The sequence below is a fragment of the Amblyomma americanum genome, chromosome 1, assembly GCF_052857255.1.
Source record: "Amblyomma americanum isolate KBUSLIRL-KWMA chromosome 1, ASM5285725v1, whole genome shotgun sequence".
In the NCBI taxonomy this organism is placed as follows: domain Eukaryota; kingdom Metazoa; phylum Arthropoda; class Arachnida; order Ixodida; family Ixodidae; genus Amblyomma; species Amblyomma americanum.
The window spans coordinates 484,499,144-484,627,658 of record NC_135497.1 but is presented as its reverse complement, the minus strand read 5'-3'; the positions used below and the strand labels follow the sequence as shown (position 1 = coordinate 484,627,658).

At 47.3% G+C, this 128,515-nt stretch overlaps 1 protein-coding gene and 3 pseudogenes across 4 annotated transcripts; 1 reads left to right on the top strand and 3 right to left on the bottom strand.

The window, feature by feature from the left end:
* Positions 1-7,146: 7,146 nt before the first annotated feature.
* LOC144116078 (uncharacterized) lies at positions 7,147-15,689 on the bottom strand. Of its 3 annotated transcripts, XR_013311724.1 has the most exons (8): positions 15,418-15,687; positions 13,924-14,048; positions 13,617-13,823; positions 11,892-12,038; positions 9,169-9,390; positions 7,945-8,119; positions 7,770-7,843; positions 7,147-7,688 (listed from the first exon to the last, which is right to left on the bottom strand). XR_013311724.1 is itself a non-coding variant. In XM_077650734.1 (6 exons), exons 2-6 carry the CDS (start codon positions 12,006-12,008, stop codon positions 7,425-7,427), a joined length of 852 nt encoding a protein of 283 aa, XP_077506860.1. In that variant the 5' UTR covers positions 12,009-12,038; positions 13,617-13,755; the 3' UTR covers positions 7,147-7,424. The 3 variants fall into 3 exon arrangements, 2 of the variants coding, with proteins under 2 accessions (XP_077506860.1, XP_077506861.1); XM_077650734.1 differs by lacking the exons at positions 13,924-14,048; positions 15,418-15,687 and having other exon boundaries at positions 13,617-13,755; XM_077650735.1 differs by lacking the exons at positions 7,147-7,688; positions 7,770-7,843; positions 7,945-8,119; positions 9,169-9,390; positions 11,892-12,038 and adding an exon at positions 13,418-13,552 and having other exon boundaries at positions 15,418-15,689.
* Positions 15,690-20,649: 4,960 nt separating this feature from the next.
* LOC144127277 (calsyntenin-1-like) lies at positions 20,650-45,714 on the top strand (annotated as a pseudogene). Its single transcript, XR_013313531.1, has 10 exons — positions 20,650-22,125; positions 26,742-26,933; positions 27,269-27,535; positions 28,398-28,576; positions 30,883-31,122; positions 34,201-34,396; positions 35,141-35,292; positions 36,013-36,256; positions 39,166-39,365; positions 39,746-45,714. The product of XR_013313531.1 is annotated as a calsyntenin-1-like (transcript).
* A 1,093-nt stretch (positions 45,715-46,807) lies between these two features.
* On the bottom strand, positions 46,808-77,820 carry LOC144127261 (sentrin-specific protease 1-like; annotated as a pseudogene).
* Positions 77,821-79,076: 1,256 nt separating this feature from the next.
* On the bottom strand, positions 79,077-84,668 carry LOC144127245 (uncharacterized; annotated as a pseudogene).
* Positions 84,669-128,515: the final 43,847 nt, after the last annotated feature.

The window sequence follows — 128,515 nt, the reverse complement described above, 5'->3', positions numbered from 1 at the left end:
CTTTCGGTTAGAGAGAGAGGGTCACCACAGCCCTTCCCAGGTTCACCAATGACAGTCGCCCCCAATAGACTAGGTTACAGGAGCACGCAACTGCTCCCGGCGTTACGCCTAGGGCCTTCATCGCCGAGGCCCGCCGCCCGCTGGGTTACAGGAGGACGCTACCCCTCCCACGGTTACCCAGTCTGGGAGCATCTCACGTCTGCTGGAGCACTCCTCAGCCCCGGTCGCAGACTTAGACTACGTCCAGGGAGCCAAACCCTCCGGTTCCGCCACCCTTCCCTTAGGGCGCGGTTTCAGTGTCCGCCGATATATGAGACAGATACTGCGCCATTTACGTTTCCACTAAACCAATTATTATTAATATTATATTTACTAACTTAAAAAGCCTATTTTTAAAAATTGTGTAAAGTCGTAGGTGAAACGCCCCCAAAACGGACCTGTGAGACGCCTAACCGAACCTCTTTCTTCCTTTCTCTTTTCACTCCCTCCTTTATCCCTTCCCTTACGGCATAGTTCGGGTGTCCACCGAATGTGCTGGACGGGAAGCGCCAAATCTGAAAAGTCAAAATGCGTAACTTGAAAAAGACGTTGTATTCAGAGTAAATATGATTAATTAAGGCAAGAAACTGACACAATGAGTAAACGCGGTGGTAGCGAACCAACGCGGCTGCCATCGTAACACATGGTTTCGCATTCCTCCACGTCAGCAGAGTTCCGGGTTCGAACCCGACCGCGGCGGCTGCGTTTTTATGGAGGCAAAACGCTAAGGCGCCCATGTGGTGTGCGATGTCAGTGCACGTTAAAGACCCCCAGGTGGTCGAAATTATTCCGGAGCCCTCCACTGCGGCACCTCTTGCTTTCTTTCACTCCCTTCCTTATTCCTTCCCTTACGGCGCGGTTCAGGTGTCCAAAGATATATGAGACAGATACTCCGCCATTTCATTTCCCCAAAAACTAATTATTGTTATCACGTGAGCAGGCTTAAGACCCTCATAATTTTGCACGCAGAATTAACCTGCAGGGAAGAAGAGAGCTTAATTATTAGAATTGGACTCCTTCTCGGGGACTCGCACTAGGGCTAGCTGCGTCAGCATCGCGGTCTATCTCATGGAGCTCTTGATGGCGATAATGTACATGTTGGCAACTCTTTGGAAAACGGGTGCACGCGTTGTGGTGACCCGCCAAAAAAAACTCAAGGGAAAATAAACCAAATAAAAAATACGCACTGCGCGCGCACCCCCCCCCCTTACACACACGCACACAGTCAGTCACCAAAGCCTCTCAGTTTGGATGACTGATGTCCTTATAAGGACCTGCGCCTGGCTTGAGTCCACCAGCAGTGTCGCATGCGTGCCTTGGTGATTGCAGTGCCCATTTCAAGCTCCACTTCATGAAGCCCAGTGCTTCAGCGAGGGTGGCGCCCTCCCTCGACTGCGGGACCTGCTTCGCGCAGTGCAGCACTGCCCGCTCCATGGCCCGCTGCAACGTTGGCCCGCTGAGAGTCACTCCCGCTGACTGCAGTGGCGCCATCTGCTGGAAGCGCAACCAGTCACTGGAACTGCCCGTTTCTTTTTATTTGTTTGTGCGCCAGAAAGTTAGCTGGGTGTTGTGGGGCTACAACCAGCCAGCTAACTTTCTGGCTAGTTGTTGTGGGGCTTTTACCCGCCGCGGTGGCTCAGTGGTTAGGGCGCTCGACTGCTGATCCGGAGTTCCCGGGTTCGAACCCGACCGCGGCGGCTGCGTTCTTATGGAGGAAAAACGCCAAGGCGCCCGTGTGCTGTGCGATGTGAGTGCACGTTAAAGATCCCCAGGTGGTCGAAATTATTCCGGAGCCCTCCACTACGGCACCTCTTTCTTCCTTTTCTCTTTCACTCCCTCCTTATCCCTTCCCTTACGGCGCGGTTCAGGTGTCCAACAATATATGAGACAGATACTGCGCCATTTCCTTTCCCCAAAAGCCAATTATTATTGTAGGGCTTAAGTAGCTTAACGTCCCAAAGTGGCACATGTGGGCTACAGGGGACGGCTTAGCGGGGGCTCCGAATTAAGTTAGACCGCATCTTGTGGATATTTAATGCGCTCTGGCATCGCACAGCTGATAATAATAATAATTGTTTTTTTGGGGGGCGGAAGGAAATGGCGCAGTATGTCTCATATCGGCGGACACCTGAGGAAGAAAGGTGCCGTAGTGGAGGGCTCCGGAATAATTTCGACCACCTGCGGATCTTTAACTGACATCCCACAGCACACGGGCGCCTATGCGTTTCGCCTCCAGTGAAACGCGGCCGCCGCGGTTGGGTTCGAACCCGGGTACGCCGGATCAGTAACCGAGCGCCTTATCCACTGAGCCACCACGGCGGGTGAGTTTGAAAATTGAAAATTGGTTTTTTGGGTAAAGAAAATGGCGCGTACACCTGAACCGCACCGTAAGGGAATTGGATTAAGGAGGAACTGAAAGAAGAAAGGAAGAGGTGCCATAGTGGAGGGCTCCAACCACCTGGGGATCTTTAATGGCGGATTTCGACCACCTGGGGATCTTTAATGTGCACTGACATCGTGCTTCATCTAAACTTAAACGCGGCCGCTGCGGCGGCCATGATTGGACTATGGTCCTCCGGTTCAGCAGCAGAGCCCCTTTACTACTGAGCCACAGCGGCGGCGGGTAAGCGCCACAAGGGATTAAAGGAGCATGGGGTTTTAGGCCGGTACACATCTATTTCTTTCAGCATCTTTTTCCTCGCATATATATTCCTGAGTGAGGGAAATGAATATGGCAATCAAAACTAACGCGGCTTTGTTTGCTTTTAAATCTGACATTTGTAATTAAGCATTGTCATTTCCTTAGAAACATGACTGAAAGGCCACAGAAAAATAATACTGATTTACATTCCAACACTTCTAGCTGTGCCTAGTTCTTTCCAACATTATTTCAGTATAGTCACCTTGTATGCAAGTATGCTCATTTTTTACCTGCCTGAGTACACGTAACCTTGTGGGTTCATAATTTAAACCATTTCCAAGATTGCTATTTTTCGATTTCCTCCTTTTTGCATGCCTCAATTCACAGTGTTCAGGTCTATAGGCTTGCCCGTTATCCTATGCTTGACATGCGTGGTTCTTCTGTGCTTCCAGCCTTACTGTGCACCTGACAGTGGATGACATCAGTGAGATCGCGTCCCGCTGGGAGGAGGAGTCTTACCAAGGCAACGTGGATGAGTGCCGGCCGCCACACGAGCGTGTGCTCCTCGTGCATGCTCTTGATGCTGACTGCACGTCCAAGAACAGTGAGATCTGCAAGTATGACATCCTGGACGCACATGTGCCCTTCTCCTTAGACTTTGAAGGTGAGCCACCTGCAACAAGGAATCTCTTTTGTTGTCAACGGCATTACTTTTTTAGGAATATCCAGGGCAATGTTGGTTACAGCTGGCACAGGACAGGGTTAATTGGATATCAGTTGGAATTAACAGTCTGTCATGCAATGGATGTAGTCAAGCTATCATGATGGTGATGAAGAAGGAGATTCCCATACCTCGGTATCCCTATGCAGTTTAACACCCACTATTAGGCATCCTAGATAACAAGTTCACTAGTCAGACATGGGAGTTTTGGTTGTAGCTAATTGCAATGAATCTGGTGGTGCCATGAACCCTTGAGAATGCCCCTTGTTCAGCTCTGAGTGTAAAAACGCACAGTTATGGTGTTGCATGGGTGGACGAGCAATGGGAGCAGAGCATCAGCATAGCTGCCAAACTAGCATGGCCAGGGGAAAATGGTTCACTACAAAGAAATAACAGCTCCAGTAAGAGCTAGTTCTCTTGCCACATTGCCCACATGGCACACAGCATGCATGCACATACACGTACATGCACACACACACACACACACACACACACACACACACACACACACACACACACACACACACTTGCACTATGGCCTAAGAGGCCGCACAGAGATGTGGCTACAGCACACCACAATGAAGCGGGTGGACCAGTGCCAGAGAAACTTGTGCTTCTAGAGCATCACCAGATCCATGCACGCTTGTAGTGCATTTGCATACACAATCGTTGCAGCAGGGGAACATGGCCCTGTACAGCCGCCCGCGCTAAGTCTCTACTCCACCATAGACTGCTGAACTCTGGTGGACTCCCTGCATGTTTCTATATCAGTGCCTTAGTTGATGAGTGTTGTTTATTTGCTTTCTTGCCTCCTCTTCTGAGGGCCACCAGTTCCTGTGGTTAGTCCAACTAATAAACTTCTATTACCTTTGATGAGAGCTAGTTTAATGCCTTCATAAATAAGGTGTTATGTAACTAGCCTTATGTTTTGTTTACACTTTGTTTTGTGTGGGTACAGTTTTTTTTGTGTATGTTATGAATGAGGACGCATAGCCACAGTGTATTGAGCATATAAACACTGCTGTGTTTCTGCATTTTTTCAAACAGACCATAAATGCTATCTGAATTAGGATACATGATGTCACACTTAAGCGCGGTGTTATCACAGGTTACATTTGCGTTCTGACTTGGCAACGTCAAGCAGTGTTCATGAGTTACACCAAACTATATTTTATATTTCCATTCCTTTCACTTTTCTTTTCCTGTTGTCAGAGCTTGTTCTCAAATTTTCTGCACCTTAGTCTTGTGATCATGTGCTTTAATCTGCTAGTTCTTGAAGAAGCATGCCTTTCTTGTTCTGTGCTGCAGGCAGCATCTGGACCACAGAGCCCCTGGATTGGGCAGCAAGCAGCAACCACATATTCCAGGTGGTGGCCATAGACTGTAGCATGAAACAGAGTCATCCGGTCACTGTCACTATCAAGGTCAACAGGGTCTGCAAGGTTGGATGGAAAGGTAAATTTGGCTGTAGATATTAAGAGTGCATGTATCCTTCTCCAGCTTTCTTATAATTAACTTACAAAATGTGTGGCATGTGCTATAGTGTCTGCATGATAATGTAGATGGGGTGCGCCCCAAATTACAGCAACCAGTGCAGGTCACATGTGCATTTATATTTGATAGCAGACAGTACAAGACCGGGTAACATATGTACGATTAAAGCCAGGAATTACTGATTATCATCTATCTGAGCACAGGTTTACAGCTACAAAGAGAAACCGCATACTACACTTAAACATTTACATTCCAAACACTTGCACTTTGCCATGCACTTGTAGCAAAATTTGCCGCTGGTCTACTGAATTAGCTGTACATCTTTAAAGAAAGGTTAGCCAAATGTTTTGGTGCATAACTGTTAGCATAACATGAGACACAACAATTTCATGTGGAAACGGTTGGTCTTTTGGAATACCAGCCCAGTCAACCATGTGGTATCCTCTGGACATCCACTCGATATTGCCCTGAAGGTATCCGATATCAGTATGATGTCCATAAATGCTCAAATTATGTCCACTGGACATCGTCTGGACACATGTTTGGTTGCATAATGGAAATCCACAGAATTTCCTAGGGAGACCCAATACGATGACAAGAGGATATCCTGTCAACATCTTCACAAAATATTTTAAGTTTACTTTTGATGTCTTACTGACATCTCCTTTCAGTCTTCTGGATGTGCAGAATGACATTATTCTCATTGAAGAGGATATCCTGTCAACATCTTCAGAACATATTTTAAGTTTTCTTTTTGTCTTACTGACATCTCCTTTCAGTCCTCTGGATCCAGAATGTCAGTTATTCCCATTGAGCATTAGGTATGCATGAACCCTGAACACCCCATCGAATTTAGGCAGTTGCTTCATGCACATACAAAACACTTGGACTGATAAACTACCAAAAATTTTTGAAACTTTTTATTTAGCACTATTCAGTTTGCTCGGTCCATTTGCTTGGTTCATTTTGCTTCATGCGCCACTTCCAGTGACCTGTGAAAATAAGAAAACGCTTAAACTGATGACAAGCAAACCATGGAGCAGTTTTCAAGTAATCACTGATTCCAGGCCAGGAAAGCTAGCCGTAACTAAACATGACCAACAAGGAGCCCTACATTTGAATCTTTTGAACTATGTTACATTGAATCGATAACTGATGAGCACAGAGCAGAAGCGAGCATCAATTCACTAAGCATTTCATCAGCACCCAAAAGGCACAAACCATCCTCACTTTCACCAAAGGCATGTCATGACTCGCAACTACAAATTACTATGAAACCTCACCTGTGGCAAAGTTACCAGTAATACTGCCTAGTAGGTGGCCAACAGGTGTATGTTAAAGAATGAGGAACAAAAAAAAATTACATCACTGTCACTTTTAGAGTCACTACTGAGAACAGAATGTGTGCACGAATCAAAATTAGAATCACCGTCACTTTGCAACAAAGGTATTCCAGCATTTTTTGTGGTCAGATCCAGAAGCCTCTTGCATTTCGTGTGCACCGTCAATCACTGCAGAACTGGACGGAAGTCTTAGATCGGCGCTGGGTGTATCGGATTGCTGCTCTGAATGCCCAATAAAAGCAGATTCGCATGCATCACGATCACAAGCGTTTTCAAACAGAACTCTCGTTGCCGGCTCGCACGGCTCTGTTGCATTCCCGCTATCTTCAAACAGTGAAAATGATGTTTGAGCTATTCTTCTACCAGCAAGAACTGGCATGGCGAGAAATGCGTACAAACTCCAAAATCAGAAAACAAGCACTTGCCTCTGACACGTGTTGTCGCTGGCTTCTGGAAGCATGGACGAAATACAGGCAGGGCAAGGGTTAGCCGGGCGCAGTACAGGTGGTCCCGCATTTAAAGCACATGCCCCTACACTCTAAAAAAAAAGGTAGTTGCAGTTACTAACTTTTAGGGTTGTAACTGCTTGTCACATATGTTACTACCTAGGTAGTAACTGTAGGTAGTAACTGCAAGGTAGTGGTTGTTACTACCTCCAGAGAGGTAGTAACAGGAACTACCCTATGTAACAGTTACTACCCTTGGGGTAGCAAGTATAGCTACCTTTAATGTAGTAACCGCAACTACCTAGAGTGGCATTTACTACCTCTGGAGGTAGTAACAGGTACTACCTTAAGTAACAGGTACTACCCTTGGGGTAGTAAGTAGAGCTACCTTTAATGTAGTAACGGCAACTACCCATAGTGGCATTTACTACCTCTGGAGGTAGTAAGTAGAGCTACCTTTAATGTAGTAACGGCAACTACCTATAGTGGCATTTACTACCTCTGGAGGTAGTATCGGGAACTAATTTTAGGAATACCTACTATACCCTGGATAGTAGTGATCGCAACCACCTTTTGCAAGCAGCTCTGCTTTGTTGTTGATGAGGCAACCACCAGCCTGAATGTTGGCTAACAAAAGTTACAAGCAATATGAAGCAGTGGGCTTATATGGCTGCTCCAAAAAGAACCAGACAAACAAATTGTCTTGAAACGATGCAATGTTTATTTCTTGCTGGAATGGCTTAATTGGCTTTTTCCAGCAAAGCAATCGCCCGCAGCGTGACTGGCTTCAGGGGCTTTGATTTTAGGCCACAGAAATGCTCTAAAACAGCAAAGGTGTTCTTGTTTTTTTTGGAGTATTCGATGTTCATGACCCAATATATTTCCATGACTGTGGCGAATCCACTTATCACATCTATTGCTTCCACTTTCATGTTTTCGAATGTTGCACACACATTTGTTGCAGTATGCGGCTTGTCATTCATGACAATGCAAGGGTAGCTGTCCTGTAATCAAATGGAATTTATAGAATACAAGGCACTTTCAAGCAAGCCAAAAACCAAACAGGAAATCAAGTAAAATCTTACCGGTCCTCTTAGGTAGAATGCCTCCTCTTTCACTAAGTGTGGTAGGAGTTGAAGTACGCCAACAGCAAAGCAATCTGTGCGCAAGGAAAAGGAAATTCGTAGAAGCGGACAATTACAGAAACAAGAAAATAAAATGCGTGAAATTAGAATGAATAAACAATTTCTCAAAACGTACATTTCTTTGCGTCACCTTCACTGTCAGCAATTGCCTTTTGTACCTCGCTGAAAATTTTTTGTGCTGTGCGTGATGTTTTAAGGATGCTGAACAATCTTTGTCCATGACCATTTATGAAGCCAAGTAACTTTCGTTCGAAGTCAACCTTGCAGATTTCGATGAACTCCTGGTGAATCTGAAAATTATGAATGAAAACATAGCCACAAGTTAACAGTACAGTCTCAACGGATTGACAATTCAAAGCAAGCAGAGAGAGAACCTAATCAAATAAAACCCCGGTGCTACAAAATTCAACACTGGGATATTTAGTCACTGTAATATTACATCACCATCACAACACTAACACAGTGTTATAATCATCAAACTATGCCCACTGCAGAATAAAGGAGTCTCCCACTGACTGTGTGACCATTATCCTTTGCCAACAGTGGACACCCCATAACCAAACACAGTAACACCTCGTTAATTTAGATTTCACGAGATTGGAGGAAATGCCCATCATAATTATGTATGGCAGGGAGAATCAATGAAAATTGTAACGCAGTGTCTCCATCAACATGCTTTTATGTAATGAAAAACTCTATAAACACCGATTGCTTTGTGTGACAAATTTCAGTGAAATAACCATGCAGTGCCTGTGATTTTTTGCTTCTGCCCCCAGTGTGTACGATACGTGCTCTTTAAGTGTGTGAAAACAGGCGTGGGGGAAGTGTCGTAGCAAGATGACCATTAAAGTTCATATGACAGTGCATTTTCACTGCTCCACCATTCAGCAGAACTGCTAAATATGGTGACTGGTTTATGAGAGATTAATGTCCAGAAGCAACTCGGGTATAAGGGGCGCGCCATAGTGGAAGGCTCTGGATAATTTCAACCAACTGGGATTCGTTAACATGCACAGACAACACGCAGTACACATGCGTCTTGTTTCGCCTCCCCTGATATGCAAGACACCTGTGTACAGTGCACTGTACACTCCCCCTCCCTGCTCATTTTGTTTTGTTTTCAAAAATGCAACCTTCTACAATTTATCTCCACATCCTGGTTAGTGCAAGCACTGCTTATGTTTCAACTGAATCTAATACTTTCTCAATTTATTTAGCCTCTTACAGCAGCTGGTTGTATTTTTCATGTCTCTGAAACCTGAAGGATGGAATGAGTATTACTGCTTGTTGAAAACCTTTTCAGTAAACCAGCCTGATGCTCAACTTTTTTTAAGCTTACCATTTCCCGAAGTGTCAGGGCTGGATACTTCTCCAGCAATTCCTCCGTTGATGGACTGTTTATTTTTATCCATTTTCTCCTTGAGGGGAGAGTTGTCTGCATGGAAACTTTCAATTTTTGTATATCTGGATTGCACCGCTTCATTTCCTTTGCCATGAAGTCTACATGAGCAGCTACGACTCCATCAACTTCTTCTACTGTAGTTTCCAAGGTGTCTCTTGGCTTGCAACGAAAATATTGAAAACATTAATACGGTTGAGCACAATATCACGAGTAAGGCCTAGCATAATTTAGGTAACACAGACCTGCTCTTCTAAAATCCTGATAATGATCTATGACCTCGGCAAAACTTGACAACTGGATATCAGTCTGTCTTGTCAGCACTCTGCAGCTTTTGTATTGAGCTTTATGAAGTGCTCTTTCTTTAGTCAAAGCCTAATTCCCTAGAGTACCTCCAATGCATGCCTTTGTAGCTATTGTAATTAACTGCCTAGTCCACAGTTTCCAACCTTGATAGCTTTGGGGAACCACCCAGAGTTTTTGAAAGGTGCTGCAAGACCTTGTGTTTTTGTTTCTGTCTTGTTTTGCTTGATGTGTGCAAAGTACAGAACCATGCATATGCAGGTCCCTTCAAGAAATCCAGAAATAGATCGATGACTGTTGAATATCAGCAGTTACATTGCTGCAGTATGATTTGTGCCAAAAAAGTGATTACCTACAGATCACTGAGCAACCACTGTGCTCGATGGAACTAATTTTGAGAAACTATTTGCTACATTTCAATGGTGCAAAGGAACACACACAGGAAGACAATGGAACAGGAAGAGCGTCCCCTTGTTTTCCTGTCTTTGTTCCTTTGTGCCATTTAAATATAGTATGAACAAGCTAGCCCAACAGCAAGTACTTCTTAAATAGACTCCAGTGCAAAGGCTGATGGGGCCCTTATATAAATGAAGGGTCCTCCTTCAAAGAACGCTAACGGGGAATACTAAGTTAAGCTATACAGATAAGCTAGCGTTACCTTATAGAAAGTGTTATTTTTACCACACACAAAAATATTTTATAACCCACAATATTGTGCAAAAGCAAAGCACCCTTGGTGCCACTACTAAGAAAGACCAGCTGCCATGGGTGATGTCAGTAGAAGCTTTCTTAAGGAATGCTATATCGCTCTCTTGAAGTGCGATCACCATCAGAATAAGAGGAAAGCAGCATGGCGGGCATAGGCAAGAATATGAAGAGTCCTGTACTTGGCTAGATGTGAGGCATTTAATAAATCTTTTCTTCCAACTGCAATAGAAAATTGGAACCTGCTACCCGACTACATTGTTAACGAGCGCGACGCTACTAAATTTCGACAGGCATTAATTAATCACTGTACTGAATAAAAGACACATCTCAAACTTCACCCAGTTAACTTATTATTTTTCTTGTTGTTGTTGTAGTTGTTACTGCCTAATTCAGCCTTGTGCCCTTCATTATTGACCAACGTTGTATTGTGATGTATCGTTTTTCATTTTATTGTATTGCATTATGTTTTGTTGTATTAACGTATTATTCTTAGTTGCATTTGCTTTGTCCCCCCCCCTTATGTAATGCCTCAACAGAGGCCTTTAAGGGTATAATAAATGATGATAAAAAAATGAATGATGAATGATGAACACGAGCACTGAATTGTTCACCTTGCATTCTGTGCACTCAGGCTGCTTGTAAGTGTTGCAAGCTCGCAACAGCATTCACGCTCTGTTCGATTTGCTGGGTGCTAGGTGGCCAGTGAAGCGGTTTCCCACTTAAGGTAGCGCATTATATACCGCTGCAACGTGGTGAATCTTGACAAAAATTCAATATGTGCATGCCCAAAACTGATCAAAAATGCAATTAACTATGATGGAAGAATGCATTTTTTTTATCTGATGTTCCAGCATACCTCTAATCCACAAAGCTCATTTAAAAACTGAATGGTTCTGTTAACTCTATTTCATGTACATTTTTGCTAAAACAGACTCAGCACAGCCAATGGGACAGTTGCACTGCTAATGAATCCCTCCTATACAGGCTATGTAAGGAAGGTGGCATACCAGGCCCCACAAACCGGTGGCAAAATATAAGTGGAACAGGCGAAACACCTACTAGCACGTCAAGTGACCACCTAGGTACACATTGCCAGCATTGTGGTGGTGTTTCAAGCCTAGCAAAGGTACTCCATGACATGGTTCACATGGCCACGAGTGTATAACCTCAGTAGTTGTAATAACAGTCATCGTTTGGCTCTTATTTTTTGCTATCTTCTGTGCAAGGTTTCAAATTAAGCATGAAACACCAACTTGCATCAAATGCAGCTACTTTACAGCTTTGACGTTATTGTACTTTAAGTCTAAGTCAGGTCTGCTCGTTATATTTTCTTTACTCATTTCATTTAGAGATGCATGCCCAACTAGTGGTCTGCACTGGTTTGAAGCCCTCCAATTACTTTCATGGCTATGTTTTTTTGTTTCGTTAGTAAAATAAGATGGTAGAAATTTTTTCTTGTTATAAAAGATCTTTGCGGGGGCCAATCTTGTTACTTCATTACAAAGCCCAATTATTATAATTTTCTTGCCCACTTGTGTGCAATGATCAAAGTAAATTTTAACATGCAACTCCCCTTCGCAAACTCAGCGCAACAGAATACTTTACTTTTCAGAGTGTTTTAAATACTAATGTTTAGCTGTAGTTTCACTTACCACGCGGCATTGCTTCTTCAGACCACTTTTGTCTTGGAAGTTCCCCTTCCTTCCAAACTTCTTCCTCGCCTCTTCAACATTAGGATCATTGTCCACGGATTTTCGGATATTGCCCATTTTGTACTTAAATGCAACCCTCCATGAATCCTGTAAAACAATGCCACTGCATTATAAATTCAAACTGACCGAAATGGCCACCTAGCAGCCATCAGTCACAAATACAGATTTGCCTTGGAGAAAGGGATGCAAGAGGGCATAGGTTCCACATATGCCTGTGCAGTGGCCACTTGTGCTTACTGTAGGAAAAGTTAAAAGCAGCACTGCCTTGTTCTAGCCAAAGCAGATATGCATGAGCAATCCGAACGCACCTGCTGCCCAGTGCATTATTAGCACTGTACTTAATGCCTGACTCAAGGATGTTTGTGAACAATACGCAGTGCTCTTGATTGATGCTTGTGCATGAGGGGCCCTCAAGCACGCCTGTACGGGCACAAGAAAGTTTACTTCCGCACTTTTAAGAGGCTCTGAAAGGGGCTCTAATAAAGTTGAGATATGCCTGGAATGTTAAAGCACCCCACACCACGAATAATGTACAGCAAGAATTTTTTTAATGCATCTCACGAAAGCTGAGTTACCTGTAGTCAAAATTTTAATTTCAGCATCTTCGCGCTTTTCCCTCTCCTCTCAGCCCTTTTTGCACGCTGGAAGGTAGGCGCTCCTCCGATTCCTTAACCAGAGCAACGCGGCTTATTGGCCGTGGCCATAGCTGCCCAACGTCTGAAAGAATCTAACCAATAACCATCTCTCAACTGCTATACGCAGGTGCAAGTGACAGAGTACGGTGCGGGCATGGAAAATTCGCTGGAAAGGGCTTACCAGCTTTCGTGCGTGATTGTGGATTCTCTGCTGCATGTAGAAGTGAATTATTTTGGTCAGGTTTTATTGCTAATAAAAACACAATGCAGTGGTTGGGTGAGTTTGTGTGCTGTCCTCGGGAGGTGTTTCAGAGCCCCTTTAACTATGGTAGTGAATTTCCCATCAATGGCCAAGAAAATTTTGTTCATGAATAAGTGCAGCAACCTGACACCTCACAATACACTTACACAGAACACTCTGGTATGCCAATTTGTCCATGAGCATGCACAGCAGTGACGTTGCACACGAGAACAAAACCATCCAAGATAAGGTTACCTCAAGAAAATGAGCCACCTGACAAGAAAGAAAGCAGCAAGGGAAATATATCTTGCTAGATAATCCATGAAATGCACGAAAAATATGTAGCAAAAGCAGAAAAAACAAATGCTGACATGACGAAGAAATGAACACAAACCTGTGCATTGCATGCATTGTGCTCCGCCGGTCATTTTATCGCAAATGAATTTTTCTCTCTGCTTTTCAGAAAAAAAATTGTAATCTACGAACCACAAAGCATTTACTAATTTTTTTTTGTTTGAGAAGATGGTTCACTTTATAAATTTATAGTAGGCATCATTTTCCAAAGTGTTTTTGTGTGCCAATATTACCAATTCCTCATTTAGAGTGACTAGCAAGCAAGCATGGCGATTCATGTATTTACATAACCTGACCCAATCGTATCCCTGAGGACAGGATACTTCAGAACAAGAGCCTTGGCCGCAGGCTCGTAGAATTTTCCAGGGTACCTGTGAGCACATTGCAGGCGTAGCATCAGAAATCGCGCACGCAACAATACTAGGCAATACTTACCAGTCAATTGTCAGCAAATGTGCCGTGATCCAAGACACTATACGGTTTTTCGTACGACTCGACACTTCTCCTAATGTTGTACCCTCAATGTCTGCCTTGATATCCAGTGGAATAGGAGGCAGTTCATACAGCGGTTGCTGAACAGTGAACAGGCGCTTGTCTGGCTCACTACAACTGGGAGCCAACACCAATGGTCCATCATCAGTACTAAAAAAAAAAAAGACAGGGGACAAAATTTGGTGCAACATAAGTGCATTACTACAATGTACCACGTAATAGTTCTAGCATTTAAAACTGGCCTACTTACCCAGTTTCGAGTGGCAAGTTTTGTTCATCACTGCTGCTACTGCCAACGAGGTTTATTTTATCTCCATCAGAAAATGTGTGCCCCTCTGGAACATCGACATATGTGTCGAAACGTGAGTTGTAGACCTACAACAAAAATTACCTTGTGAATCAGAAGCCACAAACACATGAAAGTGAAGACAACTAATTACACAAATTATTTCACTGCGGGCACGCTGAAACCTTTTAGTTTACCATCTGTTTGGAAGACTGTCCTGGGCATAAAATGAATTAACTTTTGTAACACAGGCAAAAACCATGTTAACAGAACCTTTCCAGAAGTAACACTAACGAGTGAAAGGCTGCAGATGCCCAAATTCTGAAGGTTGAACAATGCCTGACCCCAGATGAGCATCATATATACTGCAGTTAACAGCATGACAGACATCGTTGTTGCAGGCTCATCTTTTGCTCACAACTAAGATACATGCTCTAATAATTGGGTAATTCTAGGCAAAACGTCTCAGATGCTGTGCTCTACAATATCTGATTTGTTCAAAAGAATTCATGGAAACTAATCCGAATGTGCATAATAGAAGACGAAATTATTTTTGCCAAAAAAATTTATTTGTAGGTGAGCGCAGAAAGATAAGAAACCAGACACTGCTCAATAGTTAACAAACAGTCCAAATTTTTAGTAGTCACTCCAGAAATTTTTAAGCGACATTTGCAGATTCCGGCTTTTTATCAGATTCGGAGCATTTATGCCATACAAAACTGTATGTTCCGAATCTTATTGAAAGCCAGAATTTGTGCAAATGTCATTTAAAAACTACTGTAGTGGTTTCTAAAAAACTGGATTTTTAATAATTATTGAGCAGGGCCTGGCTTCTCACCTTTTCGAATGTTGAAACTGCGCTCAATAAATTTTTTTGACAAAAATAATGTAAGCTTTGCTTGCGCACACTGGAATTAGTTTCTATGGATTTTTCCCAACAAATAGGAGATGGTCGAGCGCAACATCTGGGACGTTTGGCGTGGAATGACCCAAATACATTTGGCGCCTGTGTCTCAAGGTTAGAAAGCAAATTTTCGACACAGCCTAAAGCCTGTTTCACATGCGAGCGAAAATGTTAGCCAATCCTGCCGCCGCGGCGGAAAAATCTGTTGCGAGTCGTCGAGGCGAAGAGCGGCGAGGTTCCAACAAGTTGTAAATTTTCGCTGCGACGCGCCGCTCAGTCGCCTGCATGTGAACCAGCCACGATATTATGTTGCCCTTGCGCGCATAACCAACTACGGCCGCGACCGCGTGCGCGCGAGGAAGAGCCCCGAAAGCACCGAGCGATTAAAATAGCAGCAACATTTGATGGGAATAACGCGCTACACAAGAAAAAAGACAACTGAAACGTGTCCGCTTCTGTGTGTAGCGCGTTATCCCAATCAAATGTACAACCAACTAGCCCACATTGCTGCCTTGTTAGCAGCAATATATCGTATGAAAATAAAATGCACGCACCTCTATTCGGTCGCACTGCAACGAAGCCCATGAATCTGCTAGCATGGCAGCATTGATTACATCTGACTTCTTGCGGTCTCCACCGACGAAGAGAATCTGTTTTCTGCCTTCCCAGGTCACAAGGCATTCAATGGGCGCCGATGACATTGCGTATCGCAGGATAAAGGACAGTAGGCAGTTCGAAATGACGGCTCAGGTAAACAGTGGTACTCAACAGCAAAAACGAGTCAAAGCACACGGCGAAGCCTTTTTACCATCGCACGCAGGCTGCGGGCGCGCTCTTATTCTCGACACCAGCCGCGATCTGTCGGCGCGCGCGGCGCGGTGGACGGCGGGTCGCGCCGGCGCCGCGCACTCCGACCCCATGTAATTCTTAATCTTGTGTGAAAACAAGGACGCCTCTTGCAAGCTCTCGCGAGACGAGCGTTTGCGAGTGGTCCGAGACTCAAATGGCTGGCCTCTTAGTGTGACGGCGACGTAGGCCATCCGCAAGTACATGCTTCAAGATGATTCATACGTGTCCGCGTTGTCCCTTTTCATCAAAGAGGTTTTGCAAAGTGGTATGGCACATCAGGGACCACCGCTACGATAACAATTTTTCTGTGATGTGCGGTGTGGAAGGCTGCGCGAATACGTACCGGCAGTTTGAGTCTTACCGGAGGCACCTCTATCGTCAGCACCGAAGTTATATGGACCTCGACACATCTGGCGATGCCGCTGTCACTCAACAAAACAGTCCTGTTGTGCTGCGGTCGGATGCTTCGGCAAGTGAGTTGCGGCCGGACGCTTCGGCGAGTGTTGACATGGCGGAAGGCGATGTTTTGAGTGAAAGTGAACTGCTGAGCTCTAGCCTTCTCATGGACGATACCGATGGCGAACAAGAGGTCGTTTCCAGTAGTGCTTTTCCAGTTGGTAGTGCAGCTCTCGACTTCAAGGCGCAAATGAAGAAGCACCTGTGCTTACTTTTCTTCCGCATGACAGAAGTGCACAAGTTGCCACACTCCACAATGGAAAGCATCATTGGTCATATCAAAGTGGGTTTCCGCGATATGTTTCACCTGTTTGCTGCTAAGATTCAGGAAGACATCCATCCTCTGCAGTTCGGAAAGGACATGCACTCGTTGCTTACCTGTGACTTCCTAGACGAGATTTTTGAACATGTGCTGAGCAAGCACAAGCGAGAGCAGTTCGCCAAAGAATGCCTTCCGTATACAAAACCTGAAGAGCATGTCTTGACTGCTGGAGACACGTTCCAGTATGTACCTGTCACTGGTGTTTTGCGTAACCTTATGCTTTCCGAATCCTTTCGCAGTCATTTAAATCCAGACTCATTAACTGCACAATCATCTAAAATATTGCGCAGCTTTTGTGATGGCCTGATGTACAAGAAAAAGTTGTCGGCCCTCATACAAGATGGATCTCAGTTCACACTGTTCCTTGTTTTTTATTCAGATGAGGTTGAGGTTGTGAACCCGATAGGGCCAAAGCGCGGTGTGCACAAGATGCTTATTGTGTACTTCAGTGTGTTGAATATTCATGCGCGATACAGGTCCCAGCTTAGTGCTATATATGTAGCAATTATTGCACAGTACAAACTAGTTGGTAAGCATGGAATTGATGCGATTTTGGGCCCACTTCTCACTGAGTTGTCAGCTTTAAGCACATCTGGTTTTACTGTGCAGCTGTCTACTACCACTGTGAGAGTCAGAGCTTTCCTTGTGGCCTTCTGTGGCGATAACCTGTCCATGAACAGGTTAGGTGGTTTTACTTGTTGTTTCAACAGAGGGCACCCATGCCGTTTTTGCACCATGGCATTCTCGGAGATGGATACAGTTTTCCACGAAAAAGATGTACAGATACGAGATGCCAGTTTGCACAAAAGGCATGTTGAACTTGCGGCTGTAAATCAACCACTAAGTACGGCACTTCATGGGGTGAAAAGTATGTCAACATTGTCAGGTATCAGTTACTTTGATGTGACACAGCAACTGCCGCCTGACATCATGCATGATTTGCTTGAAGGATCCATGACTCATGTTCTAAGACAGGTCTTGCAAGGCCTCATCAGTTCTAACGTAATTAGCTACTCAGAACTTGATAGAGTTACTTTGTTTGAGTTTGGGCCACAAGACAGGAAAAACAAACCTAAAGCACTCGAAAAATGCTTTGTGAAGGGGGAAGCGGCTTATAAGGGCACTGCGTCACAGAAGTGGTGCTTGTTCCGTTTCTTTTCACTTATATTTGGGGACATTGTTCCGGACTCCAATGAGCACTGGGAAGTGTACCTTCAGCTAAAGAGGGTCGTTGACATAATATTTGCCGACGAAATACCACATGACCACCTTGCATTCCTTCAAGATGAAATTCGGTTTTTCTTGACTAATTTTGTGGCACTTTATCCTGGAAAAATGACCCCAAAGCTTCATTTCTTGTTGCATTACCCAAGACTGATCAACCAGCTAGGCCCACTGAAGCAATACTGGTGCATGCGTTACGAAGCAAAACATCAGTATGTGAAAATGATAGCGTCTCGCAACAGAAATTTCAGAAATATTTCGAAGTCAATTGCAGAACGGCACCAATTGCTTCAGAGCTTCCAGCTGTTTGGAGATGAATTAGACGCGGGCATTCAGACAACAAAGGCCAAGCCTCTCAGAGAGGAGGACTTAGCCCCATGCACTCATGAAGTCTTCTGTGAAGGTGTTCCTGTCTGGGGAGTTTCTTCTGCTATTGTTGGAAAGTGTAAATACAAAGTGTTAGATGTAGTGGTCTTGGAGAATGCCCTGCTGCCCGTTTTTGGACAGATTGTGGGTCTGTATGTGTACTGTGGATCTCTCTTCATTTATGCGAATGTTCTTAGGACTGTGTCATTTCAGCGACACCGCTGGTCTTATGCTGTTTCCAAGACGGCACAAGAGAGAGTTGTACAGCCTGCAGAACTGCAGTCATCCCAAGTTCTAGACATGTATTTTGGAAGTGAGCTAGTACTGAGGCCAGAAATAATGATCACAGATTGAACTTGCAGCATCATTTGCAGGCTGGCTGTATTTTTTGGTTGGAAATGTGTAGTCTTTCTGACTTCTGAAATAAAGATTAATGTTGCCTGCATATTGCATTTTCTTAACCACATTTTTTTTATTCAAGCATACTGCGGTAGCCTCTGAAGAGGCTGTGGCAGGCATTGGGACACAATGCACAGCAGTCAAAACGACCACTCACAGATTATTCGGAGCCCTCCACTACGGGACCTGTCATAGCCCGAGTCGCTTTGGGATGTTAAAGTCTGTAAACCATAATAACCACAAGATGGATTTACAAAAAATTACAATAGTATGTGCAAAAAAATACCACATAAGGAAAAAAATTGTGCACAGATGCATCTTCAGTAACGCCAGAAGCACAAGATGAGTAGAAGTCAGGCGCAATAGCTTGAAGTCGGTGAAAAAGTGCAATAAATATAATAACAAGCACATTTCTTTAACATGCGGTGTACACAAATAAATTCCATTCAGGTTATTCAAGAAGCAATATCAGTGCCAATGCAAAATACAGTCCTAAAGAAAAACTACCAAGTCATACAAATATTCTCTAAGAGCATGGCATTTTACAAAATCATCACGCAGCGCATTCACCTCTCATAGGTTAGGGAAAGAAAGGGAACCTAAATGTGTTTTTCTTAAACTGATATTCTCTTAAGTGTCTAGTGGATTTCATTTTTGTGGGTGCATTTTAAAAGGGAATAGATACTTACTGGTGTCAATTGGAAAACTACAACTCAGCAAAAGGAAAAGAAACTTAGTGTGATAGAATTGTGCTCTTTTGCTCATTATTGGGAGACCGACTTTATTAAGAGCTCTTTCAGTAAGTCATTGCGACTGTCCTTATTGTAAATAAATGTCAACACCTTTCGTTGCACGCTTTTAATAGCTTAAGTTTTCTTTTCATATGGGAACCATATGATGACAACATGCTCTAGGACAGAAAGTGTCATATATGCGAGCAGTTTAATCAGTGGGGAAACAAACCTAAGGCTGCATCAAAGGGTGCAAGGTACGGAGAGTGCCTTAGATGTAATATATAATATATAAAGCCATAATCTGTACAAATGTCATTTAAAATTTTCTGGAATGATTTCTAAAAATTCTGAATTTTTAATAATTATCGAGCAGAGCCTTGTTTCTCACCTACTCAAAATGTTCAAACTGCGCTCACCTCAAGAATAATTTTTTTTTTCAGCATAATACTTTAGGCTTTGATTACGCACATTGGGATTAGTTTCCATTAATTTTTTTGAACAAATTAGAAATTGCCGAGCGTAAAACCTGGGACATTTGGAGTGGAATGCCCCAGAAGCACTATATAGTGTTTTTTTTTTATCTTGCTGCATGTATGTACTTTAGAGAGGCCTTTGTATCATAAAACATATGGAATCGGGCAGCAAAGCCATCAGGAGTGTTATATATACTATCATTCCGTGGTCGAGCATGATATTGGGCATTTTCTGTTCAAAGTAGTAACGTTTACTACCTAAGCCATGTTAGCTGCACCCGCATTTACTACCTACGCTTCTTCTGAGGTAGTAGAAAGGTAGTAACAAACGAAAAAGGTAGTAACGGCAGCAGTTACTACCTATTTACTACCTCTTTCTTCTTTGAGGTAGTAACTAGGTAGTGAAAAGGTAGTACAAAGGTAGTAACAGTGAAAAAAGGGTAGTAACTGCAGCATTTACTACCTTTTTACTATGTTTTTTTCTAAGAGTGTAGATTACGTATTTAATGCAACTAATGAGTTTACTAACTGAAAACACAAAAATTAAAAGCGATTATGTGTGCTAAGTTTTTAAATACTTTGCCATTTTATGTATTTACTATGCAACAGCTTTGCTGCGGCATTACACCCGCCAAGCTTCAAAAACTAAGATGGCGATGACGGTGGCATTTGGGAGAGCATTTTTGAAAAATTTAGCTACGGTGACTAGTTTGGCTGTGTACAAAATAAAAACTGAGTAAAATAGATGCAGTAACAAAAATTCTGACAAAACTGTCCCAGGAAAAGCTAAAACAACAAACACATTTCAATGCTCCGGAAATAAGGGAATTACAAACGGCAAGTATTTATTTCCCGCCGATAGCCGGCGCCTCAATCTGCAAATCTCCAAGATGTAGGACAATCGCGAGACCGCTCGACATCGCGGTGCGGGTATTACTTTCTTGAAAAAGGCCGCTAGGGGGCCAGACGAAGAGAACGCCCTTCGCAAGTGCTCCTGCCTCGACGCCTCCTTACACCCGGCAAACATCAACGCAGTAGAAAATGGAGTACTCCATCGCTTTCTACTGATCAAGCGGAATCCGTGGATACCCGCTTTACATCCGTGAGTCCAGATTTTGCCATTTTCTGCCCGTCGGAAAATCCAAGGCAGAGAACGCCGCGCTAAGCCTAGGCGGCGTCGGGCCGTCGGCCCGAAGGAACGCTGCTACAGCTCACGCCGCACCCGTGAGGATGGCGGACGCTGACGCGGCGGCGTCGGCTGGAGCCACGACACCGCTCGAAGAGAATCTTCACAGCGACGACAACGCTACCAACAACGCTACCGACAACGCTACCGACCACGCTACCGACAACGCTACGGACCTCTCGCAGAAGAGAACAATCGACAACGGGGGATGGTTCACTGCCAAATACCAGAACTCGAGACTGATTGCCGTTCCAGAGGCCGGGACAGACGCGGCGGACAATTCAGCGCTGAGCCAACCCAAACTCAAGTGGAATCCCGTTCGGCGAGAGAAGCTACCTCCTTTGCCAAAAAACGGCTTCAAAGTCATCCTTAGACCGATGAATGGACTCAACATCAGCGAACTGAGCACGCATAAGATGGCCCGGGCTATAACCAAAGCATGCGGAAAACCAGACATCTGCAACGAAGGCAGCTTCCTTATACGGCTGCACAACGGATCCAACATCGCTATACTCAGCACGCCAAGCATGGAGACTGCCTGTGCTGTGCAGTGTATTTCAAGTCTACGCTTTGCTGCAAAGACCTATGCAGTGACAGCTTACGTGGCCGCGCCGGACAATTCGTGCAAAGGTGTCATTCATGGAGTGGACGCCGGGACCACGCCAACTGAACTACTATCGCATCTCCGGGTACGTACCCAAGGAGTCAAAATACTTTATGCAAGAATGCTTGGCAAATCCCAAAGCGCGGTCATTACCTTCGAGGGAAAGATCGTTCCGCGCTACGTCTATTACTACGGCGGCGAGATACGTTGCTACCTCTATCGGTCATCGCGGCAAGTGTGTTATACATGCTTAAAGGCCGGACATAGGGCGGACGTATGCCCGACACCTGACGTTGTCGTCTGCTCTAAATGCACCGAGCCAGTGATCGAGGACGGACACTCCTGCGAGCCCAGGTGTGTGCTATGCACGGAAGCGCATCCTACGGGGGCAAAGGAGTGCAAGGAACGCCTCAGGAAACCGAGACCACGGACGAGAAAAAAAGAGGAACCAGGCGGCGGAGACAACGGCGGACGCGGCCGGGCCCGGAAACGCTGGTTCAGCGAGGACTCCAGTTCGAGATCCAAGTCCAGATCGGCATCGAGATCAGGATCAAAGTCGAGATCGGCGTCCAGGACCCGGGAGGATCCAGAAACCAAAAAGAAGCAGGAGCAGAAGAAGACCGCACCAAAAAAGGAGGAAGCAACCAGGGTGAGCTGGAAAGAGCATCTTTTCCCCACCTCTCCCACTGCTCCAAAAAACACAAACACACAGAAAACAGTGATAGGTAACAACGCTAATGAGGAAGCTAACGAGGACGTTCAAGAGCTAAGACAAATAATTCAGACGCTCAGGGCAGAAAACGCCGAGCTGAGACAGAAACTAAACGATCTGATAGACGAACTAAAGGCCCAAAGAACAAGGCAGAACAGCACTAACCCGCAAACAGACGAAGCTCAGGCGACAACTATAGGGCGCCAGGAATTTACAACTGCCATGGTTGCTGTTAACAATGCACTGGCAAATATTAGCAACCTCATCTCCAACATCCAAGACGAGACGCGCAAGGATAGAGAGCGTCTAGTACAATTCACAGCCATGAAATCCAGAGGAAAACCCTATAACAGGCCATCCCAGTATGGCGAGCAACCGTAAACGCTCGGTCAAGTTGGAAACCCTTGAAATATGGCAGTGGAACTGCCGTGGGATCCGCCGAAAGCAGGGTCTTCTTAAATAACACATCACAAATTGCACCTCTCCGCCAGACATAATCGCCCTACAGGAAACCGGCTGCTCACTCACTCTCGCGGGGTACTCCGTCTACGAGGGGCAGGGGCAAAGCAAGGTCGCCACGCTGGTTGCAAAAGCAGTCACCGCAATCAGACACGACATCGACGGAACGGACATTGACCACGTCCTTATAGAAATCATTACCCAAAAGAGAAGCCAAGAAAGCACCTTCCTACTTAACGTGTACAGCCCGCCAAGCCAGAGGAAAGCCAATTTCAGCTACCTGCTAGGCAAAGCAGAAGAAGCAGCAGGCAAGAACGGTATCGTTATTCTGGGGGACTTTAATGCCTGGCATAAAAGTTGGGCTACGTTCGGGAAACCCCGAAAGGCAGGGATCTAGCCAGAGAAGCTGATCGTAGAAGGCTCACCCTCATCACTGACCACACCCAACCCACGCGAGTGGGGAACAGCATCAACCGAGATTCGTGCCCAGACTTATCATTTGTCAAAGGGGTAAGGCACGCAAGATGGGAAAACGACGGCGAAACTCTAGGCAGTGACCACTGCATCCTGTGCATCCATATAGAAACCCTCCCAATCAGGCGACAACATGGCCAGGCTAGACTGACAAACTGGGAAGCCTATAGGAAATCCAGGGCACAGCATGAAGACGCTGAGATCACCGACATAGAAGGCTGGGTCGCAAGAATCAAGACATACTGGCGAAAACTAACCCGAAAGGTCGCCCTCACTACCAACACACCCGAGGTGGACAAACATCTCTTACACCTTTAGGACGCCAGACGGGGCCTACTAAAAAGGTGGAAAAGGCAAAAGCATAATAGGCGGCTCAAGCGTAAGATCGCTGAGGTCACCAGACAAGCTGAAGAATATGCGACGGAGCTCTCGAGGCGCGACTGGAACCAAAAGTGCAACGAACTTCAGGGAACTCTAGGTTGGGCCAAGACATGGGCCTTGCTAAGGGCTCTCATAGACTCAACCACCACAAAATCCGAAACCCGTAAGACGACCCAAAGGATCGCGCACCAGTTCCAAGGCACTGACGAGGAAATGCTACAGAACATCAAGCAGCGTTACATCGGCAATGCAACATACGCCAACAGCAGCTTGGCATACACGGGCGAAACGAATCCCGCTATGGACGAACCCCTTACCACAGAAGAAGTCAGACACGCTGTGATGTCCGCCACAAAGAACACAACACCAGGGAGGGATGGCATCACCAATGCCATGATAAGGAATCTGGATGACAATTCAATCAGATTCACGGAGTTCATCAATAAACACTGGGAACAGGGGACCCTCCCGGACGACTGGAGACATGCGGAAATAGTAATGATTCCGAAGTCCGGAAAGACTCCAAATCTGGACAGTCTTAGACCCATTTCCTTAACATCATGCTTGGGAAAAGTGTACGAGAGAGTTGTGCATCACAGGTTACAGACCCACCTTGAGGACAACGAACTCATGCCGCACACTATGTTTGTATTTCGAAAATACCTATCGACACAGGACGTTCTCCTGCAGATCAAGGAGGAGGTGCTTACTTCCGTTCCAAAATATGGAGAAAACATCTTGCTCGCTCTCGATCTTCAAGCGGCCTTCGACAACGTCAGTCACAGCGCTGTGCTGGAGGGGCTCAGCAAACTGGGTTGTGGGCAGAGAATATTCAACTATGTGAAAGCCTTTCTGACTAACCGAACCGCTAACATTGGAATAGGAGGCATCAGGACTGACACCTTCAACACCCCAGAAAAAGGAACACCACAAGGCTCTGTGCTATCACCTATGCTTTTTAATATTGCAATGATTGGTTTAGCAAGGGCGTTTGAAGAAATTGAAGGAATCGGGCATGCCATCTACGCAGATGATATCACAATCTGGGTGACAAGGGGATCCTTAGGCGAAAAACAAGAGCTTCTTCAGCGAGCGGCAGACACGGTCAACGCATACGCCCGACACTGTGGACTTGCATGCTCCCCTGAAAAATCCGAGGTGCTCAGAGTCTACAGACAAGGGTATGATCTGCAAAACTCCATAGATATCTACATAGGGGAAACGAAGGTTCCAGAAGTATCGAAAGCTAGGATCCTTGGCATGTGGGTCCAAAGCAACCGTCGTATTGATCACACGATCAGACAGCTAGCAAATACCACAGCACAGATCACCAGGATGATTGCAAGAATTTCCAACAGAAGGAGAGGTATGAAGGAGGAAGACACATGTAGGCTAGTACAGGCCCTCGTGGTCAGTAGGATCTTATACGGCGTCCCCTACCAAACACCGCTCGAGCAAGAAAAGGAGCAGTTGGAGGCAATTCTTAGAAAAGCATACAAATGCGCTCTCGGACTGCCAGTCAGCACTTCGACGGAGAAATTCCTTAAACTGGGCATAAACAACACAGTACAAGAACATATCGAGGCCCACCTTATCGCGCAGAAAACAAGACATGCTGTCCGCAACAGGCAGAAACACGCTGCGGTTGCTGGGCATGAGGGACGCTTTGAAAGAAATCAATAGCACAGCGAGCGTTCCAAATGAAATCAGGAGGATCATTGAGATCAGTCCGATTCCAAAAAACAAGCATCCAGATATACATAAGGCGAGAAGAAAGGCAAGATCTGAATTCCATGAAAGAAGCTTCGCCGGGGCAAAAGACGTATTATATGTTGACGCAACAACATACAGACACCGATATGGCTCGGTAGCCAGCGTGGTGGATCACGAGCTCAGGGAAATCAACTGCGCTTCGATAAAAACCAACAACATACTCGAGGCTGAGGAAGCAGCAATTGCACTCGCCATCACCCAGCAGAGTGACGAGCCCCATGCACACATCATTACAGACTCGCAAGAGGCGTGCAGAAGATACAGCAGTGGACGCATATCCACTGCAGCCATTCACATACTCAAGGCGAGGACAATCACTTTTACGAGATGCTTCATCACGTGGACACCAGGCCATGAGGCTGTCAAAGGGAACCAATGTGCGGACGCCAATGCCCGAGCATACGCCAACCGGGAGGCGCGCACCGAAGGGGAACTGGACGCAGTCACTAGACGGTATGGAGCCATCTTAGAACACCAACGAGCCCTCCGGAGGACCTACCCGCCTCCCCACAAAGACCTTAGTAAACAGCAGTCGGTTGCCTGGAGAAAACTACAGACTAATACATACCCCAATCTGAGTTTACTCAGCAAAATCTATCCATCCACTTATGAAAACAAATGCCCGCTATGCGGTGAACACGCAACGCTTTACCACGTTACATGGGCCTGTCAGAAAATGCAGGCAGCGCCGATAAACAACACACCTACACCGGAGCAGTGGGAGGCTGCGCTGTCCAGCTCGAAGCCTGAAGAGCAGCTCAAGCTGATCGACAGGGCTCGCAAGACTGCAAAGGCCGCTGGGGCCCTGGACTGAGGGCTCCACCTACGCTGCGAGAAATAACCCTTATACAATAAAGTTTTTCATTCATACATTCATTACTTTCTTCCACTTAGAAAGTCCGGGTGCCCCGGGCGCCCTGGACTTAGAGCTTCTGAATAATTTTATTCTCAAACATTTTGATCAATTCTCAACACTGCTGAGATTCAGTCGAACTTTGCCCCGCGAGAATTGTTCACGAGTAGCGCGCTTTTATGTGCATGTAGATATGGCCCCTCAAATTTAAAACAAAAGACAGCAGAATCTTGGAAAAAGCTGCAAGAAAATGCAATCGCCACAAAAAAAATGTTTTGACAGCGATATCTTGTGAATATTTTTTTACTGATGTTTGACCGTCGAAAATCGCCTGGATGTTGCTTCGATATCCGCAAATGATATCGGACATTGTGATCATTTATGACATCATATGGATATCAGAGGTTGTCTGGGAGGTGCTGTCATTGCATGCACCTGGCTTGGATTGGCTCAAAGCATTTGTGAAATAGCCCTTGCTCAATGCTAATTTCCACTTCTGTGTGCTCTTGCTCACCAGTATCTGTAGTCTAGGTAGAGTAAAGTATTTACGGCTATAATGGTTGTATTGGCTTCTGCAATAGCTGCAACCAGGGTGTCTGCTTTGTGCTTGCAGATATGGAGGAGCATGTGGAGTACACACCAGGCTTCGGTCGCAGGGCCCTGTTCCCGGATGCCCAGCTGGAGCTGTCCGAAGGAGCCTGCGAACCCGAACAGCTCTCAGCTCGTCTGACTCTGGCCACCTGCCACGTGGGGAAGGGTTATGACCGGGACACCTACTCAGTCGATTCTCAAAGGAAGCTCTCTGGTACGCAAGTCTGTCATGAGTTGCACACTTTTCACCATTTGCCAGCGAACATTAACCTCAGTCTCATGTTTCCTGTACGAAATATCATGGCTTGGTTGCTTTCATAACGGTGGAATCAAACTTGATAGTTCTTATGTTTTGAACAAATTTGTTGGCTCTTCGGAATTTTTTCACTGAATGGTTACATTTCATACTAATGTCTTCAGGGCACCTAGTGCACTAAGAAGTGCACTAATTAATTGTTAATGTCCGTCAATGTTGCTTTACAGGCTTTCTTTAGACTGTGCCCAGAGAAATCACACTTGGCATTCTATCTTTTCGCCACATACATGCAGGGGCCAGCTCAGACAGTGTTGACCTGCTTCCAAGCCCTGGAGTCGGGGCCGAGTGGACACAATGTCTGCCAACAGATGAAGGTCGTGAGAGTGACCAGATCTACTAATTTGATGGTGCCACAAATGCTGTAGTCATTCCCGAGTCTACTGTGTCCCACAACTTAACCAACGTTTTCACAGTGGGCTTCTGGATATGTCATTGCACACCCACAGCCCATAACGCCAGCCACCTCAAGGAGCATGTACTGTGCAGCTCTGATGACCACCGTAAGTGAGTTGTCACATGCGCTTAGCCCAAGTTACTTCCCTGCTTCCCCCTGGGCACTTATTGTATACTCTTGAGTATGCAATTTTTTGGAAACAATCATCTTCATGTAGCCCCTTGTTGTAAAACCAGTGCCACGCCAGAAACATCGTCCACAGACAGGACGTCAGCATGATTGTACGTGATGTGAGCAGAAGGGTGCAAAGTGGACATGTAGTTTTGGGTGTCATGACCTGCCAAAACGAATTTGGTATTTCCAAAGATGATTCTATGAAGCTGTTAAGGTGCAGCTTTAATGGGTGGAACTATTAAGGTGCTACATGCATTAAAGCGTTAAAACCTCCTTTTTATATCATTTTTGTTGTGCTATCTTCCCTCCATTAAGTGTGACCCACTGGCCTGCAACTCTGTCTTGCTAGCAACGTTGTAATTGTGGCATACTGTGTTAGTGTGTTGCAACGACCTCATCATCAAGTTTAAATGAGGTGTTATACTAATTGGTATTCTTTTCTTAGACTTCGTTCGCATTCATCAGCCCTGTAGTCTGATTTAGTAGGGTGTTTACAGTGTGTGGTTAGTCATGAAAAACGGCATTCAGCTTGGTATACCAAGTCCCGTTTTCTTCCACTTTACCTAAGTTGATCACATACTTAATTAAACACAGACATGAAAGTGTTTCAAGGGTCTAGGAATAGCATTCATCTACTTAAGCAGCAGAATTGTTATATCTGCTGCTTCTGTTTTCCTTAGGCCTCATGCATTTGGTGGTCAACCTGTCTCATTGGATTGAGTGAAGAACAACATGAAAGAAGAAAAAGAGCTCTCATCATTAAGCATGCGTGCATGTGCTTAATAATCATGCAGGCATGAGCCGGCATCACACAGCGCTCTTCATTCGCAACTGCCAGCTTATCCTGCTGCTCCGCCGGGAGCCCACCCAGGAGCAGGCCAACAAATTCACACCAGCTGAGTGGCGCTGGAAGACACCCGAGGTGTACGACGACATGTGGCACCACTATGCAGTCTCTGTCAACTTCCCCGAGGTTAGCATCCTTGGCTTCAATCTGTGCTATGTAGTCCATTTACCATCCCTCTAGTTGTATGTTACTTTGTGGGGGTCAAGTGTGATAGTTGACGCATGAAGTACCTGGTCATGGAATGTAGAATTGTGACTGTAAGTGGGAATAGATTTTCCAAGTTGATGCAGTATCTCCTGCTGGGTAGGGCACACAAACAGGCCAACCCAGATGAAGATGATAAACTGGAAGTTAATTAGTTCAGGTTGGTCTATTAAGGTATTTTCAGTTGGAACAAGTATTGCAATAGCCGACCGCTCTAGTTCTAACTGCATTCACTCTAAGGAATGGTTTGAATAAAGCTGGTACGTGTAGGATCGGTCGGTGCCCAGCTAGTACTGGGTGGAGGACTGATCATAACTAGGAATGTTGCATTTAGTATCAAATGGCTTGAGAGTTGGAACTAAACGGTGCCCAATTAGCCATTGATTAATCTGGAATGCACGTGGTGCAGCTGATCCGTCTCTAGCTTTGGATGTTATATGGATGTTCCACAGATGTCTGTGGTCTGTTGGGATTTATGGACAAGTATTCTTTATGTATTTCAGTAGCTAGGACATGGTTCATACGTTTTAATGCCTTAACTAGTTTGGGCATTTGCATTTTTCTACATTTCATTTCCTGCACAGCAGTGACATGTTGGTTCTATGTGATGCAGGCATCACTATGTCAATGGACGGCCCTTTAAGGTGACGGCTAACAACCCAGAAGTTGTAGATGACTGGCCTCTTCACCAGACCAAGAACATCAACACCACCTTTGTTGTAGGAGCCTGCTGGCAAGGTATGTTGCCTGTTTGTGCAGTTAGACTTAGCAGCTTGCAGTAAAGTGTCTGTCATAAGGTAAATAATGTGCAATAAACTAATAAAACTCCCCTAAAGCTAGCTGTTGATTTAGCTACACGAGCCGAAGTGTCAGGATCTAAACAGAGAGGCAGTTGCCTGAAATAACTTGAGATATATTAGGAGATATACTAGATAGATTAGGTTGCCTGTTAAAGTCTTGTGCTGCTTTGTTCTATGTAAGCAAACAAGGTGCAGTGGTACTATCGCTGGCCTGGGCTAAACATGCCATTTGAGTATGCATTAAGGAAATGTTCCATGTTTCATTCTGGTCCTCTGCAACCTTAAAACTCAGCATTTACTCTGCGTTCTGGACCATGGAGAAGAAAAAAACGAAAAGATCATTTGTCCCTCTCACGTCACTAGAGAAGTCACTCATTCCACAGCATATTGATGGCCTTCTAAAAAAATTTTAGGTTCACAATAATGTCACAATCCCAAGTAATGGTGACACACCTAACTTTTGATGCAGAAAATACTCATGTGGTCATGTGTTTCGTAACGTAAATGGTGTCGACACGATTCCTGTGACAACAGCACACACAGCTGTCAAGTGCTTCTAAGCACATTCAGCACTTTGTCTTCCTCTGACTGTTGGCCAGCGACGCTGTTTCCCAATTAATGCATATTGTGGGAAAGCCAACTTGATTTTCGAAGAGTCTTTTCTAAAACACATGCTGTATATATCTGCTTGTCTGTCACAAAAGGCACTCCTCCCTTACAGTAGTGCTCATTCAAAAATAATCAAAGGAGCAGTAGCCATGAATTGCCTCAATTCCGCTTCGGAAAAATCATGTCCGCACCAAATGCTTGAAAGTGTTCGAATCCAAACTGAGCGATTGCGCATGTCCGGCTTTCCTCCAGATTTATTGTCAGCTGTTGCAGAGACGCTGTTACAAAAGAAAAAATGCATCAAAAAGATGGATAAGCAAGACCAGAGGCTGTCAACTCAAGTAATTCCATATCTTCACAGAGTTTCTCATATACTTAAGAAAGTTGCAAGCAGATACGGTGTTAACGTGCTCTTCTCCGCCCCAAGCAAGCTATGAAAAGTTTGCCCATTGATGGTTAGTAAGAAAAAGCCAATTTGCACTATAAACCACCAACTCGTTTTCACCCGTTGCACTACTAAGGTAGTGTACAGCATTCCGCTCACTTGCAATACAGAGTACATTGGTCAAACGGGACGCTGTTTTAATGAGAGAGCTAGGGAGCATTATAATCTGGTGAAAGAAGGGAAAATTGGTCATCTTGCTATCCACTGCTGGGATTGTAAGTGTAAACCCATATTTCGGAAAGCTAAAATTCTTGGGCGTGGAAGGAATCGGATGGAAAGAGAGATTATTGAAGCATATCACATCAGAAAAGCAGGTGGTCAGTGTGTCAGCACGGCTTCCTTGTCTCTTCTTGATAATGAAATGGCGATTTTAGATCATTGCAGTTGATTGCCACGAGGCGATAGTAGGGCTTTGCTTAACCTTTGGTATTCTCAACAATATTCAGTTCGAAGTGCAGCATTTGTCCTGTCGTACGTGTGTCTTTTTGTCCTCGTTTTTTTCGTGCTGCTTCGTGTTCTCAAGATGGATCGAGTTGTCTGCCTCGGTCATCATCTCGGTGGGCCGCGAGCATCCCACCACAACACAGGCCAGCACGGCTTCATCCTCCTCACAGGTCACAGCAGTAGAACTATTAGCATCCTGCAGGCTGCACAGCTGTTCAGTCTTAAAGCCAGCTTCATGACTTATTACAAGCTCAAGAAAAGGTCGCGTTGCCTTGGAACTGTGGCTGTGCGATTATTCTAAAATTTGAATACGAATCAAATATGTTTGATATTCAATACGTATTCATATTCGAGAAATTGATTTCGAGGATTTCTGAATATTCCAAAATTCCCAAATACTCGCCAGCTATTGTATACTTGGCAGACTTACATAAATTCGACTGTGGCAAAAACACAATATCTGGGCAAATTAGCCAATGATCGAGTTAAAATTCCAGGAAAACCATACAGAGCTTCTATTTCCTTCCTTCTCTGTCATTTATTATGCGGACCGATCGCATTCGGACGCCGCTAGGATTGACCTCGTGATAAATTCAGCAAGTGGGCTTTCCCACTTATAACACGCGCTGCGAACAAGATGGCCAACGGCCCGCTTTGAACAAATTGCAACGCGAAATAATACTTTTTTTGTTCTTCCGTAATGCGTTACATATTAAATGCCTACATCCGAAGAATGTGTCCTGTCGCCTTCATATCTCTCCGAGCGTGAGCCCCACCATCCCGTTTTGTAAACTACGCTATGCAGGAATGCTTACTTCCGGAAGGTAATGGGAGCCTCTTGAAGGGGTGCGTAGAGTTGTCACAATAGGGCAAGCGATCCTGTAAAAATCTCGCCTATTGCATAGTGCATTCTAACCCGCGCACCTCTTTAGTTGGCGTAACGGCAGGCGTGACAACGATCCGAAGGCTCCTGTCGCTAGGTCAAAAAAAATAGCCTGGCCGCGCAGTTCCGGTTTCTGAGCTTCACCGCTGCTCCGCGGCAACTGCACCTGTCGGGACACGCATTCGCCGGTAGTCCAATCCCAGCTCCGTGCGGCTTTCGAACGCTGATTGGCGCATCGCAGGTGATTTCCTTTTCCTTTTTAGAAACCGTCTCGTCAATCCGACACCAGTGCGTGTTCCCTGTCCCCTTGCTTGCATTTGTGTTGTTCCAGCACTCCAATACAGGCGGCTCGTCACAGGCTTGCAGGTGTTAGCGCGATGGAGCCGCCTCATAAAGCCTTACTGCATCTTTGCATTTTCGACAGGTTTTTTTTCGGGAGGGGTGGGCGTAATTTTATAAACCGAGGCCTTCAGATGAACCGGGCATTTCTACCGGTCCCTTGGACGCCGAATGAATGAGGTTTTACTAGTCATCATGTAATTTTCTGTTGCCAGTCTTGTCATTTTATGGATTTTGTTTTGCATGGCCTCATTACAGTTCGGATACTGTTATGCTGTCTAATCAAGTAGTATACATTTCTGTGCACATCATGTTGTTTTATACGGTACTGAGGCAGTCTAGTTTTGTTTATTTTAGTTGCAAAGACCATACAATATTTAAAAAAGGGGCAACAACATTTGTTTGTATAACATTTTCTGAAAATGTTTTTTGTACTGAACAGATATTCGATTCGATATTCGAAGCCATTTTTCTTCATATTCATATTCGATTCGTATTCGAAAATTTCAATATCCGCATACCCCTACTTGGAACCTTAGAAATGAAAGGAGTGGACAGTGCCACTTATAAACAGTAGAAAGGTCTTGTATGCCCCAATGTTTCTAAGCAAAGAGTGCCTCTTAAATAACGATTTGGAGTTTTGCATATTATTACATCAATTGGCACAGTGATATGAACTGCTTTGATCTGCATAAGATCTGCAAGGTGCCAGCAGTTGATGTCAAAGGCAATGAGTAGCTCATTCATACTGTCTTCAAAATGCTGGCCAGAGATAGAGTTTATGGAATAAATAAAGTAGATGGGTTGCACAAAAGGGACAACTCACGCGAAAGAAGACGGGACAAGCGCTTGTCCCGTCTTCTTTCGTGTGAATTGTCCCTTTTGCGCAACTCATCTTAATGCTACAGTGAACCAACTCGCCCAACAATTCATCTTGCTGAAATAATGCAAGCAGAAAAGCAGCTGAAGGTATTTCCGACGCAGTTGTGATTAGTACTGCTAATGAGGAGAACAGAGCTCTTGGGGCTCAGACAATGGCATGCACCCTCTGTTGTTAAAGGACCCGAGAAAGGGGCTCTCAATAAATTTACGGCATGCCTGGGATGTCAAAAGACGCTGCTTCACAAATATCCTCCAGCAAGAATTATTTTGATGTGTTCTGTGAAAGAGCAGTTATATACAGTCAAAATTTGAGCTTCCCTATCTTTGCACCTTTACCTCTCAATTTTCGCATGCGAAAATGTCAGCGCTCCTCTGCCGGTCCCGACCACTCGACCCCTTCCCTACATCCGCCGGCTTCCAGGGCGCAAGGAGTGGCCACGGCCATGGTAGCCGCATGACGTCTAGATGAATTTCACGCGGTGAATAAATGATAACCCCTGGCTGCTGGCGTCACTTGCACGGCGGGACATCATATGTCAGGTTTCGTGCAAAATTCCAGCACCGCACGTCACTGTGAGGTGCAGAAGCAGAAATTTTTAAAAATGTATTGTAAATTTCCCGCTCGCTTTTGAGGCCTCGTACGTGGCATAGTACAAGCATTTTAAAGCCAAGCTCAAACACGCCTTCCTGTGGCCCTTTAAGTCAACCAAATTATGTTGTGACTGCATATCAGAGAAACAGATACAACTGTGGAAAAGTGCAATGATTAGAGCAACATTTTACTTTATAGTTATTGGAATGGTAATGTGCTGCTTACATATGCTTGATAAATTTTTTGGGTCATAAAATGATGTATTCAAGGGCTGCATCATTGGCTGCTTTGTACTTGAATCTACTCTACGTATTATTTCCTGCTGTTGTTGGCACTTGCAGGCTAAACAACTTCAGACAGCCAGATATTACGAGAGGGCTGGCATCTAGCTCTTGTTGTAACAGGTACAGGCAAAATCCAGAAGGCTTAAAAGTGTCACTTTGTGGTCTTCTGTAACTGTGATTGTGAGAGTAGTTACCTTCAGTTCTGTCCTGTTGAGTTCCACTCTTCCCGTAGGACTGTTCTTGTGCACTCATGTTTTTTTTTATGCAGGAGGATGAGGACGACGACAATGAAGAGGACAACCAGGTGTCACCACCCGCTGCCTCCCAGCGGCCAGGACGCCTTGACTCCTGCAGCCTGCAGGTCTACCCTCCACTGAACCCAGACCACGAACACTTCCAGCTGCCCTTATACATGATGGCACATTTGGGCATCCACCATCGACAGAGCAAAGATGGGCTCGTCATCTCTGATTAGTGCATGCCATGTTGCTGGGCGCTAACAATTAGCAGTTGGCATGTATCTGCCATGCCCTTCATGTCCATAGGTGAACCCCGCCAGCTTAGAAACATAGTGTAGTGTATGCTGGGTGTTGCTTTGCTACTTCTCTTGGTACTGGGTTTCATCTAGTGGAATTTTAAATGTTGGTGTAATTTGTAATGTCCGTCAGCTAGGCCTCACAAAAGTTCTATCTAGAAGTTCATAAGGAGGTCAAGAGCTTTGCTTGGAAAATCATCTCTAATTGAAAAGGAAGCATATTGTTCGCATTGTGCTTGGGTGACAGAGTTGTCCTCAAAATTGAAGATTTGGCTGACATTAGGGCAGTCATGTTTACATTTGTACAGCATATCTCTGATTTCAGTTACATTCCAAATGCTCAGGATGCATATTGAATGTTTTCTGAGGTTTAATTAAACATGATTGGTATTTATCTTTTTTAGTCAAGGAAAATACCTTTGATACATCTATGTGTTTGAGTAACAGTTTCGAACTTAAACATAGCATTGTATATATTATCCAAGAAAGCCTGTACAGATGCAGACACTAGAATAGAAATATTTGTGATTAAACCAGCTTTGCTATCTACGAGAGAATTGAAATTCAACTTTAAAGTGCCAGCATTTACGATGTCTTGATCTAGATGATGTGTTTGGAAATAGAACGCTGCGAGAAGCACTTTGCAATGACATATGTGTCCATCATTTGGTGTTTTCAGGAGCTGACAAGGTGCAGCACTATGAAAATGTGCTGCGAGAGATCCTGTATTTCAAAAAGAAGCCTGCCAATTACCCAAACCGAGCCTTCAAGCTTGTGTGCTCTGAACTGAATGGTCGTTTTGTCAGCAATGCATACATTCAGGCAGTAAGTTTGCATCAGTCATTTTATTTTCACTTTTTTTATTTTGCCAGCTCTTCGCAACATTTTCTTGACAATTTTACAAAGCTGCCAGTGAATTGAAATTCATGCGTTTAAACCTGCGTATACACTTTTTGCCACTGTCTTGTAGCTTGAATTCAGTCGTCAGTTAGGTTGTGATGTCAAGTAAGCAGATGTCTGGGCAACAGTGTCTTTAGTACACAAAGACTTCATCATTGTTTCAAAATGCAGTTTTATTCTGTGCATTCATTAGCTCCGCGCTTATTATAGCCAGGGAGTAACGGCTCATTTGCAACAGCAAGCACATCAGTCCATGCATGCGGTATGCGTTTCCCGTGTGTCCTTGAAAGTAGGCACGCTGCAGGAAGTTAGCCTGAGGGGGCTTGAGGCGATCCAGTCTTTTCATCAGTCTTCCTTGACTAAGAAAGAGTATAACTTAACATTTGATTCATGTTCACATTACAATAAGCCATTTCTTACAAATGATTACATGTTTTTGATGGTTGCAGAATAAAGATGACTTCAGGCTGCATGAGTATTCATTTCCAAGACGTGGTCGTTTCTAAGATACAAGGCTGCACATTAATTATGCAGTTTCATAACACTACACATTCACCATGCATTCATATTATCCCAAAATTTCTTGGGTGCATGTGCATTAGTTAATGTCAGTGAGCAATTGAGTGTTTCCCTGTTTGCTTACAGCTCACTGTCATCCACCCACGGCCTGAGTCCACCAGCCAACACGAAACGGCTGCACCCGCAACTGGGGCCATGCGCACCACACCGGCCTCGGCATCATCCTCGCCGCCCGCAGGACCAGCCGCGCCTGCCATGCCTGCCCTTGTGCAGGTGGCCTCGCACAGCGTGGAGGCCAAGGCTCATGCAGGAAAATACGTGGAAATGCTGGACGGTGGCGCTTCTGAGGCGCTGGCAAAAAGCTCCGCAAGTAAGCTACAGTGCTTTGATCATCTCCTTTCACCCTTCATTCACGTTCTTGCTGTGATATTCAAGATCGGACATCACCTAGTCCAGCCATCCACCTTAGTTTCATGTTCACTAGTAGCCTTGGAATCCTAATCCGTAATCGGAGAGGAGTTTCATTGCAATCAGTTACCAGAAATGTTAGGGTCTTCTTTAGTTGATGAGTAAGGCAGTCTTGACTGCATGACAAGAAGGCAAAAAAGGGATGGACAACATGAGCACTGGACATCAACTAAGAACGTTTACTCTTGCAAAGCGCAGTATGTACAATAGACTCCCTTGAACTTGAAGGGACCAGAAAATTTGTTCCTTTTATCAGGACTTTTCCTTAGCAGAAGTGCCCCCAATAGAGATAGACATGCACACTATGCACATCCAAATATATGTTACATAAGAGCAGTGTACGAAATGACTATGCAGTGAGAGGATAATTGTAAATGGAATATACCATATAAATGCATGTAAGGGCTGCGCCCGCGTATGGGCTGACCCTGTTTTCCCCAAGTAAATATAAAAAAATAATATTCATGTAAGGGTTGCACCAAAACTTTCCACGACCCGCAAGGGAATAGCCTTCGAAATGCACGTGCCATGGCCTCTGTGATCAGCTCCGACTGCAAGCAACAGTGCGCTTAATTGCAGAGGCGACGCATGCTCACAGGAGCTTCCAGATGCTGACCATGGATGGAGCCCGAGGTCGCGGCTCATCATCACTCCGCGGGCTCCCACTATCTGTATTGGCATAAGTATCACCAGCTCCAGCTTTTCATGGCTGTGAAAAGGTACGGAAGTAGTGGTAGCATGTTAGTTCACCGTAGTTCTGGCTTTCGTGTGCTGCTACTAAGCGTTGCAGTTTTAGCACGATGGGCAAGCACCTTAATTGCTACACGGCTGGGAGTTTGCTGTCAAAATGGCATGCGTGCGGATTGCAGGACACTAGACATGGCCGAGAAGTGCATCCGACAATGGTGCAACCAAAAGGATGGATAGCTACAAAAAGCGCGCTTTCCGAGGCAAGCTGTGCAAGTTTCCCAAACCTGAAGAACAGCTGTTGTGCTAAGCGATGGAAGCATGGAACAATGGCTGCATGTTGACAGCAGACATGTGCGACTTCTTGTGGGGTGAGTGTGCACCAGAGCACAGCACCAGCTTGGTGTTGAAATATTCCACGAGTGACGATTGAACGTAGAATAAATGCCGCTCATTCCCTGATCGGTGTGTTTTTACTTTAAAAATTTTTAAAAATTTTTGCAAATCGGATGTATGGGCCGCACCCCGAAAATTGGCCTTCAAATCTAGAAAAAAAAAGTGTGGCCCTTACACATGTTTATGCGGTATATGGCACTATGCATGGAGTGAGCTGAACATTGAGGGCATAAAACACTCATATTGTCCTACTTTAAAACCGCATCTGTCTAGTTTCCTTCTGTTCACTATCTCTTTTTCGCTCTCTTTCTTCTGAAGCCAGTGCTATTTTTTTTGTGTTTTTTGATCCCAACGACTTTTGAAGCTCCGAGTGAACTGTAGGTTCCCAGCTGGGCCGATGTGCATCTCGCTTATCTTGCTCCCTTGAAGTGTAGCCGTTATTAACTCTACGAGTGGGCGCACCAGTTGCCTGTCCATCCACTACAGGCAGTGCCCATACGGCACTGATATCTGACCATCTCTATGCCGCAATAGCGCTTACTGTGATGCAGTGTTAAATAAAAATCCAGTTCCCAACTGTTTCAGCCCTAATTCAACGAACAGTCCTACTCCATGCCTAAGTGCCTGTAGTCTGCTGCAGGAAACACAAGGTGCGTGACACGTGAACGATTCCAAGATCTGGCATCTGAGTGCCGCACGCAGGCTGGAGCGAAGGTGCCGTCTTTTCCGCATTGGCAAGAAAGCTTCCCTACAAGGCAGCTTCTCACAATAGCGCGAAGTTGCACTGAAGCTGTCTATAGGAGAGAGAGACATTACTTTATATGGCAACTTCGTTTTAATCGTTGAAGATGGAATGAGCTTGTTCCATCAGTGCCAGTTGATCCTCAAACTGGTCCGCGGCCAACCAGGAACTCCAGGATGATGGAGGTTGGTAGTGATAGTGGGGGATAATATGCTGACTGGGCATGTGTAGAGGCAATTGATGTTCTAGGTATGTTCTAGGTCTGCTTAAGGTTTGCAGTTAGGGCGAGCTGAAGTGCGTTTTCTTGCGTGGAAGGGTTATATATATTTTTTTTTTCTCTGCTATACAGTGCCCCATAGATGCTCTGCTAGTGCCGTTACGTGGGGTCACCTGAGTTCGCAGTCGCTGCAAAAATTCATCTTTACTGAGTCATGTGCAAAACAGTTATTCTAAAGAACATTTTTTTTTTGCATCGAATCCTATGGGAAACCAACCAAATGGTCTCAATTGTTCATTTTATCCGGGAATTCATCTTAACCGAATTTGCCTTAATGGGAGTTTGTTGTATTGTCAGTGAATGAAAAAATAGGAGGACACGCATAAGCGCTGAATCCATTCATGAGCATCTGTCCACAGTGGCACTTCAAAATCATTATACGATAGAAAGCAGGGATCTTTCGTCAAACTTTTAGCCATTATTGCCACACAACATTACCTTTTGACTTCCACAACTGCTATTCAGGCATGAACTTCCAGCAGTGCAAGTCCAGTGGACAAGGGGGCCCTCTGAGTCCAGCACCTAGTAAGGAGGACATGCTCGCTCTTTTTGCCCTGCCTCAAGAGCAAGAACATTGTATTACCTCAACAAACAAACGCTAGCTTAAGACATCCCTCATGAGGATATCTTTCCTTTTAGTGTTTACATAACAAGCTGTGTGTCTTTCATGGTACATGAGTGGATTTTCTCTTCTTTTCTGTTAATCCAGGCCATGCGGTGACCATTATCATCGTCGTGTGTGGAGGCTTCCTGGTGTTCATGATTGTGCTGGGTGTGATTCGCATTCGTGCTGCACACCAACACCAGCAGCACCGGCAGAGCAGCTCTCGCCTCCGCTCTGGAGACGACCAGGATCAGGAGATCGCCTGGGACGACTCCTCCCTCACGATCACTGTCAACCCCATGGATGTGAGTGGGCCAGCCATTTATTTATTAACCCGCTGCGGTTGCTCTGCGGTTAGACCTTTCAGATCCTGAGCCATAGAATCCGGGTTCAGTCCCAGCCACGGCAGCCGCGTTTCTATCCAGGCAAAACGCAAAATGTGCCCATGAGCTGTGCAATATTAGTGCATGTTTAAGACTCCAAGGAGGTCTGCGGCCGTCCATGAAAATAATCCAGAGCCCTCTTCTACTGCGTCCCTCTTAACCCATGTGTTGCTTCGGGATGCTAAACCCCATGATCCAGTCCAATCCATTTATTTATCTATTTATTTGCTCACTTGTGCATAGCATAGCACCACACAGTGCTGTTGCAAGGTTGGGGTGATGTGATGAAAAAAGAACACCAGCAAATTGCTGAGGATCGGGAAGGCCGTCGTGGCGGCGGAGGTGCTAGCTCTGGCATGGGCGGTGCCAGCGGGGGCGGCACTGGCCGCCCCGGCTTGGCTGAGGACGATGATTTGGACACCTCAGACGATGTCAGCAGCTACCACGAGGAGAGTGAGAAGGAAGAAGGAGCTCCCCCGGAGAAGGCCAAGACCAAGGGTGACCTCGAGTGGGATGACTCCACCTTGACCTTTTGAGCATGTGCCGGTTCCACGCTGCGCGTGAAACGCGCACCTTGCATGTTCACCCACACCATGGCGGAGAAGGTGAGGACACTCCCCCTCCTCTTTCCTCTTCTTTCCCTCGCATTCCCATCAGGCCCTCTCAGCCACAGCGATTTAGTATGTCACCTAGTGCTGCGCTGCTGACCAGGGGCAACAAGTTAATGCGAATTCCATTGGTCAGTTGAGAGCAACATTTTTTGCTTTATCGGGAAAGCACGATTATATGAAAGATTTTTTTGGAGAGAACAGAGTGCCTCGTAAGAGAACCCGTGCAGACCATCAGTCGACCAGCATCACTAGGTAGGATTCTAATTGCTGTACCTCTGCTCTGTCAGCTCTTTTGATGCTTATGAAAAAAAAGTTGAAAAACACAGAAACATGAGCTCCATCTTCTAGCTTCTTCTAGATTAGGCAGTCAAGACATCAGTGCAACCTGCACACAAGGTTCTAGTGGTATCACTTACCCTGCAGTGTTCGCTGGAACTCATGGAGTGAGATTCCCTTGATTCCCTTCTTCACCTCTACCAACCTTGGCGCCTTTTTTTTCCTCTCCTTGACTCCTGTGCTGCTCTGGAGTTTGGAAGCATGTCAGTGTGTGAGTGATTTCATGTAGCAAATTTCAAAAAGACGAACGAAGACAGTTATTCGTGCACCGCTTCCTGTCATTGGTGGTTGGACCGAGAGAACCACTACACAAGGGCTGACAGCCGCAAGAGCAGGCACAGGTCAAACTGGCAGTCATTCCATGTTTGACGTAATTGTAGTACATGAGGTTTAGGTGTACCAACTGCGAAGGCACTGCACCGTGCTTCATGGCAAGTGGCCATGTTTTTAGAACTGGCTGCATGTTAGACCACTTGCCGCCTGGTTTTCTGAACTTCAAGCAGTTTGCATGGCTTGATAAGTTCGAATATTGGCCATTACGTTTCCAACATTTTTCGCTGTCCTCATTCCTCTCTAAAATAAAAAGAAAAAGAACATCTTTGTGCTGCTGCTCACAGAAGAAGCCAAACTGCGTCACTAAAAAACAACTGAGAGGAGCAGGCTGAACCTGATCGACACAAATTTTCAGTGTGTCATCCTATAGCTATGCTAACAGCCAGCATGCTTCTGGCGACTGACCTGAATGCCCCTGACTCATGCAACATGCTTATATCCTGTTTTTTTCTTTCACCGTTTTTCTTTGCCTTTGTCTTCTGGTATTGTTCCTCGTGAAGTCACAGTACTTATCCTGAGTATGTGTGTGGACCAGTCGTTGTCTTTTTTATACATTTTCTTTTGCTTTTTCAGAGTTCTTTTAATTTCTGGACGCTCTCACTTCAATTAGCAAACTGAAAAACATATGCATATATCTACATACATATGCTTTTTCAAGTAAGCTTTAGTTGTTTTTGTTCATTTCTCTATCAAGTGCAGCAGATTCCGCTTGCTTTCTAGCTATGTGCTGCAGCTTGCAACTGTCTGCAGTGTGCCCTTGTTGAGACACGTATTCCTTCAAGGTTTGGGCGCACGTTGTTTGTGACATTCAGAGGGCAGGAAACTGTAGCGTACACAATGCAAACTTTTTTTGAAGCTCTCGAGAGTCATTTGTAGTCACGCGCAAGCTTGTAAGAGGCCTCTACAGTTTCTTATGACAAAGGGCTCTTCGCACTATTCTGAGTGCAAGATATGACATGCTGATATCTGTGGTTTGTCTGGTGCTGTCAGTTGCTGTGTACCCATGTGCCTTACACCTCTACTGGCTCCTCCATGTCCTACTAACTTCGTTCCTCTCGTGATCTTTTGTTAAAGCTTATTTCTGAAAAAGAGAATGTGTTAAACGCAGAGGAAGCTATAAAGAGAGCATTTGTACTTCGAGTTTATACCATTGTAAAATGTGTGTCCTCTTCACTGCTAATTCGCATGCTCTTAAATATTATGCTAAATTTTTCTACGCTAATAACCGATAACAGGTGTGACAACTGCCTGGCAACGATATCAGTTCTTGGTGTTGAAATGCCGCTTCGACCGCTTTGGTGCTAGTGATGCGCACCTCACTTGTATTTCAATTTTTGTATGCATGATAATTTTTCCGCCTTTGTTTCATGATCAAGGGTATATCGGCCTGATCGGTCGAAGACCAATTTCAAAACTTTCTTGTGGTTTTGGTGTCTGCATACGTAGGATCCAAAAAAAGAAACAAATGTTTACAGCGGAGAGCTCGAGTAGTGGGCAGCAAGCAGTTACCTCACTGAAGACTTGCTGTTGCGAGATAGCTCAGCTGCTAAGACTCGGAAGCTAATTTGCTCGCAGTTGTGCATTGGTAATGAATCATGTTATCTGGATCATGTGATCTTCCAGTAATATATTGCTGATTGCCTAAACAGTGCAGGTACAAAATTAATGCATAAATATATCTGGCTTCATTACAATTTTCACAACAGTGTTTGGAAAGTTGTTAAAGATGCATTTCTGTGCACACTGCTTTAATTTCATTTCTTTTTTGCCGCAGAATTTTCTCGTTATTTTGTTTTCATGCCATAGGGTTCATACAAGAAACTTATCTAATATGCTGTTCTGTGTACGCTACATTCAAACTACCTCTTCTTTTCATTGCATCACATTGGCCCCGCTTGCACTATCATTCTTTATGATGGGGAGGAGGGCAACGGACTAAGTGAGATGTGCAAACATCAGTTTTAACATGAAATTTTTGTTGGCATTTGCAGAGGTTTTAGTGTACAGCGAATTTAATACTTGTAGTGCACACACACCTTAGTATTTCTCATCAGTGGCTGACTGAGTATGTTGTTAAGTTCCCACATTACTTAAATAGGGAGCTGTAAATGCTTTTTACATGACAAAAAGAAGTGTTAAAAATTCTGAATGCGCATTTTTTCTTGTGCATTGTTCTGAAAAACTGAACCTTAGTGTTAGGGTGCAGTCTTCATCTGCTTCCAGCCGAAGAGACATTTGTTTGAGAGGCTCTGATATCCTTGGGATCTGTGACCGTACTTCCCTCCACCTTTGCTTTTGGCAGCTTCTTTTCTTTTTTGTGTTTTCAACTAATTTAGGCATCCTTGATGCTCAAGAACAACTTTTTTTCTATTTGATGTTCATAAATTGCTGTTCATGTGCCTGTGTGGCTGCACAAAATTTTTTAGCACTCACTCAACTGCCCTATTTTTCACCATGCCTTTTGAAAATCTTGAGCCCAGGTAAGAAATTTGTGGAATCTTGCAATGTTGTGCAAATTAGTTTCGCTGTGAGGTCCGCTGCTGCGCATTGCATTTGAATCGAATTTAATTATGTTTCCTACCCTCTATTGCGGTTTGGGTTTATTTACTGCCGCTCTGTTTCATACAACTTGTTGTGATGGTTACAATCTATCCAGAAGCAGCATTCATATTCAAAAGCTTCATCATGTGTCCCTTTTTTTTATTTGGGTGGTTTATGTCACCTGCGTACTGTGAACGAGTATTCGCCTCGTTTACCTTTTCTTCTTATTTTATTTGGCCTCGATTGCCTTCTGCAATTGTGCTAGTATCGAAACTCTTTTCTGGTGTGCTCCAAGTGTCGTACTCCAGCTGTTATATTTGAACTGTGCTTGTTGTTTCCATTCAGTTTGTGTAGGTAACTTTTTACGGTTTTTGCACACCTGCACCACTGTTTTGTCTTTCAGGCCTCGTTGTTTTGACATGTGTTTCGCTTTTTCAAGTCTTCAAAGGTCGTCGACAAAGATGGGCCAAAAGCGGAGAAACAGTGTGACGCGCGTTTCTTGTTTGCCTAAGTTTGTCGTTGAGTTGTTCTTTGTGCTTTTGGTAGAGAGAGAAAGAGAGCGCATACGCCCGCTTCCCATGAAAAGCTTTAGAGGGCAAGACGTTCTACTGTGCCATAGTGCAGACTGCTGAGTTCAAACACACTTCTCATTTAACCCATAGAGAAAAGAAGACACCACAGCCATGTAAAAGTCAGCCATTGTGGCATCGTGTTATTGTTTTCTTCTTCGCTTCTAGTGATCATCTGCTTTGTGCAGTTTACGAGGGCAAATTCTGTGAAAGTAACACCTTGTTGATTTCTCTCACTGCCCTGGCACTGATCAGGTTTTTTTTGTTCACTCTTGTTTTACTTTCCAGAAAAAAGAAAAGCTCAATTTTTTTGCCATTGTATAACAGTGCTGCTGTACGAGTGCATTTACAGCTGCTACACTTTGCCCATGAACTGAGGCTTGCGAGCGCAGGCTGTATTGTTTTTTTTCTTCTGTTGTTTCATAGTATGAAGGAAGGAAGCAACATATCTACTCTACCAGCTAGTTTTTGCTGCATGTCCCTCAATCCTGAAGAAAATTGAGCTGCACAGTTCCTGAACCGAGCAGGCAGTGCAGCTTTCTTCTGTTTTCTTACTTTCGAGGCGCACTTTCTCGACTGTTTGGTGTCTGTAGTTGTTGCTGCCACCTTGAGTTGACAGTTTCACGCCTGGTAACCTACGTGACTGTCAGTGGCTGCCACTCTCTGGAGCCTTGAGTCGCTTGTATAAATGCACCATCACCCCTCCTTTCTTGTCGCCCAAGCTCTTCTATTCCATAATGTTTGCTATTGTGAGTGTCATCCATGTGGATATGCATGCTGCCGTACCCATCGGGGGTGGGAATGGGAAAGGGCAACATTCTGCAGCGAATGCATGTTCTGTTGCATCGAGCAACGTGCTGCAGTTCCGGTTGGGCCTGGACTGCAAGCCAATGGTCAAAACAAAATCTGGCTTTTTCACCTTCACCTTCTGGCATGGCTATTTGTAGGAAAATGCAGAAAACGCATTGCCAGAATAATTTTGAACTCATACTGGGAGCTTTGGCAGAATAAGCAACAGGCAGTTGCCATTGTATTTGTACATAGAATGTAGCACTGTCAAATTCTGACAGTTGTAAATTTGTCAAACTGCTTTACAATGTGCAATGAAATGGTCCGTAAGCATTGCTGTTATGAAAAAGACAGGTTGTTATCCTTATGCCACAGGATGTCCTCACCCCATGTATTATTTTTCTAGGGCCATGTGACTGAATTCGCAAAGACCTATTGCAAATATCTCGTGAGAAAATGCATGGCTCGATGCAGCCGAACGTGCTTGCGCGAAGGAGATGCCATTAAAAGTTGACGCCTCGGTCAGCAGCATGTACTGTTGGGGGCTTTCTAATGAAATTATGCCACTAAAAGCCTTCTCATTTTATTATTTGGCACATTTTTGTACTTTGTTGTTTGTGGCAGCTTAAGTGAATGTACCTATAGTGAAGACGAACACAGCATTGCCTATTGTATAGTCACTTTTTTTTCTCCTGTGTTTTTACTTACTGTATGCTCGAGAGTCAAAACAGACATTCCATACATAGGTGAAGAGTCAAGTGCGGTTTTCAGTGTTTGTTTGACAGGGAAAACCATTTGAGTATGCTATGATGTAAACTGCAGCGGGGCATGGTTCCACCTTTTCAGTGTATGGGACGACTGACACATTGGTCCCAAATCGAAAAAGAAAACGAGGAAAAAATGCGATGCAGGTATCTTTTCGTTTGAGAATGTGTGTCTTTTGTCCTGTACGGCGTGTCATTTGTGATATGTATGTATAAATATACATATAATACTACAAATTGTACTCTTGTGTAGGAAAAATCGTCGAATTGACAAATATATTGTACCAGCTGATCACTTTGATTGCAATAAATACCACATGGTTGTCCCAGCTGCTGTCTTGTCATGTTGCCCACTGCTACCACCTGTCTACTCGGCCATCACTCAAGGTGAATCCTTTAGCCGTAAAATGTTCACAGAGGCCGTAGAGAGCATGCTGCAATGAGCATGCGTAATGAACATGAAGTGAACCTTTACTGAAAGATTCCAAATCTGTTCTTTCAAAGGACCGTCTCATTAAGAATGCATTTAACATCTAGTATGTTTACAGGCAAGTATCCGGCACATACGTTGTTTTCTGGCTAAGCACAAAAATTTGCAAGGCCCAGGTGAGCTCGGAAGAGGAAGATTGCAAGGATGGAATACTCGGGGTTCTGTGGGAGTTCCTATGGGAAGGAAAGGCAGTAACAGACAAGGTAGGCCATGCACATGCTTAGCAGTGTGAGAGGGCTATGAACCGAGAAAGGGGCATACATTCCTGCAGTAGTCTTGTCCAGTATTTGCAGCTCTGACTACAATTCCTTTTTTTCTGCAGATTTGTAGCAGAAAATTATTTGTGATATGGCGTTTTTTTACATTTATAATTATACACTTCAGAATTTATGTGGCAACAGTCGTTTGGCAAAGATTTTCATGTTACATATTTGTCAAAAGATATAATCGAGAATTAGCAATTTTGTCACTTCAAGGCAACAGGAAAGAAGAGTCGCTTATATTTGCAAACTACTACATGCCATGAGTAAAGGCAAGGTTTTGAGGCGAAATTTCTGAAAATAAATATTTTACAATGGTGCATAGGAGGTGTTATGAAACACTACACATTCCACCTAAATGCCAATGCGGCTGTTAAGCTCTCAGAAATGCAAAATAACAATGTGGTGACAAGGCCTGCACTGCATGAACACGGACTTATCCGAGCCCATCCTGTCCACTGAACGTAGCTTGCCACTGCCAGTGGAACAAATTGCCCACTACTAGGGTTTTCAATGCAATGCTGTATCAATGCATGTTGACGTTCATTTGGTGCACCCCACCAACAGGAGGATTTGTCAGCAGCAACTTCGTGCCTTGTTCAGAGTGTTGGTCAGGCAACACAATGCTGCTGCCAATGCATGCTGCCTAATGGCATTTTTATTTTTACTTTTTAGAGTAGCTTTTTAGTAAAAATTTCATATACCATACGCCTCCTGAAGTATGGCATGTTCCGCTGGTTAAAACTGATCTTGGCATCCCTTGTGATGTACTCAGCATACTTGAGCGCGAACATGCCACACTCACTTCCGTTCATTTGATGCGGAATGTCCTTGACAGCCTCGCAAGTCCAGCTGAACAGGTCGAGCTCCTTCTTTTGCTTGTCTCTCCTTTCTTCCAGGAGGTAATCACGCAGAGCCTTAAGACATTCATCATTCTTGCCACCCATTGAGTCATAGTAGTGGATGGTGCTGTGCCTGAAGTCGACGACCGCTAAGCACCAGTGCATGCCTAAATGAATGGGAATGAGGATGAGGTCGTGTGCAAAAATGTCTATGCGCCTTGTCCAGCGCTTGATGGCACTGAAGCCACTGGTACGCAGCTTTGGGTAAAAAGTGTTGAAAGCATAGATCAATGGTAGGGTTGCCTGCAAGCGGCTACGCTCCATGAGCATGTTCATGTAGAAGTTGATAACTTGATCGTTGAGCCAGTTCAGCCCTGCAAGCGTCTTCATGTCCTGGCATGTCACAGTGAGTCTGAAGCCTCTGGCTAGTACATCGTCGGCTGGTGCCCGCTTGAGAGCGTCATCCACAGCAGCTTCCATCTCAGGTGTCAGCTCTGGGTACACTTCCTTTTTGGCAACCTCTGATGGGATTTCCTTAACAGAGGGCTCTTTTGTCACGGATATTGGGCTTGCCTTTTTGTCTTCGCGATTCTGCTCCTTGAAGAATATACGTGCTTGAGCAGATTGGTCTATCTGTGCCAGCCTTTCCTTTAGGTCTTTCATCCATACTGGCGAAAAAAGTGGCTCGAGGGGAGTAGCGGCATTTCTTGCGACGCCGCGCGTGACGGTGATGAGGTGGACGACGAGGAATTTCTCGATGCAGTAGCGTTCGGAGCTACCGAAACTACCACAGAGCTTGGTAACCAGTAATTATAGGTAAAGAAAAGGGTTAAAGAAAGAGAGAGACCTCTGTGGAAAACAGGGATGCTGAAGAAATCGGCACTGAGAATATACAGGATCTTTAAGCAGGAAATTGCCAAAGAAAATATCTATAATTCTGTTGTTTGAGGCCAGGACGGGAGTTTTGCGGACTAAGACATGCAGAGTCGGGTACCACGAGGTAGACACGTTGTGCGGTGCTTGTGGAGAGGAGGAGGAAACGGCTGAACACTTGATACTTTTCTGTATAGGGCTGCCCCCTGCAGTGGAAAGCAGCGGGGCTGATTTATTCAAAGCATTAGGGCTTAGTAACAGTGAAGGAAAAGTAGATTTTAAGCGGGCAGAAGTAACCAAGCGAAGGTTATCTGATTGATGGCTAAAATGAAAACTAGAGTAAAATTTCAGAAGTCGTGGCTAGGTGGCTTGAGCCACCGCCCGATTCAAAGGGTTCAGCCTTATCCATCCATCCATCAATTTATCCATCCATCCATCCATCCATCCATCTATCCATCATAAAGCCCCCTGATAATATAAAGTGTCGACACTCTCCTCCGCGCGGCGCTTTCCTCCTCGTTTCTCTTCGCGCGCCGGCGCCTGTAGTCCATCTGCAGCATTGAATGCCGGCGCGTGTTTTGGGGTTGGCGAGGCCTAACAGAATTATCAAATCTTCATAGATGGTGGTAAACGCATTGGTAACGCTGAAAGTTACTTTATGGGTAGTTTTGGTTTCTGTTTATGCCGTCTGAATAGGACGTTCTTATGCAAAACAAATTGTTTTGTGGATTTGAAGTTTCATAAACTTTCTCTGCCACGAAATAAGATGTTGAATTGCGTGTATTGAACTCAGTATTGCCGTCGGTAATAGCTATCCGTGTTAGGGTTTGCCAGTCCATGCGCGCATATAAAGCGCTTGTATTATTTTTGGCCGGCCTTATGATAAAATAGTCGCGAGTGCAGAGCAAGACCACGTGTTCGGTTTCCCAATGTGAACGTGGCTCTAGTGAACTGCATCTGAACCATATGACAGAGTAACGTATGTGACACTACCAGCGGAACCGGCAACCACTCATCGACTGCATAGGAGCTGGCACGCAAGACCCGCTGAATTTTAATGCGAAATGGTTTTATGGATCGTTGGGTGGAAAAACTGGCGCCGTGCGTCTGATGGCGTTGGTTCAGTGCGGTGGTACTATGGCGATTGGGATGTGATGTATACGAGAGAAGTATAAGAGCAGTAATGATTAACAGTGCATAGGTAATGACTGAACGAGTAGTGACTGCCAATCAGTGACTGTTAATGTCTAAAGTGTAATTGGTGAATAATACGGTTTATGGTTTATGGGGGTTTAACGTCCCAAAGCGACTCAGGCTATGAGGGACGCCGTAGTGAAGGGCTCCGGAAGTTTCGACCACCTGGGGTTCTTTAACGTGCACTGACATCGCACAGCACACGGGCTTCTAGAATTTCGCCTCCACCGAAATTCTACCGCCGCGGCCGGGATCGAACGCGCGTATTTCGGTCCAGCAGCTGAGCGCCATAACCACTCAGCCACCGCGGCGACCCTAATTGGCGAATAAAAAGACCAGAACGACAAAAAATGCACTGAATGTAAATTAAACTGTTAGTACTTGAGTTTTAGAAGTGAAAGTTGTGACCTTTAATTAGTGAATAAAGTGGATAAAAATGCTTCGCACTAATGGATCAAATCGTAATAACTAATTAACGACCCATAATAAGTGAGTAGTTGCTGAAATAAATTTCCAAAATGCTCCAAAATGTAATCAAATTCCAAAATGTAATCAAGTTTCCAAAATGTAATTTCCAAAATGTAATCAAATGAACAGTACCTGAACTGCAGGCAGTAAAGAACGAATTAGAGAATTAGTAAAGAACTAATCAGAAGTAATTAGTGAATAAAACGAATAAAAATGCTCCCAATGTAATCGAATGGACAGTACCTGAACTGGAGGTAGTGAAGGACTAAATAGTGACACCCAATTACCGGCCCCTAAATAGTGAGAAGTAATTAGTGACTAAAGATACCAAAAATGCCCCAAAAGTAGTGAAAAAAGTGGCAGCTCTTTACCGACCCAATATTGATGAAAAGCAAGTAATGAATCAGGTGGGCGGATGAGATTAAGAAGTTTGCAGGCATAGGGTGGGTGCAGATGCTAAGGACAGGGTTAATCCGAGAGACATGGGAGAGGTCTTTGCCCAGCAGTGGGTGCAGTCCGGCTGATTATGCTGATGAAGTAATGATGAGCGGACTTGAACTGCAAGCCACAATGCACTGACGACTGAATTTTCGGAGTGGACCGGCCGAAATTTGGGTTCGACCATCGAAAGGGAGGCGTGGTCTATTATACTTCGATAACAATTTTGGTCCAATTTTGCCTAACTCAATTTTCGGGTGATCCGTGCCAAATACTCCGGGTCCAAAATTCGATGCGGCCATCGAACTGGGCGTGTTTTATTATATGTGTATATCAAATATGGTTCAAATTGACCAAGGTCAGTTTTTGGGTGAACCGTGTCGACTTTTCGGGGTGGCCCGGGCTACCAAAGTCCACGTCATGGTTGAGTCATGACTGACCAAAGCTGTGGCTATCATGTATAGGCAACGTGCCTTCACTATGCTTGGATAAATGTTATAATGTTCCTATGCAACTGGTCCTACGCAGCTGCTTTACAAGTAAGCAAGACAAGCTTATGCTCGGGGTAACAGCCTCCGTATCAGTGCGTTAGCACCAATAAACGGACGCAAATGCTTTCACAACCTGAGCGGAAGGCTCCCGGCCTCTGCACAGTTGTAGATATCAACTCAAGGCATCCGCTATCACTTAGCAACTCGGTCAACAAAGCCTGTAACTCTGCCAAAAGCAACGGCAATCACCACTCACTAATGCATGCCTGCGGTATTCAAAGCAAATGTAACAATATGAGAAGCACAACGTGGAATAGCTAGCGCTGATCATCCCTTTACTTCGCGTGAGGGATGCAGATCAGAGAACAAGCTTGAAATGACTCCTGTGCAAGGCACTGTCTGGGTTTCAGTAAAAAAAAGGCTTCTAACATGTTCAGGAAAGGTATGCTCAAGCTCATGTGTAGTGTTGGGTTTAATGGCACATGAGCAACTAAGGCTATCACGCGCGAAGCTCAAGGTATAATAAAATGTATTCTGCAGATTTTTACAAACATGTGAAAAGAATATGACGGTTAAGTCCGCGCCCAAAAAGTTGTTCGCCATACAACTAAAATGAACACAAGCATAATTCATTGCGGCAACCCTAAAGTGCCAAGACTATAGCATCTCCTGGACTTCATTTTAGCTCTCGACACATTTTCGTCCTGTGACTTCTCGAGACATCGAGAAGCAAGAATTACATGCGGCGGTATGACATGCAGTTGCCAGTACCAATCGCTCCTACACAATCCGCGCCCAAAAAGTACTTCGCACTCAGGGAAAATTCAGCCCTGCAGAGTGCCCGAACACCGAGCGTCTCACAGCTTCGCCCATGACTTTCAGTGCTACCATCTCGTTTGATACCGCTGTTTGTTTTCGTCCACACACTCACCGGAGTTTCCGGAAGGTCGAAGCGTACGTGGCGGAGTGATATGGTTTCGCGACCGCACTATACTTCCGCAGCGTCACCTGCTATGTATGAAACGAAGTATAGACGCTTCCTCTTTGGATTAGATTATGGCCCATTCACACGAGGGTCCGTTCGCCCGCGGCCCGCGCATCACGTGTTCATGCGCCACTAAAAAACTGGACTGTGATCCGATGACGTCAAGCGGATGCGAGCTCAAGCGGTGGGTGATCGCAGGTGTCGTAAACGGTAGGTTGGGAGGTGAACTATGTTGGCTTTGGCCAGTGCCAAGATATCTTGGTAGCCGGGCGTATGGCGTTCCTGGGCAGATGCAGCAACGGTGCGTGAGGGAAACCAGGAGTACAGAGCCTCATTGATGTTAGAGACATTGCTGAGTTCAGCCTCGGCGTGAAAAAGAGACGCTGTGTCAGTTAAGAGCCAGTGGGAGTGAGAGTAACTGGGATAAAGATCGAAGGCTGCCTCAGTGCAGGTTCCGATTGGAGCCGATATGAGAATTTTTCTGTTGCTTCCTTGGGTGGGTAGGGGTACCAGCAAGAGAGTCTACTTGGAGCTCACATAACCGAGTGAGATCAGGAGCCAGGCTGAGGTTTCACAGTCAACATCTGTCCACCTACATTTTGTGGTGCGCATGTAGTGTTTCGGTAGGGTTACTGGAAGCTGGTTTCTGGTCGGGTGCTGCCGCAAGAGATGAAGCTGGGTGGGTAGGAGTCGAAGCGGCGGTGGCAGGATTCCGTGCATCACTATTAGGAGGAGTGGGAGTGGGGTCTCTGGTATAGATATTTAAGGCAAAGGTGCAGAGGGTTGGACATAGCCGACCAGGGAAGCGCTGTTTTACAAAAGTACCAACTTGCCCAACTGAACGTTCTACTTAGGAAGCAGTGAGTTGCGGAATACAAGGAGGCTGAGTACGAGGCTCTTGCAAGAGGTGTGAGGGTGTTTAAGTTGCGGTAGTGGCCTCAGCCGCTTGTTCATGCAGATAGTTGCAGCTAGTTATATGCGCTGAGATGAATTTTGAAGCGGTGTAGTTTTTCTTCTGGCTATAGCAGCATTGGCAGAGTGACCGAATAGCATACTCTTCTTAGTAGTAATTTTCTAACGAAGGCATGAGGTCACCCTTGTAGAATAAATGTGACAAGTGAACTAATTGAGCTTATAACCGTGGTTATGAGTCCACATTGATATACCGCGTGTGGTGGGGCGGTCAGAAAAAGAGACGAAGAAAGAACACAACAAGCAGAAAATGCTTCGGATGGCAACCGCAAAAGCGCCGGCACAAATATGAAGAGCCGGACGAGTGCGGGAGACCGAGTGGAAGGAGACCAACGGGCGAGACGAGGAGATAACGAAGCTGCTAAAATCATATAGGTCAACCGGTTAATCTCATCTGGCATCCATCCCGCCCGGACAGCCGATTTCGACCTCACGCTCCCCATCCCGCCTCCTTTCCCACGTGGCACGCTCCTTCCCTATAGGAACTTTCTCCTCGGAGGGAAGAACCCACTTAACGTCCGGCAGTGACGAACGCTTTGCCCCAACGGTGGTTAAGTTACTTGAGGCTCCACCTCCCGTATTCACGTTGTACTATCTAAAATATTGCCACAAAACGAGGATGGAGAAGGTTAAAACCAAACGTAAGAAATACCACAGTGATAACACTTCCTGAATGTATGCGCTACTTAGGAAACACAACACGACACAATGGCATGCGATAGAAACGTAAGTTTGCAACTGTTTATTGCTTATCGAACGGGGTATTTATACATGGTCAATATCATAATCACAAAAATGTCGTCATTCATGCACGGGACCATTTCAGTATTGTCAACTACCACGCATCTGCACTTCTTTCATATTTATATCATGTTTTGTCAGTGCGACAGACAGAATACTTATATACGTTCGTTTGTCCGCAACTTCAAAAAAAAAACGCTTCGACTATTTCCCTTTCAATTTGTCCTGTATCCTACTGTTACAGTTTTGCCTAATAATGGTTTCCACCGGCAAAAATGCTGCGCTACATTTCCTGGGTGGGTGATTTTTTCGCACTCATGGTTATACTATTGTGTTCTCGTGTTGACACATCTGCCCTATTGTCCAATATACCGGGTGTTTCAACGAACACTTTAAAAAAATTTCAAAGATAGGCTTTTTGGGGTAAAAACATGGCTTTCGCGGCATAGTATTAACAGTGTTGGTGGACACCAGAAAATCGGTGAATTGCGCTGAGTAGTTAGCTGGTTAGCTAATTTTTAATAATTAACTTCTTAACTGTTACAACTAGGCGCCTGGTTGAAATCAGATATTTGTAGCCGATCGTTCGTAAAAGGCCATATCAGTTTTTAAAATTTAGAAAACGCAATTACCCTCGCCGCGTTGGCTCGAGATAATTTGGCTGCATCGTGCGAAAAAACACGCGCTTTCGAAAGCATGCAGGCAAAGCAACCGCTCCAGTGCACGTAACTAGTCGAAAAAGCCAAATTTTATCGAGCCACAGCGCCAAGGCTAATCGCGTTTTCGAAATTCTATGGACTGATTTGGCGGTTACCAATGCCCGGCTACAAATCTCTGATTTCAACCAGGCGCTTAACTATAACGGTTATAAAGTTAATCGAAGTTCATACTATACCGCAAAAGCTACATTTTTGCCCCAAAAAGCCTATCTTTGTAAATGTTTGAAAGTGTTCGCTGGAACACCTGGTATATATTGTTTTCCACTCGATATTGGGATTTTACATACGATGTCTTTCTTGCATGGTGCAAATTTGCCCTCATGGCTTTGTTACAAAAGCGTATCAGTTTTTTATGCTTTAAATACAGCCTTCAACTCGTGTTTGTTTACCACTTTCTTCAGTCAGTGCGACACTGGTGATCAATACACAGAATTCTCCAAGAAGCACCAGTACCATTCATGTATCATAACTGCAGCGAAGCAACACGTTCACATGGAGAAGAGACACACAACACATGGACGAACGCTTGACTGAAAAACAGGCTTTCTTCGCTTCAGTTATGATACAAGAATGCGACCAACTAGCACAAAAGCTCGTTTTTCTCAGTTCCATCCTTACCGCTTGAGTACACCAGGACCGTAGTTGCGTTGATTATAACAAGTCGTGCGTGTTGAGCAGTTGGGCCTTAATAGTGATTAAGACCCAGACTTCCTTATAAACGTCTCTGGGATGATGAGGATTAATATATCATTAATAATCACAACGCTCAGTAGTTGACGTTCGATCAAAACCGATGATATGGAGATACGTCATGAACGAAGTCTACGTAGCTGAACCCGAGGACATGGCAGACTTAAAACAAGGAATAGCCAGGGCATGTGCGAATATTTCGCCGCAGGGTCTGAACCGACAGCTACAGTTCATGAAGGAACGACTGCGAGGTTGTTGAAGGCACACTTAGCATTACTCATGATTAATACTTTGCAATCAAGAAGACGAGAGAGAAGCAGTCGCCCCCTTTTGCATTTCTTTTGGGTGAGAAATAATAGCAAAGCCACCAGCGAGGACACCGTTTCATTCTTCCTTGAGCCAGTGGGCAGGTACGATTTTCAGTCCCGGACTGCCCGGGACTACACTTGCGGACTCGAGTGAGGCGTACGATTTTCTCGGGCAGCCCGAAAGCTCTGCCCACCAGTCATAAAGCTGCATGCATCGCCATAGCAAAGTTTTACGCTTCTGGCTGCCAGGGAATTTTTGCGGCGGCGGACCGCAGACGACAGCTGCCAGGAAAGTGAAGCGCCACGCTGGCGGCCATAATGAGTTAGACTCCATGCACATTCCGCTTAATTTTCGCTTTGCTCAGAGACGATATCATGCATTAACCTTCGCATAAGTTCCGTTGGTGTTCTCTGATCTAGCGCAGGACGATTCATGTGTCATATCCATGCAGTCTTAGTTTAATTCCTTGAAATTGGCAAACTACGTGCGGGCTCAGAGCATCGCACATTTCTTTAACTTCAGGGGCTTTCGTTCACATCAACTCGACTGGGCTCCGGTTTGCGGACGGCCTCCGCGTCTACATCGACAGGCCTGAGCCATCCGGCGCAGCCAGCGTTGCCGGCCCAGCACCGCTGCCCGAGCCACCCGCTGCCAGTCCACCTCCCCTAGAGCCACCAGTTGACGGGCCACCACCAATGCCTGAGCCACCCGTTGCCGGCCTGGCTGATGTGGAGCCGCCCGAGGAGCTGTGGGCGAGGGTTAAAGTCGTCCGGCTGATCGAAGCGTACAAAATGTTTTGATCAGGCCGGAGGAACCGCCTGAAGCCGCAGCTCGTCACGTGGGAGGAGCTGGCCGGGAACCTGAATCAGGATTTCCCGGCCAGCATCGTGACCTGTTCCCAAGTGGAAAACAAGTGGCGCATTATGAAAAGGGGATTTTTCACAGTGCGCCACCACAACAATCAGTCGGGCCACGACAGGCAGACGTGTCCTTTCGAAGAGTGTCATACGCTGCCTTGAATATTCAACGAAGTATTGCCTGCAGAAATTAACACTTGCGTTTGGTATATTTTTCTCTGTTGAGAGAAAGAATTTAGGTGCTTGTCCTACCGATGAACGTGGCACAAGTGACTCCCTTGTGCTTAGAAGTTATTTAGACTGGGCATATAACAACGTATAGAAAGTACTAGAACCCCGCAGTGAGGCAGACAACATTTTGATATTTAGAAAGTCTGCCGGTATAATAATTTTAATAGTGCAAAATTTCCAAGCCAGCAGGATCACTGTTGCGTGCAAACGCGAGAAGGCGTGAAACTTTTGTGCTTACCTGCTGCTACTTCCTACGTCCAGAGAGCTGGCGGAGGTGTTCGACGGAAGCGACGCAGCACAGCCTCCGTACCTTCTCGGACCGGGCCTGGTGCGGACACCACAAGGGCAATTACTGTTCATGCATGCCTGTTGCACGCGCTGAAAAGCGATGCAGGCGTTACTGCGCAACTGGGAGCCTTCTCGTCAGATAAAACCGAATTTGAACTCATGAGGATTACCCCTTTGATATTGCATAAAGCAGAACACATTACAAACTTTCAAAGCAGGCATAAAGCCAAGGGACCTGAGGCACCATGTTCTGCTGGCGTATGATAGCATTGGGAATGTTATACAAGGGACATGGTAGCAAAACCACTTGACGTCGTGGCACCTGCACAGTGTGCGACACTGCCGTCTGGCACACATGAAAAATCATGAAAATATTTTCTGCTTGCACTAGCGTACGGGCCATTCCTGGGCCGAGCAGGGAGAGCGAGGGACTGCTGGAGGACAATCACATGGAAGACGACGCACATGCATTGAGCACTGGTCGGCAATCTAGCTAGCAGCCCCCCCCCCCCCCCCCCCCCAATGTCCTCCTGCTCGGAGAAGACGTCGCAGCACAACCCACGACACACTGTCCTCCTTAGTGCTGCGAATAGACAACGCTGAGCGAAACAGAGGACGCACCAGAAGCTTCTTAACTGCTGCTCAAAGGCCGGCAGAAGAGCCGTCGCAGGGAGAGAAATGTTCTTCCGTAGAGGTTTGTGTCTGCCTTGGAGCAGCAATGTGCTGCTGGGTCTTGTTGCATTTGGGTTGCAAGCCCCAAGGGTAGCGTTGGCCTGGCGGCCTGGGGCAAAGCAGGAAACATCCGAAGGTCCCGGCAAAGGAAGAGTCGACTGGCAACAGAACAACTTGTTTATTCTGGCATCGCAAAAGAGCAGCCGGTCAGGGCGACCACGTTACTCGCAGGAAGAAATCGAAGTCTCTCTCTCGGCGTTTGGGGCAGCGGCTTTTATACCCTCGGAGTCGAGGGCAAGAGGGAACGGCTTGGGAAGAGTCATCCGATACGGCGACGCTTGAACATGTTCAGGCGTGACGGGCGCGTCCGCCAGGCCGGCGCCGGTCAGACCTCCTCGCCTCCCAGTTTAGGAGCTCCTCTCCCCGGCTGCCGCGCTTTGACAAGCGTGGGCAAAACAAGCACACACACACACGCACGCACGACGGCACGTGGCACTGAAACATGCCTGGACGCGCTTGGCGGGAGGCTTTGCGGCAGCGATGAACGAAGCCGCGGCATCCGGTGCATCCGCGCCGGCTATACCGCGCGCTGTAGGCGAGACGTAACAGACCGCCCCGCCGGGAGAAGGAGATCCCGATGGTCAGGGGACTGCATCCGCTGTCCAGAGGGATGTCGCTCGATGAGGCTCGTAAACGAAACCGGTCGTCCCTCGACGTTGCTTGAGCGCAGCGCACAGAGAAGGCCTCGTTCTCAGGTTCAGGATCACACAGGGCACTGCAAAGTCACTTCGGGAGAGTTGCCATTTTTGTGCTCGTTCCCAGCAAGCGTTAGAACTACGCCGAAACGCAACCGCTCAGTCAGCAAGCACGAGACAACCCTCACTAAGCTCTGCCAGGCTCTTTCCCCTTTTATACTACTGCCTAGTTCCTTACAGTAGTCAAGCAGCACTCAGAACGCGTCCACAAATTGGAAAATTGCACAAGAAAGCACATAATCACTTTGAAACACTAAACAAAAGCAATATGTTAAAAATCCTGCCTCAGGAAGAAAACATCAGTAACCAACAACTTTGAGGCGGATTCCTACGTTAGGGGCTTCGACTTAAGCCATCGGCGTTACCGTTGAGACTCCCCTTTTTGTAACGCACCTCAAAGGAATATTGTTGCAAAGCGAGGCTCCAGCGCAGGAGGCGGCCATTTTTGGGAGATATGGTCTGCAGCCATTGGAGAGGGCAGTGATCCGTCTCAATGATAAACCTCGAGCCGGCTAGGTAGCATGACAATTTCTGAACGGCCCACACGAGACACGCACACTCTTTCTCGGTGGCGCTGTACGCCTGCTCACGACAGGTCAGCTTACGACTAGCATACAGGACGGGGTGTTCCACTTCTCCATTGTCCCTTTGGCACAGTACAACGCCCATGCCTCGCTCACTAGCATCGCACTGAACAACGAACCCTTTGGTATAGTCTGGCGATCGTAGCACAGGCTGGCTTGTTAGGGCGCTCTTTAGGGCGCTAAAAGCTCTCTCCTTTGTCTCGCTCCAGACGACTGTTTGGGGCTCTGTTTTTCTTAGAGCATCCGTCAGGAGAGCCGCGATATCGGAGTACCTGGGGATGTACCTCTGATAGTAGCCGGCGACACCCAAGAACGACCGAATATCGGTCTTCGTGCGCGGTTGCGGGAAGTCTCGCACAGCGGCCACCTTTATTTCAGAGGGGCGGCGACGACCCTGTCCAATCACGTGACCGAGGTATACAACCTCGGCCTGTGCTAATTGGCACTTGGGAGCTTTGACTGTCAAGCCCGCTTCGCGCAGGCGGGTTAGCACTGCCCGCAAGTGTGCCATATGCTCAGACCAGGATGCGGAGAATATCGCTACGTCGTCTAAATACGGTAAAGCGAATTCTTCCTGTCCTCGCAACACTTTGTCCATGAGGCTTGAAAAGCAGTATGGCGCGTTCTTCAAACCAAAACTCAAAACTTTGGGACGGAATGTTCCCATTGGTGAAATGAACGCCGCATACCTACTAGCCTCTTCTGTAAGTGGAACCTGCCAATAACCCCTGACAAGATCTAGGGTGGAAATAAACTGAGCGCTACTAACTTTCTCAAGGCGCTCCTCGATGTTAGGGATCGGATAAATTTGATCCTTAGTGATGGAATTAAGCCTGCGGTAGTCGACGCAAGGACGAGGTTCCTTGCCCGGTACCTCAACTAAAATCAAAGGGGAGGTATAATCACTCTCACCCGCCTCAATAACACCGAGCTGTAGCATTTTCTTTACCTCAGCCTCCATAATATCGCGCTGGCGGGGTGACACCCGGTACGCCTTGGATCGTACTGGCTCTGGGGAGGTAAGTTCTATATCATGCGTAAGGACAGAAGTCCTACCAGGCCTCTCAGAGAACTGACCTTGAAACTCTTGTAAGAGTTGGTGTAGTTCGGTTTTCTGCTCAGGCGACAGCGGTGCTTTACTGAGTAAGTCACTAATGACCTGATCAGTGTCTTCCCTGTTCGTCACTGAGCCTAGTCCCGGAAGCTCGACCGGAAGCTCTTCTAACTTTCCCGTGTCAGGCATTTCCTCTCCAGTACCTGGTGCCTTCAACGCTACAGGCTCAATTTTATCCAGTTCTGACGTGCTCGGAATATCAGCTTGCTGCGCCTCCGACCCTTTTTCATTGTTCGACAACGTCGGCCCCGCAACTACCGCCTTTGCAGCGAGCTCCCGAACTCTCGGTCTGGTTAAGGCCTGAACGCTAGCCTCACCAAACAAAAGCCCCTTCTCGCGCAGGAGGTGATCGGACCTGTTCGAAAATAGGTACGGGTACTGGGGGGGCAGCCTAGATGACACTACGGCCTCAGTCTCAAGTGCTCCGAAAGGTCCTTCAATAAGCACTTTTGCTACGGGCAGACACACGCTATGAGCTTCCACGGCTTGCTTGATCCATGCGCACTCGCCCGTGAACATATCGGGTTCTACGTAAGAGGTGTGAACTACATCCATTGTAGCTGCGGAATCACGAAGCACTCGGCACTCTTTCCCGTTCACGAGGAAGTCTCGCATGTAAGGCTCGAGAAGCTTCATGTTCTCGTCAGTGCTACATAATGACAAACACACGACTTCTCTTTTTGTTTCTGGACACTGCGCCGAAAAGTGACCCGGCTTCTGACACGTATAACACACGCGCGCTTGCCTCGCCTCGAACCGCTTTCTGCGTTCGGCTTCGGCTGCCGCCGTCTCCTTACGTTCCGTCGGACTGCTTTCACTCGCATCCGCACTACGCGTGTCCCCCCTTGCTCTCATGGGTGTGAACTTCGGCCTCTCAGACTTGGAGCCAAATTCACCCTTTTGACCGTCCTTAGCTCCGCGAGCCCGACGCGTCACAAACTCCTCGGCTAGCTCGGCGGCTTTAGCCACTGTACTAACGTCTGGCCTATCCAAGACCCAGTACCGCACGTTCTCAGGTAACCGACTATAAAACTGTTCCAGCCCGAAACACTGCAGAATTTTCTCGTGGTCACCAAACGCTTTCTCTTCTTTGAGCCACTCCTGCATGTTTGACATAAGCCTGTAGGCAAACTCTGTATATGACTCATTTCTGCCTTTTTCATTTTCCCGAAACTTCCGACGGAACGCCTCCGCTGACAGCCTGTACTTTTTTAGCAGACTTGATTTCACTTGGTCGAAATCCTCTGCCTCCTCTCTCTTCAAGCGAGCGACTACGTCGGCCGCCTCGCCGGGTAACAAAGTGAGCAAGCGCTGTGGCCACGTTTCCCGAGAGAACCCCTGCTTCTCGCACGTTCGCTCAAAGTTAACCAGGAACAAACCAATGTCCTCTCCAAGCTTAAACGGCCGCATCAGGTCAGTCATTTTGAACGATACCCGTTCTCCTGCACCGTGTGCCTGACTTCCATTACGAGCGCGTTCCATCTCTACCTCGAGACGCTTCATTTCCAAAGCGTGTTGACGGTCGCGCTCTTCTTTCTCTTTATCTTTTTGCTCTTTACGTTCGCGCTCCTCTTTCTCTTTTTGTTCTTTACGTTCGCGCTCGTCTTTTTCTTTTTGCTCTTTACGCTCGCGCTCCTCTTTTTGCTCTTTACGTTCGCGCTCGTCTTTCTCTTTTTGCTCCCTCTCCTCAATGGTCTCAAGGCATTCCGACAGCTCGTCATCCTCAGCCTCCAACTCAAGAATAGCCCTTAGCAGTTCTGGTTTTCTGAGTTTGTCTGAGACATCCAGACCCAACTCTCTTGCAAGCTCCAGCAATTTCGGTTTGCGCAACGACTTCAAATCCATGGCTGCTCCGAATGCTGCTTTCTCTACTGCCTACTATTGTCTTGCCGCAAACTAACCCGGCAGCAACGACAACACAATTACCAGCTCTGTTTCTGACACTAACAAAAGCCTGGCAAAACTCAGAAGAAGAAAGTCCCGCACTCACCAAACCTCGCAGCCAAGAATTCAGCGCAGTCGTTCCGCTGCAGGCAACCAGTCATCACACAGGGCTCGTTGCACTGCTCCCGGATGGTCGTTGAGCTGCTCAGCATACAGTTGAACGCATATCTTCGCTGCTGGCCTCCGTTGTCGGGATCTCACCGCTGGCAACCAGTTCACCAGTTGTTGCATTTGGGTTGCAAGCCCCAAGGGTAGCGTTGGCCTGGCGGCCTGGGGCAAAGCAGGAAACATCCGAAGGTCCCGGCAAAGGAAGAGTCGACTGGCAACAGAACAACTTGTTTATTCTGGCATCGCAAAAGAGCAGCCGGTCAGGGCGACCACGTTACTCGCAGGAAGAAATCGAAGTCTCTCTCTCGGCGTTTGGGGCAGCGGCTTTTATACCCTCGGAGTCGAGGGCAAGAGGGAACGGCTTGGGAAGAGTCATCCGATACGGCGACGCTTGAACATGTTCAGGCGTGACGGGCGCGTCCGCCAGGCCGGCGCCGGTCAGACCTCCTCGCCTCCCAGTTTAGGAGCTCCTCTCCCCGGCTGCCGCGCTTTGACAAGCGTGGGCAAAACAAGCACACACACACACGCACGCACGACGGCACGTGGCACTGAAACATGCCTGGACGCGCTTGGCGGGAGGCTTTGCGGCAGCGATGAACGAAGCCGCGGCATCCGGTGCATCCGCGCCGGCTATACCGCGCGCTGTAGGCGAGACGTAACAGTCTCGAAAGGAGTAATTTTCTATTTTTTGTTCTCTGGGGTCTATCCACATATAATGCATTTTTTCTTAGAAGAGATGAAATTAGGTTCATTTCGTTCATTAGGTTATGAATTGTACAGGCACAACATGCGTAGTCAGTTGTGTTTAGTTTTTGTAAATAATTTTCTGGGATGGAGCTCATTTGTGCAACTGTAAGTATGTACATTGTGAATATCTTCCGCAATCAGGATTTTAAGTTATTTGTGTAAAAAGTTGTAAATATGGACATCATGAACGTTTCCCCCGCACAGAGGGATACATCTCATTTGTGTAAATGCATTCGTGCCTTGTTAATATAGACATTTTGGTTTCTGAGCAAAATGTGCATGAAGCGAGTCGTCTGTAATAACGAATCACGCACAAAAAAAAGGAAAATACTTCGTACTTGAAGTCTACAACTGCACGTATAACTAGTCTACAAGGAATTGGAAATTATATAAAATCTCAGAAGTTTGAAGAACAGTGCTCTGGTCACAAATAACTTTATAATAACGAGGCACATGAGACACAAGTCGCTGTCTCTAGGTGTGGTGATGTGTGTACTACTAAGGATGTTCACACCGCATTAACTGCTAGCATACATACCACAGTTGAAAGGTATTGAATGCGGCTTTAAACGCAGCACACGCGGTAGAGATCGTTTTTTTTTTCAAGGCCATTCATACAACACATCAAATTGGAAGGCGCATTGGCTCGCCACCCAGGCTCTGCCACAGATGAAAGTACAAAAAGAAAAGGCCATGCCTCAGCCGTTTGCATTTTGACACGACCTCACGCCGGTGTACTGCACTCACAATATGGGAAAGGAATGATCCGGTTGGGGCAGTAGAGCTTTTTTTTTACTTTTCTACGCGCATTAGCGCCACAAAAAAAATTGGCTTTAATGGGGTGTGCATTTTACCCTGTCCTTTTGTCAGGATGAGTTTCCATAATTATGAGGCGTAATTACAGGGAAATTTGGTTCCGAGAAAAACTGTCCGTAATTAGAGTCGTCCTTATAATCGGGGTCGCATCCACGGGGCACGACTGCAATTGTGAATATATTTCCCAAGCAGAATGGTACATGTTATTTGTGCCATTTATTTCAAATATCAACATTGCGCACATTGTCCGCAGGCAAAGGGAGGCATGTTATTTGTGCAAATAATTGTAAATATGTACATTGTAAATATGTTCTTAGGTGCACAAAACTGAGTAAATTTTTAAATTTACTTTTGTGGACCTTTTATCTTAAGTGTGGGAGGTATGTTTCTTCCTTCCCTTGGACTTTCTCGTTACGGTTCTTTTTTTTTGTGGGACACAAACAGTGCCAGTATGGAAATATCGTTTATTTGGGGAAGATTTCAGTATACCATATATCAGCATATAGGAGCATGTAGGCAGACAATGGTAGGAGTGCGAATACAGTAGGTATTTTTATCTCAAACAGTGTTGACTATACAGCTATAGTGATAGCTACAACTAGTACGCAGTTCTTTGTTTGCGTGGTGTATCGTTTAATGCTTCACAGTATTTTTTATGGTTTATGAGAGTTTAACGTCCCAAAGCTACTCAGGCTATGAGGGAGGCTGTAGGGAAGGGATCCGGAAATGTCGACCACCTGGGGTTCTTTAGCGTGCACTGCCATCGCACAGTACACGGGCCTCCAGCATGTCGCCTTCATCGAGATGCGACCGCCGCGGCCAGGACCAAACCTGCGTCTTTCCGGTCAGCAGCCGAGCGCTATAACCACTGATTCACCCCGGCGGCTTTTTACAGTATTATGAAGCAAGCTGCTGCGATACACGTTTCAGCATGTGTGTGTACAGGTAATGCACCCTGCCGCGATGGCTCAGTGGTTAGAGCACTTGGCTTCGGTGCTGGAGGAGTCACGTTCAATCCCTGTCGCAGCGGCCGCGTTTCAATGTAGGCGAAACTAAAAGACGCCAGTGTGTTGTGCGGTGTCAGCTCACATTACGGAACCCCAGGTGGTCAGGTCAAAATTAATCCGAAGCCGTCCACTACACTCTTAGTCAGGTCCGGCTTAACGCAGCTGTTAGAAGCGGCACCTTCGGGAGCAAGGCATGCGCCTTTACATAAGCGGTCGTGAACGAAGAGTTATGCGTCCCGCCCATTAAGCAGCCGACGAAGCCTGGAGTGTCTCAATATATGGACCTCCTTCACCCCGCGACGTCACGAAGATGCGGTGGCGCTGATGTTAGCAGCGACTTTCGCATGGTAGGCAAAACAGGTTCCGCTTGCCCGTGCCTACCGCAGCTGCCGCAGTTGCCGGCGGCTGCTTCAAGCCTGTGCACTGCAGAAGCAGCATATATTGACCAGCTGCGTCACTGCTGGATCCGCGTAGTAGCATAAAAATATTAAATTAGCCTCGATAGGTTTCTGCCGCATAAATGCCGCATTCGGAAACTGGCTAACAGGCACTGGGCCACGGTAGTAAAGCGCGAAGTCTGGGAGTCTATAGGCACTGCCACTCAATGCACTTAATACCATGCAAGTTACTGCGTTCATTCACCTGAACTTCAGGATAGTAGGCTGATAATTGCTCAAGGAAAAAAAAAGACATGTAGCTGCACACGTACTTATCACCTTGAGCTGGGGTGCTCGGGGCGCCGACAGGTTCACTCGCCCCCAAGGAATGCGTTTTGTGACATTTAATATTTACTTGAAACTGTTTCTTGATATGACGACGTAATTATTTCATTCGAGTAGAAAGAAGTCTGGTAAGTTGTGTCAATCTTGCGCGGTTGGTGTGCTTAGAATAGCGTACCTTCAGTGTGCAAAACGCCATATGCTTTTTCATTGTATCATGCATGTGTCATGTTTCATGAGGTAATACATGATCGCGAAGCTTGTTTGGAAAGAAGCAGCCGCAGGCGTGCTACTAACAGACACGTGGCGAGATTGAGAGGGGACGCGGCATGAAAAGTGTTTTCGTTATTCATGCATGCGCGGCGGCTGCGTTTTTATGGAGGAAAAACGCTAAGGCGCCCGTGTGCTGTGCGATGTCAGTGCACGTTAAAGATCCCCAGGTGGTCGAAATTATTCCGGAGCCCTCCACTACGGCCCCTATTTCTCTCTTTCTTCTTTCACTCCCTCCTGTATCCCTTCCCTTACGGCGCGGTTCAGGTGTCCAACGATATATGAGACAGATACTGCGCCATTTCCTTTCCACCAAAAAACCAATTATTATTATTATTCGTGCATGCTATATGTAACTAAACTTGACGCAAATATGAAATTCCCACGCTAGTTTCAGTCATTCCTTTTATTTATAGCTATACCTGGTGCAGTTCTGGGTAATTATAATTAACACCGTCGTCAAGTCCCCCAAGGTCTCAAATAATTGAGTAGATAGTGCGCAGTTTTTTTATGCCAGCATGTACATAAAGCCCTGTTCTGTATGATGACGCGATCAGTTCTTTTTCTATATGATCAGTACTTATGAATTTGCATAGTTACATGAAAACGCTTCTTACAAAAAATAACTAACACAATACTGCACGTGTAGGGAAAAAAATCGAGAGATTTATTACGCTCCTCAACGTCTCAGGAACAGTTTGCGACAAATGGAATCATTTGATTTTCATGCGAATTACGAAGGTGAGTGATCCAGTCGCAGAAAATGTGAGAGGTCACAAAACGAACCTTAAAGTTTATTCCCTCGTTTATGGCATCTTCACTTTCGCTTTGGTCAAAGAAATGCGGCACTGAAACCAAAGAAATTACCTCACAATTTTTGACGACCACACTTCTAAAAAACGTAATTTATAAATTTGTACTCAATATTTTGCTATAATTTTTCGTCACGAAACTAGACTTCAGGGCTAGGAAAGAAAACAATTCTAGAAATCAAAAATTTTCACCAAATCGACCAACTTAACAAGAGGACAAGTCGGCTTGGCTGGTGCGTGGTCATGCGGCTAAAAACAGCGCTAAGCGAGACAGGAGATCGGCCCGGGACACGACGCTGTCCCCACTTTTCGCGCAGCGCGACACGTACAGTATGTCAGCAGACGATGAGCGCATGTCTGCTCCGACGAAACAACGCCAGCACTTCCCCTCACTACTGTGCCGAAGTAAAATCATTCCGGCTAGTGCAGAGTGTCAAAACTTGTTTTATTCAATGCCTAGCGGATAAATAAACGGCAGGAACGCTTTCTACATGTTTACTACTAACCATATATACAATACAGTGGCAAACTATTTCTCTTTATAGGCCGCACGTGGACAATGCGAGCTCGTGTACTTCGACAAATTACTAAGTTGGAAGCATCGACCATTGCTATGTTTCGCAGAAACTGGAAACGCGCCTACAAGCCTTGAAAACCCGCGCTCAACACCTATCCGCGACGCCACTCCCCGACCTTTTGCCTACCACGAGCTCGCTAGCGACTGTAGCGCCACATCGTTTGTTTACAAACATGAAGGAGGTCCATAGGGTCCCTCCTACAAACGGCGTAGTTCTCTTTCGCGCCGCGCAGAAAAAAACGGGGGGCGACAAGGTCAAGCGCCGACGTGACCGCCGCTCTGCTAATGCATGGGGTCGGGGAGGAGGACTGGCGCCTCAGTGGCGGCCCTGGCTTCCTGCAGCCGAGCCCGGCCAAAACTCTTTCCATCTACAGTTTTCACTCAACTCAAACACTCGCAGTCGTCGTCTTCTTGTGGCTACGTGGGGGGAATGTGCTCGATTTCTGCCACCCATATCACGGGGGCACAGCTTGGAGCGGGGATGGGGAAAGGGGATCTGGGGAGGGGGATGTCCGCTTGCAACGCGCGCTGTCCGTGGTGTCCAGGAAGGCAGGTCCCCGCAGCAGCAGCAGCCACAACTGGGGAGGGGAGGGTGAACGGCACGCACTGGGAGTGGCGCGCACGTGGGGGCTGAGCGGGCGGCGCAGCCTTTTTCGGGCCCGGACGGCGGACCATGTGAAAAAGGGGAGCGCTTTCTTCAGTCCGCGGGGTTGGCGGCGGACCGGGATTGTTTTTGCTCTTTCTTGCTTGTAAGTCTGTCAACGTTTCCTCGAGCGCTCGTCTGGCTCGCTATCCGGAATGAAGTCGACTCTGTTCGATGCTGGCGCCTTTCCTTATGGCGCGCTTTTCGCCGTATTTGCATCTCGAGTGCAGCATTGTGTGTCCTTTTCGTGTTTCGTTCACTGCGTCGTCACTCCGTATTTGCTGCACTGCGTCGTTATTGTGTGTTCGAACGCGTCCGCATGCGTGAGTGGCCGCTTTGCTTTGTCGTTTCTACTAAGATGAGTGAAGTTGCAAAGAAGGCGCTCAGTCACGAAGCGCCCGCGTCACGTTTTTTGGGCTCGTTGAGACCAACCTGTATGGAATATTGAACACGCTGCCCCCTCTCCCCCGTGTGGGTAGCCAACCGGAACATTTTACTGGTTAACCTCCCTGCCTTTCCTCTACCACTTGTCTCTATCTCTGACCACCTCAACTTGGCGCTAAGGAATAGGTTGTCCCAAAAGGTCGCCACGGAAATTAATGTGGGACATCATGATTCGGCCCCGTACACAGTCGGTATGTAATGTTTTTCTTTTACCGAAACCTACGAGCTAAGTGGGCTTTCGAACTTGCCCTTGCGATGCATTTCAATTTGTTACGATTCCCTACGCAGGATTCCTGAAGGCACTGTTTGGAAATAAGCGCCGGACGTTTCGAAATGAACGTGAAAAATTGAGAGCTACGAAGAGCGGCCAGGGAGCCACGCAAACAGCGCAAGTACGCTGGGGGAGAGAGTGCGCGCGGATTGTCCGCTGCATTCGTGTGAATGCTCGACGTCCGGACCGACTCGCGGATGCTTGGTCACGTGTCACGATAACCACCATCCGCGATCCGGTCCGCTCGTCTGAACCCACCTTGCATAGTTTCTCCAGCATGGAGTTTCCAACATGGAGTATAAGGTGGGTTCAGACGAGCGGACCGGATCGCGGATAGTCCACGCGGTATCCTGAGACGTCACCAAGCATCCGCAATTCGGTCCGCACGTCGAGCATTCACACGAATGCAGCGGACAATCCGCGCGCACTCTCTCCCACAGCGTGCTTGCGCGGCTCCGAATACTCTGCTACCCAGAGTTGCAACATGGACGCCCATAGGAAATGTCGTCTCGCTGCACTGGCTATAGTCACTGAAGTGTCTGAGGGCGGCGAGGAAGCCTTTGCCGCTAAAAAGCGGCTATGTCGGACGATGCCATGGTTGGAAAAAAAAGTGCCTGGGCGTGCAGAAGCTGCTGTACGAGGAGCTTCCTTATTGCGACCAGGCAGAGTAGGAACGCTTGGTGCGACTGAGTCCAGACCAGTTCTACCAGATACTGGCTCGGGTACGACTTCGGACTGAGCGACAGGACGCCACCATGCGGGTATCCGTGCTTGCTAGGAGGAGGCTACAAGTGACGCTTCCTTTTCTTGCATCCGGTGGGTAATACCTGTGCTACATGGGCAAGTTCGAATGACATATGAGTCGAATGGCATTCGAGACTTGGAATGGCATTCGGACTCGACGGACTTCCGCGGCGCTACACGACACTTTCCAAGCGCATTTAAAATTTCCTCAGCTCGTTTTCAGTGTACGATGACGACGGCGGCGGTGGTCACACTAGTGTGACAACGACACTGTCACGGTCAACAGCAGCATATATGATGGTAGTGGGACAAGTTTTTGAGGCCAACGACACCGAGGAATCCGACCGGTGGACGGTCAGCCTTCATGTCCTCGGCAGGCCGGCGGCTGAGCGAAAACACGCTGATGAGGCGACGGTGTGAATATATTCGCCCTTCTACCTTATCCATATTGTTAATAAGCGAAAGGAACGGGTATATTTCACATGTGCACACTCGAAGACTCACCAGCTATAAGAGCTTGCCAAATTAATTTTAATCGACGGCGACTCCCTTCCCTTCCGCGACGACTATGCCTAGCGAGTCCGCAGGGTTACGTCTGTGAATTCGGCGGTTGTGAAGAGCGAATTCACAAGTTTTAGCGAAAGCAAATGATAACGAATGTAGGTTTGACAACAGTGATCAGAAATCAACTATTGCTCACATCGCAGGGCGCGCATACGATGAACGGGAAGCGCCGGTGTGACCCAGACTGCAGAGCGGTGCTTTACGGCCAGCAGCAGTCGTCGCCTTTGCTATTTTGTGGATAACAAGTTATGCCGTTTCAATTACCGCGAATGGTCACCAATCATACTTCTGAATAAAGCAGTTTAAAATAAACTACTGAACGCGTCGGAGGAAGTCTGGATAATTAGCGACAAGCGCCGGTCGTACGCGATGTCAGCAGCCCGGCTGTCAAGTGTTTCTCAGGCGAGCGATCGTATCGGCGCTTCCTCCCACAGATTGTTGCACTCCGTTCACAAGCACGGGTACAACCTGTACAAAAGAGATGAGCTTATTTAATAGAACTAAGGCGCAGAATGCGTTTTATGTCATGAAAACAAGCGCTAGTTGTTCGTAAACAGCGATGTAAACAACAGTATGAGTGCAGCCGTCCTCATCGGCGCACTGCTGGAGAAATTTCATGCTCATGCGGTAAATGTTCATTGGTGTACTATTACCTTCAAGCTCTTACGTAGACAGAACACGAGCTATTTGCTAAGCAAAGACCAGGAAAAAGCGAGTAGCGGGTATCAAAATGAGCAGCCACAGAGCCGAAAGCAGTCGCGCGGCTATGGGCGGGGCGAAGCGATGGCGGCGGCAACGCCTATTGGTCACTTCGGGCTCTGTTCGCGTTTCGAAGGCATTCCAAACTGTGGAATGTCTCCACGGAGCTCCGTCGACTCGAATGGCATCTGAACCGAATAATGCCGTCGAAAAATGTCGTGTTCGGCAGTCGAGCCGAATGACATTCGGTTGCAAGACATTCGAAGCGCCCGTGTAGCACGGGTATTACTTTATCTCTTCAAAAAGCAAGTGTAGTAGTAACAAGCTGTATAAGGGATCCCAGTCTGCAGCTGCTTTTAGACGTGGCAGTTTCTTTTTTAAAAAATGTAGAGGAGGCGGTCACTTACGGCCCGCTCACAATTGCGAGTCACAGGGATTGCGTGACCGTTTCGGTCGAAAAACGATGGTCGCACGCTATTCGATTTCCCAGATTTGCGACTGCGAGTCTCCAACCGCTGACTAATGAGCGGCGCCGTGGAAGTAAATGGAAACTTGTTCCACATCCAGCTTCTTGTTGCCGCCAACAGTCAGATCGACAACTCTTGATCCGAACGAGGCCAACTCGGGAAAGCGACTTGCAACGTCAAACGCCAGTACAGTCAAGCCGCCCCCTGGACGCAAGCGACAGCCGGTCGCACGCCCTTCGCGATCAGCAAGTGTGAATGGGCCTTTAGTAGGCAGCTGGTAACCGCATTTTTCTTTTTTCTGTGTGTGCAGGAGAAACGCAGTGTTCGCTGAGCCGCCAGTTTAGACTTGGCCACTCTACAGTGAACTCCATATTGGAGGAAAGCTGCTCAGCGATATATGCTGAACTAAAATGAGGCGTTTTGAGAACGCCAAAGGGTAAGGAATGATGAGAAGTCGTTATAGAAGAATTCGAACAAAAGTGGCAGTTTCCAAATTGCATTGGCGCTATAGACGGGAAGCACGTGTGCATCGTGAAGCCGAAGAAGTCGGGGTCGTTGTTCTTCAACTATAAGAAAACATTCAGTATTGCGCTTTCTGCACTTGTTGATGCGAATTACAGGTTCAGATACGTTGATGTTCGTGCTCCGGGGTCTCAAGGTGAGGCTGGAGTGTAGCAGACCACTCCGCTGCAAAAAGCAATTGACAACAAAACAGCAACGCTTCCAGACGCAGTCAAGATTGGTGGCCAGACAGATCTCCTCAATCCCCCAGTCATTGTCGAGACGATGCCAAACCGCTTCCGGTTTGAGAGGATTCCACACATTGTGTTGCAAGCAGAACCAAACAGCGCATCCTTGTATGTTGCCACCGCATGTGTGCTTCACAACTTTCTGGCTGCTGATCCCGTGCAACCAGCCGAAGCCGCTCCTGAGAGTAGAGTGGGCACTTTCTTTTCTGTTCTGCCATCAGGGGGCCGGCTTGGGGCTATGGCATGTTCACAGCGTGATCGCCCTTCGGACTACTTTACTGGTCGAGGAGCAGTGCCATGGCAGAGGGACATGGCATATACTGATTGATCAGCAGAAAAGACTGCATGGTGATTCTCTTGCTCGGGCTGTTTTGGGTGAATTGATCTGATCTGCCTAACTGTACACTGATATGCAATGCTTTCCTTATGACAGTTCCTGTTGCTGTTGTCTTTTACGTAATTTTTCTCTTAAAAATCAATGTTTCATGCAGCGCCGTTCTGATTTCTTAATTTTCTATAAACTTTACGCGTTTCCTTCCTCATCTACCTTCATCTTCCTCTATCCATACCATAAGCACAACACATGTTAACATATAACGCCTGCGTGTTTTCAGATTCTCGCGTTTCTGGAGTATTACAGCATCCTTCGTAGGGAATTTTTTCATGTTAATAAGCTTAGATTCACTATACTGGCTCAATTTTGTTCGAACACAGAATGAAGTTGTACATATGAACAGTGACAACTCTTTTTATTGACTTGTTGTAATGACTGTAATGTTATAGTTGTAAGCAATAAATTTCAGTGTATACTCAATGTATATTTCATTTAAGAAAGCAGCGGTCATACTGATTTGTAATTTTATTGCTTACAAATAAAGCACGGCAAAGAACTGAGCATCTATTACAGCTGTTTATACCTCCACTCATCTGAAGACTCTGCTTGGCCGTCATTTTCTGCTTTATTAGTGATGTCCCTCTCGCACAGCAACCTCTCCTTCAGTTTTCGAAGGTATACCTTGCAACCATTCTTCCAAACGTTCCTGCGGAATCTTCTCCGTCGTCTTCAACAAATTATGCTTCGGCTACTTTTTCCAGTGCTTCGGTACGCTGGACCATCAGGTCACTCGCTTCCCTTCTTTTGCTATCGTAGGCAGAAACCCCAGGTGGCCGAGGTGGTTGACCAGCTTTGCGGCTGTGCAGGTGAGGTACGGGAAACTTCCTCTTGAGCAACTGTCTCCTGAGCAGATGCCCCTGCTGCCACTTGGTCAGCTTGGGGCCACTGCTGTGTAGGTGACGTTTGGGAGGGGTCAACTTCAGTTGTCGTCTGGCAGCCGGTGTCTCGTGTGGTTTCACCGGGCGGCTGTGTTAAAAAAAATGTTAAGATTTTTACTGCGTTAAACCTGTCATAGTGTGAAAGCACTGCCTTTGTTTTTGGCAATGGCCCGGCCAAATTTCGTTAATGGCCTAGACGAAATTTGGAGGTCACCATCGCGTTGGGCACGGTCAGATATGACTGGACATCGATTTTGGTCAAAATCGGCCAAGGTCAAATTTCGGGGGTGGCCCAGGCCATATTTTTGAAAGTGATTCAGGTCAAATTTGGAGGTCACCATCGTGTCGGGCGCGCCCAATTATAGTTCGACATCGATTTTGGTACAGTGCGGTCAAGGTCTTATTTCGGGGGTCGCCCGGGCCAAATTTTTGGAAATGAGCCGTGACAAATTTGGAAGTCACCATCGCGTTGGGCACGGTCAATGATAAATATCGATTTTGGTCGAAATCAGCCACGGTCAAATTTTGGTGGTAGCCCAGGCCAAATTTATAGGTAGTCATCATGTCGGGCACGTCCCATTATGGTTGGACTTGGATTTTGGTCCAGATCGGCCAAAGTTAATTTCGGGGGTTGCCCGGGCCAAATTCTTGCCGCTTGGCGTCAAAGTTGCTATGGTAAGGAGCGCTGCACGAGCAAGATACGCATTCAACATGCAAGATTTTTGCTGGGCTCTTACGATCGTATGAGTGTTTTCGCACTAAAACCTGTGTATTGGAGCTCGTGGATATCGCATTACATTTTTTTAAAGAGTTACTTAAGATGCGGTACGTGGTCCCAGTTGCCCTTGCGCCATTAAAAACCTAGCATCATCATCATCAAGATGCGGTACAGCCTTTTTCACTCATTTCGTGCTAAATGAATGGGAAAAATTACTTTTCCAAACACTTCAGTGATCAATCTTGATTGGTCGTTCCTTGCGGCATCCATGAACGCCGCCAAGCACGAGTAAAACCGCCACTTGCCAGCGTAAACTTCGTCGGTGCCCTGGCCGCTCATCGACGCCCTCAATTTTTTTGCGTTCAATTCGGAACGTCGCGCGCTTATTTGCAAACAGCGCCTTCAAGAGTGCTGCGTAGGGAATCGTAACAAAGTAAAATGCATCGCAAGGGCAAGTTCGAAAGCCCACTTAGCTAGAAAGTTTCAGTAAATATAAAAATAAAAACATTACGTACCGACTGTGTAGGGGGCCGACTCGGGATATCGCACATACTTTTCCGTAGCGATATTTTGCCATAATCTATTCCTTAGGGCGATGTTGAGGTAGTCAGTGTGTTCAATGTTCCACATCGGTTGGCAGCTTTCAACCAGAGCTAAAAATGTGACGGTCGCTAAGTCACTGAGCACCTTCTTCCCAACTTCACTCATTCCAACGCGCACAGGCTAAAAAACGTGCAGCAAACACAGAGAGAAATACGAAGAGAACACAAAATGCTGCAATAGGGCGAAAAGCGCACCAAAACGAAAGGCACCAGCATCGAGCAAAGCCGACTTCATTCCGTAGTGACGTTCACGTCACGTGGCTTGCGGACAGCGCTGACGCGCCCGGACCATCCGCGATCCTCTGCGCTCGTCTGAATACACCTTTATCGATAGCATGGCTTCTCCACGCGTGCTCTCCATTGTTAATACTAATTGGTTTTTGGGGAAAGGAAATGGCGCACTATATGTCTCATATATCGTTGGACACCTGAACCGCGCCCTAAGGGAAGGGATAAAGGAGGGAGTGAAAGAACAAAGTAAGAAAGAGGTGTGCCCGTAGCGGAGCGCTCCGGAATAATGTCGACCACCTGGGGATCTTTAACGTGCACTGACATCGCACAGCACACGGGCGCCTTAGCGCTTTCCCTCCATAAAAACGCTCCTCCATTGTAAACCTCCATTGTCAACCGTCTTTATTGCGCTCGCAGAGCAACGTTTTTTTTTACAGTCGCGCAGGGCTTGTCCCGCCACGGGCATTTTGTTTTTTCGTAGCTTTTTCTTTTATTTTACCTTCCCGCCTTTAGGAGACGATGGACCAAGTCCCCGCTAACCTCCGCGAGCAACTTGCCGGCCGTCACCGCCACGCGGGCACTGTCGGCTGCACACGCGCGCTGCAGCAACTCTTCGCTCAAGCCAGCCGCATCATTGAGCTGCAAGCAGAGGCACGTCACGTCATTTTCCGCTACTCAGCGCCCGCTTTCCCCCGAAAGCAGCCCTGACACCCCTTTTGCATCTGCTACAAGCCTGCCAAATGCAGCTTCCGAAACCATCGTCACCACCATACCCGTGGAAGACGGAGAGAAAAGCTCCATCCCATTGTTGCAACCAGCAACAACGCTTTCGTCTTAAAAGGAAACAAGCACCCCTGCAGCTATGGGCGCAACCACATCACATGATCACAGTACAATCCTGTACTGGACGTCCGACCCCGCGCCGATCGATCCAGCAACGCCAAATTTAGCGGACCTATCCCCGATTACAACCCAGTCAAACACCGGCGGCTCAGAACCCGCGCACCAACCACAGAACTGCCACAAGCGATACCTGACACTAGCAACGCAGCGCCAGCCCAACCCGATCAAAGACAGGGAGAGACACCCAGACAACACCAAAAGCTCCTCCAATGCCCCTTGCTCCAGGTCTAAAGCACCCGACGGTGTCCAAAGCGAATGTCACGGCAGCGTAGGAAAGACCACCGGAGCACACGCAGTCGTTGTCGAGGGCGTTTTCCCTGCCGAGGAGTATGATGCAATACCGGCGTGGGATGGCCACACCCAACTCTTTTCCGCAACCAACGCTGCCTCTTCGAAAGCGGCAAAGACCCCTCCTCCTCCGGCGCACCCGAAGGGAAAGAGCAGCAGCGCATCCGGCAGGCCCCGCACACCGGTCTCCCTCGTCGGACCAATAGTAACGGGCGCTCCCCGGCCGCGTCGACTGCTAGCCGAGCGAAGAGCACCGGGCTTCATGCTGGCCCTGTCGTCCGTTTCTGAGCGCTCGAACAAGAACCAGCTGATCGTCAACGCACTGAAACTGTCTTATATATACCCATTGGTGCCAAAGCCAACTCTCTATCTGCAACCAAAGACGCCATAGCAGCTGAGCTCTCTAAGCTCCCAGAAGTTCAGGCTGTGCGTGTCAATCATCGCCGCAATGCGGTTGCAGTGGACACACCCACCGGAACCAACTTGTGCCCTCTCCTGGATCAGGAGGAGGAGGAGGATGAACTTTATTTTTGTCGACCAAGGTAGCAGTTGGTGTGGGGTTATAGCCCCATCAAGTGACCATGAGCCCGTGGCGTTCGGCAACTTCTTGGGCTCTTGTCACAACCCGGATCTGTGTGTCCGAGTCTGAACTGAGCAATGCGGCCTCCCACTGGTCTAGATTCGAGAGCTGCAAACCTCGCGGAGGGGAGCCCTGAGGGCACGCCCAGAGTATTTGGGATAGAGTGGCATGTTGGCCACATAGTTGACAGGAGGGAGAGTAGACCCCAGGGTATATGCGGGCAGATATCGCGGGGTTGGGGGAGGTGTTCGTTTGGAGTTGCCTCCACGCAACCTCTTGGAGTTTGGTGAGAGAAATATGCGCGGGGGGATGCAGAAGTCTACCTAAACGGTAGTGCATGGTTATGTCATGAAATGTAACCACACGATCTCTTGCCGTCCGCACGACGGGCGACGACACATCCCGCTCAACGAATCCTCGGGCATGATTGTGCGCCGCCTCGTTCCCCGGATGGGGTGAGTGCGCACGGACCCAGATCAACTGGATCGGGCGGATTTGGTCCTTGGTGGAGCGGAAGAGACCCGGCCTTTGGCGAAATTACGAATCCCAGATTCAGAGTCGCTGTAGATGGTTTCTGCAGAGGTGGAGACCATCGCCAAGGCTATGGCCGCCTCTTCGGCCTCTTCAGACGATCTGACGGGAATGCAGCACGCAATCAACGGCCGTCCACAGTAGCTTACAACCGCGAGCGAAAATGCATCGCGATCGTAGTATTCGGCGGCGTCGACGTAGACCGCTGTCTGATCTGTTAAATACTTTTTATGCAGAGACTTAGCCCTGTGCTTGCGGCGAGCGGCATGATGCACTGGGTGCATGTTTTTCGGGAGAGCGTTAACGATAAGGTTGCTGGATATGGGGTGGAAGCTGGGCCTTGTCGGCGGCGGTCGTTTCGAAGCTTATTCCAAGCTTGTCGAGTATGTGACGTCCCGTGGAGGTGTGGGTGAGACGCTCATACTGAGCGGTGAGATGTGCTTCCGAGAGCTCCGTCACAGTGTTGTAGACCCCCTAATGACAATAGTTTATACGTGGGGGTCCGGTGGGGGAGATGGAGAGCAGCCTTGTATGCCTGTCTAATAAGGCAGTCAACGCGGTCCCGTTCCTGGCAGCTAAGGTAGAGAATAAGGGAGGGTATATATGAGGCGACTGATAACAAACGCCTGAACAAGACGTCGGAGGTCAGCCTCTCGCATGCCTTTATGTTTATTAGCAATGCGCCGAATTAGACGAATGGTCTGCGAGACAAAGACTGCGAGTTTAGCCAGTGTCGATGTTTCTCCGACTGCTCTGGATGAGAAGCCCCAATACCCTAACGTTGGATACTTCGTGTATTGGTTGGCCGCTAGCAGTAATGCAGATGGGAGGATGGCCGTGGAGGCCGGGTTGACCCCGAATGAGCAGCAGCTTGGACTTCTCAGGTGAGCACGAGAGGTCGGCTCTGGCTACGTGGCGCTCAGTGACATCCACCGCTTGTTTAAGTGCGGATTCAACCTCCGCATCGTTGCCTGTTGAAACCCAGAGGGTGATGTCGCCTGCGTATAAGGTATGTAATAGCCGGAGGATGGCGTCTAATTTTGAAGGTAGCGTGAGCAAGGCGACATTCAAAAGAAAGGGGAGAGAACGGATCCTTTGGGGATGCCATTGCTACCTAAGGTTATAAGGTCAGAGAGGATATCTCCTCGGCCAAAGCTAATTTCAGCTGTACGACCAGAGAGGAAAGTGCGTATATACTCGTAGGTACGGTGACCAGGATTTCGTAGGGAGAGGTTAGCGAGAATAGTTCCATGCGAGACATTGTCAAATGCTTTAGTTAAATCAAGCCCTAAAAAAGACTGTGCCCGCTCTGGTAGAGGGGCACAGTATCTCGAGAGAGAGCTGGAGCATAATGTCTTGCGTAGAAAGATTTGAGCAGAAGCCAATCATGGTGCGGGGTAGGAGATCATTATCTTCAACATAAAGATTAAGACGGTTGAGAATGACGTGCTCCATCAGTTTCCCAGCGCAGGAAGTGAGGGAGATGGGGCGGAGGTGTTCGAGAGCTAGTCGTTTTCCTGGCTTTGGTATGAAAGTCACGCGTGCAAGTTTCCATGCTGCAGGGCTTTCACCCTCTCTCCAGCAATCATTCATGAAGGCAGTGAGAGCCTCAATAAACGGGTAATCTTAATTACGGAGAGTTTTGTTGGAAATGCCGTTCGGTCCCGGGGCAGAGTTAGGGTGGAGCTAAGTGAGGGCGAATCTTACATCAGCCTCTGAAATTTCCACATCGAGGGCAGGGTTGGCCCCACCCATGTAGGGGAGGGGGAGGGTTCGGGGAAGTAGTATTGAGGTACCGGACACGAAGTTCATCGAGGAGATCCTGGTCTGAGCCGGGGTGTTGATGGACTATGCGGAAAATGCTGTCTCGTTGGGATGTTTTGCAACCGTCCGGGTCTAAAAGGTATCGGAGAAGGTGCCAGGTGCGGCTTAGCCCGAGCTGGCCACGCATGTTGTCACAAACGACCCCATTGCTGGATAGCCAATGAGAGATTGTGCGCCTCAATCTGTTTGTCTATCTGAGCTTTTCGACGCCGAAGCGTTCTATTGTGGCGTTGTTTTCCAGCGGTTTTGCATGCTTTCGAGGGCCTGTCATTGGTGGAGGAGACGGCTGTCTGTACTGGATTGATCAGCCGTGGCAGGTGATTCCTGAGTAGTAGCAGAGACATCTGCCTGGAGATTGGAGATCCGCTCGTCCAGGTTATTAATCCGGGTAGGGGCGTTCTGAGCACGTAGGGAACGAAACTTGTCCCAATCTGTGATCAGGCTCGGGCGACCTTTCCGATGGTACGGGATGTGCTGAGGGTGGTCGCGAGGATATAGTGGTCACTGCCAAGGGTATTTCCAGTGTTACTGCCCTCCTGCAAATACGATTTTGTTCCCGAGGCACTGCTGGACGCTGCGGGTGCCTCTCCGATGATAGCCTACGTCGTTAAGGGTGGGGGGCGGGGCGGGGGTCGGAGCGTCAAGCGACCCTATTCATTCCCCGTATACACTCGGGGGCTCTCGCTTGTACAGTGGAGCCACTTCAGCGTGTGCCGGCGTCCTGCAAAGGTACGCAGCTGGAAAAGAGCGGCGGCCTTACACGTCCCCCCCCCCACCCCCCAAGAGTATAACCGAGCTTGCTTTCAGCTCGTTTATGCTTACTGACAAAGAGGCCGCAACACTTTCACTTCACCAATGTCAGCCCTCCCGGGGCACAGTTTCTCCTGGGTACTCGACACTTCGAGAACCAATCAAAGCAATAATCAATAAAAAAGCTAAAGCACAACATTGGTGCATGCTGCTGTACAGTTCACTGAACGGGCAGCAACATCATGCACTGCGCAGAGTCCACATTCGAAGCACACACAAAGCCGCATTTTTCATCACTGTTCACAGGTCTGTGCACAACACTCACGGGCACAGGCTCCATGCAGACGCCATGCGGAAGTCTCTTCGTAAGTGCGCGACTTCAACACACGGCATTCCGCTCACCGAGCGTCGGTTGAGTGGGAACATTCACGCCTTGTCTAGGCTGGCATGGTGGTACCGCTAGACCCTGACTCCCATGTCGAGTTGGGGAGCCTGGATAGCGCATCTGCGTTTCCACTCTTGGTGCCTTTTCCATGTTTCACCGTTATGTTATAACGCTGGAGTGCCAGCGCCAATCTAGCCAATTTTGCGCCCGGTGGAGTGCACGTCGTCAAGTATGGCAGGGGGTTATGATCAGAGACGACATTGACCACGGCACCAAAGAGCCAATAATCGAACTTCTTCAGAGCCCATATAATTGCAAACGCTTCGCGCTCTATGGTCGACCATCTCGCCTGAGTCGCGTCGAAGCGAACGCTACAAGGTCTTTCTTTGCCCTCTTCTCTCATTTGTGCCACGCAAGCCACGGCAGCCGTCGCTGATGCGTCAGTAAAAAGCCAATACGGCAGGTGAGGTTGTGGAGTGCTCAACGCCACTGTTCTGCAGAGAGAGCCTTTTAGCTCTTCTAATGCGCTCTGCGCATCTTCTGGCCACGGGATCAAGCTGGGTACGCCCCGCTTGGCCAAGGTCGTTAGGGGGCCAGCTATTTCAGCGTATCTAGGGACATATTCTCTATAATATCCACACAGTCCTAGGAAGCTTCGCAGTTCTTTCTTTGTGTTAGGCTGCACTAAGCCTTTTATGGCGGATATCTTCTCAAGGTCAGGTGCATGTGTCCTAGATAGCGAATGTGAGGCTGTCCGGCTTGACATTTTTCGGGGCTAGCCTTTTGTCCGGCTCTTCTAGGACCCAAAAGATAGCATTGATGTGCTCTACGTGTTCCTGCCAAGTATTGGAGAAAATTGCTATATCATCCAGATATGCAGTGGCGTAGGCTTGGTGCATAGATAGGAGCGTATTGACTATTCTTTGGAAGGTCGCTGCAGAGTTCTCTAGCCCAAAGGGCATGACTGTCCACGCATATTGCCCCTCATGCGTCATAAATGCGGTAAGCGCTTGGTTGTGCGGGTCCATCAGTACCTGCAAGTAGCCACGCCTTAAATCCACTAGCGTGATAAACTGCGCGCGGCCGACCCGAACAATTAGCTACTGGGAGTTAGCCATCGGAAACGCGTATGAACGAGTTCCTGCATTCAAAGTTCGGTGGTCAATACGCATTCGCATCGACCCATCTTTCTTTCCCACGCACACAACTGGGTGTGCAAATTCACTTTCTGCAGGATAAATTAATCCTAACTTAAGTAACTCCTCCACTTGGCGGCTAACTTCTTTCTTGAGCAGTTCAGGCACCCGATAAAGAAAAGCTTTTTTTTTCGGTTTGAACCCTTCTAGCTCAATTCAGTGTACGCCTACTTTTGCCAGTCCCGGCTTGCCATCGAAAAGTGAGCGGTGTTTTGTGAACACTCTTCGCACTTCATTCTGCTACTGCTCCCGCAGGTGGGCTAACTTTTCTAATGGTATTAGCTCCTCGTCTAGTAGAGGTGGCGAAACTTGTGGCGCGCACTCTACTTCCCCAAACTCATGATCTTCATCAAACACCACACCAATATGGCTCACCCTCGCGTAGTACGGTCTCATTCGGTTAGCGTATACCACTGATCTTTTCCTTGTTCTCTACACTGTACGAATGTTGCCTCTCACAAGCAATTACTGTGACGGGACCAAGCCACTTCGGGGCCATCTTAGTGGCGCGGTCTGTGTCAAAAATGAGCACTTGATCGCCCAAGTTAAAGACATTATTCCGCGTCCTTCTGCTGTAGGCTTTTGCGTAGCTAGCCTGTCGCGCCGTGCTTGTGAGCCCAGCCACACTGGCCGCTAGCTCAAACTTCTCCCGTAGCTGCTTCAAGTATATAGCCGGCTCCTCCCTTAGCGTCGCTGGTACACTGACTTCTCCTGCCCACGTTTGGCGAAGAACAGTAAGCGGACTTGTCGGGTTTCGGCCATACAAAAGCTGAAAGGGTGCTACGCCCGTATAGTCGTGGGGAACTTCGCTGTAATGCCACAATACAAAAGTGATCAGTTTATCCCAATTATGCGAGTCCTTTTCTATGACATGAAACAGCATATTCTTTAGCACCCGATTCCACCTTTCCACGGCGCCATTGCTTTCCGGATGTTCCGGGGTAGAAAATCTAGGTGAACAACCTAACTTTTCTAGCATCAGCTGCGTGAGTTGAGCCTTAAAATTTGTTCCCTGATCCGAACAGATTGTCTGCGGAATTCATGTTCGATTGAATATTTCTAAAAGGGCGTCACACGCAGCCCTTTCAGTTAGGGAACGAAGGCATGCGAATTCTGGCCATCTCGTGCATAAATCGACAAGGCACAGAGCATATTTGTGACCCCTTCCAGATGGCGTGTCAAGAGGCCCTATGACATCCACGTTGACAACCTGAAAGGGGTGTTCAGGCCAAGTCAATGGGGTGATGGGTACGTTGTCAGTGTGACGCCGGTCTGAGCGGATTTGGCATCCATGACAAGACTGGCAGTACTCTGAAATCTCCTTTTCCATACCGGGCCAATAGAAGTGGTACTTTATGCGGGCCTTGGTCTTCCTTGTACCCAGGTGTCCACTCCACAGCGATTCGTGCGCCAAGGACAGAACTTCCTTTCGTCTTTCTTGGGGAAGCACCAGTTGTCGCAATTTAGTACCCGCTATTGAGTCCCAATGGTGTAGAATTCCCTCAGTAACGAACATACCCTCCTTTCCGTGCTTAGAATTTTCCCATGCCTTCCTCAAGCTCTCGTCAGCGAGCTGCGCTGCTCGAAACATTTCTCGCTGGCTAGACAGTGAAACTGCATCTTCCCTCTCAGGTGGCTCTGCTTCCTCTCGTGGAACGTCGTCATTTGGCGCCCTGCCAACTCGCATGCCAGTGCCTCACAATTCTGATTTGCCGACATACTGATTGCAGTACTAGTACATGTTATGAACGCCCTATCGCTGTGCTTCTTAAGCAGCTGCCAGTCTTCTGACGACAGCAAACAGTCCACCCCCTCAGTAAGCTCATTGGTGAGGGCACATACTATGCCTATCTTGTGATCGCCTGCGATTGTTCCTTTATGAGATATCCGTAGAGGGATCGTCGCCAATTTCGCCTGAATAGGTCTGCCGGAAGCCGACACTAACTTCACTGTCCCGGATGGTTCCGTCAGCACCTGCGGTAGCATGCTCTCTCTTATTACCGTGATTTCACTACCCGTATCAAGCAATGCCTCTGTGAAGACGTCTCCGCATACAAGCTCCACGAACTGTAGTCTCGATGCGGCTGCCCTTGAATTTTGCATAAGGACTCCCACTTTAGCAGTTAGAACCGTACCTTGGTTTACCGCTGCGTCCTTTACTTCTCTCTCATCTATCATTGCGACCTTGTGCACCTTCTGCCTGTGCCCATATGCTTGTTTCTGGCGCGGCTAATTTCCTGCTACTCGCGGGAAATTCCTAGCAACATGGCCCAGTCCATGGCACTGGTGGCACTTTACTGCGGGCTTTTCAGCACTACCCTGTCTTTGGCCCGTTTGCTGTACTGGCACCGTAATCTGCCTCTCAGCCCGCCCTTTACCTTTTGCTTGCTCGAAGATCTGTAGGGCCTTTGATATTTCTTTACGCTTCAGCCAACCCTCTTCTTCTCGAAGGTGCACATATTCAATGCCCTCCGGGCTGAGGCTTGCCTTAATGCGATCGGACACCATGAGATCGGTCAAAGCCTCTTTTGAGTCTACCTTTCTAGTCTGGATGTAGTACACTAAATACGTTTTTACGAGAGACGCAAACTGAGCCCACGTCTCCTTCTTCCTTTTCGCTGCTTTCTCAAATCTCTCAAGGTACTCAGTCGGAGTGAGTTTTAATTCTTCTAGAACCGCTGTTTTTACAGCCTCATACGCAGTGCATTCGGCTCGGTCAAGGTTACGAAGTATCTGACTCGCTCTGTCAGTGCTGGCAAAATTAAGTGCACTCGGCTACTGTCTGGAACCTTGAAAGTAGTGAAAAGCTTCTCCACCTCCTCAAACCACAGTGGTACATCTGCATCGCATGGCATTCTGTAGCCCTTAAGGACTTTCGCATATTGTGCTATTGAATCTAGGTCTATACGCCGTTAATCATTCTGTCCCGACCCAAGCGGTGACATTCGACCATTCTACAGGCCAAGCTCCATCTGCTTAAGTGCCAGTCGCTCCCTGGATTCAATTCACGCATTCGTAGTTCCATTTCCACTTTTAACTCTATACGGCGAATAACCATTTTTTCTGTATCAGTTCCTTTAGCGTCTAGTGACAATGTCTGTTCTGGTCGCCGGCCTGTAACCTGCTCCCCAAACTGAAATCATCCTCCATAGTCGCTCCCTCGTTCTGATCTATCCCCGTTTCTACACCACCCTCTAGCGATTGCTGCTCCTGGCGAGGATTCGACCTCATTTCATTCTCAGGATTAATAATAATTAATAATTGGTTTTTTGGGGGAAAGGAAATGGCGCAGTGTCTGTCTCACATATCGTTCTACACCTGAACCACGCCGTAAGGGAAGGGTAAAGGAGGGAGTGAAAGAAGAAAGGAAGAGAGAGGTGCCGTAGTGAAGGGCTCCGGAATAATTTCGACCACCTGGGGATCTTTAACGTGCACTGACATCGCACAGCACACGGGCGCCTTAGCGTCTTTCCTCCATAAAAACGCAGCCGCCGCGGTCGGGTTCGAACCCGGGAACTCCGGATTAGTAGTCGAGCGCCCTAACCACTGAGCCATCGCGGCGGGGTTAGATTCGCTATCTTTAGCGGCTAACGTTCTCCAAGTCTCGACAATGGGCCTCACAAACTAACCACCATGTCTGCTTCCACAAAACGCAAGAAATCCCACTCACCCAGCGCAGATCTTCTGTTGTCTGCCACCCAGAGCACGGATGATGCATCGGTTCCACCAGAGTTGGCAGCAGCCGAGGTGGAGGCGTCCCTTGACAGCTCCTCGCTGCTCCTTGTCGTATGGCCTGTGGTTGTTACTGCGATGCCTGCCCTTGATGATGAGACGTGCCGAAGCCTGTCGTGCTGCGCCAGTAGAATTTCACAGGTCGTTCGTTTCTTCGAGGAAGGGGGGGGGGTCGGTGCATCAAGCTACCCTATTCATTCTCCGTATGCACTCGGGGGCTCTCGCTTGTACTGGGGAGCCGCTTCCGCGTGTGCCGGCGTCCTGCAAAGGTACGCAGCTGGAAAAGAGCGGCGGCCTTACAGTTCTCACGGGAAAACATCCCTCAGCCCCGCTGAGCCGCGCAACGACGCCCCCAAAGACAACAAAGACGCCATCATCGCCGCTCTTTCCGCTGCTGTTAGAGCCCTCGTGGACTACCTTCCAGCTGTTTCACCGGCACCCCAACTGTGCACCGCAGCTCTGGCTGCACAACAAGCCCTGAGCCAACATGCATGCTAACCACCCAAAAATCCGGAGGCCGCGCATAAGACAGTGGAACTGCCGTTCCCTGCGCCGCCGTCACGCTGAACTGGTGCAGCTCCTTCCACGATTCGAGTGCAACATACTTGCCCTGCAAGAAGCCTACGCCCCCACAGCGGAGGAGCTGAAACTACCTGGCTTCATAGGATACAACGGCCCAACCAGCTGCGCACTTGCGGCCTGCGGCGCAGCGCCATGCAGGGATTCATCGCACCCACCTTGATGCCCCCCACCCCCACCCCCCACTGCCGTATATGTCCGGAACACTGTCGCCCATGTTGTTGTTCCTGTTTCGGATATCGTCAGTGACGTTGTGGAGTGTTGTGCTATTATTGTGCGCTTCCGCAATACCGACACAAGCGTTGCGAGTGTCTATGTGTGCCCGGCAATGCTTGGGACGCAAGTTTCGTCAGCCAAATCGCTATCCGCCTTAGCAACGATACTGTGATATGCGGCGACTTCAACGGCCACCACACCTATTGGGGTGGCGGCTATATACATCGAGGACGTGAACTTATGTCGGCTGCTGAGACATCTCAGCTGAGCATCATAAACAGTGGCTCCCCCACCCGTGTTCAACGAGTAGGGCGCCACAACGCTATCGACCTTACAATGGTGTCCGGAATGTGTGCGTACGCTTGGAAATGCGAACCTGACACTTAGGGCTCCGACCACCTTCTAATCGGCCTCGCTGTGACCGGGCAGCAACAAGAACACACCGGAGGACGAGCCAGCAGTTAACCGAGCCAGCAGGTGTCTTCAGGAAGAGAAGGCTGTGTTCGGGACCCTGCCGGACCACACGCGACCACGAAAAGATGCTGCTACGAGCACCACAACCTCGCCAAAGATGTCGACACCGATCATACTGCAACAGCCGCGGGTGCCGCCAACTTTCAGTAGATCCCCAGGCGAAAACCCCGAAGAATGGTTGGAGCAATTTGAGCGCGTGGCATCCGTCAAGAAGTGGGATGATGCGGCAAAAATTGGACACGTATTTTTCTCACTGGAGGGCTCAGCACGTACGTGGTACGAAACCCACGAGTCGTTCCTGACGACATGGGAACTATTCAAGAAGGAACTTTTGAAGGTATTCTCTAGTGCTGTGAGGAAAGAGCTGAACGACCCCTCGAGTCCAGGATCGAGCTTATGAACGAGCGCGTCCATGGTTACGTTGAAGAGATGAAGCGCCTCTTCGCCGCGCAGACCTCGAGAAGACCAAGGAAAAAAAAGTTCAGTTTTTAATGCGCGGTGTAAAGGAACAACTAACTCTTTGGCAGCCTCGTCCGCCAGCCGCCAAAACACTCGACAGATTCATGCAAGAAGACTGCACGATCGAGAAGACCCTCGACGCCCGAGCTCGGCAGTACAATCGCCCGTCCTCTGCCTGTGCAATCCGTCCGGACACGACGACCACCACCAGCGAGAACTTGCATGAAGTGATCCGCGAAATCGTCAGCGAGGAGCTACGCTGATTACTGCCATCCTCCCCACAGCCGCAAGCAGCGACTCTTATGGATCTGGTACGGGAAGAAGTGCAACAGGCACTTGGCACCCCGACGGCCACAGAGCCCCAGGACATGTCTTACGCAGCTGCAGTAAGGAGTCCTCAGCCCCACCGACAACCCCTACGTCCTCTCCGAAATGAACAACTTGTTCCCGAACGCCGCCTCCCTGCCCCCGACCGTCCAGCGTATGAGCGACGTTCAAGCCCCAGGAAATGCGACACTTGGAGGACTTGACTTCCAGCAACCGGCCGTTGTGCTTCCATTGCGGCGAGGCAGGCCATATTGTTCGTTACTGCGCGCACCGACATATCGGTCTTCGAGAATTTGCCGTTGACGTCCCACGACCACGCTTCGACCAACGTCCGCAGGAAATCGACGAGTACGTGCGTCGAGAGGAGTACACGCCGAACCGCCTTTCGCGCTCACCACACCGTCAACCTCGTGCTTTGCATAGCCACGCCGCAACTACGCAGCCGCGGTATGAGGAAGGTCTCCCAGCCCCCGTAGGGGAAACTGAAGACACCAACCTCTGGAGGTGCGGTTGCTCACGAGCGGAACGCCGAAGTTCCTCCAACGACCATGCCGCACGAAGACGCCGCCCCCGACACGCAGACGGCGCATACAATGACAACCTCGACCACGACGCGAACCGCCGTCTAGACGACGCCGCTACCGAGAAAAACTTCGACGACACGCTCTACCCACGATTCCTATATCCGACGAAGTCGTGACCCGACGCCGAGAGCGAAATGCAACGCAAGAGCCAGGACGTCCGACTTCGAAGTAGTTATCGACGGCCGGAAAGTTACCGCTCTAGTCGACACAGGAGCCGATTACTCGGTGATGAATGGAAAATTCGCTGCGCGGCTGGGAAAAGTTGCGACGGCTTGGGACGACCCACAAATTCGCACCACTGGGGGCCACCTCATTACGCCATCAGGACGATGAAAGCGCGAGTGATTGTCAAAGGACAAACCTATCCTGCGACCTTTGTTGTCCTACCGCAATGCTCGCGCGAAGTGATCTTGGGCATGGATTTCCTTAGTGAGCATCAGGCGGTCATCGACCTGCGATCCAAGCTGATCACGCTTTCCACGGACGAAGCTATCGCTTCGATGAAAATACGGGAAAATAACGTTGCGCTGAGTGTCCTGGAGCGAGCGTCCCACCCCGTTCAAGCGTTATCGTGACCGTAGGCTCCACGAAAGCCATTAACGCTGAAACCATCATCGAGGGGAACATGTAGTTGCTTCTAGACCATGGAATCAGCATCGCAAGGGGCATTGCACATTTCCGCAGTGGCCAGGCCGAAGTACTATTAACCAACTACAGCGAAGAATACCAGCACATTAACAGAGGAACGACGATTGCTTTCTTCGAAGAAATATCCGACGTACGAGACTCCTTCGCCCTCTCCGACCCCTACGCAAATTCGCCTGGCCAAGAGAACTCTCCCACTTTCGACATCAACCCAGCCCTGCACCGGAACATACAAGTCCAGATCCGCAATCTGTTTCGAAGCTACAGTGAGTGTTTTTCGACATCGCCGAAGTTCCGACAAACGCCAATTGCCAAGCATCGCATTATAACGGACCAACACGTCCGACCTCTCCGTCAAAGCCCCTACCGTGTGTCACCACGAGAACGACAAGCCATCCGGGACCAAGTCTAAGAAATGCTTCGCGACGACGTCATCCAGCCTTCAAACAGCCCATGGTCGGCACCGGTTGTTCTAGTGAGAAAGAAAAACGGCGCACTTCTATTCTGCGTTAATTACCGCCGCTTGAACAACATAACAAAGGACGCCTACCCCCTCCCCACATCGACGACACACTGGCCCGCCTCTGCAACGCCAAATATTTCTGGTCGATGGACCTCAAGAGTGGCTACTGGAAAATTGAGGTCGACGAAAGAGATCGCGAGAAGACAGCATTCATCACTCTGGATTGTCTGTTTGAGTTCAAGGTGACGTCAATTGGGCTCTCTTCCGCACCAGCGACGTTTCTGCCAGTAACGGATACAGTTCTAGCAGGCCTGAAGTGGCAAATTTGTCTGGTATGTTTAGATGACGTCGTTGTCTTCGCCTCCAACTTTGAAGAGCACCTCAAAAGACTTCGCACATTACTAGACGCCATAAAGTCCTCTGGCCTAACCTTGAAAGCAGAGAAATGCCACTTTTCCTTCGAAGAGCTGCTGTTTCTAGGCCACATCGTTAGCAAGGAGGGAGTACGCCGAGACCCGCAGAAAACAGCTGCTATTGAACAGTTTCCACCCCTTGCCGATAAGAAATCAGTGCGCAGATTCCTCAGACTGCGCATATGACCGACGATTTGTGAAAAACATTTAGCGCATCGCAGCCGCTGACCCAATTGACGAAGGCAGACGTGCCATTTAAATGGGAGACGCCGCAAACAGAAGCCCTCAAAGAACTTCAGCGTTGTTTACAGTCCCCACCGATCCTCGCGCATTTTGATGAAAACGCCGATACTGAAGTTCGTACCGACACAAAGAGCGTGGGCCTAGTCGCCGTCCTCTTTCAAAAAAGTGATAGGCTGGAGAAAGTCATCACATACGCTAGCCGTTCCCTTTCTAAGGCCGAGGCTAACTATTCGACAACTAAGAAGCAGTCCCTTGACATCATCTGGGCTACGTCGAAATTCCGCCCCTACCTGTATGGACGAGCGTTTAAGCTGGTCAGCGATCACCATGGGCTGCGCTAGCTTGGCACTTTGAAAGACCCCTCTGGCCGCCTCCCTCGATGGAGTCTGCGCCTCCAGGAGTTTGCCTTCACCGTCGTTTACAAGCCCGGACGCAAGCACTCTGACGCCGATTGCCTCTCACGAGCCCCTCTAGATGCACCGCCGCCGTACGACGATGAGGACGCCTTCCTGCGACCCATCAGCCCCAGCTCTTTTGCCCATCAGCAACGCTCGGACACCGACCTAAAACGCCTCATCCAGTACTTGGAATGCAAAGTAAAGTTTCTTCACCCCCCGCCTCATTCAAGCAAGGACTATCTTCCTTCTGTGTACAGAATGATGTCCTCATAAAAAAGAACCTCGCAGCGAACAAAACAGTCTGCCTCCTTGTTGTACCTGCTTGTCTCCGCGAAGAAGTTGTACAGGTTTCACACGATGAGCCGACAGCTGGACATCTCGGGTTTGCTCGCACCTTCCGCCGCATTCAAGACGTATTACTGGCCCCGACTGTCTGCCGATGTCGCACGTTATATGTGAAAACCTGCCGAGATTGTGACGAAGGACCCCTCCCACCCGGCCTGCAGGATTTCTGAACCGCATTGAACCCCCTTAAGGCGCTTTCAGCAGATCGCCATGGACTTGTTGAGCCTTTCCCAAAATCAACGTCTGGAAATACGTGGATAATCATAACGACCGACTACCTGACCCGCTACGCCGAGGCAAAAGCCCTACCGAACGGAACAGCAGGAGAAGTCGCCAAATTTTTCGCGGAGTGCATTCTTCGGCGACACGGCGCCCCTGATGTGCTCATCACGGACAGAGCAACAGCATTCACGGCGGAACTAGCGCAAGCCATCCTGCGTTACAGCTAAACCGGCCACCGGAGGACAACTGCATACCATCGGCATACCAACGAACAGACCGAGTGCTTGAACAATACCGTCGCGTATATGCTCGTCATGTATGTCGATGCCAAACACAAGACCTCGGACGTCATCCTGCATGCCCTAAGTCGTCTTCGCCTACAATACCGCAGTGCAGGAGACCACCCAGATGACGCCTTTTAGGCTCGTCCATGGTAGGGAGGCAACGACCACGCTAGGCGCCATGCTGCCCAACGTTACCGAAGAAGTGAACGTAGACGTCGTCACCTACCTTCAACGCGCAGAAGCTCGAAGGCTTGCCCTATAACGGATTAAAGACCAGCAGCGGACCGACGCCAGACGCTACAGCCTACGAAGACGCAACGCGGAATACAAGCCAGGAGACCAAGTCTGGGTTTGGACGCCCATTCGCCGCCGTGGATTGAGTGAAAAGCTTTTGCGCCGCTATTTCGGCCCGTACAAAGTTCTTCGTCGGCTAGATGAACTGGATTATGAAGTTATCCCTGACGCAATGACTGCATTCCAGCAGCGCCACGTACGACCTGAGGTTGTCTGTGTTGTCTCTCCGAAGCCCTATTATGCGCTCTAAAGGACACTGCATTTCCATACCGTGTGTTTATTTTCTCATAAAAAAGTGTAAGAAAGGGGTGAGAAAGGAGTAACTTCGAATTTTATCCCTTCTCGGCAGGCATGGAATAACTTTGCACCCTTTAAATACCTGCTGCGAGACCTTTAGCCTGTTTCGTGAAAGTTGCACCTTTTTTATGCCTTTTTGTCAGTGTTGAGAACGGTGTTTCATTTTTTATGCCAAATATTTGGGGAAACGCTTCCTGAGATTTCTCCTAGAGGGCCCTTTGGGTTTAGTGACTGAAATGCTTGAGGCGAAAGCAATACTGCGGCATTGTTTGCACTTGCACGGTATCTCCATGCAAGTGGGTTGTTCTTATTGAAAAGCGCATTGTTTTGTTCTTTCTTAAGAAGTAAACTCTGAAGCGCGGCACATCTAGTTGATCAAAAAGACATCTTTTTTCTATGTAGAAGCTAGAGTAAGGTGGCTCATAAGAAGAAAAAGCTTTTATAAAGCTTTGCTGTTTATATCCTCCCAGATTTGCTGATCATAACTTACCACTCTAGGTGTAATTTTCTATTTAAAAACAAAACTGAAAACAATGACAACGACGAATATTTTTCACTGTGCAATGCTCGAAGAGGCAGCCAGAAGAAATACATGTATGTGAGGTCAGAATTGATTTCCGCAACCTTCGTTTTTTAAACTTTCACGGATCAAGGTTTTTGTATTTCTTCATTTCTGAAATGCGAGGTAGCACATTATTTTACTTATAGCTTTAAGATGGTGCCGTGACCAATGTTGTTTGTAAAGAACGTCGGATGAGGGCAGTTGCATCAACGCGTCCTTGAAGGAAGTTCTCAAGCGGTGAAGACCCTCAGTGATGTAAAGCTGGACCCTCGTGGTAGTACGCGGGACGCGTTTATAGTCCGGCGTAACGCGCGCCCGCCGCACGGCGACGTCACGTTCTCCACAGCGAGACCCTCTACGCTCTGTTGAAGGTGGGGATCGGGGTCGCATCTCGACACAACCTCGGTCAAGATGATGCCCACTCAGTCCCGGACAGGAGTGCCGCTGAGTGATGAGGTTCGTTAGTGGAGAAAGAAGCCTTGGTTTACCTTACATATTTACAAGCTTTTGAGTTCAGAAGTGAGCTGCTTCAACTGCATCTGCAGTCCAGTTTTATACACTGCGTCTTCTCTAAATTCCCCAGGTAGAGGACGCCCTCGTCATGGTGGGTGTGGCCAAGACTTCCACTCTCACGCACAGACACCTCCGCACACATGGACACGCCCCTGGCGTAAGTTGAGCCCGAGGGAGAGGGGTATGCGGCCAGGACCCCGTCGGACTGGTAGGGACGTCAGCTGGTCGGCCGGCTCACCGCCGATCGGCGAACTTCGAAGAAGCCGAGGCGCAAAGCTTGAGCGCCCCGTCGGGAGATAATCCCCAGTGGTTCTGCCATTAGCGATGGCCGGCGAAGCCTGTGGACGGGCCACCGTGGCGATCCGTTCCCACGCTGGTGCTGTGCCTGGGAAGCCAGGAATAGTCGGTTGGGTAGAGACTCCGGGGAAGATCTTAAGACAGCCGGAACCACTTGGCTGGCGGCGGCGGCGACTCCATAAAGGTATTTACGCAGAACCCTGCTTCCCGCTTGTCCCACGCCACGACCGGGCGAGCGCGGTAAATGCTCCCCGCAGACACCTGGCGAGAGATGCTGTCTTGGTGGCAGTCCTCGAGACCTGCTGGCGCCAATCCTAATACCAGCTGGCCCCAATTCCTAGTACTCCTCCGCGGCCAGGAAAATCTTGATCGGCCAGTGGTAGCAATCCCTTGCCGAGGAGAGATGGGCTGGTCTTGGGAATGGGAGGACCGGTGATTTTCTGCGAGCACCAAAACAACCCCCAAACCTCCCACAATGGCAAACAGCGGCCGGTTCGGCCCCAGCAGCAAGGCTCCACACGACGCGCAAGCACTCAGTCTCGGCCCCTGATCCACCAGGCTTATCCCAACAGATAAGTTAACAACATGACCAATTTTGACTCCGAGTGGTTCCGCCATCTAAGTCAACGTATCATCGACCTTTGGGCAACAACCGAGTCAGAGCTGTGCATGAAATGGATTGGAGTAGACAACTACATTAAAAAAACATATATAGGTCCGCTATTAATACACACGCACACTCATAAAAGCTGGAGGACCTTTTCCACTTAAGCACTTCATAATAGCCTGCTTAATCCATCGGCATTGCCATTCACTTTCCGTTTTTTAAACAACACAGAAAAGTTGTATTCCTGAAGGATGAGGCGCCACCGCAGCAAGCGTCCGTTCTTTTGACACATCTGACGCAGCCACGTGAGTGGGCAGTGATCCGTCTCAAAAACGAATTTCGATCCGTATAGGTAGCATGATAGTTTTTGTGCTGCCCAGACTAAACATAAGCATTCTTTTTCTAAGGCGCTGTAAGCTTCCCCCCTTAGCGTTAGTTTCCGGCTTGCGTACAGGATGGGATGCTCTTCGTTGTCTTTTCCGACCTGACTCAATACAGCACCCATCACCCTTTCACTAGCGTCGCACTGAACTACAAACTCCTTTTTGTAGTCAGGCGTCCGCAGTACGGGCCATGAAATGAGTACTTTCTTTAGCTCTTGAAAGGCGCTCTCCTTCGCCTCATCCCAAAAAATCTTTTCGGGCTGTCCCTTTCGGAGCGCGTCTGTCAATGAACTCGCTCGTTGAGAATAACGAGGTATGTACCTCTGATAATACCCAACAAGCCCCAGAAAAGAGAGGATGTCTTTCTTTGTTCGAGGCGTTGGAAAGTCAGCTATGGGCTTAATTTTTAGTTCCGAAGTCTGCCTAGTTCCACGACCTACAATGTGTCCCAGGAAGGTCACTACTTCACTACAAAAGTTACACTTTTCAGACTTCAGTGTAAGCCCAGCGTCCCGCAACCTTGTCAACACGTTCCTCAGGTGCACGATATGCTCCTTCAAGCTTTTCGAAAAAATTGCTATATCGTCCAAGCAGGGGACTGCATAGCTTTGCATGTCTTTGAGTACAATATCCATTAATTTGGACAAGCTATATGGTGCGTTCTTGAGGCCGAAGCTTAAAACGAGAGGTATGAACGTACCAATGGATGAAATGAAGGCGGCATAGCGGCTCGAGGCGTCTGAGAGCGAGACCTGGACCTGCCAATATCCCCTCACCAGATCTAACGTAGAGATTAATTGTGCCCCACTTACCCGCTCCACTCTCTCTTCAATATTTGAAACCGGATAGAGCTGGTCTCTGGTGATTGTCCACTCATGGACGAGGCTCTTTACCTGGCACTTCGACGAGGATCATAGGGGAAGTGTAATCACTTTCAGTTGGTTCGATTACCCAGATTTCGAGCATTCGCTTAATCTCTGCCGCCATTATCTGCCGTTGACGTGATGACACTCGATAAGCTTTTCACCTGATTGGTTCGGAGGAGGTCAGCTCGATCTCGTGAGTTATGAGGTCAGTATTCCCTGGCCGACTACTAAATATAGCATTGAATTTCCCCAAAAGCTCCTTAAGTTCGTCTACCTGTTCCTCTTTCAGAACATCAGCCCTCGCAGAGCGCGCAAGAATGCCCTGGATGCTGCAATCCGCATCGCTGTCTGTCCCTAACTCAGGTAGATCAGCCTGTACTGCCTCGGGTACGTTTAACATCATGTTTACCACCTCCTGCCTGCCTACATAAGGTTTCATCAAATTGAAGTCATAGATGGTTACCTCATTTCTCTTGCCGAGTTTTTTCAGGACGTAGTTTGTTTCTGACAGCCTGTGCTGAACTTCCACGGGCCCCTCCCACTGCACTTCCATTTTGTTTTTCCTGGATGGTCGCAAAATCATGACCTTATCGCCCGTCTGAAATGTTCGTTGCCTTGCGTTTCGATCATTACAGACTTTTGCCCCTTGCTGTGCCGCTTTCAAGTTTTCGTCTACTAGAGCACGCGAGAACTCAGTCGGTCGAGCAATTCCAACACGTAACTCACGACAGTTTGGCTTTCTCCTGTTCCCTCCCAGAATTCTCGCAAAATCCAGAGAGGAGAACGTGTGCTTGATTGAAGGTATTGGTGAGCGCTACCAAAATACGGAAAGGGACGCACACACAGGGCAAGTGCTTTCTAACAACTGTTAATTCTCTGAAGATGCATGACTATATGCACATATTAACGCCAAATCATACACAGAAGAGGGAAGAGCACACGGCGCTGACAAGAGTGATATGAAGGAAAAAATATGATAATAACAATATATAATAAAAAGATCAACACGTGCTTTTACAACAGCCGAAGATTACTATTCCTGAGGTAGTTTAATTCAGTTCTCCCTAGCATCACCGAAGGGGAGCTGACACATTGGTTATCTGGAGCAACATGCATAGCGAAAGCTTCGATAATTTTGCGTTCCCGCCTGTTTTTGGCCCGACCTATTTACCTTGGTGTTTTTTAGCCTCGGGGTGCATTTGCAATGTGCGCAATATGGTGCCAGGTTCCCCAATTTTGCTACTTGCTCGCATAACCTTTCGTCCTCTCTGAGCCTCTTGTTCAGGCATCTACCCGTTAGTCCTAAGTAGGTTCGCTGACAGCTAAGTGGAATGCTGTAAAGGACGTTTTCTTCACTCTACATAGGTGAGGTCGTGTTTGACGTTGCACTCAGGTTTCTTGTTCTGGTCTTCATTCTCGATTACCTTTTTGCACATTCCAATGAGCGTATTGGGAGCTGAAAAAACCACCTCAACTCCGCGCTTGTTCGCTGTCTTCCTTATTCTGGGGCCGCCGCGGTGGCTGAGTGATTACAGCGCTCGGCTGCTGGCCCGAAAGACGCGGGTTCGATCCCGGCCGCGGCGGTCGAATTTCGATGGAGGCGAAATTCTAGAGGCCCGTGTACTGTGCGCTGTCAGTGCACGTTAAAGAACCCCAGGTGGTCGAAATTTCCGGAGCCCTTCACTACGGCGTCTCTTATAGCCTGAGTTGCTTTGGGACGTTAAACCCCCATAAACTAAACCAATCCTTATTCTGTGGGAGATGTTATGAATGTATGGCATCACAACGGGGCGTTCATCATAGCTCGGTTTCTTATTCTTATCGGACCCAGTAACTTCCCTTAGTAAGCATTTTGCAATGCCGCCAAGTAACTGCTCTGGATAGCCACTAGCCCTCAATCGGGACACCTGTTGAACAATGCTGTGAATAATCGTGTGGCGGCATGATTTTTTATAGGTAGTTTTAGGCAAGAAGTTGCTACAGCTCGTTTAACAATTTTAGAATGACCAGAATCAAATCGCAGCAGTGGTGTTTCTGCCCTGGGCTTATAAGCCCAGCAAGTGTGGTTATCGCTGCAAGTCACCAGCAGGTCTAGGAATCTAATCTGGCAGCTATGTGGGGTTTCAGATGTAAACTCAAGGCCAGGAAAAGCACTCTTCCATTCATTAAGAATAGCTTCCATGTTTATGGAGTCAGTTAGGCTGTTGGGAAGGCAAAGCAGGTAATCATCAACGCACCTAATGCAAGCTAAAATATTGTGCGTATTTAGTATGCTCGATATCTTAAGATTGCCCTGTGCCTAAAAATGTCGGACAGCACAGGTGCCAAACAAGATCCAATACTTATGCCTCCTTTTTGCAAAAACACTTCGCCTTCAAGTTCCACACACAAGGAGCACAGGTAGCATTCAGTCAATTCAAGAAAGCAGTTAACATTCATTCCACACTGGTTTTGAAACCTAACAGTTGCGAAATGGTCAATGCTTTCTTCCAAAGCTTGCAAGGCGGTGCTCCGTGGAATGCTATAATACATGTCAACCACATCAATTGAAAGGCACACCACCGGCGGGCTTGATATTAAATGGAATGAATTTTAAATGCTTTCTTGAATTGATTGAATGCTACCTGTACTCCTTGTACGTGGAATTTCAAGGCGAAATGTTTTTGCAAAAAGGAGGCATAAGTATTGGATCTTGTTTGGCACCTGTGCTGTCCGACATTTTTTTGGCACAGGGCAATCGGAAGATATTGAGCATACTAAATACGCACAATATTTTAGCTTGCTTTAGGTACGTTGATGATTACCTGCTTTTCCTTCCCAACAGCCTATCTGGCTCCATAAACGTGCAAGCTATTCTTAAAGAATGGAAGAGTGCTTTTCCTGGCTTTGAGTTCACATCTGAAACACCACTGGGCTGCCAGATTAGATTCCTAGACCTGCTGGTGACTTGCAGCGATAACCACACTTGCTGGGCTTATAAGCCCACGGCAGAAAAACCACTTGCGATTTGATTCTGGTCATTCGAAAATTGTTAAACGAGCTGTAGCAACTTCTTGCCAAAAACTAGCTATAAAAAATCATGTCCCCACTCGATTATTCACAGCATTGTTCAACAGGTTTCCCGATTGAGGGCTAGTGGCTATCCGGAGCAGTTACTTGGCGGCATTGCAAAATGCTTACTAAGGGAAGTTACTGGGTCCGATAAGAATAAGAAACCGAGCTATGAGGGACGCCCAGCTGTGATGTCATACACTCATTACATTCATAACATCTCCCACAGAATAAGGAAGACAGCTAATAAGTACGGAGTTGACATGGTTTTTTCAGCTCCCAATAAGCTCATTGGAATGTGCAAAAACCTGAGTGCAACGTCAAACACATCACCTATGTAGAGTGTGAAGAAAACGTCATTTACAGCATTCCACTATGCTGTCAGCGAACCTACGTAGGGCAAACGGGTAGATGCCTGAACAAGAGGCTCTGAGAGCACGAAACATTATGCGAGCAAGTAGCAAAATCCGGGAATCTGGCACCATATTGCGCACACTGCAAATGCACCCCGATGCTAAAAAAACACCAAGGTAAATAGGTCGGGCCAGAAACAGGCGGGAACGCAAAATTATCGAAGCTTTCGCTATGCACGTTGCTCCAGATAACCAATGTGTCAGCTCGACTTCGGTGATGCTAGGAAGAACTGAATTAAACTACCTCAGGAATAGTAATCTTCGGTTATTGTAAAGGCATGTGTTGATCTTTTTATTATATATTGTTATTATTATATTTTTTCCTTCATATCGCTATTGTCAGCGCCGTGTGCTCTTCCCTCTTCTGTGTTTGATTTGGCGTTAATATGTGTATATAGTCATGCGTCTCCAGAGAATAAACAGTTGTTAGAAAGCGCTTGTCCTGTGTGTTCGTCCCTTTTCGTTTTTTGGTAGCGCTCACCAATACCTTCAAGGATGCATTTCCAACTAGCCCCAGCTGTAGCCCATTTGAGAACGTATGGCTCTCCCATACACAAGTTCAGCCGGGGTGAATCCGGTTGCTTCATGAGGAACTGTTCTGAGCGCGAACAGCGTTGCCGACAAACAGCTGTCCCAGTCTTTTTTTCAGTTCATAGCCCAACGCGCGCAGAATCCTTTTGAGCACAGAGTGCATTTTTTCGACACTGTTCGATTGGGGATGATACACCGAACTGTGCATTATCTTGATACCGCACCTCTTCAAAAAAATGGTTGTTAAGGCGCTGGTGAACACGGTTCCCTGATCTGCCTGAATCTCCACGGGAAAACCGATTCGTGCAAAGGTGCTGAGCAAAGCGTCCACTATTTCTGAAGAGCTTAGCTCTTTGAGGGGGACTGCTTCGGGGAATTTTGTTGCTGGACACAATATGGTAAGGAGATACTTGTATCCTGATTTCGACTGCGGTAGGGGCCCTACCGTGTCTATCACTAACCGCCGAAAAGGCTTGGTGATCAGTGGAACCAATTTCAGGGGAGCTTTTCATTTGTCTCCTGGTTTCCCGACTCGCTGACATGCGTCACGCGACTTCACGTACCACTCAACGTCTCTGAAGCACCCTGGCCAGTAACACTCCATTAAAAGTCACTCTTTCGTTTTGTTGGTACCCAAGTGTCCCGACCAGCTGTTCCCATGACACAATCTCAGAAGGTCAGCCCGGTATTTTTCCCGAATTACTAGCTGATCAAACGTATTGCCTTTGCGATCTCTGTAGTTGCTGTACAGCAGTCCGCCTTTTTCGAGCATCGTGGTGTACCGCCTCGATATGCCCTCTTCCGCGGTAGCATGCAGACGCCTCAAACTAGGGTCGTTCTTTTGCTCTGCCTTCAGCATCTCTCGGTCTACCTCCAAAAGCCGCTCAAAACTGCGCGCAGTGGGGACCAATATTGACGCTCCGGTGGGCTTTATTTCTTGCGGTTCCTTTGGCGCAGCAGCTGCGTTTATGTCGCCTGATCTAGGGACAACCTCGACCATTTGTTCAGCCACTAAGTTTGGCTCCATGGTTTCAGGTTCTGCTCCGATTTCAGCCTCTCCCTGTCCCAGGTCCTGTGTTAACTGAGCAGCGAGCTGGCGGGTTTTAGAGCGCGTTATTGCCTCCCTTACAAAAATCTGTGATGAGTTTCTGATTCAAATTCAATGACTTTAGACATCACACTCATCAGGTATTCCTGGTGACTTGTGAGTCGAGTTTCTGATACATTTCTGTTTAATATTGGCCACCGATTTTCTGATTAAGAAGTGATGCGTTTTCTCTTGTTGAGATTCTCATTAATTCGTGATGCATATGTGATCACTTTTATGATGCATTCCTGCTTACTTCATGATATACGCATTATGATTTTCAAGTTGAGTTTGTGCTGCATTACTGATTAAAATTGGCCACCGATATTCTGATTAAGGTGTGACGTGATTACTCTGGTGATATTCTCATTCATTCGTGATGCATAGATCTTAAGATCAGGATGCATTTCTGCTTAGTTTGTGCTGCACAAAAGGTTTGCGATGTGTTTCTGATTGAAATGTGATGCAACGACTACTGAAATATAGAGGGGACAGTGCACCAATCCATAAAGGATTCTTTATAGCCACCAACACACTTTGGAGACAAGGTCTTTTGTCAGTTTACTTGTAGTAGTAGTATATTATTTATTTGGCCATATACAACAAGCCCGCGAGGTGAGCATAAACGAGAGAGACGAGGCAAGCCTCCTGACAAGGCCTACACCCCAAATGAACAAAAAACACGCACACTTTCCAAACAATCAACAAAAGTTATCACAATACAAATAGCGAACACTGATAAACAAAGCAAACGGTACTGAACAACAATTAACAGTAAACACAATATGCACATTCGGCTAGAAAAGGAAACAACGCACAAGGCTAAGTACAGTCAACGACCAATTTTTTGAACTTTTGGAACCGTGAAAATGACCGAAAATTCTGGCTGTCCGGAAAATCTAATTTCATCGAAAAAATCACGATTTATTATCAATATGCCGGAGGAAGGGGTCAGTTGTATTGCACACATTCTAAAGCTCCTCATGACTAAATTTTGCCACGTGACATGTGCACAGACAACAGGCGGCGGCTGCTTTCACGAGCTCGCCCGCTGGCTGTGCTGCCCTCGACATGTCGCCGATGAACGCACGGCTTGGGACAAAGTCTAAATGGGTACCCGAACGCGCCGCTGCGGGAACTGCACTGCGCCCGCAGTACGATGGGCCCGGAACGAGAACGCGATGATGGCGAAACAATAGGAAGCAAGAAACAGCCGAAGCAAACACTCCGTCGGCGCTGGCCTTCGTCATTAGGCCTAGCAACTAGAGCCAAATTCGGCATCGTCTCCGGCGATATCACTTTGCGGTGGCTTGTGTATAATGAGAGGCGTCTTGCCTATCATCAAAACGGTAGTTCTTTCCGGTTTTTCGATAGAAAAGTCGGGGTTTCGTGCGTTTTGCCGCGAGCACGCTGACCTCACTTTGAAATGCACCACCATTTCCTCCCGCGCTCGCTGTCTCCCTGAAGCCATAACCCTCTCACGTGCTTTGCTACTGCCTCTTTCCCTATTCAGGACCAAAGACTCTGCACAGATGAGTTCCGCAAACTCCGACTACTGTTCAAGTTCGTGCGGCGGAACATATTCAAGAACAGTACGAATTCGAAGCCACGTTGGCGCAATGTGCTGACTCGAGCCGGATTTCAGCATCGCAAGTGAAGAGGCTCCCTTTAAAGGGGCCATGACAGCCTATTTTCACGCATAACCTGCTCATCGTCTTTAATTCCCAACAGGCTACATTACAGTTCCCCGAAGACAACGGTCGCTCAAAAAGTTTTTTTCTTTTAGCTTAGCGAAATAAAATGCATTTTCCGTGTTCTTTGTTGAGAAGCCTTCAATTTTGTACGCGAGCTGAGTGATCATTGGGAAACCGGACTTGCTCGTGGCGCCCGTTTTCCGATTGGTGAGGAAACAGAAATCGATGGACCGCTGCTTTATTATTTACGATTACAAGCATGCTGTTCGCATGTTATGAGCGTGGTCTCTTTTGAGCAGTCAAGTGCTCCCGTAGGTGAAAAGCGGCACGTGCTGTGCATGCCTTCGCCGATGTGCGCCGTGAAAGCCGGGGCGTTTTATAGCTACCAAGTTCTTGTCCGCCATAAATCGGCTCGATAATTAAACTCAAATTATCAAAAGGTGGCACTAGAGTAACCTTGAGGCACGAAAGAGCAGAGAAAAATGCCAAGTGTGACGACTTCCCCGCTGCATGTACGCGTTTGTAAATCGCGAGCATACGAGTTCATTTCTTCCGACTCGTAGAACCCTTTTGCAGGAGCCAAGCTGTCACAAGTTCCCAGGTCACAGGGCCTGCTTTCCAGCGGCATATCCTGCCACTTATGATATATCAGTAAAAATATCAAGTTTTTCAGAGGTTAGAATGATAGTTCTATCCTATAAAGAGATTTTAGACTTCGGGAGTGTCGCAACTCCCCGGCTACAGTGCTCGAAAGCAGACCCTGTGGCCTGGGAACTTTTGACCGACCCTGTACATCAAATAAACAATTATGTACTTGCACAGAACTTTAAAAAAACACCTATTTTCAAGAACGGTTGAGTGGGAAGCCTTGCGCTTCGCGCAATGCACTTCCGCGCATTCATTCATGAGCACGTACAAGGGGAGATGTGTAAGACAACTCAGCGTTAGCTGATGGCTCAAAACGGCTTTTATTTGCGACAAGCTATTGAAAGAGCGTTTCTACAAAACTGTTGACGCGCACGGGGGAACTGAGAATATAAAGTACCGGACCACTTATTCCAGCATTTTGCACACCTTGAACCCGGATACCTGGGTTCGCGTTTCGATGGAGGCGATACGCAAAAGGCGCCCTTGTGCTGTGCGGTGTCAGTGCATGGTGATCTCCAGGTGTTCAAAATTATTCCGGTGGCATCCACTACGGCATGTCTTTCTCCCTTTCTCCCATTTCTCTCAGTCCCATCTTGCTCCCAGGCTTCCCTCACGGCGTGGTTGAGTTTCATTTCCTGATAACCAGTCTTTTTTTAACACTTTTCTCACTTTCGCGGCAGATTTTGCAAGATGATTTCGGGGTCGGCGTCGACATGCTCTATAGATGGCAAGAGCGCAAGCCTTGCTGAGCACCTAGTCAGATGAAAATGTGCAGCGAGTGCGCTTAGAAGCTCGTTTAATTCATTTCCCGAGGGTTTCATGCCCTCGTGTAGCGTCGAATAAAAATGCGGTCCTGCGGTCTGAAATCGCTGTCGGGTCTTACGGGTAAAGCAATTAAAAACGCACAATAAAAGGAATTTTTACGATGTTTTTTCAGTCAAGCACGGTGAGCTCTACGGGCTTGTTAGTGAATCCAAGCCTTTTCTGCGGCTTTGAAGCTCTTTCCATTCGCTGCTCGTTCGACTCTGGCCATGTTGCACATGCATTTTTACAATGCCGTAAGTCTCCAAAAGCGACATCAGACTGTAGCATGAATATGTGGAGCCCGAGCAGTCACTGCTGTTACTCTTGATCCCGCGGTGTAGATGTCTTAACACGACCGGTTGGATTGCTCCATTCTGTATAGCGCCGAAGAGAGGAGAAAAGGGCTAACACAGTGGGTGACTGGTAAAGCGTTATGTTGGAAGTCACCTTCTCTTCGAAGCAAAACACCCGTTCGCCATGAACGCCATAGTTGTACTGCGGGGAGCAGTTGGGTGCAGCATTGAAGACCTGTACTGCAAGCCTTATTCACTGCATGAACCTGTCGAGCAGCAGCTTGGCGCAGCTGCGCTTTATCCCCTCTTCGCAGCTGCTACGCGAGGCAGGCGTGTTGCACCTGCCGAGTAGTCGATTGGCAGACCTGTGCATAAATGCTTGATTACGACGGCAGCGCACGTCAGGAGCGTGCAGGAAATACACACGTCATTATTCTCATTCCGCAAGTCTCCAATGCTCCACTCAATTTCTGCCCTCAAAACACGTCAGGCTGTCATGTTGAAGGGGTTCTCAATGCTAAAGGTAGCTAACTTCTTTATTTTTGGATCCGGCCATACATGCCAAAGTCTGCAGTCACTGGAAAACTTATCCACTGACTAACATGGATGGGTCGGGAAGCTGCAGGTTCGCCCACATCTGGGGCCTGAACAAGGCGCTGAAGGATTCATCTCGGTCTGAAAGGCTGCAGCTGTTTTCTGCTCAAGGATGTCTTTCGCAGTCTTCTGCGCATCCGTGCAGTACACTTTGTATGCTCACTTCTGTGCACGTTGGCACATTACTTGCCTTTCCTATGTGGCAGATTTACACTGTTTCGGTGGTTTCTAACTAGTTCCACCATCTTTGTCCATCGATCACGCAGTGAAGGGAGCAGGGTGTGTGGGAACGAGGGTGGGGGGGGGGGGGGGGGGGGGCATCTTCCTGCACGTGTCTTCCTTTCCGCGTTCTCGCTGAGCGTTGCCCTCGCTGTGAAGAACGCGCGTTGACACACCGCTTCGCCGCACTCTTTCCCTTGCGACTACAATCTGCCACAGAGGGGTAGGACCGAACCCCTAGCGAAGGTGCGGGCACCGAGGCATCTTACGAACAACAGCGTCAGCGAGCCCACCGCTGCGCTTTCTCTCGTTCTTCCGATTAGCCGAACACTGGAGTGTAGCCTTTTTTTCGCACCTGACGGCTTTGGAAATTAACACTATACGGCAATACCCAATAGAAATGTGAAGTGGAGTCCATGGCTGTTTTGGCGCATCTCGTCTCTCTGCAGGTACAATGCGTTCACAGAATCACGAAGGTGCCAGCCACGTGCAGGTACGCGCTTCACAACCGCCTCATCGCATTCTTCTTTTAGCAATTTCGGCTATATGTGCCCATGTCACAATGGCTTGATGTAGATCGTCCGCACAGTTGCGTTAACAGCATACCCAGGGATTCTCGACAAGCACACTTTTCAAACGAAAGCTGCTTACAAACCCATTATTTTTCATGTTTCGCAATATTCCGCTATAGCAATGAATATATCCGCGAACCTCCCATCAGCAGGATTGCATTTTTCTGCTATTAACGTTTTTTACTATCGTCAAAAACATTCCTCATTGATGCGAGTTAAGTATAAATGCCAAAAAAAAATATTTTTGCTACGCATCGAAAGAAAGGACTATTACATTCAATATTTCCTTAACGGTTACATTACAATACTCTACACTTGCCTCACAATTAAAACTGATATCCAAGCATCGTGGATTTGGTTTCACTGCACGACACAATGTAGGCGGGTCATCAAACCCCCCAGGCAAACTGGTAATTTTCAAAACATAGGCACACCCGACTTATACTTGTAAACTCTCAGAAGAATCCGTACCATTGCCTTTCAATACAATTTTCTCTGAAGACCTTGATATTTATGCGACACAGCACAAGATGGTCCGGATGACTCCAGGGAATGCGCTGGTATCGGGAATTATCGCGAAGTATGTTAACGATATCGAGGGCCAGGAAAGAGGCCGCGACTCCTTAGCTGATGTAAGATCTGCAGAATGGAGCAAAAGGTGTGTGAAGGGGGGGGAGGGGGGTCCTATTTGCGGAATGCACTTGTTAATTTGTCTCTGCCGGAAGAAGTGTGCGTGTGTGTGTGTTTGTGTGCGTGTGCGTTTGTGCGCGCGCGCGCGCGCGCGCGTGTGTGTGTGTGTGTGTGTGTGTGTGTGTGTGTGTGTGTGTGTGTGTGTGTGTGTGTGTGTGTGTGTGTGTAGAGAGAGAGAGAGAGATCGGCCACCACCCCTGACCCCACCACTCGCTAGAGTGTCTTTTCATCAACTATTTTGTCATAATTTCATTTTTTGTCAGAGAAATCATGAAAGGTGAAAAAAAAGAAAAGCAAACGCGTTTCATGTATGAGTCATAGTCAGTGTGGTCCCCTTATGATGGGTGGTAAAGCCTAAACGTGTTCAAATGAAAGCAAGCGTTGCTGGGGTGGAAGAAGAGATATTTATGAAATACATATGCTTAATGCTAGAGAAGTTTTTTAAAGAAGGGAAGCTCTTGCAAAAGTGCAGGGTGAGAGAGAAAAAAAACTTTCACTATAAATTAAGGTTGGAGAGAGGATCCTAGGGGGTGCAGCTTTTTGTTCAGGGCCCCATTTTCAGTAACTATATCGGGCTGGCCCTTGACATCAGGTAACGTTGGTCGTCCTGGGTCATGCTAGGCAATGCGGCTTTTGCGCTGGGACGGGAAAGGCAGGGTAATGGGGGATACTGATGAAGGATTAACGCATACCAATGTGAAATGGCACAGAGGGAGATGGGCATCACAAAAAGGGACATTTCGCGGGGTAACGTGTGGGATGAAATGTGTACCTAGGCGCAAGGTAAGGAGTGGTCAGACTACGTTACAAAATATTCGCGCATAGTCTGTTTCAGTTATCTAATCCTGCTCGCGATGCGAGGCCTACCTTCAACCTTTTATTTTTTTGTTCGGATGCAATTTCGCTAGATTATTAAGAGAAAGTTTAAAACAGGCGAAGGCGTCGATTATCACCATCAGCAGCAGAAGCAGCCTATACTATGGTCACTGCAGGACAAAGGCCTTTGCCAGCTGATAACATCTTATCCCCGCAAATTTCCTAATCTCATCTGTCCACCTGACTTTCTGACATCCTATGTTATGCTTGCCCTCTCCTATAACCCACTCAGTTCCCCTGAGGTGTCATCGGTTAATTTCCTTTCGCATTACATGCTTTTCCCATGCTCATTACTACTTTATTTCAAATAGGATGTCATTAACTCGAGTTTGTTCCTTGACCCAAGGTTGTGGTCCCACGCTTTCGCGACCACTGGCCATTTTTGGCAATCTTTGCGCGTTGAAGGTGGCCCACTCGCTTAAGAAAGAAAAGTTTAAACACTATGCAAAACGAAATGTATTTACTTCTCAGCGACAGGCGTTGCTAATAGCAATTGTTTTCAATACGAATGGAGTGAGCAAAAAACTTTCAGCATAAAATTATAGCTTAGTTCGGCTTTTCAGCTTGGATGAAGTTTTTGTTTATCTACTGCAGCAAAAAGTGGGCTGCGTCTGAGGCGATTAAACGGAATGTTCCGGTAAATAACGGGCGCTTTTTGGCTACAGCGAATAGTTATTTAGAATTAGCGCTCTGAAAAAGTCCTAACGGTGCAAAAATGACGCATGCTACAGGCTCAATAGGTTCCGGTCTAACTGCCGAAACGTAAGCTTATTTGGCACAGTTCTGGTCAGGCATATTTCTATAAGTGCGCAAAGAGTCTTTGAGCTGCACTTGGTATAGTTGTTTATTTATCGTTGTTAAAAATTACGCATCGTGAAGAAAACGCGACCCACAGAGGCCTGGGTCTAGGTGGTCAGGGCACCCAGAGCCCAAGACCCTGTTGGTCGGGTTTACGTGATGACGGGCAAGTTTTACCACTGAAAACTAAATAACTTCGAACTGCAGCTGAAAAGAAAAAAATCGATGTAATCAAGATCCACATATGTGCCGAATACGCTTCCGTTTGTAGGTTATAATGAATTCTAATGAGCCTCTGATATGCGTAGTCTTAACGCGAGAGCGTTAGTATTCCCATGTCAGAAAATGTTGTCCGGCGTCGGCGACCGTTCGCAGCCTCGCAGCCTGAGCAGCCGGAGCACGCAGATGGAATGTGGCGCCGGCCATATAGGTCACGTGACCTTGTTTTAACAAGGTGATCTTGTTAAAGGGTCGCCTTGTTAAAAGGTGACGTGGCAGTTAAATGAATTATTGGTCGCAACCTGTGTCACACAAGCCATACCTGTGGCTGTGCTTGAAACAGCCACCTGCCGGGGCAGTGGCGCATCCCCTAACCGCTGCACCGCTTCGCCAAGAGCGGTATGACGTCTCCCCTATGAATACAAAGTAGAGAATGACCAATTGCACATGTATGGGCATTAACTCATAACGCGATCGCTTCATACCCTTTAGACAGAGCTTGTAGTAGAGACCAAACAACACAAGCGCTTGTGTTGTTTGGTCTCCCTTGTCTGTTGGCCTAAGTGCGCTTTATATAATTTTTGAAAATGAAAAACCAACTAGCTCAGATGTCAATTCTGCTTCAGTTCATTTCTAGTACCTTGAGCTCCTCTGTAAGTGTTAATCCTCTTCTGAATAATACTGCCACCCTGGTGGCTTTAATAACAAGGCGCGCTTGGCCTCCTGGAATGCCAAGCGTGGAATTTGTTCTTTGGAACTGCAACTTTTGTGTGGTGGGCTGCCGCTGTCCAAGAGCCATAGCCGCAGGATATGCCGCATCCTTTCTTCGGTGGCGTCATTCCGCTTTTACAATGATTGCTTACATGTGGCCTGTGGGGATCTTCCGAGCCATCGCAGACATTATCGTGAGTGGTGCGACCTGGCGGACAAGAATATCGACTTCCTATGGAACGCTGCTCGCCCTTGGGTGCATGACAAAAAGAAAACTTCTCCCCTTGGAGGGAAAGTGCTGGTCTTAGAAGGAGGCCATCTTCCTGATGTTCATCACAAGGTGCTGGAGCTCGGACCGAAGTTTTGCCTACATCCAAACCTTCATAAGGTGGAAAAGATTTCAACTGCAAAAGGCATTTCGAGGCAAGTTCCTGAGGAGGACCGTTCCAGGTGCATAGTAGAATGTGTAGATGCGATGAAAAGATGGGGGGTAGGAAAAAGAGCAACCGTTGCCTGAAGCCTTTGGTAGATTTTTTGACATCCAGTGAGCAGCGGGTAATGTGTCAGACAAAGAGGGGTACTTTGCTGTGTTACCCGAACACTTGTTTAAGAAAAAGGCTTATTCGGCATTGGAAGCACATTTTAGACCTGTTAAAGTCAAAGCTGCAAAGGTCAAGAAAAATGCTCTGAAACTCTTGTCGCGTTTAAACCTAGATAATTTGCGCTCTAGCGTTAAAAAGGCTGAAGGCTTAAGACTCGAAGTCTTCTTTTCGACCAAAACGCATAAGGACGACATACCCTTCCGTGCTATTATCACTGAGTGGTCGACTTGGCAACATGTCGTTTCATGCTTCCTGCAAAAGCACCTAAAAGGTCTTACCTTAGCGGACCCATATCAGACGCCAAATTCTTTGGCTGTGGTCGACCACCTTAAGAATCATAATCCTAAAGGAAGGTCTTCATTTAGTATTGATGTTAAGGTCCTCTTCTACTCGCTGCTACATGACACACTGATGAAATTTGTTAGTGATTGCATTACCGAGAATAAGGATGAAGAATGCTTTGTCAATGCCTGTGGTATTTCCGTTCCTTCGTTTTTAGAAATGCTGTCGTTTTATCTGGGTTCTACTTTTGTTGACTGGAATGGGCATTTGTTTATTCAAAAGACAGGTGTTTGTATCGGATCCAAAGTAGCGCCCATCCTCAGTGATATCTTCCTGTCTCGAGTTGACTCTTATATCGAAAAGAATCAGAGTGGCCTTGCAAAAAAGATTTTCAGGTACGTCGATGATTATCTGGTGTTTGTTGACCGACATGAATTTACAAGGAGGGCGGTGGACATTATTAAGATTTTTAAAGAATATGGGTATGGATTACAGTTCATCTTTGAAACTCCTACAAACGATTGCCTGCAGTTCCTTGACACAAAACTTCATTTCATGCAGGATCATGTGTGCTGGAGGTATTCTCCGAGGTATGATAAATCACTCTTAAATTATAAATCAAGTCACTCAAAAATTATGAAGTGCGGCATTGCTGTCTCCTGCCTAGGATCGTCTTTGCTCAAGTCGTGCCCTCACGAAATGAAGGAAAGTTTCTGCGAGCAAGTGAACAGAGTAAGATTGGCTGGATTTCCAGAGGACGTGTTTCTAGCTTCTAACAAGGTACTCAAAAAGTAAAAGAGTTCAATAGGTCACTTCTTAAGGGTTCTGAGGAAAAAAGAAAAATATTGCAGTCATACCTTATGTTCATCGGTTTTCTCATCAACTAAAAAACGTGGGTAACAGATATGGTGTTACTGTTCTCTTCTCTGTCCCTCAGAAAGTTAGTAGTGTTTGTGCGAAGGTTGCTCCACGCAATAGCAGCGGTGTATGTGATAAAAGAAAGGGGTGCACTGTGAATCACGGGAACCGCTATGTCAGATGTTCAAAAGGAGCGGTGCATCAGATTCCCTTTTCTTGTGGCCAGACCTATATCGGTCAAACGGGCCGCTGCCTTAATGTGCGCTTGCAAGAGCATTTTTTGTCCTTAAATAAGTCGCCTTCATCTAATCTCGCTAGGCACTGTTCGAAATGCAGCGACTGCAAGCCTTTGCTTGACCAAACTAAAATCTTTTTCCGACACCCTAATCAGCTAACCAGAGAGATTTCAGAGGACAATCACATCCGTAAGAATCAGCACACGTGTGTTGCCGACCCTACGGTGGTTTTGCATGAAACAGAGTTTTCTTATCTTGACGCACCTGCATGAGCACTTTTCCTGTTACGCCTGCGCGATGGCTTTTGTTTTGTTTGTGATTGTTCTTCCTTTTGTGTGTTTCTCAAATAAACGCCCAGTTGCGAGTAAGCGCTTGTGTTGTTTGGTCTCCCTTGTCTGTTGTCCTAAGTGCGCTTTATATAATTTTCGAAAACCAATGTAAGGCTGCCTTTACAGGGGCGCAGGGAATATTCTTTCAGTTATTTTGTCATCTGCCTCCTTGACAGGCCAAATAAATATTGCAACGAGAAGCGAACAGTCAGGAAATCAAAGGTATCAGCAACCTCCTTCAGGAAAGCTCCCAAAGTCGTGGCAATTCCGCCAAGACTGCTCGACTCTTGGAAGTGAATGAAGGCGCGTCTTGTGAATCCGCAGGTGTCTTAGATACGTATGGCCGAGATATGAACTGAAGCGTACGTGAATAATTTATTTATGAGCATGTGAATTAGAGATATCCCAATTAAGCGAGTAGTGAAGTACGTTTCCGGCGAATTTCTTTCGTGCGTGGCGTGCAGTCGTAGCGCCATCATGTGGCACCCACTGAAAGCCCAACACGCAGTGTACGGCGATGGTGCAGCAGATGGCGCGCGTCTAGTGAATGGAAATATTGCAATAGAACAGAGGGCAGCAGAAAGGGAGGTGGAATTGGGGCATTCAATCATAAAAGTAAGAATTTTCAAAGGATTTAACTGGGATCCAAGGAACATTTATGGCTAAAAAGAGAAGTGGCAGGGGAGCAAACGCTCCTTGGCTTTGTATAACTGTGGACAGGAGCTAATGCCAAAGAGGAAAACAGGAAAATGTTAGAACGTATTGCAAGCGACATTGATTAGCTAGGAGTACAGGGCGAGATAACTATATTAGGCGACATGAACGCACATATAGAAGACGTCGATGGGTACACAGATTCGGCAGGAAGCATGCTGCAGGACATCAGTGACAGGTATGATTTAGTTTTATGCAATAGTACCGAGAATTGTGAAGGGCTCAAAACATGGGATGCAGGGGGTCTGCACTCGACGACAGATTATGCACTAATGTCACAGAAAATGTATAATAGATTAGGGTAATGAGCAGATGAACATGTTTCCAGAAGCCTAGGTAGTGACCACAAGCGCAACATGTTGAGTTTCAGAAGAGAAACTAATGTAGGACTGAAGCGTGATAAAAATCAGAGGGAAATTTTACTCAGAAAATCAATTGAAAGCAGCAGCCAAACAAATTGTGAAAGTAATTTTTGAGGATTGTGAAACAGAATGGACTTATACCAAAATAACTCGATTACTGGAGCTAGAGCTAGCTAAGGTGCGTGTAAAGCTAAAAAGGAAAAGACGCAAACCCAAGAGTTGGTGGGATGAGGAGGTCAAGAGGGCGATAGAGAAACGCCAGGAAGCGTCCAGGGAACACAGATATTCCAAGAAAAAGGGGAACCAGAAGTTGAAGTATACAGGAAATGGGATACCTTCATGAAGTGTAGAAGGAAAGCATCCTATTTGATTAATGAGAAAATTAAAAGAAAGGGTGCCCAATGGATGTCAAATGTAAATAAAAAGGATAGAAAAGCAGCTGAAAAATTCTGGAAGCATCTAAATGCAATGAGTAATGAGACTTGGCTAGAAGAAAGGTTTATTGTTACAGATCAGGGTATTCGACTAAAAGGGGATAAAGCGATAAAACACATAGGAACAAGAATGACCGAAAAATTTAAAGAAAGAAACGTTGCACATAATTTATCGAAGGAGGACAGACCTGTTACTGCAATAGCTTCACTTGAGCAAAGAGAGTGGGAAAGGGCAGAGAAGAAGGTTCCTAGTGGCAAATCAACAGGACCAGATGGCATTCCGATTATGTTAATAAAAAAGCTAGTACCAAAATCCAAGAAAACATTAATACAGGTAGTGAATAAAATCATAGTGGATGGGAAAGTCTCCGATGAATGGCGATTAAGTAGAATGAACATGATATATAAGGAAAAGGGGGATAAAGCTGACGTAAGTAACTACCGTCCCATAGCAGCGACATCTGTGTTTTACAGGGTGATGATGCAGATTATAAAGGACAGATTGCAGGCTTGGGTGGAGAACGAGGGTGGGGGGCTAGGGGAGCTACAAAATGGGTTCCGGAAACAAAGGAGGTTGGAGGACAATTTGTTTTCATTGACGCAGTGTATAGAGATTGCTGAAAAGGAACACAGGCCCCATGACTAGCATTTCTGGATATTAAGGAAGCCTACGACAATGTTATTCAAGAGTGTCTGTGGGACATACTGGGCACATTTGATGTGGAAGATGGAGTAATTATTATTTTAATATATATATATATATATTGTAGGGGTGTGTTTATTCGGTGAACCCAGATGATTCCAGCCGCTCAGGGGAGACTCGCAGCGAAGCGTCAGGCGTGGCGAAAGCGCAAGGCAGCCAACAACTTCTTCGTCCTTGAGAGCGGCAGCACGCGACGCATGTCAGTGGTTATATCGATGAAGATTACCACACTACAGTTTCCCCCCGGGCAGAGAAGGAGCCATCCTGGCGACTCATGGTGCCGAAAGGACAGACGGATCGTAGTAGGGCTTGATTCGGTCCACATGAACGATTTCGCGTCCACGGCGACGCAAGTCCGCAGATGGCGTAACGGGCTCAACTACGTAGTTCACAGGAGATGTTTTTTGAAGCACTCGGCATGGACCGTGATACCGAGCAAGAAGCTTCTTTGACAGGCCGGCGGTTGTGGCAGGAACCCAGAGCCACACCAGGGAGTTGGGCGCATATGAAGGCGCCTCACCAGTGTCACGATGGTGTTTTTGTTGCCATTGATTTTCCTTTGTGAGCGAACGAGCGAGCTGACGGCATTCTTCTGCATACTGGGCGGCGTCCGAGAGTGGCGTCGATTCAGAAACATCAGGGCGGTAGGGAAAAAGCGCGTCCATTGTGCAGGTTGGCTCGCGCCCGTAAAGAAGAAAAAGGGAGAGAAGCCAGTGGTGGTCTGTATCGCAGTGTTGTACGCGTAGGTTACGAAGGGAAGAACGTGGTCCCAGTTGGAATGAGCGTCGTTGACGTACATGGCCAGCATGTCACTCAGAGTACGGTTGAAGCGTTCTGTCAGGCCATTCGTCTGAGGGTGGTAAGAAGTAGCGGTGCGATGAATGATGCGACATTCTTTCAGTAGGGCCTCGAGAGCGTCGCACAAGAAAACGCGTCCGCGGTCACTGAGCAGTTCCTTCGGAGTCCCGTGGCGAAGAATCAAGTTGTTGAGAATGAACAAAGCAACGTCTCTTGCAGAGGCAGAGGGTAACGGTGATGTTTCAGTGTAGCGAGTCAGATGGTCTACTGCCACAATAATCCACCGGTTTCCAGCAGGAGTAGTCGGAAGAGGGCCATAGAGATCTATGCCAACGCGGTCAAACGGACGAGCAGGGCAGGGTAACGGCTGCAACGAAACAGAGGACTTCTGAGGAGTTTTTCGGCGTTGACAAGATTCGCAAGCGCGCACGAAATGTCTTACGAAGCGGTACATTCCACGCCAGTAAAATCGCAGACGTAGGCGTGTGTAGGTTTTCAATACGCCACCGTGAGCACATTGTGGGTCACCATGGTACGCAGCACAAATGTCGGCGCGGAGATGACGCGGGATGACTAGAAGCCACTTCCGTCCATCAAGCAAATAATTGCGGCGATAGAGAAGACCGTCACGAATGGAGAAGTGGTGTGCTTGGCGGACGAGCGCTTTGGAGGAATGACCGGGAGTAGGACTTGAGAGAAAATTCAAAAGTGCATTGATCCAGGGGTCATTCCGCTGCTCGGTAGCCATGTCGATAGTTGTAAGAGTCGACATATCGTAGGCACAGACGTGGTCAGACGAATTATCTCTAGGCAATGGCGAGCGGGAAAGAGCATCCGCGTCCGTATGCTTCAGCCCTGATCGATAAATGACATGAATGTCAAACTCCTGGAGACGAAGAGCCCAGCGAGCAAGGCGACCGGATGGGTCTTTCAGAGAGGCAAGCCAGCACAAAGCGTGGTGATCGGTCACAACGTAAAACGGTCGACCATACACATAAGGACGAAATTTTCCGATAGCCCAAATAATGGCCAAACATTCCCTTTCTGTGACTGAATAATTAGATTCTGCCTTTGTCAATGTTCGGCTGGCGTATGCCACAACATACTCGCTGTAACCAGGCTTACGTTGGGTAAGGACGGCACCAAGCCCAATACCGCTGGCATCAGTGTGGATCTCCGTAGGCGCAGCCGGATCAAAGTGGCGTAGAATGGGCGGCGAAACCAAAAGGCGGCGTAAAGTGTCAAAGGCTTTATCGCAGGCTGGAGTCCAGGCGGAAAGGTCGGAGCTGCCGGCAAGGAGCTGGGTCAGAGGAGCGATGATAGAGGCGAAGTTCAAGATGAAACGTCGAAAGTAGGAGCAGAGGCCGATAAAGCTCCGAAGCTGCTTCAGGGAGGTTGGCTTCGGGAACTCTGCAACTGCGCGAAGTTTGGTGGGGTCGGGAAGAATGCCGTCCTTAGAAACTACGTGGCCTAAAATTGTGAGTTTTCGAGCGGCAAAGTGGCACTTCTTCAAATTCAACTGAAGCCCAGCGCCGGCGAGACACGTGAGGACATCCTTTAGGCGGAGAAGGTGAGAAGAAAAGTCGGCAGAAAAAACTACGATGTCGTCCAGATAACAAAGACAGGTCTGCCACTTGAGTCCACGAAGAACAGTGTCCATCAGGCGCTCGAAAGTAGCCGGGGCATTGCAGAGGCCAAAGGGCATAACGTTGAACTCGTATAATCCATCCGGTGTTATAAAGGCAGTTTTCGAGCGGTCATTATCAGCCATCGGTACCTGCCAGTAGCCGGAGCGCAAATCCAAAGAGGAGAAATACTCGGCTCCCTGTAAACAGTCCAAGGCGTCGTCGATTCGCGGCAAAGGATAGACATCTTTGCGCGTGATTTTGTTAAGCCTACGGTAATCGACGCAAAACCGGATGGAACCATCTTTCTTGGTGACCAAAACAACCGGAGAAGCCCATGGACTGTTAGATGGCTGTATGACGCCCCGGCGAAGCATGTCGTCCACGTTGTCAGCAATGACTTGGCGCTCAGAGGCCGACACGCGATAAGGACGCTGTCGTAAAGGTGCGTGTGTACCAGTGTCGATTGCGTGCGTAACGACAGACGTGCGACCCAGAGCAGTGTGAGGAAGGTCGAAGGCAGAAGTGAAGTTCTGTAGAAGAGCAGCGAGTTGATCGCGTTGTGCGGGTGGGAGATCTGCGTCAATAGCTTGTTGAAGAACATCGGGTGGTGTCGAAGCGGTCGCTGTAGCGCAAGAGCTGAGCACATTAACGTCTAATGAAGTAGGCGTTGCAGGAAGAGTATTTACAAGCGCGGGATCAAGTTCTTCAATACGACCGAGACACTCGCCGCGTAGCAGGACGGACGGGCACGAAAATGGATTTGAGACGTACATTGCACTAAGGCCATCTTCGATCTTGAGGACCGCAAATGGAAGCAGGAGGCAGGGATGGCGTGAAGCGGCGTCGGAAGGTGTGAAGAAGACAGTCGAACTAATAACGCTTTCACAGGAGAGTGGAACGAGGGCAGCAGAAAATGGAGGAATGTCTGTGTCACTGGCGACGAGGAGTTTTGCAGGCCGGGTAGGGACGTCACACAAGACGGTATCACAAAGAGGTAAAAAGGAAACTTCCGCGCGGGCGCAGTCAATAACGGCATGATGAGCGGAAAGGAAATCGTAGCCCAGGATGATGTCGTGTGAGCAGCGAGACAGTACAATAAACTCGATGGTGTATAAGACGTCTTCGATGAGAACACGGGCCGTGCACGCCGCTGAGGGATGAATGCGCTGTGATGAGGCGGTGCGAAGCGAAAAGTCGGAAAGTGCGGTGGTCACCTTACGAAGACGACGGCAAAGAGCTTCACTGATGACTGATACGGCAGCGCCCGTGTCGACTAGAGCGAGTACTGCGACGCCGTCGACAAACACTTGAATTACGTTAGTGGGAGAACACCGAGGACTTGAAGAGTTCGAACCAAGCGCAGTTCTTGCCCCGGGAACTGCGACTGTTAGTTTCCCTCAACGGTGCCGGTAGAACGTCGGAGTGGGGACGGGGAACGGCGACGAGGGGAAGGTGATCGGCGAGCTGTGTACGTTTGATTGTCACGAGATACAAATTCGGAACTGGGCGGATTTCTCGGCGAGGGCTGGTCTGTATTGTAGGAGTAGTTCCATAGTTGAGGTCGAGAAGGTGGAAGGCGTTGGCGGCAAAGGCGTGCGACATGGCCCGGCAGCCCGCAAGAGTAGCAGATTGGTCGGTTGTCCGCGGTACGCCAAGGGTTCGTAGGGCGTTGGCGTACCCTTGGAATAGGGACATGGAATGCAGACCCAGGCAAAGGCGAAGGAAGGTTGGAAGGAGCGGCCTGGTAGGAAAGAGATGCTGATGGCATGAGCGGCCTGGCCGCAACTTGGGCGTAAGTCAGTGGTGCCGTTACTTGCGCGGGCACGGGGCTGGGCGGCAGCACAGGGCTGGGCGGGAGCATGGAGCTGGGAGGAAGAACGTCAGCGATGTGATCTTGAACGGCACGCCGTATGGTAGGGGCCAAAGACGGAGCCATGTCAGGAACAAGGCGGCCACTATCCTGTGACTGAGGGACCAGCGATAGCTGGCGGGCGACCTCTTCTCGAACGAAGGCTTTGATTTGCTGAAGTAAAGGGCTGTCCTCTGATGGGGTAGAACCGCCCAGCGCAAGTGTAGAGATGGCGTCGTCTCTAACACCGGACCGCCGGGTAGAAGCGCGCTTCTTACGAAGCACGTCGTAGCTCTGGCAAAGCTTGATCACGTCACTCACCGTGGCAGGATTTTTTACCCAGAGCATTTGGCACGCGTCGTCAGAGATGCCTTTCATGATGTTCTCGATCTTATCCGCTTCAGTCATTAGCGGATCGACACGCTTGCATAGGTCCACGATGTCCTCTATATAACTAGTGAACGACTCATCGACTTGCTGAGTGCGCTCACGCAAGCGTTGTTCTGCCCGGAGCTTGCGAACTGCAGGGCGGCCGAACACTTCTGCAAAATTCTTTTTAAATGCAGACCAAGATGGCAGGTCTGCCTCATGGTTGCGAAACCAGAGGTTCGCCACGTCAGTCAGATAAAAGATTACATTGCTTAGCTTGATAGCGTCGTCCCATCTGTTGTAGCTACTGACGCGCTCATATGCCGCCAACCAATCGTCGACGTCCTGGTCGGCTGTGCCACTGAAGAAGCACGGATCACGCTGCCGTAGAGCTCCAGAACACAGCACGGTGGTTGGGAGGGGCGACGATGTCGTGGCAGTGTCATCCGGCATGCTGGAAGCAGAGGGTAACGTGCGGCTTCTTAGTTCCAGGGTGGACGGGAACGTACCCAGCAGCACCTGCACCAATTGTAGGGGTGTGTTTATTCGGTGAACCCAGATGATTCCAGCCGCTCAGGGGAGACTCGCAGCGAAGCGTCAGGCGTGGCGAAAGCGCAAGGCAGCCAACAACTTCTTCGTCCTTGAGAGCGGCAGCACGCGACGCATGTCAGTGGTTATATCGATGAAGATTACCACACTACAATATATATATATATATATATATATATATATATATAAAGGTACCAGGGGCTTATAAAATGATAAAAAATGTATCAGAGCCTGTAGGGATACAGCGGGGGCTTAGGCAAGGATGTCCTGTCTCCTTTGTTGTTCATGTTTTACCTGCAAGGGTTGGCGACCAAGCTAGAGAGGAGCGGACTAGTCTTCAACCTTTCTTTTTTCAAGCAAGGTGAATGGATTAAACAGTCATTACCGGGTCTAATATACGCCGATGATATAGTGCTAATGGCTGACAACAAGGAGGATTTACAGAAATTGATAGACATATGTGGTACAAAGAGAGATAGATTAGGTTTCAAGTTTAGTAAGGAGAAATCTGTAGTCATGATATTTAATGATGAGATCGGCGAGCATAGAATACAGGAGTTCACGCTAGAAGTAGTGGATGAGTGCAAGTGTCTTGGGGTGTGGATAAATAAGGGTGGTGAGTATCTGACAGAGCATGAAAATTATGTAATGAATAAAGCTAGTAGGAATGCAGCTGCCATGAAAAATAGGGCACTGTGGAATTACAATAGGTATGAAGTGGTAAGAGAGATCTGGAAAGGGGTGATGGTTCCTAGCCTGACTTTCGGTAATGCGGTCCTGTGCATGAGACCAGATTTTCAAGCAAGGTTAGAAATTAAACAGCGTGGCGTAGGAAGGCTAGCTTTGGCAGCACATGGCAATACACCAAATCAGGGGGCGTAGTTCGAGAGCAGAGAAGCTAGCAGTAAGATAGCATTTGAGGAGCGATTGAGAAAAATGGGGGAAAAGCAGTTGGCTATGTAAGTTTTCAGATACCTGTATATAAAGAGTGTTGATACTAAATGGGGAAAGCGAACTAGAAAATTGACAAGCAAATATCTGGACAGCAGTAGGGGCAAATGAACAATTATCGGTCAAGAAAAAGGTTAAAGAAACAGAGAAGGCTCTGTGGAAAACAGGAATGCTGACGAAATCAGCACTGGGAACATACAGTATTTTTAAGCAGGAAATTGTCAAAGAAAATATCTATGATAATTATAGGGAAAGCTCTTTGTTGTTTGAGGCCAGGAGGGGAGTTTTGCGGACTAAGACATATAGAGTCATGTACTACGAGATAGACACGTTGTGCGTTGCGTGCGGAGAGGAGGAGGAAACGGCTGAACACTTGATACTTTTCTGTAAAGGGCTTCACTCTACAGTAGAAAGCAGTGGGGCTGATTTATCCAAGGCATTGGGGTTTAAGGACAGTGAAGGGAAAGTAGATTTTAAGCGGGTAGAAGTAGCCAAGCGAAGGTTATCTGATTGGTGGCTAAAATCAAGAGAAGAGTAAAATTTCATGTCATGGCTAGGTGGCTTGTGCCACCGCCCGATTGAAAGGGTTCAGCCGTATCCATCCATCCATCCACCCACCCATCCAGCCATCTATCCAATCATCCATCCACTAGGGTGTCTGGGTGGCCGCTTGCCTCCGCTTTCAGGGTGGGGAACCTTTTTTACTACGCCGCGCTGCCATTTGCCCTCGCAGCGGCATGTTGGCTCCCAATCGTCAGTTGCGTGCAGTGCGCTAGGCGTCTGGCACGGTTTCTGTGCGGTCGCGTGGCGACTGTAATAATGCAACTGATCTGGATATAATAATAATAATAATAATAATAATAATAATAATAATAATAATAATAATAATAATAATAATAATAATAATAATAATAATAATAATAATAATAATAATAATAATAATAATAATAATAATAATCTTTATTTCTCTCTTTCCACAGAATACAGAATGAGAGCGGACGTAAGGGTAAAAGCCGCTTGTAGCGGCTTGAAAAAGCACCATTACGCCCCACATGACAGTATGACGAGGAAACAGCTTAGTCATGACAAATTCAGAGAAATACTGGAAACATTGGAATACATTGCGAATTTTGTGAACGTACAAGGGCAAAAATACAGTAGGGATAAGTAAGAAAATATACGCTCAAAATTGACAACAGACAAAATTGACAAATGACAAAATTGACAAAATTGACACCATACATTATTGCAGGAGCGGCAAAACACTAATTAACTTATTTTTGGATATTTCTTCCAGTGAGATGTTATTACGTTCAAGTGTGTTAAGGTAACAGGGAAGTCTATAGGCGCTTGATTGAAATCTGTACACAGTCCGACAAAATGGTGTAGACCAGGCGGTGCAACGGCGTACATTGTACATGGGCACATGGCTTTGAAGGTTGAATAGTATTAACATATCTGCGTTGTTTGTTCTAATAGCATTCTTGTACATAAGAATTAATTTGAAGGCATAAAGATTAGGCACTTGAATGATGTTAAACTCGGAATAATAGCTGTGTAGGGATACCATGGTATGTTAGCAATTAATCTTATCGCACGTTTCTGAGTAACAATAATCTTGGATAAATTATGCTTCGTACTTGTGCTCCAGACAGTGTGGCAATAGCTAAGTATTGGAACTAAGAAAGCGTTGTAGATTAATAGTTTAATTCTTGTTGATAGCACATACCGTTGACGACATAGCACCCCATTCACTTTGTTTATTTTTTATCGTATGTTATTAATTTGGACATCCCAATTAAGCGATTCCGAGAAAGTTACTCTCAGACATTTGATAGTACGCAAGATTTCAATATAGTTGTTCCCAAACCTAAGCATAATATCTTTTACAACTTTGTTTTTCGCTCGAAATACTATGGCTTTAGTTTTGCTTGTGTTCACCTTTAGGTAATTTTCCTGCGACCACTGACACATGTATTGCAAAAACTCATTACCTCTAGAGGATAAGTCATCTTCTCTACTACCCGTAATGAGCACCGTAAGGTCATCAGCGTAGGCAGTAAGGTTCACCGGTAGCTTAGTGTAAAATATATCATTTAAGTAAACTAAAAACAATATTGGCCTAAGATGCTGCCTTGTGGCACGCCCGATTTTATGTATTGGCCATCAGACAGAACATCATTGTGTGCTACAATTTGTTTACGATGTAGAAGGTATGACCGTATCAAAGAATTAGGAATCCCTCTTATACCATAGTTTATTTAATAACAAGTCATGATTGATTAAATGAAAGGCTATGGAAAAGTCAATATAAATTCCGAGGACAAGGAGCTTGTCTTCAAATGCATTTATGATGAGTTCCTTTTGCTTGAGCAGTGCCAACTCAGTGGATCTTTTTGGTCTGAAACCGAACTGATCATTAGATAAAACGGAATGCTTATCTAAAAAATTAGTTATTCTCGTGTGAATAATTTTTTCTATGCCTTTAGAAATTACCGGTAGAATAGAAATTGGCCTATAATTTGACAATTCAGAGGTATCGCCTCCTTTGTGTATCACGATAACTTTTGCAGTCTGCATCTGCTTAGGAAATAGTCCACTATTGAGACAAAGGTTGAATATGTATGTTAATATTGGGGCTAACAAATCAATTACATACTTTAGAGGTTTTATTTGAAAACCGTTAATATCTACAGCCCTACTGTTTTTAAGATTTCTGAATACAGAAATTATTTCATTTTCGGTTGTAGGGTACATAAAAATCTACATCGAGACTCCTGGTGCTTGGTGAATTGACGTGTTTGTTGAATTAATAGGAGAGCTTGCTGTATTTGTGATATTCACAAAGAAATCATTAAAACCATTTGAGAAATCCTGGCCTGTCAGCACAGCACCATCGCGCATAATGCAGTTTGGACCACTGTTGTAGCGACGTCCAAGCAGTTTACCTTATTGATGCTATCGATGCTGAGGGTTTGTGCTAGAATTATCTGAGAATGAATAGCTGAAGTATTCGTACTTGGCTTCACGTAGTTCTTTGTTCAAGTTATTGAGATATTTCTTATATTGAGACAATTTCACGGGATCCTTGGATTTAATGAATTGCGCATATAGTTTCGTTCTTCTTTCTATTTTTTTCAATAAGGCATTTGTAATCCATGGTTTCTTCGATTTTCGTTTGCGAAAGCATTTTAAAGGAAAGCAGTTTTGATATATTTGGTTTAACACAATCATTAGTGCATCGTACGCAACATCTGCGTCAGGTAGCGAGAATATATGGGAGAAGTTGGCAGTACATATTTCATTACGAAAGGTGTCCAGGGATTTTGAATCAATGCAGCGATAATAAGACACCGGTGATTTAGAAGCATGTTTAGGGTTGGTATTAGCAATAAAGGCAAATACTGGAAAATGATCACTGATGTCAGTTATCAAAACTCCGGAAGTTATAGTGTTTTTATCGTTGTTAGTGATAATTAAATCTAAAGTAGTTGAAGTGGAACAAGTTACGCGCGTTGGTACAGTAATTACATTCACAAGAGCGTAAGAATCAAATAAAGAAGCAAATTCTGCCTGCTCTGGTGACGCAGTACGCATATCAATATTCATATCACCGTAAAGGTATAGCACGTGCTCATTTATAGACACGTAATCAAAAAGTGCTTCTAACGATGAAAAGAAATTTTCAATTTTTCCGTCTGGGGGGCGATGGACAACACAAAATATATTTTTGTCACTCTGAACGGTTAACACTTCACAGTCCAGAGTGCAGTACGTGAATTTCTCAAGTATTGTTGCAGGAAGCGAATTCACAATTTGCAGAGTTACACCACCACCTCTTCGAGTTTCCCTGTTATTAGCAAAGTCAGTATAATTGTCTAGCACAAAGTATGTCGAAGCATCATGGTACCAGGTTTCAGTAAACATTATTGCATGGAACGAAAAATTAAGGGAAGTAAACATGCTATGTATTTCATCAGTCCTGTTGCACACAGAACGACAGTTCATATGAAAAACTGCAAAGCTATTAAACGCTATCTAGATCTGCGACAGAAGGAAGGTCGAGGCATCTCATGGGGGCATCCATGTTTTTAGCTTATTTTATTCAAGTCATTCGAGCTAGTGATCCTTAGTCTGGCACTGTTTTCAGATTTGCGGGCATAAATGTGCCCATCACGCACCCAAACAAACTTCCAGTTTGTTTCACGCTTTTTGGCAATGGCCTGCGCAAGGAGGCGCTTCCGTTCAGGACACAGGTGCTCATTGTCGTAAATGGGAACAGATTCAGAAAACCCAAGTTCATTAGCCGTTAGGCTCTTTCGTCTTCCTTTCTCCAACACAGCATTTCGTTTCCTTCGGAGTGCAAACTGGACAATAATGCTCTTTGCAGTTTTGCTTCCTGGTTTTGAAACCCGGTGGCACACGTCAATATCAGATGGTGATATGGGTTCCCCAATACAGTCACCAAGCTTCATCATGATTTCCGTCAGTTTTTCATTAGCATTCACTGGTATTCCTTTTATTTCTATATTGGCGTTTCGCGAGTACTGTTCGCAGTCCACGATTCGAGACTCGTTCGATTGCGCTTGACTTTCTATTTGATCACAACGTGACTTTAGGTTGTCATTTTCTGCGCGCAAGCGTTTATTTTCTTCTAGAACTGCTTTCAGATTAGTTACCATCTCATCAAATTTGTCATCAGTAAACTTTAGATTAGCTTTTATTTCTCTGAGTTCATTTCGAAAGTCCCGTTCCAGAGAATCTTTCAGATTCTTGAGGTCGATCTTAATTTTTCTCTTTAGGTCCTCAAGGGCACATGCCAATTCTTTGCTTATTTTTGCCATGATCACCAACAGTAAGTTACAACAAACACTGATATGCTATCGTATGGCAGCAGTGGCGTGGTACAATTTCAAGTGCAGTGACGAAGTTGCAAAAGGAGTAAACAAATGTCACCAACCTGCAGCAAAAAGATATTGCTGTTAGTCCATGCGGATGATCCAGTGCTGTTCACGCCACTGCTGCCATTTGGTCGGTGTCCGACAAGGTCCCGGTATTTGTAGCCTTTCCGCTGATGACGTCAAAATGTTTCAGCAAACCAGCAGCTAGGAACAGACCACACGTGTCGTCTTGTGGTCAGCGCTTTGCTCGGGGTAGCGGCCGTAGGGCGAAACTTGACCGCACGTGGCAGGTAGGCCCAGGACGTAGATAGAAGACGGATGATCAGAATGAACTGATTACCGAAACCTGCAGCAAAAAGATATTGCTGTCAGTCCATGCGGATGATCCAGTGCTGTTCACGCCACTGCTGCCAAGAGTACACACTTGTTTCACTCGTGGCCGTAGTGTTTTGGCAGTTTTTAGCGTATTTTATGCATGATGCACTAGCTCCGACTACACGATAATCGAAAAGTTATGACGGACTGCTTTGTTTCCCAGTCAACGGCTGCACTTTAAAGGGGCAGCAGTTATTTTGTGTTCCTTGATAGTGCCAATATCGATTATTTTAGGGTCGCCGAATTCCATAGAATTATGCTGCTTTTGTTGTTTTGAACGTAAAGACTGTTCACAAGGCCTCAAGTTTCTCTTGTGTACCAGCAGCGCGGAGCATGCATGACCTGCCAAATATAATATATTTATGTAGTCAAAAGCCACTTTTCCAACATTCTCTGAAGCGCCTTTGTCTTGTTGCTGCACCGTATGTGAAAAATTCCACGTAATAATGTCAGATTTAGCGAAAAGCTGAGGACACGTCTGAAACCAATGACCATGTTTTCTGAACAGCTTCCATTAAATAGTAGCTTGTACCCCGACAAAATAATTCAGATGGTTGCGTTTACTTTTGAATGGTGCTGACTACACGTAGACTGATGATGCGATGCGACGAAGGCTTCCTAATTCGTTACGACTAATTCGATTTATCTTAGGACAAATTTAACTTGCAATTTATTTTTCCTTTCAGAACGTGACTAAAAATCATCAAAAGCGACTGATCCACAAGGAGACCTCACAAAATCAGCCCCTGATAACTGCTTATTTTCTATCCCATTGTCCCTGCCAGGGTAAAATAAGAAAGCGGATCCGGAGCAACACAGGAAAAAAATTTTAAAGTGGTTTTTGAGGAAAGGAAATGGCGCAGTAATTGTCTTACATATCTCGGTGGACACCCGAACCGCACTGTAAGTGAAGGGAGCAAGGTGAGAGTAAAAAAATAAAGACGAAAAGAGGTGCCGTAGTGGAGGGCTCCGGAATAATTTAATAATAATATTTATTGGTTTTTTGGGGAAAGGAAATGGCGCAGTATCTGTCTCGTATATCGTTAGACACCTGAACCAGCCGTAAGAGAATGGATAAAGGAGGGAGTCAAAAAAGAAAGGAAGAAAGATGTGCCCCGCCGCGATGGCTCAGTGGTTAGGGCGCTCGATTACTAATCCGGAGTTCCCGGGTTCGAACCCGACCGCAGCGGCTGCGTTTTTATGGACGAAAACGCTAAGACGCCCGTGTGCTGTGCGATGTCAGTGCACATTAAAGATCCCCAGGTGGTCGAAATTATTCCGGAGCTCTCCACTACGGCACCTCTCTCTTCCTTTCTTCTTTCACTCTCTCCTTTACCCTTCCTTTGCGGCGCGGTTCAGGTGTCCAACGATATATGAGACAGATACTGCGCCATTTCCTTTCCCCCACAAAACCAATTATTAAAGAGGTGCTGTAGTGGAGGACTCCGGAATAATTTCGACCATCTGGCTATAAATTGCTGCAGGAGTCCTTGTTTCTTTGAACGTTTAATTGGTTTTGTCCAGCCAGGATAGTTCGTGTGTTTTGACACAGTGAACGCCGCCAGATTGAATCCTACTGTAGGAAATAAAAACTACACCGGCACTCAAGGGTTACACATGCCAAGAGAACGGCAGAATAGCAACCCTCATTAATAAGAAGCTAATTACAATAAATCACTGAGAGATTCCGGACACAAAAATCGAACACATGGTAACAGAAGTAATACCGAAACTCAAGCTGAAGGCAAAGAGCACCTTCGTCGTCAACTTATACAGCCCCCCAAGCCAGAAGGATGGAGATTTCAGCAAACTCTTCAGAGGGATAAGCAAAATGGCTAAGGATAACATCCTCATCATAGCTGGAGACTTCAATGCGAGGGATCCAAAGTGGGGGTACCAAATTGGAGAAAGGAAAGGTGTAAGAGTAAACGAAGCGGTGGAGCTCATAGGGTGCACCCTCCGCACAGACGAAAATCAACCTACCCGCATCGGAAATAGCGTCAGTGTAGGCACATGCCCAGACTTGACCTTCGTCCGAGGAACGCAGGCAGAGTGGACGAATCTCTTAGAGAACCTGGGCAGTGTTCACCACATAATCAAGACCACGATAGAGGCCAAGCATGTCAAAAGAAAAATTGGCGCGGCCAAAATCACGGATTGGGATAATTTCCGCAAGAAATGTAAACAGATCAAAGGGGAGATCCCCTCAATCGAAGAATGGACCCAACAGCTAAGTCAAGCGCAAGAGCTGTATACAAAGGAAATAGATAGATCAGAGACTACACCACAGATAGATTCGAGATTAATTAAGATGTGGGAGGCAAGACGAGGCTTCATGAAAAGATGGAAAAAGCAAAAGTGGAATAGGAAGTTAAAGAAGAAGATCGCCGAAATTACAGCAAAGGCGGAGGAATACGCGATACAGCTAGCAAGACAAAATTGGGAGCAATTCAGCAACTCACTTAACGGCACGTTGAGCACGGCTATAACGTGGAGGATTCTAAAGAGCCTAATGGATCCCACCAAAACAAAGACGGAATGCAGCAAAGCCATTCACCGGCTTGTCCACCAGCACGAAGGAACAGATCAAGAGCTGCTTAAAGCAGTCAGCACCAAGTGCTATGGCCAAGACAAACCCGCGGCCTATCAAGAGAGCTATAAGGGCAGAGAAAACCCAGAGCTAGACAAGCCAATCACCAGAGAAGAGGTCTACGTTGCAATTAGGTCCATCAAACGAAACACGGCAGCTGGAGAGGACAAAGTTAAGAACTCTCTAATCCGCAACCTGGGTGATGAGGCAACCGAGCAGCTCACTACCTGCCTAAACAAGCAATGGTAGGCAGGACTGGTGCCCAAGGAATGGAAGCACTCTATGGTTGTAATGATTCCCATGCCTGTGAAGAAATTACACATAGAGAACCTGAGGCCCATCTCACTCATCTTGCCTCGGCAAGCTCTACGAAAGAATTGTGACCGAAAGAATTCAAAACTATCTTGAGGATAACGAGCTGTATCCTCATAGCATGTTTGGGTTCAGGGCAAACCTGTCAACGCAGGACATCCAGCTACAACTCCGACACGAGGTCATTGTCAATGCCCCGCAACAAGGAGAAAAGCTAATTATGGCACTCGACATCAAAGGGGCTTTCGACAATGTCAGCCATGCGGCTATATTGGAAGGCATCAACAACACCAACTGCGGGAAGAGAGTCCACGATCGAAGTGCGTAAATCTCATTAGTTTCGATCTAAAACGATGTATCCCGCTGTTTCGAGCCGGAATACAAGTTTTCGCGCAGTTCTGAAAGAAAAAGTTTACAGCTCTCTCTCGTCTACTCTTCGAAGACTTGTAAAATCGATGTTCGTGAACCACGACTACGTAAGATCTTTCTTGACAAAAATAACGGCCACAGTGGGCTTGGGAGATATAAGAAGCGAGACCATACACAATCCAAATGAAGGCACGCCGCAGGGCTCGGTCATATCGCCAATCCATGTCAACCTAACCATGATTGGCCTGGCAAGAAAATTGGAAAGCATCCCAGGCATAAGACATGCCATATATGCGGACGACATAACTTTATGGTCGAACCAGGGATCTCTGGGGCCGATGGAACAACAAATGCAAGAAGCAGCGACTTGTGTTGAGCAATATATCAAGAAAAGGGGTTTAGCCTGCTCAACTGAAAAATCGGAAATCCTTAGGATAGGAAAGAAACCGACGGATGCAAGAATAGAGATAAAGCTCGAGGGCAAGATCATCCCGGAAAGGGAGATCATTCGAGTTTTAGGCATGTGGCTAAAGAGCAACGGCAAATGCAACCACACGATTGGCCTCCTCAAAAAGTCAACGGAACAAGTTTGCCGTATGATAACCAGAGTATCATCCAGAAGATACGGCTTGAAGGAAGGCGACACGCTAAAGCTGGTGAACAGCCTAGTCATCAGCAGAATAACTTACTCACTTCCATATCACAGCTTGCTGAAAAGTGAAGAAAATCAGGCAGAGGTCCTAATCAAAGGAGCCTACAAGACAGCTTTGGGCTTACCCAGAAACACGTCGAACGACAAGCTGGCAGAACTGGGGCTGCACAACACGTTCGACGAGTTAAGCAGGGCACAAGTCATGTCACAGATCCAAAGACTAAGAAACTCGGCGGCTGCGTTTTTATGGAGGAAAAACGCTAAGGCGCCCGTGTGCTGTGCAATGTCAGTGCACGTTAAAGATCCCCAGGTGGTCGAAATTATTCCGGAGCCCTCCACTACGGTACCTAATTCTTCCTTTCTTCTTTCACTCCTTCTCTTATCCCTTCCCTTACGGCGCGGTTCAGGTGTCCAAAGATATAGACAGATACTGCGCCATTTCCTTTCCCCCAAAAACCAATTATTATTATTAACTCGGCAACCGGGAGGGCCCTCCTAAGAAGGCTGAACTATAAGGGGGTCCTGGACATAGAGGATAGATCGGCAAACATCCCAGACTAAATACGTTGAACCTACCAGGTTAGCCCTATACCCCGGAATATGGATCCAAATCTACACGCTGCCAGAAGACAGGCAAGGGCGTAATATGTAGAGACAAAGATAGCCACACAAGATCAGGTAGTCTACACTGATGCCACTCTATACACGTGGATTCGTAGCCAAAGCATCAAGAAAACGGTATCGGTTGTCACAAAAAAGGAGGGTGGCCTCATTAGCGGCGCATCCACGAGATGACACGATAACTGAGGCAGAGGAGATCGCCGTAGCTCTAGCGGCAGCCGACGGTTATCGCACCAACAGATCTCTCACAATCATAACAGATTCCCAAGAAGCGTGCAGACGCTACATGGTAGGAAGAATCAACATTAAAACGCTAAGGATTCTCTTGAAAACGCCGTGAACCAATGGAAAGATCCAACATAGGATCTACTGGGTACCAAGACACGCCGGAGTCGAAGGCAGTCTGAAGGCGGACAAGCTAGCTCGCGAGCTTACTATCCGAGCTGGTGCGTCAAATGCCTCGGACGGCCCGGAGATAACAGTAGAGCTCACGTACGCGGCTATCCTCAACCTCATCAAAGGCAGAAGACGCAAATATCCCCAGCCACATCCTCTGCTAACACAATATGAAGCGACGTGTTGGAGAAGACTCCAAACAGGAGCCTTCCACAACCTTCACATTCTACATAATATGTATCCGGAGCAGTATACGGATACATGTCCGTGGTGCGGGGCAACCCCCACGCTGTATCATATCACATGGGAATGCATACACAATGTAGCTTTCCAAGGTGACAGAGTCAAATGCGGAGCAGTGGGAGGACCGGCTAACCAGCAGCCAGCTCAAGGTCCAAAGGGACCTAGTGAGCCACGCATGCCGGATGGCCAGGGACAGTGGTGCCTTGGACTAGGGGCGCCAACCACCGCTCAGCATGGAAGACATCGGCAATCTTCTGGCAAGCAGCAAGACTCCTTTATTAGAGCAATAAAGTTTATTCGCTCACTCACTCGACCATCTGGGGATCTTTAACGTGCACAGACATCGCACAGCACACGGGTGCCTTAGAGTTTTTCCTCCATAAAAACTCAGCCGCCGCGGTCGAGTTCGAACCCGGGAACTCCGAATCAGTAGCCGAGCGCCCTAACCACTGAGCCACCGCGGCGAGTAGGAATAATTTCGACTGGGATGCATTCTAAGGTGCCTGGATGGGCCAGCGCCGCTTTCAGGGTGAAGACACCTCTCTCTCGGAGGGGACATGTTTGGTCCCACTCTCCCTTTCGGTGGTGCTCCTGTATATGCTCCCGCAGGGAGCAGAGTTGCGCGTCTGTTTTCCCTTGCCGCTCCGAACGCCATTCGCCGAGAGGCGATCACATGATTTTCGTGACGTCAAGGGTTTAACTTTCCGCGGGGAAGTTGACTTCACAGGCATAGTGTTCCTCTATATGCTCCCACAGGAACACTACACAA

Excerpts from the sequence above, each read along its gene's own strand:
- LOC144116078 (XM_077650734.1), bottom strand. The coding sequence starts at position 12,008 with ATGGGCAATATCCGAAAATCCGTGGACAATGATCCTAATGTTGAAGAG. Across the intron at positions 8,120-9,168 it reads CCCTGACACTTCGGGAAATG|ATTCACCAGGAGTTCATCGA; the intron begins GTAAGCTTAAAA and ends CATAATTTTCAG. Across the intron at positions 7,689-7,769 it reads CATTCTACCTAAGAGGACCG|GACAGCTACCCTTGCATTGT; the intron begins GTAAGATTTTAC and ends ATTTGATTACAG.